Raw genomic sequence first — 114,934 nt, forward strand, 5'->3', positions numbered from 1 at the left:
GAGGCCCTCCACCCTCGAGGCGGTGGTACTTTGCCCGGTGCTGGGGGCATTGTCACCGTGGGTAGCTGTGCTTCAGATTGAAGGGTCTCGACCAGAAACGTCGCCTATTTCAATACACAATAGACAATAGGTGCAGGAGGAGGCCATTCGGCCTTTCGAGCCAGCACCGCCATTCAATGTGATCATGGCCGATCATCCCCAATCAGTACCCCGTTCCTGCCTTCTCCCCATATCCCCTGACTCCGATATCTTTAAGAGCCCTATTTATTTCCTTAGATGTTGCCTCACCCGTTGAGTTTCTCCAGCATTTTTGTCTACCTTCGATTTTCCTTCATAAACTACATGCATAGTCTTTTCTTTGACTGGAGCGCACATAACAAAAGCTTTTCATTGTACCTTGTTACATCTCACAATAATAATGAACTAAATGTGGAGGTGGTAAACTCAGTGTGAAGCCGTTGCTGCCTTGGTGATGCACAATCATTTCATGAACAGCCTTGAGCTAGAGTATTTTTTGACTATTTATCACTCTGGGAGATGTGGAGGAAGTGCCAAGGCTGTACTGGTAAAAGAATGAAGACATGTGCCTCACTGCTGTACAATTGTAGCCTTGTGGTAGCATTTGCAACCTGCAGGTTTCTGTGTTGCGGGAGGTCCTTGAATGCACCCTGGTGTTGCTGCGGTGAACGGTGGCAAGGTGTGCCGAAACTTTGGGGGCTTTCGGAGAGATTGGGCCTAATTGAAGCCTCGCGGACCGAGTGTCAGAGGTTCGGTGGTGTTGAGTCTGTACAACAGACAAAACGTCACGGTGGCGCAGCGGCAGAGTCGCTGCCTTACAGCGAATGCAGCGCTGGAGACCCGGGTTCGATCCCGACTACGGGTGCTGTCCGCACGCAGTTTGCACGTTCTCCTCATGACCTGCGTGGGTTTTCTCCGAGATCTTTGGTTTCTTCCCACACTCCAAAGACGTGCAGGTTTGTAGGTTAATTGGCTTGGTATAAATGTAAAAATTGTCCCTGATGTGTGTAGGATGGTGTTAATGTGTGGGGATCGCTGGTCAGTGAGGAGGTGCCTGGGGGAAGTTCACTGTGATGGATGTTTATGTTCAATTTAGTTTTATTTGGTCTTTATTGTTATGACTGTATGGTAACGACATTTCTTTGAATGACAAATAAATTCAATTCAATTCAATCCAAGTTGAGACACTTCTTCAGACTCGTGTCCGGTTTGACTCGTAGAGTACGATTCTCATGTACAGTATAATTTTCCAGGATGGCAGACAAAATAAAGATTTTCTCTGTAGCTCAGTACAAGGGACAATAATCAGCCCAGGCTCCATTTCCACTGTGTTTGGCCAAATGCAGAAGCCAAAAGTGAGCCGAGCACCAGTCATCAACACATCCACTGTCCACTAGATGGAGCAGTGCTGGGCTGGGGAGATGGTCAGGATGCACTTCGCACCTGACCCCAGCTTGACATCTTTGTTTCTTTATATACCCCAGCTTCACATCAGGGGGGAGGTTGTTGTGTGGACAGTGATTGTATTGGAGGCGGATTTGCAAGAGGTGCACCAGAGTGCTTCAGTTATTTCACATTATTTTAATCATTCAGCTGGCATTGAAGGTGAGTGCAGAGAATATTTACGAGGATGTTGCCAGGACTCGAGGGCCTGAGCTACAGGGAGAGGTTGGGCAGGCTAGGACTTTATTCCTCGGAGCACAGGAGGATAAGGGGTGACCTTATAGACGTGCACAAAATCACAAGGGGAACAGGTAGGGTGAAGGCACAGAGTCTTTTACCCAGAGTAGGGGGATCAAGAGGTCATAGGATTAAGGTGAGAAGGAAAGATTTAATAGCACCATGAGGGGCAAGATTTTCACCAGAGGGAGGGGGTAGAAGGGGGAGGGGAAGAAAGGGGAGGGGGGGGAGAGGAAGAGAGGGGGGTGTTGAGGGAGGGGGTAGAAGGGGGAGGGGGAAGAAAGGGGGGGGGAGAGGGAGAGAGGGGAGTGTTGGGGGGGGAGAGGAAGAGAGGGGGTGTTGAGGGAGGGGGGGAGGAGGAAGAAGGGGGAAATGGGGAGGGGGAGGGAGTGGGGGGGAGAGGAAGAGAGAGGGGGGGTTGTTGAGAGAGGGGGGAAGGGAGAGAGAGAAACTTGGAGAGAGGGAGAGAGAGGTTTTGCAACAGGTCCTGTCGAGGGAGCACCGTGTCACGTTGTCTGCAGCCCATCCGTGACCAGGCGCGGACATGCTGTCAGCCTTCTGATTTTCTCTGTCTGAGTGAAGAGGTGGCAGCCAGTGTGAGGTGAGAGTTGTCTCCGTGCTGTGTTTACTAAATGTTGCAAACGCACCTTCCCCTGTTCACCAGACATTAACCCTTCCCCAGTCCAGAACCAGGGGCCACAGTTTAAGAATAAGGGGCAAGCCATTTAGAACGGAGACGAGGAAACACTTTTTCTCACAGAGAGTTGTGAGTCTGTGGAATTCTCTGCCTCAGAGGGTGGTGGAGGCCGGTTCTCTGGATGCTTTCAAGAGAGAGCTAGATAGGGCTCTTAAAAATAGCGGAGTCAGGGGATATGGGGAGAAGGCAGGAACGGGGTACTGATTGGGGATGATCAGCCATGATCACATTGAATGGCGGTGCTGGCTCGAAGGGCCAAATGGCCTACTCCTGCACCTATTGTCTATTGTCTATTGTCCCGAAGATGGATTCAAAATGCTGGAGTAACTCATCGGGTCAGGCAGCATCTCTGGAGAGAAGGATTGGGTGATGTTTTCGGTCGAGACCCTTCTTCACTCACCCGTTCCTTCTCTCCAGAGATGCTGCCAGACCCGCTGAGTTACACCAGCTTTTTGCACCTACCTTCGGTGTAAACCAGCATCTGCAGTTCCTCCGTACACAATGAACGAAGGGGGCTCACCCTCACGCCTGCTTGCTGAGCTTTTACTCGCTCGGCAGGGTGGGGATCATTGGTGAGGCTCACACACAATCTCATATCTTCTTGGTCATGTCTGTGTTTGTACTGAGAGCCAGATACACAGGGGCTCTGCAGCTAATGAAGTAACCGCATGGAGTATCAGTGGAGGTGCACGAACAGCTTCCTGTGCGAGCCTTGATCTAATGTTCATGCAGCCCATGACTGAGGCAAAGGATATTGATTTTAGACTCGAAAATTAAACCAGAAACGAACAAGAAATTAAACGAGCTGAGTTCGATAAATCTCCCGCGGGTCATCTGTGTGCAGGAATTGATTTTGTTCTTAGGTGTTATTCATCAGCATGTTAACCCACACACACACATTCACACACACACACACACATATTCAAGCACATACACACACACACTCTCACAAACATATTCACACACACACATACACACACACACATACAGACACACACATATGCACACACTCACACACACACACACTCGGACACACTCACACACACACGCACACACACACACACACACACACACACTCGGGCACACACTCACACACGGGCACACACACACACGGGCGCACACACACACGGACACACACACACACACACACACACACACACACACACACCCACACACACACACACACACACACTCACAGACATACACACACTCACTCACAGGTGGACACACGCACACACACGCATAGTAGTAGGCCCCTCGGTCATGAATGACCATGGGTGACGCATCCTGGTCGGATGCAAGCCTGGGCGATCGATGTCATGTGGAGGACAGGCTGTTGCCCATGCAGCACGTCCCCCCCTCTCCACGTCGTTGATCGATCCAAAGGAACAGCAGGTCCGTTGCAATTTAGCACCAGCGCCGTCGCAGGAGCTGCCAGAGCGAGGTTGTAGACAACGACAAACTGCCTTAGGGGCTCCGACTCTGGATTTTCTTGAGGTTTACTCCTGGAGCCTTTTCCATGACAGGATATGGCCACAAGGCAGTGGAGGTTTTAAATCAGTGTTTTCCCTCTCCTGGATGGACTGCCTTCCCAGGCTGACGAGCCCCATCTGCCCCATATATGCATTTATATATTTATATATATATATATATACACTCACGCATATATATATATATATCTATAGAGTGATAGCACACATACAGAGACACACACACATACAGGAGAAATAAACACATATAGACACATATAGAGATGTACATACACTAAACATATACACAGGGACACACTGACAGACACATGCACACAGAGTGACACACACACACACCACATGTTTACACATACAGTGACTCCCAGACGTACACATGAGTATTGTATACTGGAAGGTGTGTACATGAGCAGAGGAACCCAGAGCAGTCAGTGGTGGGTCATCTGTGTCTAATTGGTTGGCCAAGATTTCAACACTTGGAGCAAACAAACAAGGGCGTTTGTTTGTTCAGTTTGAAGAAGGGTCTCGACCCGAAACGTCACCCGTTCCTCACAGGGAGATGCTGCCTGTCCCACTGAGTTACTCTAGCATTTTGTGTCGTCTATCTGCTATTTTGTAAGGTCTGGTCACACAAACAAGGAAAGAGACATAGACTGGGCGATCGTTTCACTGAACACCTTCGCTCAGTCCACCTGAACCTACCTGATCTCCCGGTTGCTAAACACTTTAATTCTCCTTCCCATTCCACGCTGACTTTCTGTCCTAGGCCTCCTCCATTGGCAGAGTGAATGCGATGTTTTAAACGTAAATTGGAGAAACAGCATCTCATATTTCGCTTGGGCAGCTCACACCCCAGTGGTATGAATATTGATTTCTCTAACTTCAGGCATTCCCTCTCTCTCTATCTCTCCCCCACCCAAGTCACGCCGGCTTCTCATTTCCACCCAACAAACAGCTACCAATGGCCTGTTTCCTTTATATCTCTTGTTTCCCTTATCCCTAACCAGTCTGAAGAAGGGTCTCGACCCGAAACGTCACCCATTCCTTCTCTCCAGAGATGCTGCCTGTCCCGCTGAGTTACTCCAGCATTTTGTGTCTATCTTCAGTTTAAACCAGCATCTGCAGTTCCCTCCCACACAAAGAATGGTATCCTTGTGTTGGTTCACATGTTTGATCAATGGTGTTTTATCATTAATGTTTTATTATTATTAATGTTTAGTGTTTTCTGAGTCATTCGTAACTGTCACTGTATGTCATGTTGTTACTTGTGGGCGGAGCATCAAGGCAAATTCCTTGTATGTGAATACTTGGCCAATAAACTTAAGGGCCTGTCCGACCAGCATGCGTCTAGCGCAACCAAATGTGGTCGCTTGAGGCTTACGGCCTCGCGGGGCCGGTCCCACTTCGATCGGCGGAGGCGTATGGAGTTGTGCGGGGCTGGTCCCGACACCGCACGGGGCTCCAAAGATCTTGCACTGTCCGAAAATCTCACGTGACAACGGCCTGTCGGCCCGCAGCCGCATTGAGGCCGTATGCAGCGCCTCGACGGTCGTTTGCTGCGTCTCGACGTCGTACACGCCGTACGTCACGCGCGTGGAGTTGCACGATTACGGTGCAACATCCAAATTCAGTCGGCACGCCTCCTGCCCAGCTGATTGGTGAGTATGATGTTGGGACCAGCCACGCACAACTCCAGACGCCTCCGCGGCTCGAATTGGGACCGGCCCCGCGAGGCCGTACGCCTCAAGCCACCACGTTTGGTCGCGCTAGACGCATGCAATCACATGCTTGTGGGACAGGCCCTTTACTTGCTTACTTACTTGCTTGCTTACAATGGTTGAATGGCTCTTGCTTGGCTCCCACCAGTCCTGGAGACTATGACAGTCTGAGTTTTCACTCAATGCCTTGTGAACAATTTTAAAATACACAATGTTTTAAAAATCTAACAAGCCTATGAAAAATGTACATTCATTTGCATTATTTACATTTTTAAATAGTCTTTCCTTACTCCCTATGGTCGCTTGCGTCTACATTTATTCTTCACTAAATCATCGGCCAGTATTTGTTCAGAGATGGAACGGCGTTCCTTCCACCGCTCGCTCGTCAGAATAAAGTGGAAAGATATTTTCTATTCTCTAGGGCCCTTGGAGGTTTGAATCATTCTCTTTTATTTCTTGTAGTCCTGACCGGAATATAATTTTCCCAGCAGAGTCAGTTTACAGAAGCGATGTCCAATGTTTATGGTGCAGGGAATGTTTTTCTAAAGAATATTTCAGGTTTGCTGGGAATATTTAGCCCTTCGGCCCAACAATGTCCCAGCTACAATAGTCCCACCTGCCTGCGCTTGGTCCATATCCCTCCAAACCTGTCCTATCCATGTACCTGTCTAACTGTTGCTGAAATGTTGGGAGAGTCCCAGCCTCAACGACCTCCTCTGGCAGCTTAATCCACACACCCACCACCCTTTGTGTGAAAAAGTCACCCCTCAGATTCCTGTTAAATCTTTTCCCCTTCACCTTGATCCTATGTCCCCTGGTCCTCGATTCCCCTACTCTGGGTGTGAATTTCTGAATGTGTATTAAGATTCTGTGTAATTACACCCTTGAGGGAGGAGCAGCTTCTAACTTGCCCCATCCTTGATAACATTGCAAGCCAGGCTGAAGGGGAGCCATCGTTGACTCCATAGGTTTACAAAAGCTAGCAACTATACAGCATTGGAGCAGAATTAGGCCATTCGTCCCATCGAGTCTGCTCCACCATCCATTCGTGGCTGATCTATTTTTCCCTCTCAACCCACAACACCTGGGTGTAGAATAGTGTAATGCCCCTGTCCCACTTAGGAAACCTGAACGGAAACCTCTGGAGACTTTGCGCCCCACCCAAGGTTTCCGTGCGGTTCCCGGAGGTTTTTGTCAGTCTCCCAACCTGCTTCCACTACCTGCAACCTCCGGCAACCACCTGCAACCTCCGGGAACCGCACGGAAACCTTGGGTGGGGCGCAAAGTCTCCAGAGGTTTCCGTTCAGGTTTCCTAAGTGGGACAGGGGCGTTAGTGTGCGGGGATCGCTGGTCAGCGCAGACTCGGTGGGCCAAAGGGACTGTTTCCGCGCTGTATCTCTGAAGTAAACTTCTTCCTGCTTGTGGCGTGCACAGCCTAAAGTTGTAGGACAACTTGTTCTATTTGATCTTATTTGATTGTGCACGCCGGGTTGATTGCATTCGTTGAAACAGGGCAGACCATGTGAAAGTTGCAATCTTCTCACCCCTAAACTAAACTAAAAACTAAAAACTAAAGCTCAGGAAGGCTAAACTAAACTAAGATGTATCCAGTTGGTCTGCTGCAACTTGATATGCATCTTTGCCACTCTGGCATGCTGTGCTGCATCGAGACCTCCACAGGAAGGTCAAGGCACTGATGCCAGGACTGGAGAAATATTCTTGTTCAATTGCAAATCAATGTGCACTTGTTTCCTCACACAATCAACATTCATCTTGGCTGCTGGAACTGCAGAAAACCTGCAATATTATCGATCAAAGAATGGGTCGACTGGGCTTGTATTCACTGGAATTTAGAAGGATGAGAGGATATCTTATAGAAACATATAAAATTCTTAAGGGATTGGACAGGCTAGATGTGCAAAAAATGTTGGGGGAGTCCAGAACCAGGGGTCACTGTTGAAGGATAAGGGGTAGGCCATTTGGGACTGAGATGAGGAAAAGCTTTTTCACTCAGAGAGTTAGGAATCTGTGGAATTCTCTGCCACAGAAGGCAGTGGAGGCTGATTCACTGGATGTTTTCAACAGAGAGCTAGATATAGCTCTTCGGGCTAATGGAATCAAGGGATATGGGGAGAAAGCAGGAACGGGGTACTGATTCTGGATGATCAGCCATGATCATATTGAATGGCAGTGCTGGCTCGAAGGGCCGAATGGTTGACTCCTGCACCTAGTTTCTATGTTTCTATGGCCTGTTGTGTTCACAGTTTAGTCACCAGCAGTCAGCCGTTGATGGTGTTCATCATTGAAGCTCCCGGTAAACATATCCTCGTGTGTTTGCGACTTCCAGTCTCTGGCACAGTCTTACGTTCATTTCATTGTTGTTACTGCTTCCAATTCTCTACAATTCCCTCTCCCTCTCTCAATGCAATCTGGCAAGCATATATAATGCTGGACACAAGGATTTGCAGATGTAGTTTTGCAGAAAGAGTGCTGGATTAACTTCAGGCAGCATCTCCGGAGAACTTGGGGGGCGGGTGGGGTGGGGGGGGGGGGGGGGAGGGGTAGGAGCTCTGGGTGATGAAAGTTCTCCTCATCTCTGCCTTGAATGGCCGGGCCCTTACATAGAAAATTAGAAAATAGGTGCAGGGCGAGGCCATTCGGCCCTTCGAGCCAGCACCGCCATTCATTGTGATCATGGCTGAGACAGCGGTGGTCAGAGGGAGAGATGCAGAGAAGAGAAAACATACAGACGGAGAAAGAGTGAGATGGCCACAGAGAGAGAGAGAGAGAGAGAGAGCGAGACAGAGAGGTAGAGAGAGGTAGAGAGGCAGAGGGAGAGGTTGAGAGAGAGTGAGAGGGAGAAAGAGGGAGAGAAGAGAGAGAGAGGTAGAGGAGGAGAGAAAAAGGGCGAGGAGGGAGAGGGGAGAGAGAAAAGGAGAATGGGGGGAAAGAGGGAGATGGGAGAGAGAAAGTGAGATGGAGAAAGACAGATAGAGGGGAGAGCAAGGGAAAGAGGGGTTGGGAGAAGTGGAGCGATGGGGAGAGTGAAATGGAGAGGGGAGGAGAAAGAGAGAGGGGGGTAGCGAGAATGGATTAATGTGCAAGGGAAACAATGCCGCAGGCATGTTGTGTGAACAAACGAACAAGGATTTAATAATTCATCTGAAGAAGGCATCTCCTGTGCACCAGGTTCACCTCAGTGCTCAGATGAATCAGAATGAAATATTAACGTCATGCATCATAGAAACTGGCCCTTCGGCCCGTCGTGTCCATGCTGACCCTGATGCCAAAAATACCAAAAAATAACCCATCACTGACACAGTGTACTGTCACCAAATGTTTATTTTCACACTTTCACCAAATGCTAAAGCTTTCTTTGTAGAAGACAGACACAAAAAGCTGGAGTAACTCAGCGGGACAGGCAGCAACTCTGGAGAGAAGGAATGGGTGGCGGTTCGGGTCGAGACCCTTCTTCAGACCATATTAGAATTTGCAAGTAGACAAAAATGCTGGGGAAACTCAGCGGGTGCGGCAGCATCTATGGAGCGAAGGAAATAGGCAACGTTTCGGGCCGAGACCCTTCTTCAGATTGTCTTTAAAGATGCAGGTGTAAAGCCGTGGATGTTTTCAAGACGTCGCAGGTACCAAGACAGTGTACATAGAAACATAGAAACATAGGTGCAGGAGTAGGCCATTCGGCCCTTCGAGCCTGCACCGCCATTCAATATGATCATGGCTGATCATCCAACTCAGTATCCCATCACTGCCTTCTCTCCATACCCCCTGATCCCTTTAGCAACAAGGGCCACATCTAACTCTTAAATATAGCCAATGAACTGGCCTCAACTACCTTCTGTGGCAGAGAATTCCACAGATTCACCACTCTCTGTGTAAAAAATGATTTTCTCATCTCGGTCCAAAAAGACTTCCCTCTTATCCTTAAACTGTGACCCCTAGTTCTGGACTTCCCCAACATCGGGAACAATCTTCCTGCATCTAGCCTGTCCACCCCTTAAGAATTTTGTAAGTTTCTATAAGATCCCCCCTCAATGGTGTACAGAGGGAGACAAGCCCATGTTAAGAGTCCCAGGCGAACCAGAAATCTGTGTTTTCCCAAATCTCACCCCAGGCCAGAGCTGCGTAACACTCGACTAATTCAACAGAAACATTTATTTCTGAAGCAACTAACTGAATCAAATCAGTCAAATACTCCCTACTTCCTGACATGATACCCCACTACAATACATAAAGCTGCTTGAAGCTAACACACTTGCAACAAGTCTGCAACCTGCTGAATAATATGAAGCTGGGGAAAAGTGTCGGGAAGTCTTGTTAGTTAGTGTCAATGGTGTGACTTTCTCCCCGTTTGATTCCATCCTTGTTGTGGTCGGGGAGCTTGTGTGTCTCAGTCACCCCTAGAGCAATGCCACACCACATTAGAATTTGAAGGTAGACAAAAATGCTGGAGAAACTCAGCGGGTGCGGCAGCATCTATGGAGCGAAGGAAATAGGCAACAAAATAGGCTCTCCTGTTAGGGTCTCCCATGCTGGGCAGGTCGAAGGGTAGAGGTGAGATGAAGAGCGATCCACTGGTCCTCCAGGTTGGAGATTGAGCGCAGGGCTAACAACCCTGTCTCGTGAAACAAACATGTTACGGAAACAGCAACTGAAGGAATCAACACCACTGAGTGGAGGACCTTCGTTGCTGCCCTACATGCCAGGAGGCAGAATAGGCAGTAAGTAAGTAAGTATCGAAGACTATGCATGTCCCGAATTGAACAGTCAAGTGGCAAGATGGTTAATGACAACTGCATGATTAGAAATGCAAAGGCTTGCACCCAATTACTTGAGTTCTTCAGTTAGACAATGGGGTCAAGGAAAGAGCGTTCACGTCGCAGGCCCTGTTTCAACCAATCTTTCCACCACCACGTACAAGAAGCACAAGAAGCGACAAGACAGACACCATTGTGCAGATGTCGAGAAGTGTGTTCAGCTCTGGCTGAACAACTTCTAATCTTGTGTGTGGACTCGATAAGAAGAAGAAGTTAGACAATAGACAATAGGTGCAGGAGTAGGCCATTTGGCCCTTCGAGCCAGCACCGCCATTCAATGTGATGTTGACCTTCAAACCAAAGTGCCTTTTCACACAGTGGAAACCCGTTGTAATCAGATGGCTCCATCAAAATTTGCTCCTACTCCAAATCCAACGCTACTGAAGGAAATCAGTGAACGTGCCAGAGATACGGTGAGAACAACATTCCTCTCAGACTTGCATTTGCTTTCTGGCCGATGGATAATGTCAGACCTCGTGCCTCTGAGCTGCTCCGGGCTCTCCAAGCACCACCAGGTTGCTTTCCACCAGCGCCGAGCGACCGACCATGTAGTTTTGTTCGTTGGTCTGGGAGATGTCGGTGGAGGCAGGCTGGAGCCCAGTCACGGTGTTGGCCACATGCAGGACGTGCACTTTGTTGAGGGCCTTCTTCTTCAGCAGGCAGGTGAAGACTTGCTTGAACCGTTTCCGGAAATGTTTGGATATCAACGCGTAGACGATGGGGTTGAGGCAGGAGTTGGCGTAGGACATGCAGTGCGCGATGAGCCTGAAGGCGTAGGTGGCCTTGTTGAAGGGGAAGTGGCCGAACCAGAAGCACATGATCACCACATGGTGGGGCAGCCAACACAGGCAGAACAACACGGCGACTATGATAATCATCTTGGTCACCTTCCGCTTGGCCTTCTTGGCTTCCGACACCGTCTCAATGGGATCCACCGATGTCCACAGGTACTTGATTGTCCGGGTGTAGGCAAAGCTCAGGATCGTAACTGGGATAACATACCCGAAAACAAACGAGGAAACATCCATGACCTTTCTCCTCTTGTCCGCCCAGATTGGCACGCAGACAGGCACCCCATTGTAGAGGACAATCTGGTAATAATTCAAGTAAGGCCCAGCTAAAACCATTGACAACGCCCAGATTATTCCAATGGCAATTAAGGCATTGCGCGCTGTGCGAAGATCCCTCGATTTCAAGGGGTACCTGATGGCAAGGTATCTACAAACAAAATAAAAACAAAGGGGTTCTTGAGAATATTGTGAATTGTCATAACATATTTTTACATCATATTATTTAATAGAAACATAGAAACAGAAAATAGGTGCAGGAATAAGTAAGTAAGTAAGTTTTATTTATATAGCACGTTTTAAGTCAACTCGCATTGACACCAAAGTGCTTTAAATAAAATAAATAATAAGTTTCCATGCCATAGAAAAAGGTTAAAAAATAAAGAAAATGGACACAACATATTATAGAGTTCAACACAAACGTCCCCCCACAGCAGAATCAAACATTTCCACTGACACCAGAAAGTTAAGTCCTCTTCCTCTGTGAAACACCCGAGGTTGGGGCCCATTTGTGGCCTTGCAGCCACCCCGATAATCTTCAGGGCCCTCTTGCCGAGAACATGGAACTCCAGCGTCGGGTGAAACATTCCTCAGCGGCTTGGAAAGTCTGGAGCGGCTGCCTCCTCCCCGGAGACCGGGACACTCGTGGTCCTCAGGCCGCGTGAAGAGACGGACTGCGGGCAGGCTGCCATACACAGACTGCGCCCACTCCTGCACATCCGCCATCCGGCCCTTCGAGCCTGCACAATATGATCATGGCTGATCATCCAACTCAGAACAGGGCTGGATCAGTATCAGTCGCAGCTCCATGATCTATTACCACCCACCCTTGGCCCTGCCCAACCTCTGGATCCTAGAAACATAGAACGTAAGTGCAGGAGTCGGCCATTCGGCCCTTCTAGCCAGCACCTCCATTCAATATGATCATGGCTGATTATCCAAAATCAGTACCCCGTTCTTGCATTTTTCCCCATATCCCATCCTCAAATGCCCATCCTTGCTCATTTTGGTGAAAGTATAGCAACACAGAGTGGTTAGAAATGATAAGAGGCTGATTTATTGATTGAAAGATGCGGCATAGAAACAGGCCCTTTGACCCTTTGCCTAAGTCCATGCCGACCATCAATCACCTGTTCACACTAGTCCTATTCTAAAGGTATTCAAGAAGGAACTGCAGATGCTGGAAAATCGAAGGTACACAAACATGCTGGAGAAACTCAGCGGGTGCAGCAGCATCATAGATAAACCCGCTGAGTTTCTCCAGCATTTTTGTGTACCTTCCTAATCTAAAGTTGTGTCCTTTGATTCTGAGGCTGTGCCCTCTGGTCCTAAATTCTCCCATTACTGGAAACTTCCTTTCCAAGTCCACTCTATCTAGGCCTTTGATTATTCGGTAGATTTCAATGAGATATCCCTTCACCCTTCTAAACTCCAGCGAGTACTGGACCTGAGGCTTCAAATGCTCATCATAGTTTAACCCAATCATACTTGTAAACCTCTTCTGGACTCTCTCCAACACCAGCACATCCTTCCTCACATATATGGGGCCCAAAACTGCTCACTATTTTCAAGATTCAAGAGAGTTTATTGTCATGTGTCCCTGATAGGACATTGAAATTCTTGCTTTGCTTCAGCACAACAAAACATAGTAGGCATGACTACAGAACAGATCAGTGTGTCCATATACCATTGTATAAATATATACACACATGAATAAATAAACTGATAAAGTGCAAATAACAGATAATGGGTTATTAATGTTCAGAGTTTTGTCTGAGCCAAGTTTAATGGCCTGATGGCTGTGGGGAAGTAGCTATTCCTGAACCTGGTCGTTGCAGTCTTCAGGCTCCTGTACCTTCTACCTGATCACACTAGTTCTATGTTATCCCACTTTCACATCCACTCCATACACACAGGGGGCTATTTTGCAGAGGTCAATTAAAGTGCAAAAGTACACATCTTTGGGGTGTTGGAGGAAACTAGATGAAGAGTGTTGCAAGCTCCACACACAATGCTCTTGAGGTTCATAGCAAAAGGATTTGAGTATAAGAGCAGGGAGGTTCTACTGCAGTTGTACAGGGTCTTTGTGAGACCACACCTGGAGTATTGCGTACAGTTTTGGTCTCCTAATCTGAGGAAAGACATTCTTGCCATAGAGGGAGTACAGAGAAGGTTCACCAGACTGATTCCTGGGATGGCAGGACTTTCATATGAGGAAAGACTGGATAGACTTGGCTTGTACACGCTAGAATTTAGAAGATTGAGGGGGGATCTTATAGAAACTTACAAAATTCTTAAGGGGTTGGACAGGCTAGATGCAGGAGGATTATTCCCGATGTTGGGGAAGTCCAGAACTAGGGGGTCACAGTTTAAGGATAAGGGGGAAGTCTTTTAGGACTGAGATGAGAAAATCATTTTTTACACAGAGAGTGGTGAATCTGTGGAATTCTCTGCTACAGAAGGTAGTTGAGGCCAGTTCATTGGCTATATTTAAGAGGGAGTTAGATGTGGCCCTTGTGGCTAAAGGGATTGGGGTATGGAGAGAAGGCAGGGATGGGATACTGAGTTGGATGATCAGCCATGATCATATCGAATGGCGGTGAGGGCTCGAAGGGCCGAACGGCCTACTCCTGCACCTATTGTCTATGTTTCTATGAACGAACCCAGGACATTGTGAGGCAGCATCTCTACCAGCTGTGCCACCGTGCCAACCACAGATCGGAAGGTTTTGGTGTGGAGCGTAACTCTGGCTGATCTTGTAAGTAAACGGGCTGGAATTAACCCCGCGGGTTCAGCAAGCAACCAAGAAGGCAAATAGTGCGTTAACCTTCATTGCACGAGCGTTTGAATATAAGAGGAAGGTCTTGCTCCACTTATATTGAGCCTTGTTAAGACTGTGTCTGGAGCACAAATTGATCGTTTATCAGGTATTCAGACATGGAAACCTGCTCTCCTCCCCCAGAGGCAACTACTTCTACCCTAACTTCCATCTGTTAATTGCAAATGTTATCTTTTATACAAGATGTAGTTCACATCAATGCCAGAGGCCGCTGGATTAATTAAACAAAACTCTAGTTATTATTCATTTATTATTCGTTGTGGACTCCGCAGGCTGAGCCAGCATTTAATTTACTATCTCTAATTGCCTTTAAGGCGTCGTGAGCTGCCCTCCTTGAACTGCTGGAGTCCTGGAGATGTGATTTCACCAGTGATTCAACTGGTATAATTGCAACACAAGAATATTGTGACTGCAGCCCATATTTTGATTTTATTTGTATTTTACTGATACCGCATAGAAACAGTATTTCAGCGCCCGGAGTCCATGCCGACCATCGATCACTTAGACACATAGAAATATAGAAAACAGGTGCAGGAGGAGGCCATTCGGCCCTTCGAGCCATCATTGTGATCATGATATCCCTTGATTTCACTAGCCCCTAGAGATTCTTCTTCTTCTTGTGCATGGCGTGCACAGCCTAAAGTTGTAGGACAACTTGTTCTATTTGATCTTACTTGATTGTGCACGCCAGGTTGATTGCATTCGTCGAAACAGGGCGGACCACATGAAGGTTGCAATCTTCTACCCGCCCCTAGAGCTCTATCTAACTCTCTCTTAAATCCATCCAGTGACTTGGCCTCCACTGCCCTCTGTGGCAGGGAATTCCACAAATTCACAACTCTCTGGATGAAAAAGTTTTTACTCACCTCAGTCTTAAATGACCTCCCCTTTATTGTAAGACTGTGGCCCCTGGTTCTGGACTCGCCCAACATTGGGAGCATTTTTCCTGCATCTAGCTTGTCCAGTCCTTTTATAATTTTATATGTTTTATAAATTTCTTGTACTTCAATCTCTTTTCAAGGAAGGCCAACATGCCATCCGCCTTATTTACTTATTGTGCCTGCCTGTGTCTTCTGAGGCAGCTCACTAGAATCCATCAGCATTTCACACTCTTGTAAAATGTTCCAATTTCTCCTTCTCATGATCTCACATTTTCCACATTATGCACCATCAGTTGCATTATTTTGCCTATTCACTTCCCCTCTATATCTTTTTTGTGGATTGGTCACAGATCTCCTTCCCACTCAGATATACATTAATGCCCCTGTCCCACTTAGGAAACCTGAACAGAAACCTCTGGAGACTTTGCGCCCCACCCAAGGTTTCCGTGCGGTTCCCGGAGGTTTTTGTCAGTCTCCCTACCTGCTTCCACTACCTGCAACCTCCGGCAACCACCTGCAACCTCCGGGAACCGCAAGGAAACCTTGGGTGGGGCGCAAAGTCTCCAGAGGTTTCCGTTCAGGTTTCCTAAGTGGGACAGGGGCATAAGGCGTCACGGAATGAGTGATCCAGAGATTCTAGACAGGTGCATGGATAGGACAGATTTGGAGGGATATGGACCAAGCGCAGGCAGGTGGGACTAATGTAACTGGGACATACATGTTGGCCGGTGTCGGCAATTTGGGTCGAAGGGCCTGTTTCCACGCTGTATCACTCTATGTCTATATATTTATATTATTGTATATGGACACACTGATCTGTTTTGTAGTAAATGCTTACTATGTTCTATGTGCTGAAGCAAAGCAAGAATTTCATTGTCCTATCAGGGACACATGACAATAAACTAACTTGAACACTTGACTCTATGCTGCCTGTCCCGCTGAGTTACTCCAGCATTTTGTGTCTATCTTCGGTTTAAACCAGCATCTGCAGTTCCTTCCTACAACTAAAGAGTCAAGAGTGTTTTATTGTCATGTGGCCCAAGCTAGATAGGGCTCTTAGAGATAGCGGAGTCAGGGGATATGGGGAGAAGGCAGGAATGGGGTACTGATTGGGGATGATCAGCCATGATCACATTGAATGGCGGAACATGCCTTAAATACTAATATCGCACAAAGGTGAATGGGTCTCGACCCGAAACGTCACCCATTCCTTCACGCAGAGAGTGGTGAGTCTCTGGAACTCTCTGCCACAGAAGGTAGTTGAGGCCAGTTCATTGGCTATATTTAAGAGGGAGTTAGATGTGGCCCTTGTGGCTAAAGGGATCAGGGGGTATGGAGAGAAGGCAGGTACAGGATACTGAGTTGGATGATCAGCCATGATCATATTGAATGGCGGTGCAGGCTCGAAGGGCCGAATGGCCTACTCCTGCACCTATTTTCTATGTTTCTCTCTGGAGATGCTGCCTGTCCCGCTGAGTTACTCCAGCATTTTGTGTCTACCGCACAATCTGAAGAAATAGAAATGCTTTGATTTTACGTCAATTGATACCCCTTGATAATTCACATCGCCTCTGCTGTTACATAGATACATAGAAACATAGAAAATAGGTGCAGGAGTAGGCCATTCGGCCCTTCGAGCCTGCACCGCCATTCAATATGATCATGGCTGATCATCCAACTCAGTATCCTGTACCTGCCTTCTCTCCATACCCCCTGATCCCTTTAGCCACAAGGGCCACATCTAACTCCCTCTTAAATATAGCCAATGAACTGGCCTCAACTACCCTCTGTGGCAGAGAGTTCCAGAGATTCACCACTCTCTGTGTGAAAAAGTTTCTTCTCATCTCGGTCCTAAAGGATTTCCCCCTTATCCTTAAGCTGTGACCCCTTGTCCTGGACTTCCCCAACATCGGGAACAATCTTCCTGCATCTAGCCTGTCCAACCCCATAAGAATTTTGTACGTTTCTATAAGATCCCCTCTCAACCTCCTAAATTCTAGCGAGTACAAGCCGCGTCTATCCAGTCTTTCTTCATATGAAAGTCCTGACATCCCAGGAATCAGTCTGGTGAACCTTCTCTGCACTCCCTCTATGGCTATAATGTCCTTCCTCAGATTTGGAGACCAAAACTGTACGCAATACTCCAGGTGTGGTCTCACCAAGACCCTGTACAACTGCAGTAGAACCTCCCTGCTCCTATACTCAAAAGGTTGTTGGTGGTGGTTTTGGTGGTTTTGTTCTGAGGCGTTCATATGTGGTCAGATCCGAGCTTTTATCAGTGGATCTGTGATACACGGTAATTGTCAAAGACAAGATGTTTTTGCTGCAGTACTTCAGGTAATTGGCAACAAGAACCAGACACTGAGAGGCGATTGTTGCACATGCAGAATATTCTCATGGTGTGCGATGCTTTGGAAGGCAGGTGTAGTAATTGCCAAGGGGGATATTTGAAGGGAAAGTATGCAACTTTGCAGGGGAAATGTGAGATTGATAAAAATACATCTCTTGAAAATACTGCTGCTGAACACATCATCAGTGATGTAAGCTGGGGTCGTTGGGTGTTTCGGGTCTTTCAACATCAGACACCCTCACCCAGGCGACCCAGCCGTGGTTGATCAGACCACGACTTGTGTTCAGGTGGCATTCGCTCCTCCCCATGGACCTCCTCTCCTGATCCAGAGCCATCTCGAGGCCTTCTCCGCTGCCTCTGTGGTGTTCTTGATGGCCCTTCTCCTCGCCACTCCGTTGATGCCCAGCGCACTCAAGGCTTTGCCCTGCAAAACCTCTGCAGCCAACCTCGATGGGCGTACACCTTGCCTTCCAGCCCTGCTTACGGGAGTCTATGACCAGCTTGGTCATCTTCCTCTCGTGGGCCTCCTCCAGACGGTCCTCCCACCCCACTGTCAGTTCCAACAAGATGACGTTGTGTACTTCAAATGTTTTTTTTCTCTGGACCAGAGCAGGCCTGTAGGTCGATGGACTCCATCAACAATTCCATTGGGGTTTCAATCCATGGTCTAGTGTGTAAACATGAAAGGTTTCGGCTTCTGCCTCAGGGGTTTTCTCTGAAGAAACTGTGCTGGTGTTGGTGTTGTGCGGAGGAAGGAACTGCAGTTTTACACCGAAGATAGACAGAAAATGCTGGAGTAACTCAGCGGGACAGGCAGCATCTCTGGAGAGAAGGAATGGGTGACGTTTCGGGTCGAGACCCTTCTTCAGACTGATCTGTCATTTACACACCTTACCCTTCCATATCTCTGTGTAGGAAGGAACTGCAGATGCTGGTTCAAACCGAAGATAGTCACAAAAAGCTGGAGTAACTCAGCGGGACAGGCAGCATCTCTGGAGAGAAGGAATGGGTGATGTTTTGCGTCGAGACCCTTCTTCAATCATTCCTTCTCTCCAGAGATGCTGCCTGTCCCACTGAGTTATTCCAGCTTTTTGTGCCTACCTTCATATCTCTGTGTCTTCCCTCTCCCCTAACTCTCAGTCTGAAGAAGGGTCTCGACCCGAAACGTCACCCATTCCTTCTCTCCAGAGTTACTCCAGCAATTAATGTCTATCTCTGGTGTTGGTGTTGTTTAGGGTCCCTGAGGACCATCATATCACCGCTGTTCCTATTGCAATGTACACCGCTAACCTACAGCACAGATATAGGCAAATCTGTCCCAAAGGTTTTTCATAAAAGTGTTTCTTCACTGCAAAGCTTCAGCTGGTCAATTACCACAAGCATCGTAACAAGAAGCATTCTTTGGAATGCTTCTTCACATTCCACCATAACCACATGCAGTGAGATTGTAGCTAATCCTCCCCCTCCACTACCCCAAGTCTCCCCTCATCTCTTGGGTCATGTTTACCTTCCTATTCTTTCCTTCCTTGCACCTTTCTCCAACGTCTCCACGCCAACGAGTGCTTTTGCCTCCACTGTTCCGTCTGGCGGACAGTTGCGCTCCAACTCATCGCTGGATAAAATCTTTTTCTTGAGTTTAGGTTTATTAGTAACGATCCAGCTTTAGGTTTCTGGGCACACACATTTCGGAGGACATCACATGGTCCACCAACACTGCTGCGCTGGTCAAGAAGGCACAGCAATGACTGCTCTTCCTAAGAACATTGAAAAAGACTGGTCTTCCCCAACAGCTGCTGACAACCTTCTACCGCTAAACCACAGAAAGCATACTCTGTGTGGCATCTCTGTGTGGTATCTCAGCTGCACGGAGGCGGAGAGGAGCGCTCTTCAGCGCGTCGTCCACAGGGCGCAGAAGATAATTGGGACACAGCTACCCGCCTTGGAGGGCATCTACCACACACGGTGCCTCAGGAAGGCCGTCGGCATCCACAAAGACTCCTCACACCCTTGTAATAGTCTGTTCGAACTCCTACCTTCCGGCAGACGTTACAAGGCCTTCTACGCCCGCACCTCCTGACTCGGGAACAGCTTCATCCCCAGAGCTATAGCTGCTCTGAACCGGTCCTGCTGAGTGCCCCCCCGGGTTGGGGCTCTTCTTCAGACACTAGAGTCTGAAGAAGGATTCCCAACTTGAAACTTTTTAAGAAGGAACTGCAGATGCTGGAAAAATCGAAGGTAGACAAAAATGCTGGAGAAACTCAGCGGGTGAGGCAGCATCTATGGAGCGAAGGAATAGGTGACGTTTCGGGTCAAGACCCGAAACGTCACCTATTCCTTCGCTCCATAGATGCTGCCTCACCCGCTGAGTTTCTCCAGCATTTTCGTCTACCCAACTTGAAACTTGGCCCAGAGATGCTGCCTGATGCACTGAATTGTCCAGCACTGTGTGTGTGTTCACACAAGATTTTAGCATTTTGATTAGTACGGATGTCGGCGGTTATGGGGAGAAGGCAGGAGAATGTGGTTGAGAGGGAAAGATAGTTCAGCCGTGATTGAATGGCGGAGTAGACTTGATGGGCTGAGTAGCCTAATTCTGCTCCCATAACTTATGAACTTATCTGCTGTTTAAGAAGGAACTGCAGATGCTGGAAAATCGAAGGTAGACAAAAATGCTGGAGAAACTCAGTGGGTGGGGCAGCATCTATGAAGCGAAGGAAATAGGCGATGTTTCGGGTCTGAAGAAGGGTTTCGCCTGAAACATTGCCTATTTCCATCGACTTCTCCAATTTTTCCGGTAGCCCTTGCTGTCTCCTCCCCTTCTCAGCTCTCCCTCAGCCCTCTGGCTCCTCCTCTTCCTTTCTCCCTTCTTCTCCCCCCCTCCCCCACCCTACATCAGTCTGAAGAAGGGTTTCGGCCCAAGACGTCGCCTATTTCCTTCGCTCCATAGATGCTGCCGCACCCGCTGAGTTTCTCCAGCACTTTTGTCTACCTTCGATTTTCCAGCATCTGCAGTTCCTTCTTAGAACACTGCTGCCTCACCCGTTGCCTCGGCCGAACGCACTATGGGAACTTCACTCGCCCCCCTGCAGGAACTATACATCAGGAGGTGCAACTCCAGAGCAAAAAAAATCATGGGAGACCCCTTCCACCCCTGCAACGGACTGTTCCAGTTGCTACGGTCAGGCAAACGCCTCCGTTGCTATGCGGTGAGAACGGAGAGGTTGAGAAGGAGTTTCTTCCCAGAGGCCATTCGGACTGTAAATGCCAATCTCACCAGGGACTAACTCTACTGAACGTTCTTCCCTTCATTAATTATTATGTAAAAAAATACGTGTGGTATGATTGTATCTATAATTTGTTTGGTTGTTTGGTTGTTTGTCTTTTGCACAAAAGTCCGCGAGCATTGCCACTTTCATTTCACTGCACATCTCGTATGTGTATGTGACAAATAAACTTGACTTGACTTGACTTGAGTTTCTCCAACTTATCTGCTGTCCTGGCGCCTCTCTGGAGAGACCACGTTGGGGAGTAAATGCTTGACGGGGATTGAAGCTGGTTGTTCTCTGAAAGTTATTTCTGCTCCACCTGACCTGACAAAAGTCCTGACAAAATGGGCCTGTGAATGGGCTTACCTGTCAACAGATACAGCAGCCAGCGTGAAGCTGCTGGCATACATGGTGAGGTAGATGAAAAAGTGGACCATTTTGCACATGAAGGAGCCAAACAGCCACCCATCCAGCATGTAGATAGTGGCTTGGAAGGGGACACAGAACACGATGAAGAAGAGGTCGGCTATGCTGAGGTTTAAGATAAAGAGGTTGGTCGTGCTGTAGCTTGTCTGTCCATTCCTCAGTAACACCGCCAGGACCAGGCCATTCCCCACAGTCCCAAGAAGGAATATCAGCGAAAAGATGACTGGAACTATGAAGCTGCCGGGCCTAAAACCCAGGCTTTCAGAGACCTTCCAGTCATCCGCCATCTTGTTGTCGAGGAGAAGGTTTTAAAGACGCGATGGCTGATGAAATTCTGCAAAGAGATAAAACAACAAAATTAAAATAGACAATAACATGATCGCAATTGTTGCTTTCTGCTGCCTACTTGTTTTGGTTGACAAGGTCTCCCTCAATGCCCATAGAAGCAAGTTCCCCGAGATAAAGGCTTAAAGCCCTGTGCCACGGTATGAGTTAATTCCAAGAGCTCTCTCTCCCGAGTTTGCCCTGATTCGAACTCGGAGATTTACGGTAATGGTACTCGGGGCTCTCGTGGACATTTATCAACATGTTGAAAAAATCTTCACGAGTCTTCCCGTTCATACCTGCCGTTAGCGAGTCTTCCTGAGTACCTGTCGTTAGCGTTACGTGCCGCTAAGAGACGTCCCCGAGCTCCGATGTACCCGCTATGTTCATTCTCCGTGCTTACCACGAGTTTGATTTTTTTTTTAACTGGGGAGAGCTCTTGGAATTATCTCGTACTGTGGGACAGGGCCATTAGAGGGCCAGGGCAGTCTGGCTGAGTGCTGGGTGGGACAAAGGTGCCAGCATGTGAGAGATTCTTGTAACTGTGCTCACTTGCAATGTTTCACACATATGCCGCCTCTGTAGAATTAATTGGCCAGCTCATCTCATGGCCTCTGACAAGTTGTTGAAATCAAGAATTTATTGACATTCAGGAGAGCAGTGAAATGGAAAGTATAAAATAATAAAGCTGCCTTCTGCATGGACTTGACAACACTCAATTATTGCTTCCTTTGTATGTTAAAACATTTCAATGTCATGGTTTCTTTTGAAACCATACCATTGTTTCATAGCCTTGCCTTAGAGATTTTCATAAATTTGTCATAGAGGGAGTACAGAGAAGGTTCACCAGACTGATTCCTGGGATGTCAGGACTTTCATATGAAGAAAGACTGGATAGACTCGGCTTGTACTCGCTAGAATTTAGAAGATTGAGGGGGGATCTTATAGAAACGTACAAAATTCTTAAGGGGTTGGACAGGCTAGATGCAGGAAGATTGTTCCCGGTGTTGGGGAAGTCCAGAACAAGGGGTCACAGTTTAAGGATAAGGGGGAAGTCTTTTAGGACAGAGATGAGGAAAACATTTTTCATACAGAGAGTGGTGAATCTGTGGAATTCACTGCCACAGAAGGTAGTTGAGGCCAGTACATTGGCTATATTTAAGAGGGAGTTAGATGTGGCCCTTGTGGCTAAAGGGATCAGGGGGTATGGAGAGAAGGCAGGTACAGGATACTGAGTTGGATGATCAGCCATGATCATATTGAATGGCGGTGCAGGCTCGAAGGGCCGAATGGCCTACTCCTGCACCTAATTTCTATGTTTCTATGTTTCTATGAAAGGCGACAAGAAATACATGAACCCATCCAGTTGTCAAGCATGACTTTCCAATATTCATCGGCAGACAAAAGCCTTGTTTGTGGCATATAAAGGGGGTTAATTAAAGCAATTATGTTAATTTGGACAACAAATTAAAATCTTTTTTTTTTTAATACAAATTAAAATCAATGGATTAGTGGATGCCTGTCAAGATAGACCCCATAGGTTCATGCAGCGTGGAAACAGGCCCTTCGGCCCAACTTGCCCACACCGGCCAACATGTCCCATCTACACTGTCTGTGTTTGGCCTATATCCCTCTACATCCATGCACCTGTCTAAATATTTCTTAAATGTTTCGACGGTACCCTCCTCGACTACCTCCTCCGGCAGCTCGTTCCATAAGCCCATCTCCCTTTGTGTGAAAAAGTTATCCCTCAGGTTCCTGTTAAATCTTTTCCCCTCTCACCTTAAATCTATGTCCTCTGATCCTCGATTCCCCTACTCTGGGCGAGAGACTCTGTGCATCTACCCGATCTATTCCTATCAGGATTTTGTCAGTGTTTCTCTCCTGTTTCCTGCCATTTTGAAGCAGTTAACAAAATCAGCAATATGCCAGAATTATCTCCTATCTGCTCTACGTTAGAATTTGTGTTTGAGGGCATTAGGTTCCAAGGGCACTGGACTTCCAGGAGCTCAGCATGGGTGAAGCTCAACAGACTTGGTACTGGAGTTGGGCGTTTCAATGCCAGCGTGTGGAGATGGCTCCCTCCACCAGAGCCCAGCCTGTGAATGTGGAGCAGAACAACAGACAGACAACCATGTCATCTCTGGGTGCCCGCTCTACCACCCACCAAATGGAGCTCAGCAGGCACGGAAATCGCTATCAAAATATGGAGGGGACCGGGCGGGACACAATTTCTTGACGGCCGCGCGCGCATGCGCACACTCACACACACACACGCGAGGCTTTGGAGGCTCAATCCAGCGCTAAATGCAGCTCAACTCTGCCTGTCCCGCCGGGTTAACCTACAGCCCTGCCTGGACTGACGGGACACTAGCGCTGCTCTCCGCACTGGCTGTAAGCCTGGGCCATATTTCCCGCAAGTCCAGGCAGGGCTGTAGGTTAACCTGGTGGGACAGGCAGAGTTGAGCTGGGTTTAGCGCTGCTTCTCTGCGCTGGCTGTGGGCCTGGGGGCACCGCGCCCGTCTGACTCCCGACGTCTCTGGACACCCCCGGGCGTGGGGGGGGGGGGGGGAAGGCACTCGGGTGGGGACGGGACAGCGCCGGAGAGCCAGCCGGGATCGATCCTGGCTGCGAATGAGGCGCAGGTCTGTGCCACGTCTCCCTCCTCCAATCATCGCGCTGAATCATCATGTCCCGCTCCCATTGGCTGCTGACCGACGTCTCTCTCGTCCAATCGGCGCCCTCGATCATCAGTCCCACCCCCAGTCTCACGGTTTTAAAATCCGGATTACAAAAAAGGGGGGGGGGGGGTTGTCCCCCTCCTCTCAAAACAGAGGGGGGGGGGGGCGTGTGTCCCCTGTCCCCCCCCGGGATCTCCGCCCTTGGAGCTCAGGGACTGGCAGACATTGACGCCAACAGAGACAACAACCCTGGCTGCTCAACACCCGGCTTGAGATCTAACTATTCCTTTGGTTTATGTTTCATTCGCAAGAGGATAAAGCATTATTCTCATCTCAGCAAACGGCAAACTTAAGCAGAGGTGAGGACAGGCTGGGGACCTGCTCATCAGGTTGAGCCAATGTCTTACACCGGAGCCTCCAGCTACCTTGCTGAAAATATTAACACAGAGAAGTAAAAACCAAGGCACATCCTTCACAACTAAGAACCCAGACATTCAGTTACCACAGGTACATGTATCACTAAGAGAGCTTTCAAGGAATAAATTGCAGTTGAGGAACACTTATGTGCTCAATTATAGTATATTTGCTGTTCAATTTTTCATTTTTTTCCATTGTCATTTTTACCACAATCCTATCATTAAACGCTCACACCAGTAACATTAGAATCTAATCTGAATCTAATCTAATTATTATTTTATCATGTTTAACTTCCTAGCTGCTAATGTGGATGTATCTACCTCAGCATTTCTTGCCCTTTGGATCCATGCTTTGATTTTTAAATACCGACAATTTAAATTTTGTATTAATTTTTCACGTTTGTACACTTGACTGATAATCACTGCGTAGATATCATATATGCTATCTCAAAACACACAGAACAATGCACGCATTTCAAATCATATAACTACTGATGTAAATACTTATACTGACGGTCGCATCCATATAGATACAAATATATAGATGCATGTAGACAAATATCTGGTTTTATACATGCATAGATGGATACACACTGCTAGATTCACAAAGGGAACACAAACATATTCTGACATGAAGGCTCAGAGATAAAATATACACAGATACTATTATAAAACAGACATAAGTATCCACATACATTAAAGGATTCAAACAATAATGGAAATCATTTTAAATTGTAAATATAAATGGAAATTAATAATGCTGCTGATGAAAATGACACTGCAAAATAATGAGCACAATAGGAACGACAGCTTCACATTCCAACTTACAATCAGTGAGTGATCGCCAAGGAATTAGATTTCACTCAGCCAAGAGTCTGCAAGTTACAACGAATCCCCATGATAGAGCCCTTCAAAAGCAACAAGCTTCCATCTCGCTCAGAATACCAACACTTCCCTTACCCCTTTTGTTCGTTGAATACTGTGAGCTGTCAGTCCGGTATTCACGCCGTTGTTCTGACACATCGGAGGAAGCAGGGATGATGGTTTCTCTCAGTTGGACCACATATTCATCTTGTGGTTTCAAAAGCAGAGAACAGTGGACCAGGGGTGCTGGTGAATAGGAAAGCAAATCAGCATTAACTCCTTCACTGGCACATTGGATCACTTAATCTTCCCAGAGGCCAAAAACATTAGTAATGGTCTTGCCCACAGACTGAAAATTAAAACAAATATTTTGATACATTTCACGACCAAGTCCTTATTTGGCCAAACCCTCGATTGCAAGGGTCCATTCATATTCCCCCTCCACCCACACTCAATCCGTTCTCTGTGGTGAACCACAAATTAATTATTCAAATGCCAATTTGCTTGTGGAAGCTAATTCCTAGATGCTAAATAGTTTTGATTGAAAGATACAGCAGGGAAACAGGCCCTTCAGCCCATCGTCAATGCTGATCATCATTCACCTGTCCATGCTGGTTCTATGTTATCTCATTTTCACATCCACTCCCTACACACTAGGGGCAATTTACAGACAGTCAATTAACCTACAGCCCCGTATGTGTGTGGATACTTATGTCTGTTTCATAATAGTATCAATGCATATTTTATCTCGTCAGAATATGTTTGTGTACCATTCAAATCTGTGTATTTGTGTATCTAGCAGTGTGTATCCATCTATGCATGTATAAAAACAGATGTCTGAAGAAGGGTTTCGGGCCGAAACGTTGCCTATTTCCTTCGCTCCATAGATGCTGCCGCACCCGCTGAGTTTCTCCAGCACTTTTGTCTACCTTCGATTCTCCAGCATCTGCAGTTCCTTCTTGAACCTACAACCCCGCATGTCTGTGGGATGTGGGAGGAAACCGGAGCTCACGTGATCACGGGGGAGAACCTGCAAACTCCACACGGACAGCATCCGAGGTCAGGATTGAACCCTGTCCTCTGTTGCTGCGAGGCAGAAGCTCTCCCAGCTGTACCAGTGTGCCACCTATAATAATAACCGATGTCCTCCAGCAAACTAAATTTAGAAAATAGGTGCAGGAGGAGGCCATTCGACCCTTCGAGCCAGCACCGCCATTCATTGTGATCATGGCTGCAAATTTGAATGCAAAGAAGCAGTAACGCTTTAACACTGGAAGCTCCTTACACACACACGCGCGCACACACACACACACACACACACACACACACACACACACACACACACACGCACACACGCACACGCACACACGCACACACGCACACACGCACACACGCACACACGCACACACGCACACACACACACACACCAACACACACAGCTACTGCTACTCCACTCCATCAACACCTGTCATATTTTCATTAGAAGGTACACAAAAATGCTGGAGAAACTCAGCGGGTTTTTGTCCCAAAGACATGCGGGGTTGCAGGTTCAAGAAGGAACTGCAGATGATGAAGAATCGAAGGTAGACAAAATTGCTGGAGAAAAACACAGCGGGTGCGGCAGCATCTATGGAGCGAAGGAAATAGGCAACGTTTCTGGACGAAACCCTTCTTCAGACACTCTATTTTTATACACGCATAGATGGATACACACCGCTAGATACACAAATTCTCCAGCATTTTTGTTTACCTTCGATTTTCCAGCATCTGCAGTTCCTTCTTAAACATATTTTCATTAGATCTCACTTTCCTTCACTGTCCGAAACACAATTCCATCTTAACCAATTTATAGCCGAAGCCTCTCATTCCAGGAACTGTCTGAGGATCTCTGTCCTCTCTCCCAAGCATCGACATGCTTCACTGCAGTAAGTGCCTGGAACGTCTCCCCCCCAAGTTTGGAGGGACGAGAGACATTCATGGGAGGGATTAAATACCATAAACTGAGAAACTGGTTTGTCAGCGACATGCTTATTTCCAGTTCAGCTGTGAGGAATTGGCTGGTTTCAAATCCTGGTCATCAGTTCTCAAGGGACAGTTCAGATTCCAGCATTATATCAGCTGACAGGAGACAGGGAGTGTTGGCAGCAGCTGATAAATGTTTATCCTGAATGATTTGTGAACTTACCCAATACTCACATTCACACATCTTCAACTAATCCCTGAAGATATGATCTTCCTCTCCTGGATTCACTGCAAGTTCCACACCTCGCGATCTTTCCTTCACCAGATGCTTCAGCAATCTCTTCCACTCTCTCTGTAATCACTGTCCCGTAGCCATCGGGTGTTTCGGGTCTCACAACATCAGACACCCTCGCCCAGGCGACCCAGCCGTGGTTGATCAGTCCCCAGCATCAACCACCCACAGATCAGCCCTCTTAATCCAAAGCCGCGCCACCTATGAACAGTGGGACCACAAATCGTGAAATAGCTCTTATCCAGAATGTTTAGGTACCTGCTTCTTATGAGTTAAAGGGCCTGACTCAATATAAGCTACTGCTGGCACCAATTCCTGTCAACTTTCCAATATCTCATTGTTACTGATCAACCCATCCCACTACCATTCCTGCCAATCTTCTCCAGGCCTTGCACATTATTCTGGGCATCACCAGCCAACCACCCCCTGTTGCCTTCTTAACAAAGGTCCACTAACCATCTCCTCACCAGGAACCCACTCCCCGCAACCTCTCCAGGAATTCCTCTCTACATCCTTAACCAACTGATCATGTGTCCTTTGTGCCCTCCACTCTCCATAGGGTTGGAGATTGTTGAGGAATGGTCTTTGCGCAGGTTTACATGCATGAGGCTAATGCGACTGGATGCGATGATTTGCGTCTTGTATGCAGCAAAAATACTGGCAGCTGAACTGTGTGCCCCCTGTATCACCCCTATCACTTTTAAAGAGGTTCTTCTGCAGTTGTATAGGGCTCTGGCGAGACCACATCTGGAGTATTGTGTACAGTTTTGGTCTCCTAATTTGAGGAAGGACATCCTTGTGATTGAGGCAGTGCAGCGTAGGTTCACGAGATTGATCCCTGGGATGGCGGGACTGTTATATGAGGAAAGATTGAAAAGACTAGGCTTGTATTCACTGGAGTTTAGAAGGATGAGGGGGTTTCTTATAGAAACATATAAAATTATAAAAGGACTGGACAAGCTTGATGCAGGAAAAATGATCCCAGTGTGGGGCGAACCAGGGGCCACAGTCTTAGAATAAAAGGGAGGTCATTTAAGACTGAGGTGAGAAAAACGTTTTCACCCAGAGAGTTGAGAATTTATGGAATTCCCTGCCACAAAGGGCAGTGGAGGCCAAGTCACTGGATAGATTTAAGAGAGAGTTAGATAGAGCTCTAGGTAGGTATGTTGCAAAGCCTACCTGAAGTGTCGCTGAAAATCTGTCGCTGCGGGTGTGCGCGACTTTGGCGCCGTTTAGAGGGGGCGGGTTTAAAACGCGATTTTCTCTAGGCTGTTCCAATCGAAGATATTCAGCCTTGTAAAACATTAACGAAAAATCGCTGAAAATCGTCGCAAAAGCTATTATTAGTTTTAAAGGCCTTGAATAATAGTTATAGTAGTTTAAAAATCAATCTCTAATCCCGCGACCGCCAGCAACCGCAGGGTCTCATAAAGCAGACAACTGAAGGTAAGCTGTATATTTTTACATTAAAAAGGGCTTCTAAAGATCCCTTTATACAAAGTTTAATATTGCGAGCAGCTCATTTTGGGCCCATTATATCCCGCAGTATTTTTCTGGGCATTTGGGGGCACAAATCTACCGCAATGTGAACGTTCTAAACCAGCGCGTTCCACAGGGACCCACTAGAAAGCTGATTTAAATGGGCATTTATTTACAGCAATTGAACACTAAATTCCTTCCATTTGGTCTATAAATTAATGTAAATGAGATTTAAAAATCATGTTTTATTGTGAATTATTTGTGAATATTATTTGGACATTTAGGCTATTTAAAAATGTTAATCATTTATTAAGAAATGGATAGATGTTTAGATCTAGTAATTGAAGTCTGAAATTAGCTACAATTAGGTAACTAACTAATTATATGCTTTAATTTCAGGTCATCCAAGTAAGATTATTTTATATTTGTTTCAGAATGCTTCAATCTATGATAACTGAAAATTTCATTCAGTTCTCTTAATTTTTAAGAAAGTTATGGGCTTTTGACTGTTCACGATCACAGCTTTTTTGTTATGTCCATAGAAAATCAATAGGGAACAAGATGCTCATTTCCGAGTATGAAAATGGCCATAACTTTTTAAATACTTGAGATATGAAAGTGAATTAGGTGTCAAATTAAACTTATTTTTATGCTTTATCTGATGGGATAAATTGCAGACTTGATTTTTAAAATCTCAAAATTTTGTAACATAGCTACTCTAGGGGCTAGTGGAATCAAGGGATATGGGGCGAAGGCAGGCAGGGGTTATTGATAGGGGACGATCAGCCATGATCACAATGAATGGCGGTGCTGGCTCGAAGGGCCGAATGGCCTCCTCCTGCACCTATTTTCTATGTTTCTAAAAAATTTAATTTACGCGACATAATTTATGTGTCACGACGCGCGGCGCCCCAGGATTTTGGGATCTACAAAATCTTCGCGCGACATCTGCGTGACACGCAAATGACACCCAAGTGGGACAGACCCTTGACTGCTTCCCCGCTTATTTCCTTTTATTACATACATCATGTTTGACACAGACATTGTGGATCGAAGGGCCTGTTTTTGTGCTGTAATGTTACATGTCCTTTGCTACAATCTCCCCTCATGATCACAAGGCCATAATTCTCTGCGAGCCTTGTCTTTTTAGCCTGAAAACCTTCCAAAACCCAACCAAAAGGCCCGCTGGGAAAGGAAACGAAGGAGTTATTCTGTGAGTTTACAGCCGCAGAACATTCAAAAGCTTTTAAATCAATGATGCAGCGTTGATGTGCCGCTATGTACTGTAGAGGACAGAATCAAACCTCGAAGGTCCATTATGTACATGCCAAGCATCAAATATCAACCTAATCCACCTGCCACAACTCAGTACTTGCTCCACTGCCTGCTATGCCTTGATGATTCAAGTGCTCATTTAAATTCTTCTTAAATTGTGTGGGAGTACCTTCCCCCAGAGTCCAGCCACCCCTGAATGAAATAAAAAACATTTGTCAAATCTCCTCTATATTTCTTACTCCTATCGGTAAAACAATGCTGTCTAGTTTTAGACGCCTGTGAGAAATATAGGCAACCAAATTGTACAGAATAATCTCATTACCTCATCATGTTTCAGTGGTGATGAATGAGGAATTGACATTAGCATCAACTCCTACTTCTGAAGAAGGGTTTCGGCCCGAAACGTCGCCTATTTCCTTCGCTCCATAGATGCTGCTGCACCCGCTGAGTTTCCCCAGCAATTTTGTGTAACTCCTACTTCCTGTCTGTTTTCCTCAAATTGTTGCTATGTGCTACCTGATCATAACGTCATAAATTCTAGGAGTAGAATTAGGTCATTCGGCCCATCAAGTCTACTCCGCCGTTCAATCATGGCTGATCTATCTCTCCCTCCTAACCCCATTCTCCTGCCTTCTTCCCATAACCTCTGACACCTGTACTAATCAAGAATCTATCTATCTCTGCCTTAAAAAAATATCCACTGACTTGGCCTCTACAGCTTTCTGTGGCAAAGAATTCCACAGATTTACCACCCTCTGACTAAATAAATTTCTCCTCGTCTCCTTCCTAAAAGAAAGTCCTTTAATTCTGAGGCTATGAAATCTAGTTTAGACCCTCCCGCTAATGGAAACATCCTCTCCACATCCACTCTATCCAAGCCTTTCACTATTCTGAATGTTTCAATGAGGTCTCCCCTCATTCCTCTAAAATCCAGTGAGTACAGGCCACTTCTTCTTCTTGTGTATGGCGTGCACAGCACAGACAACTTGTTCTATTTGATCTTATTTGATTGTGCACGCCGGGTTGATTGCATGAGTCGAAACAGGGCGGACCACGTGAAGGTTGCAATCTCTCACCCCGAGTACAGGCCACTCATCATAGGTTACCCTACTCATTCCTGGGATCATTGTTGTAAGCCTCATCTGGACTCTCTCCAGAGCCAGCATATCCTTCCTTAGATATGGTGCCCAAAATTGCTCACAATATTCCAAAAGCGGCCTTGCCAGCACCTTATAGAGCCTAAACATTACATCCCTAGTGTAATGTAATGTCAGGGGATTAAATATTTACACTCAAGCCTCTGGGATGAAACTTGAAGTTATATATTAGCTAGCCACAACTTTGCTTCTTAAGCAGTCCTTGGACTAGAGGGTGACCTTGCGAGAGCATGGTGTTGACTGGTCTACAGAGGGGGCAATAGGTGGCCAACAGGGCAGATGGGACAGTGGTTTAAGAGATGGTGCATTCCTTCTGCCAGTTTCAAAACAAGTTTATGTGTGATATAGACGCTTGGCCCCAAAGGTCTCCATAACATCCCAAGCTGGGTACAGGTAGTTCTGCTATAAAACATGTTTCCATAACATGAATTGGATAGAATGCAAGTAGCGGAAACATAGAAAATCGGTGCAGGAGTAGACCATTCAGCCCTTTGAGCTAGCACCACCATTCAATATGATCATCCAAAATCAGTACCCTGTTCCTGCTTTCTCTCCATATCCCTTGCTTCCATTAGCCCTATCTAACTCTCTCTTGAAAACATCCAGTGAATTGGCCTCCACTGCCTTCTGTGGCAGAGAATTCCACAGATTCACAACCCTCTGGGTGAAAATGTGTTTGCTCATCTCAGTCCTAAATGGCCTAACCCTTATTCTTAAACTGTGACCCCTGGTTCTGGACTCCCCCAACATCAGGAACATTTTTTTCTGCATCTAGCCTTGTTTCTTGGTTTCTTGGTCCTCCAAAATATTCCAAATGGAATTTAAACTGGAGGTGGTGAAGGGAGGGCTTAAGCCAGAAAGGGTTATTGGGAAGAAAGAGCTACTTTAAATTTAGTTGCATCTGGTTGGGTAACCATAGCAGGGTGGAGATTATTCCATGCTTTATTTTGTGCGGGGGAAGAACGAATTGCTGTACACATCCGTCTTTGTAGCTGGGATCACAAATTGCATTGAATGCAATAGCCTGTCCAATCCCTTAATAATTTTATAAGTTTGTATAAAATCCCCTCTCATCCAACTAAATTCCAGTGAATACAAACCCAGTCGACCCATTCTTGAATGTCGACCATAAATTTGGAAACTCCATTTAGATTTTATGGACCAAAATGGTTCTAAAGTTATCTCATTTGGGAACTATAGAACCACTTAAAAATTACTTTGAAAAGTAACAAACAGTAAAAAATGTCTTTGATGTAAACAGCACAAGGGAAAAAGGTTTCTATGTAACCTTCCCACAGTAATCAAACTCAGTAGCTACTTTAACAACAGATGGCCATGGAAATTGATAAGCATTTGCTTTTAATGACATTTGTGCAATAATATTCTATTAAACAATGTAGAGTACAACCTTTAATATTTTTTACCCTATATTAAAAATAAACTTATTGAAAAATAACATTAAAAAAAAAAATCCTGTTGGAAAAGTAACATTGTTATTCTAAGTATAGAACTCTCTGGCATAAGCCCTCTCCTCATTGATTCCAATGGTTTTATAACGAGAGGAATGCATCTGCCATTGCCCAGCCCAACTTACCAGTTAATATCATTCTATAGTTTAAAGTTGCAGGTAGTTCAATGATAACACAATAGTTATTTTCCTAATAAATCTTGTGTTATCATTGCCTACAGTAGAATTAGCCTTTTGCATGTAAAATTGCGCACATATTCCGTGAATGGTCGAGCTCCAAGGACCATTGAGGAACAGGGACTGAGGTCTTCTTATCGAATCCACACACAATATTAGAAGTTGTCCAGCCAGAGCTGAACACACCATCAGCATACAATGGTGTCTGTCTTGTGCGTGGTGGTGGAAAGATTGGTGGAAACAGGGCCACGACGAGAACGCTCTTTCTTTGACCCCAGGGGACCTAAGCCCAAATATCCCTGAAGGTGCAGCAGATATAGATAGAGTGAGATGCAATGTTACAGCTATGATAGGCTGGGTTTATGTTCTTCACAGCAGTGGGTGGGTGATGGATCTGATAGAGGTTTATATGAATGGCATGAATAGGGTAGCCATTATAATACTTTTCCACATGGTGGAAGTCTTTTCACTGTACCTCAGTACATGCGACAATAAATAAACTAAATATCTCTAAGATCTAAGGGCACAAGTTTAAAATGAGGAGTGAGAGTTATGGTGGGGATCACTGAAATAACTTTAGTAGGTGTTTGCAATCTGGAAGGCACTGCCTGATGAGGTGGTAGACAAAGATACTCGCACGAAATCTCAGGAGCTTTTGGACTAGCATCTGCATTGACTAAGGCAGAATAGGCACGAGCTAAGTGGTGGTAAATGGGATTAGGTTACCTAAGAATCCAAAGGTCAATCAAATCAACCTTTATTGTCATTTTGCAAAGCAACAGTTGTACAGTGCAAAATGAGAAGACGTTTCCCAGGGAATATCGGAGCATCGCACATAAAACGTAAACATTTCACACATAAAATAAAAACAATAAAAAAACAATGCAGTCCCTCATAAAACAGTACGAATAGTTAAAAAATGCAGGTAAAAATAGCAACATTAAAATATAAGTAAAAACAGTCATAAAATGTCCAGGGCAGCTGATGTCCAGGTCAGCATCTATATCTGTATAAGGACTCGACCCGAAACGTCACCCATTCCTTCTCTCCAGAGATGCTGCCTGTCCCGCTGAGTTACTCCAGCTTTTTTGTGTCTATCTTCAGTTTAAACCAGCATCTGCAGCTCCTTCTTAAAGGGCCTGTTTCTGTGATGTGTTGACACTATGATTCAAAATACTGGAAAAATCCATTACATTTGACTGATTCCTGCCATGTCAAAAACCAATATTATGGTTATTGTGGCTTAGACGTCCACAGTCATTTACGCAGAATATATGTCCAAGTAGTGAGTCACACTTGACGACCGACAGATCTTCTGTTTTATATTCAATGGTGAGACCTCTGGTATTAATCTTGCTCTCAATAGTGGTAATTTGCTGGAGGTGGTTTCACTTGAAATTAGCTCAGCTTTAAAATATTATTTCTGGCATTAGCCTGCAAGTAGTGGAATGCCTGACTCATTCAGTTCACCTTCATGAACCTGTACTCAAATGACTCATGAATGATTTTCACGTTGTGTCCCTTTTCTTCCTACTCCCCTACATTGTCGCCTTTCATTAATTTGCCTTTGATCATCAAGTTGCGAACCCGAATCTTTCTGCATCTATCCTTTCCTATTCTTTGAATACTATTGCAGGCTCAGCTCTCTGTTAGATTATTCTACACCGTCCTTTTGTGTGATTTTTGCTAAGTCCTAGTAGGTCCCCCCTCCAAAGCAAATGTCACTGATCCTACTGAGCCCCAATGTGAATTGGTACATACAATGCTCTCCCTTTTGCGGGTCAATTGGACCAGCATAGGCTTAGTGTATCAACATCCCTTACCTTCGGGGTGGGAGATTGCAACCTTCACGTGGTCCGCCCTGTTTCGACTAATGCAATCAACTCGACGTGCACAAACGGAAGATCAAATATAACAAGTTGTCCAACAACTTTAGGCTGTGCACGCCACACAAAAGAAGATGATCCCTTACCTTCCACTCAGTTTCCATCTCTGATTTTATAGGTGGACCAGCTATCACTGCCACTCTGCATATTTCACACCATAATATCCATTAACCTACGAACAAGGTCCATACCATTCGTAATTCATGATACAAATTTGTCACATTTACACCACATAGAATTACATTAAATCATTTACACAAAACAAGGCCTTTCAATTCGAGCACTTAATGTCCACATTTATGCTCCACTGCAGCCTGTTTGCCTTTTCACGTCTAAATGTATCCTTATAACCCTCTATCCTCTTCTCCCCCAAATGATACTCCAGGCTCCCCCTTAAATACATCAAGTACATTTGTCATTTCAACCAGAACCTCTGTTGCCGAATTCCACATTTAAAAAATAAAGCATACCTTCAGCATTCCTGATTTGATTTCTTGACACCAGCTAGATGAATGGCTTCTAATTTAGCTCATCCTCACAAGTGGACGTATTCTGTCTTTGTCCAACTAAAACCTTTTTCCATTTTAAATACCTAGTTATTCATCCCTTGCCCTCCTCCCAAAAGAAATGAGACCCACTTAAATCTTCTCCAGTGCAACTGTATTTTTTTCATTATATAGTAACTAGAACTGTGTAGTGTAGTTGTATCAAATTTAATCAAAATTCAATTTACGAGCAGGCGTATAGGAGGATTAAGCGTTCAGACCCGTCACAAATCTTCATGGTTTACCAGGTAGCAAGAGTCCATGCTCAGCGATTTGGACTACACACGGAAGGCACCTCATTCTATTGGCAAAATATCAATACTCCAGGGAGTATTGCAAAATCTTCCAAATGTATTCTAAGGATGAACAAAACAATGTCAATGCCCTCTCCTATGCCAACATCCCCAGCAGAGGGTCTGGTTACACTCATTTGGCTGTGTTAGACAGGTGAAATCATTCACATGCCAAACACCAGACTCTCAAAATCAATTGTAGACAAATGTGCTGGAGAAACTCATTGGGTGCGTCAGCATCTATGGAGCGAAGGAAATATGCATGGTTTCGGGCCGAAACCCTTCTTCAGTCTAGACACGGCCCGAAACGTTGCATATTTCCTTCGCTCCATAGATGCTGCTGCACCCGCTGAGTTTCTCCAGCACTTTTGTCTACCTTCGATTTTCCAGCATCTGCAGTTCCTTCTTAAACTCTCAAAATCAATGTGCAACCTGCAGTTGAATCTATGCATGTCTGTAGTTCCCACATCAGCTGCCCCAGAGCCAACAAAATGAAATGGGTTATCCTCAATCCTGATCCCAATTGCCTCAAGACACTTGTTTCTAAATGAAAATCTATTCTATTAATATTTCCCCTACATTTGAAAATGATCTATGATTTCTTAGGTATGGTAAATCATTCTTCTTATAGATATTTCATTACTTTTAAAAATTCTTCAGCAGTATACCTTCAGCAATGCCTCTCCTATATTTCACTAGATTATTTTAAGATGGATGGATGCAGTCCACCAGTTCTATCTCTCTGGTAAATACAGAAGAATATTTCTGCCTTTTCCCGTTACATATTATGTACATTGGTCAATCCATTAATTTAATACTTCTTAGCCAATCTTTCTTTTTTTGCTGATTGAAAATATTTTATTATTTTGATAATTCATTTTCATAGCTTCCCTTAGCTTTCCTATTTGTTGTATAACTTTCCCCTAATCTTTTTATATTCTCTTATCAAGTACTCATCCTGTTTATGTATCTTACCCTGAATTGTTCCTTTATAATCTATCCATACACCATGGCTGTTTGGTGTGTTCTATTTAGCTGAATATAGTTTCCCCCTTGCTGTTGAACATCTATTAAATGTCTCACAATGTTGTTCAAAATACAATGTTTTCCAATATTATTCCCCATCTTTTTGCCAATTTCTATTGGCATAATTAATAAAAAGTTACTACCTCAGCTCCGCAGTGTTCACTCTTGTCCTCCAGTGCCATCTTTGTGGAGATTGCATATTTGTTCTTCAACCACGTGGGTTTCCTCCTATCTCAGAGATTTGTGTGTTGGTCGGTCAGTTTGCCATTGTATATTGTCTCAGTATGCAGGTGTATGATAGAATTGGGGTGGGAGATATTGGATTTATAAATGCCATGTAGAATCAGTGTAAATAGGTGTAAAGAAGGAACTGCAGATGCTGGAATAGATTCTGAAGAATGTCTGAAGAAGGGTTTCGGCCCGAAACGTTGCCTATCTTCTTCGCTCCATAGATGCTGCTGCACCCACTGAGTTTCTCCAGCATTTTTGTGTACCAGTGTAAATAGATGTTTGATTAGGTGGACCAAAGGCCTGTTTTAAGGCTGTATTACTCTATTCTCATCGCAATCTGAATGAAAATATGACCCAAGAGGAGATGACACCTTTCACCTTAATAAAATTCCCTGACCTGTTCTACTTAATTCACCCCACCAATCACCGCAGGGACACTCTTGCCCCAAACATAACATCATACATCGATTTCTCACTATTCCTCCTTTTATCTTGTTCCATCACATATGTTTAATTTTAATCTTTAATCTCTACTGTTCTGTGCAGCTAACATACTTCTCCTGTAAAGATTCACTCAATCACAAGTTTCCTTTATTTTCCATCTCCCATTCTTATCTACTTTTCCTGAAGTGCCAATACTTCACTGGAGGCATGGCAGCATTTTGCTGATGAGGATGGAAAAGCGACACTTTCTTGTGAAAAATATTTACATGATAATGGAAATGGCAATGTGGGGTTATCCACACACACACACGTGTGAACGTAATAAATCAAGCACTAATATTAAATGTTCCCAGATGTAACAACATAATCGCCATGTGGGAAGAGACACAGATGAGCTCAGAGGAGTTGGGGTTGAGGAGCATCAGGCAGATCTGGCGAGCTTGAATCTTACATCTTTTTCATACGTCTAATTCACAAATTAAAGATTGGCACTGTTTATCAACTTGGAATTAATGTTTCCTTTTTTGATATAAACATTTCACAAGGCATACATCATGATATTGCCATCTCCTACAATAAGAAAATTGCCTTTGTGAGCTTATAGATAACATATATATTAGGTTGGCAATGCCTGTAACTTGTAAACAGATATACTATAGCAAAGATTAGGTGAAGGCTGACAATTGAAAGGAAACAAAATAGTTATTTTAAAATTACTCAAAACTGTACTGCCTGTTCTAATCACATCAACTCCTCTCCAGCATTCATACCGTTACATTTAAAAGACCCATCCTGGTTCTCAACTCTATCCAAGACATTGGCCCTTCCAATCTTTATAATCTTCCTCTCCCATACAATTTTCCGAGATAACTGTGATTAAGTTTAATAAGTCTGGTTTAGTTCCCTAGACTAAAAATCTGAACTAAATACTGTGACTGTGATCGTCCATATTATTTTTGCTCGTCAGCATTCCCAATTTTAATTATTTCAATTGCCCTGAGAAATGTTACCAGGCCAAGAGTGCTGCATAGAAATGCAATTTGTTATTGTTATAACAGCATATCGTGACGAATGTTTATCTGTGTGGAATATAAGCAGAGATCCACATAATTTGTTACAGTGCATTTCAACATTTGCAGAAAGGCTATTGACAGAACAATGCAATTGTGCATCTTTGTACAAGAGCAATGGGTGAAGCTCTCTAGCAAGTAAATTCTAATTAAGTATTTACAAAATATACTGACTAGAAATTATCAATCACACCTGCAGCAAAATATAATTTAATACAACTAATTAAAAAGGATTTGTACAACAAAACATCCTATCCAATTTAAATCATTTAGCCGATAAAAAGGGTTTCGGCCCGAAACGTTGCCTATTTCCTTCGCTCCATAGATGCTGCTGCACCCGCTGAGTTTCTCCAGCACTTTTGTCTACCTTCGATTTTCCAGCATCTGCAGTTCCTTCTTAAATAAATTCTTGGGAAAACAATTTTCAAAAATGGAAATACTTCTGAACATCCCTGACAGAATTTCAGTCTGGATAATCCTGAAAAAAAGTGGGAGATACCCATTATTTTTCAAATGTAATAAACACATGAAAGATTCCTGGCCACCAGTTGTACTCATCTCTGAATATTTAGTTTCAAATCTTTCAATGGAAACAAATGTACAGATACATACAAACAGTACCTGATGCTCTCGTGTGCATTTAGTATGCAAAACAAGAACATTTCATAAACATAGAAACATAGAAACAAACATTTCACCCCCAATTCTGCTGCAATTTCTTAAATAGCTAAGAGATGCAGCTTATAACATCATTTTTTTATTGCTACATAAAATCTCCAAGGTATTAACAGACAAAAAGCTTTACATTTTCCCAGAAGCATTGAAATGTTGCATGATTTTACAAAAGAAATCCAACCTTTGTGTAATGCTAGTGTATTTAACTCCCACGCACCAAGTTCTTCTAAACCATTAGCTTTTACCATTAGGTACACAAAATTGCTGGGGTAACTCAGCAGGTGCAGCAGCATCTATGGAGCGAAGGAAATAGGCGATGTTTCGGGCCGAAACCCTTCTTCAGACTGATGGGGGGTGGGGGAGAAGGAAGGAAAAGGGGAGGGGGAGGAGGAGCCCGAGGGCGAGCGGATGGGAGGGTGGGAGGAGATAGCTAGAGGGTTAAGGAAGGGGAGGAGACAATTGTAGATCTATATCTGGACTACACGTCTTCCCACCCTGCCCCCTGTAAAGACTCCATCCCCTACTCCCAATTCCTCCGCCTACGCCGCATCTGTTCCCAGGATGAGACATTCCATACCAGGGCATCGGAAATGTCCTCGTTCTTCAGGGAACGGGGATTCCCCTCCGCCACCATAGATGAGGCTCACACCAGGGTCTCATCCATACCCCGTAACACTGCTCTCTCTCCCCATCCCCGCACTCGCAACAAGGGCAGAGTCCCTCTGGTCCTCACCTTTCACCCCACCAGCCGGCAAATACAACACATAATCCTCCGCCATTTCCGCCACCTCCAACGTGACCCCACCACTCGCCACATCTTCCCATCTCCCCCCATGTCTGCCTTCCGCAAAGACCGCTCCCTCCGCAACTCCCTCGTCAATTCTTCCCTTCCCTCCCGCACCACCCCCTCCCCGGGCACTTTCCGTTGCAACCGCAAGAAATGCAACACCTGTCCCTTCACCTCCCCCCTCGACTCCATTCAAGGACCCAAGCAGTCGTTCCAGGTGCGACAAAGGTTCACCTGTATCTCCTCCAACCTCATCTACTGCATCCGCTGCTCTAGGTGTCAGCTGATTTACATCGGGGAGACTAAGCGTAGGTTGGGCGATCGTTTCGCCGAACACCTCCGCTCAGTCCGCAATAACCTACCTGGCTCAGCACTTCAACTCCCCCTCCCATTCCCAATCCGACCTCTCTGTCCTGGGTCTCCTCCATTGCCAGAGTGAGCAACAGCGGAAATTGGAGGAACAGCACCTCATATTCCGTCTGGGGACCTTGCGTCCGGATGGCATTAACATTGAATTCTCCCAATTTTGCTAGCCCTTGCTGTCTCCTCCCCTTCCTTAACCCTCTAGCTGTCTCCTCCCACCCTCCCATCCGCCCGCCCTCGGGCTCCTCCTCCTCCTCCTCCCCTTTTCCTTCCTTCTCCCCCCCCCCCCACCCCCCATCAGTCTGAAGAAGGGTTTCGGCCCGAAATGTCGCCTATTTCCTTCGCTCCATAGATGCTGCTGCACCCGCTGAGTTTCCCCAGCAATTTTGTGTACCAGCTTTTACCATTACTTGTATTTAGAAATTTTATTTCTTTATTTTACAAGCAAATATTTATCTTCTTGTTCCTCAGTTAAGAGCTGGACTGTAACCTTAGACCAGGCTTCTTTTATGCTACTTTGTTCAGAACTTCTCTTGAAAACATTAGTATTTCCACTACAGTGATCAGCACAGACCAGGGATTAAATCTAAAGATTTCACCCTGTCTATCTTTGTACCATGACATCCTGCTTAACTAATTAAGAATGCAAAGTGGCCAAGTTCAGTTTACAATATTCTTTATTAGGAGCACGTGACTGATAAACCAAATTCTTCCATACATTCTACAAATACTGTAATTACATACTTCAGTCCGTACTTGCCTGGAGAATCTTTTTTTGCAGTATTACAAATAGATGCATTTAAACAAAAACATGGTACAATTATTACTTCCAGTCACGTGTAATTCATCACATTTTATTTACACCAATTCCCAGAGCCACATGTATTTTGTGAAGAGGAAGCTGGTTTAATCCATATAACAATGAAAATGTAGTCTTGATTTGATTTCCCTATTCCCAGTGGCAGCCGGAGACATCAGACAGACAGACTGCTAGTTTGCCAATAAATCTGTGGTGCATGGTTAATGAAAATACCCAAATGACTAATGAAATAAGTATCAGTTCAAAGTGACACACAGTTTATTAACATTGTTTTTCTCATATACTTCTTTTCAATGATGCTGCATCATCATGATGTATGACTCCTTGGGTATTGGTGAACTATTTTCATGAGTACTAAGACAGTGAAAAACTTTGTGTGCTTTCAAGCATAGCATGCCAGACACAAGTACATCAGATAGTACAAAAGAGAAAATATACAGAGAGCAGAATGTTGTGTTACAGCTGCAGAGAAAGTGTCAATTAAAAAAACTGCAACGGCCAGAAAGAGATAGATTGGAAGATCAGGTTATCAGCCTTAGCATACTAGAGGACCGTTTATGAGTCAATAACAGCAGGGAAGAAGCTGTTCTTTAACCCAGTGGTACTTGCTTTCAGGCATTTTCACTTTCTGCTCAATGGGAGAGAGGGAAAAAAAAGAGATTGGAGGTGTGCCGTTTCCCTGAGGTATCGTGAAATATAGGTGAAGTTGTGGAGTGGGGTATCTGGTTTGTATGCACAACTCTTGGCAATTTCTTGCAGTCATGGGCACCACATTTGCCATACCTCTCTTTAGGATTCATTTAAGCCTATGTGTCACGGCAAGTATTTGGAAGTGTAATTTTGAGGATGAGTTATTTGAGTGTACTCCAGGCAAGGAATTCTGGAACCAACCAGGACAGATTTCTTTAGTTCTCACATGAATAATGTGACAAGATTAATTAATGAAGCCATAATAAAATAAAGGACCCTGATGATGAGTGATATAGGGTGATTTCACGAAAGGTCACTGGAGCGTAGATCCGCACCCACGTGACCGAAAATTTTAACTGGGGGACAAGCGTCACTTCCGGTACATGTTAGTGAATGGGAAAACACGCACTTTCACACCAGTTAAAAACATCGAAAACGGCCAGGTTTTGAGCTGCAATTTACTGAGCCAGTCGGGGTGACTGTGAGGCACAGCTACCTAAATTTACAGTCAAAAAAAAAGATAGAAACTAAGGTAAATACAAGAGGGAGCTGAAGGGGCAAAAAAAGCGGAAGTTGTTAGCGGACATTTTTCGTGGAGATTTAAAGATCCAAAATATCGGGAATTATCGCGTTTGCTCGCTGCATTTCATCAAAAGTGGCATTATTGGCTTTGTTATCTTTATTCATTTGTTAGATGAAAAGTATTAAAAGTTAGAAATCCTTCAGTAAAATTGCAAAATCGCCCATTGTTCTCAGGTGGGTTTTAACATGCAAAATGAACACGCTTCTGAAGCTACATTCACCATTTAAATATCCGTGAATCATAAATGCGTCTTGAAATAAATTTTACTCAGATGCAAGCTAAGGAATGGTATAATTGTCAGCTGTTGATTTGACAAAATCAGGACATTTTTTGGCTAATAATAAAATGTCCTGATTTTGTCAAATTAACAGCTGACAATTATACCATTCCTTAGCTTGCATCTGAGTAAAATTTATTTCAAGACGCATTTATGATTCACGGATATTTAAATGGTGAATGTAGCTTCAGAAGCGTGTTCATTTTGCATGTTAAAACCCACCCGAGAACCATGGGCGATTTTGCAATTTTACTGAAGGATTTCTAACTTTTAATACTTTTCATCTAACAAATGAATAAAGATAACAAAGCCAATAATGCCACTTTTGATGAAATGCAGCGAGCAAACGCGATAATTCCCGATATTTTGGATCTTTAAATCTCCACGAAAAATGTCCGCTAACAACTTCCGCTTTTTTTGCCCCTTCAGCTCCCTCTTGTATTTACCTTAGTTTCTATCTTTTTTTTTGACTGTAAATTTAGGTAGCTGTGCCTCACGGTCACCCCGACTGGCTCAGTAAATTGCAGCTCAAAACCTGGCCGTTTTCGATGTTTTTAACGGGTGTGAAAGTGCGTGTTTTCCCATCCACTAACATGTACCGGAAGTGACGCTTGTCCCCCAGTTAACATTTTCGGTCACGTGGGTGCGGATCTACGCTCCAGTGACCTTTCGTGAAATCACCCTATAGAATTTCATATTCAGTTTAAGAGTGGAAAATTGAAAGTCTAAAACTGATGCATTAAACTTAAATAAATCAATTTGTAAAACAAGAAGCCCATTAGCTAATCTGGAGTGTGAAAACAGATTGAAATGAAAAATGCCAAATAAGCAATGAAGGGAGATACAATTTTCAACAAAATTAAATTAAATTCAACAAATCTAAATTCCATTTAGAAATAAAATCACTGCAATTATAGAACTCAAGGATGCCATGAAATTGAATGAGTATCATGGTTGCATAGATTTGTGTAAGATGGAAGATTGCAAAAGTTATAAAAATCTACAACCGACATTTCAAACCATTAAAGATGGATTACAAGAGTAAGCTGGTAATAAAAATACGCTATAAGTACATAAAGAAGCAGTGTAGTTGAGGTAAATAAATATTGGTGCCAAAGAGGATGAGTGGGAATTGATACGGTGAATAAGGAAATATAGATAACACAAAAAGTATCCTAACGGTAGTAGAAAATCAGCAGGGGTGGGTCAGAGCAATCACTATCATTGAGGTAAAGGAACTAGGCAAACTAAAGCTCCTTAGGAGACCCCTGGAGCTAATGCTTTCCGTCCCAGGATTTTAAAAGAATTATCTGTAAAAATACTGAATTGATTGATTGTGATCTTCTAAAATTTCTTGGATTTTGGAAATCTGGAATGTATCACCTTTATTCAAGAAAGGAAGGAGAGAAAGCAGAAACTATACGCCAGTTAGCCTGACATCTGTCATTGGGAAAAAGAGTGGATAATCATTGTTAAGAAAGCAGTAGCAGGACATTCAGAAAATGATTCCCATAAGCCAATTCAATATAATCTTATGAATGGGAAAACATATTTGACAAATACACTTGAATTATTTGAAGATACAATGAGAAATGTGGATAAAAGGAAATCAGTAGATGCAGCATATTAGGATTCACATAAAACATTCAATAAGATGTTCTGTAAAAAGTTATGATTCAGGGAAGTGTCACAACATTGAGAATAGCATGGATAGGCTGACAACTGTCAAAGTAAATGGGTCATTTTGGAGTTGGCAAGTAATAATTAGCAGCGTGTCATATCGATCAATGCTGTGCCTACAACTATATACATCCTCTATTAATGCCTGATGAAAAAAATAAGTGTAGTATTTGATGATAAAATAAAGATGGGAAAGCGAGTTGCGAGAGAGGATACAAATAGTCTGTAATGAGATATGGATTAGCCAAAACACTAACCCAGGCAACATTCGGGTAAACCTTGTCTGAATCCACTCCAAAGTCTCCATATTTTTCCTGTAATGGAACTAGAACAGCAGGCAATACTCCAAATTTTACTGCAGCTTTCTAACACCTACATTTTTATTTTCAATTATTTAAGACTGCATTTATCTTCTTATTCTATGTGATCTGGACAGCAGATTAATATGGTAACATGGCATACAGAAAATAAGTTATTGTATAATTTCCAAACTGCTAGCGTCATTCTATTTGGCGTGTAAAAATATAGAAAACAAAGGATACATAATTTTCATGGCATCAGGTTGAGTTGAGGTTCTGTTCTCTAGATCCTCCAACAAGGAATGGACAACCTCCATGTCCTTCTGCCCCATATTGAACAGTTTGCCACTTTGTAGATGCAACTAAAAAGTAAATTAAAACATTTGAAGCTGGAAACCTATAGGGGTTACACACACTATGTATCTCAAGTCAGAATGGCTTAATATACATCATAGATGGAATTGACACAATTCTTAAATGACATCCACGCACATACCTGGGTGGAAATTGTGGCTCAAAGGGTTAGTTTGTGTCACTGCCGTTTGCACCTTAGTATGTACTCATTTTTCTCTGAACTATTGTGTTGTGTTCATTTCAGAGGCACAAAATTAAAATGCAGCTTACTTCATATAGCATACTTCATATGTGATGGTCAGAAATTAAACCAAGGCTCCATCTGTCCACTCAAATGGATGCCAAAGGTTGTGCAGCACAATTTTGAACAAGAGCACAGGTGCTCCCTCTGGTGTATTGGCCAATATATCTCAGCCAACGTCATTAGACTACATTATTGCTACTGTGTTTCCTAGATTAAAGCTGTAAAATACTTTGTTTACCTCAGGGCTGCAAAAGGCATTATATAAAATGAGACAGGCTGACTCAGAACATAGCAGTCCACAAACTTGAGATCTTGAAGCTCAGTCAATCTATAACATTCAATCAATCAAAACAGCTGTACAGCAGGCAGACTTCAACCCTGTCTTTATGGTGGAAATGTATATGAGTGTGAAGGAACTAAACAGGAATGTGATGGAAATTATCACAAAGACTCATCCATGCTGATCCTACTTGTCTTATTGATGGCAGATGATATACCTTGCACTTGACATTCTGCAATAGATATGAAGATTGGTTCCTGAATTATATCATTGAGGGATAACTGAAATTTTAACCCAAGGGCAATACGAAAAGCTGATGTGATATCTTTGCTTGTATACCAACATGGGCAAGGCCATTAAAGGCTTGGTACTGTCAAGAAGAGCAAGAATAGTTGAATGAGTTGACTACCTAATTGCAACCATCACCCCCTCGCCTCTTCTATTACTAATCCGAATGCCAGGGATCATTCTGTTGAGCTTCCAGCTGTGGCCCAAATCCTTCCTCCCAATTGCTAGCCAACTACACTTTCTTGAAAAAAAAGTGATAGATTCTGAAAATCTGCAAATTTGGCAGGTCAGCAACATCCCAGAGAAGAATTATTGATCTGACACATTAACTCTCTTTCTCATTCTATTGATGTTGAGTGTCACCAGTGTTTTCTGTTTTGATTACCAAACATTTTTCTACTGGATCTAGGAAGGAGACCAAAAGAAGCCTCGCAGCCAAGGTCCGAGTTACGATCTCCCAATCTTTAGTCAAGAGGCCAAACAGTTCGTTCTTTGCCCTGGTCATGTGTTACACAAGCCCCACGGGGAATTTAAATTGGGGCTAACGTGTTTCCCGCCGCACATATCACCTGAAAATGCCAAAATGGCAAATGTAGGTGCACGGATAGATTCCTGTGAGCAGTATTCAATAGCGATCACTAAACCTAGCAGAGGAATAGCTTTTAAAATATATCAAAGGATTTTGCATTTGTTCTCATGATCTCGACTGAATACGTTTCCACTGACTAATTAGTTGAACACATAATCAAAGGCTGACTTGATCGTCAAAAACAGTCACTTTTATCTCAACTCTGTAACTCAGCTGTAATGAGCAGTAGTAAGCACCTTGTTTCTGAGTAAGCAGCGATAAAGACTAATTTACATAATTTTTCTGATATTTAAGATTCCTTCTGCAGTTGTACAGAGCCCTAGTGAGACCACACCTGGAGTATTGTGTGCAGTTTTGGTCCCCTAATGTGAGGAAGGACATTCATGCTATTGAGGGAGTGCAGCGTAGGTTTACAAGGTTAATTCCCGGGATGGTGGGACTGTCATATGCTGAGAGAATGGAGCAGCTGGTCTTGTACACTCTGGAGTTTAGAAGGATGAGAGGATATCTCATTGAAACATATAAGATTGTTAAGGGCTTGGACACGCTAGAGGCAGGAAACATGTTCCCAATGTTGGGGGAAGTCCAGAACCAGGGGCCACAGTTTAAGAATAAGGAGTAAGCCATTTAGAACAGAGACGAGGAAACACTTTGTCTCACAGAGAGTGGCGAGTCTGTGGAATTCACAGGGTTCTCTGGATATTTTCAAGAGAGAGCTCGATAGGGCTCTTAAAAATAGCGGAGTCAGGGGATATGGGGAGAAGGCAGGAACGGGATACTGATTGGAGATGATCAGCCATGATCACATTGAATGGTGGTGCTGGCTCGAAGGGCCAAATGGCCTACTCCTGCACCTATTGTCTATTAGGCTGAAGTGATAAGTAATAGTGAAGAATCGCCAATTTTAATGGTAATTAGATTGATATTTGTTTTTTGAAATTTGTTATTGATTACATAAATAAGCGGGTGGGCTCTACCAGATTTCAGTGTAAAAATTGAATACAAAAAATGATTATTTTATTGTCTGATTTATAACTGAAAATATGACAATTATTTACAATTTTGATATAAATAGAAAAAAAGAAAGAAAAAGCCATTGTTTCTATTTGTACTGTTTGAAGGTGAGTCTTATTGATAACTATTCAGGCTTTAGCTATGTCATCCTCTTAAAAACAGTGTTTAGAAATTTGGCATTAAATTTAATTCTGATTCAAAACAGGTTCAGCCAAATCAGTTAGCAGTTAGTTAACAAAATCATTTTGCAAAACCTACTTATTAGAAATGACCATATAGATTTTGCAAAAGCCAATTAATTAGAGAATACATCGGAATATACTCCACCTGTTTTAGAAAATTGATCAAAGCCTCAGCTGTGTCGCTGCTCAATTCTTCCAATTTTAGCTGTGCTGCCATCTGTAGGACTCGCTTCACATCAGATTCAAAAACAATATTCTTACTGTTATATTTCAGGAACTGTTGAAAGAAAATATCCAGTCGATAAACCATAATCATGATTCATGTCATCTGGTAAAATAATAACTAGAGACTATTATAATAGTAGTAACTAATGGATTGGGTTCTGTATAATTTTAGGGTATTTACTGTTAAGACCATTGCTTTATTGACTTGATGAAAGGTAACAATGTAGAAACCTTGGGTGACTCATGGAGAAGGGTACAGAGTGTTATTTCAGTCAATCAGAGATCGAGGGAAGATATTCGAGAAGGCTCCTTGTTGGTTTGCTGGGAGTATACAACTTTATCTTGGGGAACGTAGCTGATCAAATGGAGGGAGTGTCAATTGGGGACATTTTGGCGATATTGACCGTAATCTATATTACTAAATCTCTGTTCTTGACCGCTTTTGGCCGTCTGTGCTGCGACTTCCGAAAGAACGCCGCCACCTACGGCCGTCATTTTTGGCCACCTTGCTCAGAGCCCCCCTCTGCCGCATGTGTGCCGAGGATTTTTCCCATGGATGAAAAATGACAGAGATATTAATGTTTTTACAAAATTCCCCATTCTCTCTGCTGCCCCCGCTGGCAGCAGGGGGGAGGGACTATAAAACCAGGAAGTGGTGTGCCTCACTCACTCTTAAATATGGAGGAAGGCCGAGGGTCACGTTTCTTTGAGCTGTGAATAACACTGAACACATGTCTACTCAAATGTGAGTGCCCTTAGTGGTTCTAAAATGCTTGCAAAAAGTGTCTATTGGTTCTAAAATATTTGCAAAAAGTGTCTATTGGTTCTAAAGCTTACAAAAAGTGTCTATTGGTTCTAAAGCTTGCAAAAAATGTCTATTGGTTCTAAAATGCTTGCAAAAAATGTTTATTGGTTCTAAAGCTTGCAAAAAATGTCTATTGGTTCTAAAGCTTGCAAAAAAACGTCTATTGGTTCTAAAGCTTGCAAAAAAAAAGGCTATTGGTTCTAAAATGCTTGCAAAGTGTAGTGGCGGCGCTGCGTTGCAGCTGCGGCTCGCCTGCAGTCCGTTTGTCTTTTCTGTTTTTTGTTTTCTTTTGTCCCGTTTTTAGTTTATTTCGGTTTATTTAGCTGTGTATGTGTGGGGGGGGGGGGGTGGGTGTAACATGTTTTTTGACTCTTCCTTTGGGGGGGATGCGACCTTTCCTGACGTATCCCCCGTCTCTGTGTCCGTCTGCGCTGAGGCCTATCGCGGAACTGGCGGCCTCCAACTGCGACCGACCTCGAGGCTGCGGAGGCAGAGCCAGGACTTACCAACGCGAGGCTGGCCGACTTCGGGGCTGTGGTTGCGGTGCGACCCAACTTCCGACCTGACTTTGGAGTCTCGGAGGCTCGGCCGCGGGCCAGTGGACAACATCATCGGGAGCTCGAGTTCTGTTTTCTGGAGCTCCCGCAACTACAGCTGCGTCCTCTGGACTGGAGGACGGCAGCTTCGGCAGCTTCGACCGCCCCGGGCCGCGGAGTTTGAACCGGCCCGTTTGCGGAGCTCGGATTCAGCCGCGGGACTTACCTACCATCACCCGGTGGGGTCACAACATCGGAGGCTTGGATTGCCTCAGCGCAGAGGGAGAGCAAGGAGGGAAGAGACAATGACTTTGGGACTTAAACTATGTTGAGTGTTTGTTATTTATTCTATGTTATGACTGCAGGCTAAACATTACTTTATTGTTTGTTTTGTTTTGTTTTTGTCTTTTGTTTTGTCTCTTTTCTTATTGATTGATTGTGTTGTGATGTGTTTACCTTGTTTACCAGAGGGACTAAAGATGGAAATTAGCTACTGGCTACAATCTTGCGTATTACATGTAAATGTTTATTAATATGCACTGTCCCTAAAATAAATAAATTACAAAGTACAAAAAATGTCTATTGGTTCTAAAGCTTGCAAAAATAAAGACTATTGGTTCTAAAGCTTGCAAAAAATGTCTATTGGTTCTAAAGCTTGCAAAAAATGTCTATTGGTTCTAAAATGTTTGCAAAAAGTGTCTATTTCCGTTCTATAATGCTTGCAGAATGTGTATTTTTTTGTTCTAAAATGCTTGCAAAACAATGTCTATTGGTTCTAAAATCTTGCAAAAAGTATATTGGTTCTAAAATGCTTGCAAAAAGTCTATTGGTTCTAAAATGCTTGCAAAAAATGTCTATTGGTTCTAAATGCTTGCAAAAAGTGTCTATTGGTTCTAAATGCTTGCAAAAAGTGTCTATTGGTTCTAAAATATTTGCAAAAAGTGTCTATTGGTTCTAAAATGTTTGCAAAAAGTGTCTCTTTTGGTTCTACAATGCTTGCAAAAAAATGTCTATTGGTTCTAAAGCTTGCAAAAAAATGACTATTGGTTCTAAAGCTTGCAAAAAAAGTCTATTGGTTCTAAAATGCTTGCAAAAAATGTCTATTGGTTCTAAAATGCTTGCAAAAAAATGTCTATTGGTTCTAAAGCTTGCAAAAAAATGTCTATTGGTTCTAAATGCTTGCAAAAAGTGTCCATTAGTTCTAAAATGTATGCAAAAAAATGTCTATTGGTTCTAAATGCTTGCAAAAAGTGTCTTGGTTCTAAAATGTTTGCAAAAAGTGTCTATTGGTTCTAAAATGTTTGCAAAAAGTGTCTATTGGTTCTAAAATGTTTACAAAAAGTGTCTCTTTTGGTTCTACAATGCTTGCAGAATGTGTCTTTTTTGGTTCTAAAATGCTTGCAAAAAATGTCTATTGGTTCTAAAGCTTGCAAAAAAATGTCTATTGGTTCTAAAGCTTGCAAAAAATGACTATTGGTTCTAAAGCTTGCAAAAATAAAGACTATTGGTTCTAAAGCTTGCAAAAAAATGTCTATTGGTTCTAAAACTTGCAAAAAAATATCTATTGGTTCTAAAATGCTTGCAGATAGTATCTCTATTGCTTCTAAAGTGTGTGTGCGCGTCGTCTGTCTGTGCATATGTATGAGTTGCTGTGTCTGTGTAAGTGTCTGTGGATGAGTGTGTGAATGTGTGTATGAGTGTGTGTATGTGTGAGTGTCTGTGTATGAGTGTTTGACTGTCTCTGTGTATGAGTGTCTGTATGTGTGTCTGAGTGTGTGTGCGTGAGTGTCTGAGTATCTGTGTGTGTGTGTGTGTGTGTGTGTGTCTGTCTGTCTGTGTGAATGCGTGTGTGTGTGGAGAGCCACTAAGAGTGCATGGGGGGAGATTGAGGGGAGATGGACTGAATGCGTGTGGGGGAGGGGAATGGCATGGAGCAGAGTGGGGGGGGGAGAAGGGAAGAGGGGTGACTGAGTGAACTGCCACCACCAGCTGTGAGTGACTGGGCTGCCAGCCCACCAGCCATGAGTAAGTGAAATGCCAGCCCACCAGCTGTAAGTGACTGAAGTGCCAGCCCACCACCCATGACTTAGTGAACTGCAAGTCTAAAAATCCATTCAGTCCACAATGTCCATACTAGCCCTCTGGAAACCAGTTCCTTCAGTGCACAACAGCCTGAGTGACTGAGCTGCCCGGCCAGAGTGACTGAGCTGCCAGCCCAAGAATCCATTCAGCCCACAATGTCCATACTAGCCCTCTGGAAGCCTGTCCCTTTGACCCACAACACACATACTAGCGCTCCAGAAACGCCCCCACTGGCCAGCAATATTGGAATTGGTGGAGAGGTGGAATATTGCGTTGGGGGATCAGCCCTCCCGTGTGATGCTGGGACCCAACGGGTCCCACTTAGCCTAGTTCTATATATTTATGTGTTTTTGAAAATATTGACCAACAATTCCCGGTTGCTCTGCTGTCTCATAGCAGGTTTGATCCTGACCTGTGGAGTTTGTACATTCTCCCTGTGACTGCATGGGTTTCCTCCGGCTGGTCCAGTTTCTTCCCCCATCCCAAAGACATGAGTTTTTTTTAGGTTAAATGGCCTCTGTAAAATTAGCCCTGGTGTGTAAGGAATGGGTAAGAAAATGTGATGACAAAGAACTAGTGTAAACGGGTGATTGATAGTTGGAATGAACGTTGGGCTAAAGGGATCGTTCCCATGCCAATTGTTTGTACCTAAAACTTGCTGTTGTCTTCTGGTCTTGACTGGCAATGTAGACACATCGCTCTTTTATAAAAAATAAAATTGATACGGTATTCATTACCTTTGAATATTTAATATGTACTGTGCAGGGGCACAGCAGGCTAGTAGTTTGATTACGAGATTAGTGAACCAGAACCCTGCACAAATAATCCCCCAAAATTAATTCAGATCCTATCACAGCAGCCTGGAAATTTAATTCAATAATAAAATAGGGACAATAATGACTATCAGTTTTGGGTAAAACCCAGTCTGCTTCAGTAATATTCTTTAGGGAAGGAACTCTGACATCCTTCTCCAGTCTGGAATATATACGATTCCAGTCTCAAGAGTAATGGGCCACAAAATTAATGAGTTCATAAAGGGTCTCGATCCGAAATGTCAGCCATTCCTTCTATGCATTCCTTCTAAGCTCCGGAGCGCTTTGGCCGCCGACTCCCAACATCGCGGAGCTGTGGCTGCGGGCGTCCGGCCGCGGGCGGCGCTGGATTTGGAGCGCCGCAGAGCCAGGGATCGAGTTCGCCGGGGTCGGAGCTCCAGCCGGCGCTGCCTGAGGACTACAAGTGCCGCGGTCTCCGGTCTCCGGGGAGGGGACAGCCGCTCCAGACTTTTCCAAGCCGCTGAGGAATGTTTCACCCGACGCCGATGTTCCATCTTTACGGCAAGAGGGCCCTGAAAATCATCGGACTGGCTGCACGGCCACAGATGGGCCCTGACCTCGGGTGTTTCACAGAGGAAGAGGACTTAACTTTCTGGTGCCTTTCCCCACAGTGGAAATGTTTTGATTCTGCTGTGGGGGGACGTTTGTGTTGAACTCTATAATATGTTGTGTCCATTTTTTATTCTTTTTTTTAAAAATCCATCTCTATCTATTTATTTATTTATTTATTACCCTCTTTTTATTATTATTATTATTTATTTATTTTAAAAAAATCAAGGGAATTTTAAGCCTTTTTCTATGGTTTGCAATGGAACTTATTATTTAATTTATGTGAAGCACTTTGGGGTCAATGCAAGTTGACTTAAAATGTGCTATATAAATAAAGTTTACTTACTTACTTACTATGCAGGGATGCTGCCTGTCCCACTAAGTTACTCCAGCATTTTGTGTCTATCTTTGGTGTAAACCAGCATCTGCAGTTCCTTCCCACAGCATTCATAAGACAAATAGTAATAGCCAAGATGTGCCCCCTTGTGAGACTTGGTTAAACCTATGTTAATGTTTCTTACCACAGAGAGAAGTCTGAGGAAGCCAGAATTGAGACGGCAGCTCTCTGCAGTATTCACCAATGTGAAAAGAAGAAATCGACTCCAGGGCTGTGACATCACATGACAGACTAAACAAACAGTATATGGTTCAATACACTCAAAAGCAAATTTTTAACATAATGCATATTTTTCACTCTGTACATTATTAAAATTCATTATAATATATTCAGAAGATTGGCCCTTTTTCTACCTTGTGATGAATTAACCCCAATGCTAATATTGCCATCACATAGATTGCACTGTTGTATAGGTTTCTTGACAATGTGCTGCATCAATATCAGGTTCCAAATGTTTAGCATTGTGCTTATTAGAAGGCTGGGTGGTTATCTTATCATGCCAATGACTGGCACATAAATTGTTTTTGATAGTTTCCCATCCTAGTCAGTAACCCTAAATACACTTGTGCTTTATGATCCTTACTGTGAAGGCCAGTGGAATTGAAGCTTGACATCCTAGTTCTTTGCTCACTGCCTACTAGACATCAAGTCTTAGAGATATATGGTGTGGCTATTGCCAAGATCGGCTGAGACATATGAAAGTAAGGAGATCTTAAGTTTGAGGAACTCAGAGATTAGATTAGTAAATGTTCCTGTCGCAAAATATCCAGAGTGCATTTATTTTTAAATCTTTCCAAGAAATGTTGAACTTGCTTCTTGCTAATTAACCAAGAAATGCTGATAACCTATCGTACCTAGAGAAGCTTCTCAAGAGGAGAGGCGTCATATCTTATTAAACCACTGCAAAAGGTGAAGTAGAGGATAAAGGAAAGAAGAATGAAGCAGCACCCATCTGACATTCATTTATTAAAACAGAGAAAACCCACCTATGAGAATCTTAGTGAGGACACATGAGAAGCAGGGTGGTGCAGCAGTTAGCATTTTGTGTTTGATTCTGCCCCTGGATGCTAGCTGTATATGCAGATTGTATTTTTACTGGATTGGGTGGATTTTCTCCATACGCTCGGGTTTCCTCCTATCTCCAAAAGGCATGTTGGTGGCTAATGGAGTCCTTCTCTCCAGGGATGCTGCCTCTCCTGCTGAGTTACTCCAGCATTTTGTGTCTACCTTTGATTTAAACCAGCATCTGCAGTTCTTTCTTACAGTGTATCAGCCCTTTGTGCAGGTTAGTGGCAAATGAATCAAAAGTTGGTGAGAGACAATAAGCTACAGGTCTGAAGAGCAGGTAATGCTCATCAAACCTAGCTTTTCAATAAATCATAAAGGACTGTCAAGAACAAGTTTTTGCCTAAACTGTGCTCTCCATGGCCAAGGAAACTATGACGTGTTTAGTTCGGAGTACTGTGTAATACTAGGCAAGTTATAGTAAAAATGTGCTTCTGTAAGGTATTGGACTCACTTTGGAAAAGTTAACACCTTTGGCATCAAACAAAGTAGAAGCATTTTAATGAGCATATCTAAGATCTTCTGTTCCTGTTTTATATTTTCAACATTAAGTATTACCTGTGGCCTGGTCCCTATTGTGCAAGTACTCCATCAGTATTTCCAAACAGCCAGTTGCAGAACAGAAAAGAAGGTCATCTCCCTGTATTTAAAATGTAGCATTTAACTGTAAAATGCAGATATGTCTATTAATGTAATTTTATGTTACGTCTTTGAGACAAGCGGTGTGAACATTATGTTTACTTAGCTGCAAGCACCCCTCGCATATCTCATTCCCATTTGCAGCTAACTTCAGCAGAACTAATTCATCATTAAGATGATGTTTCATTAGCATCATTTGGATGACCAACAAAACTCCCAACAAGTCAGAGAGGTGGAAGGGAGATGCCAAATCAAAGTGGACTTAGAACCAGAGACATTCTCCTGGTCTTGAACATTTTCTGGATGGCCAATTGTACTTGGCAGGACAGTTTGTATATAATTTTACAATGGCAGTACCTAAAATATAAAATAACACCCAGGACGTCCCTGGGCTACGAATGCTTGACTTATGGAAACCCATACATGCAAATGAGCTCCCCTAATATTATTGAATTCAAAATTCCAATGGATGTACACACTTTCATTCCTATGATCAACATAAGTAGTTTTCTTTTTCTTTCCACTTTTAGTAATTGTTCTTGGTTTAAATCAAATTTATGTTGCCATTCATTACAATACTATTCAGATTCAGATTCAATTTTATTGTCATTGCACTTTTCAGTGCAACGAAATGGTTTAGCCTGCAGTCATAACATAGAATAAATAACAAAACACACACTCAATAACACAGTTTAACATCCACCACAGTGAGTCCACCAGGCACCTCCTCACTGTGATGGAAGGCAAAAAGTCCCAAAGTCCTTGTCTCTCTCTATGAAAGTAGTAATCGAGTGATTAATGTGTATTTTCAACATGGATAAAATAGGCAAAGACATCCATAAAAACAGTGCCCATTTGTTACCCGGGGGCGACCTTTAGGAACTCTATTGAGATAGACCCTTGAATAACTGAAATAATTGGATTAAAGTTTGATGTCTGCTGTTTCAACAATTCTATACTGACTAATTATGTTCACATTATGTAAATAGATAAATAAAGATGATGCTCAGCATTTAATACTTTCTGTGGAAGTAATATCTTTACCTGAACTAGAAAGTTCTGTAGATGAAAAAAGAACAAAATGATCTGTTGATAAGAGAATGGATACAACAAGGCATCCTGATCTGGTAGGGGTCGATTCTTTGTGTTAGTAGCAGTAACAATAAGCAACGGAGATATGAAGTTATGTCTTAGAACTGTCTTCAAAAACTGAAGAATGCAGACTGGAAAGAAAGGAAATCAATAATACAATCCACAATTTTTTTCTGCAGATTATCATCACGTACAATTTAGAAAAACACATGATAATTTATCATCAGGTAACAGTGACTATACTGGACCAGGTTGTTCTCTTATAATGCGATAATAATGCATTCCTATGAAACCTCAATATAGAAAATTGCCCAAACCAATGGGGAAAAGGGGGTGGGGGATAGAGCGTTTCAAACTCGCAATAAGTTATTCCTCCCAAGAATTTTCAAAAATAAAGATCTTTTTAATAGCTTTAGTTTATTTTAGTTACTTTAAACCTCAAGATACTAAAATGTCCATGTTACTTTGTTTAATATATCATTGCAAAAGAATCATCAGAAGTGATTTTTGCCGATTTTAATTGCCTCTGCAGTGAGACTGACAGACTGTGTTCATGAGAGACAATTATGTCTAATTACTGTGGGAAGGTTACATGGAAACACCCTAGACTGTTGTTTATTCGTCAGCTTTTTCCTTTAATATTTGATATTTCCAATTTTGAGTATTTTGCTTTTGGTCATTTCACTGACAAGAAACATCCAAAATTGTACCTTAGTGTAGCAATGTTACAGAATTTTGAGATTTTAAAAATCAAGTCTGTAATTTATCCCATCAGATAAAGCATAAAAATAAGTTTAATTTGACACCTAATTCACTTTCATATCTCAAGTATTTAAAAAGTTATGGCCATTTTCATACTGGGAAATGAGCATCTTGTTCCCTATTGATTTTCTATGGAAATAACAAAAAAGCTGTGATCGTGAACAGTCAAAAGCCCATAACTTTCTTAAAAATTAAGAGAACTGAATGAAATTTTCAGTTATCATAGATTGAAGCATTCTGAAACAAATATAAAATAATCTTACTTGGATGACCTGAAATTAAAGCATATAATTAGTTAGTTACCTAATTGTAGCTAATTTCAGACTTCAATTACTAGATCTAAACATCTATCCATTTCTTAATAAATGATTAACATTTTTAAATAGCCTAAATGTCCAAATAATATTCACAAATAATTCACAATAAAACATGATTTTTAAATCTCATTTACATTAATTTATAGGCCAAATGGAAGGAATTTAGTGTTTAATTACTGTAAATAAATGTCCATTTAAATCAGCTTTCCAGTGGGTTCCTGTGAACGCGCTGGTTTAGAACGTTCACATTGCGGTAGATTTGTGCCCTCAAATGCCGAGAAAAATACTACGGGATATAATGGGCCCAAAATGAGCTACTCGCAATATTAAACTTTGTATAAAGGGATCTTTAGAAGCCCTTTTTAATGTAAAAATATACAGCCTACCTTCTGTGGTTTGCTTTATGAGACCCTGCGGTTGCTGGCAGTCGCGGGTTTAGAGATTGATTTTTAAACTACTATAACTATTATTCAAGGCCTTTAAACCTAATAATAGCTTTTGCGACGGGGTCTTTCAGCGATTTTTCGTTAATAATTAACTAGGCTGAACATTTTCGATTGGAACAGCTTAGAGAAAATCGCGTTTTAAACCCGCCCCCTCTAAACGGCGCCAAAATCGCGCACACTCGCAGCGACAGATTTTCAGCGACGCTTCAGGTAGGCTTTGCAACATACCTACTTAGTGTCTGCTAAATTTCTAATAAGTAGGAAATCTGTTGGCAATGAAATCAGAATGCTGGAGATTATGGGAGTGAGGCAGTGGAGGCTGCAGATACTGTGTCAACATCTGAACCATAGATGCTAATTTTAATATGGCAATTAAAACAAAAGGAAGAGCTCACCGTGCAGCAGTGAACTGTCCTTTCTGGAGCTGATGCAGTGGATAACCTTATCCAGATTCACACCGACTGTTCTATGAACCTGCATATAAATCATGCCAAAGAGTTCATTAAATAATATGCAGATGATTTACTATAAGAACAATTAGCAACAGTAACAAATCAGCAACAAATGAAAGCCACTCAAAATATATTGTTATGCAATTTATCCTAGTAACTCCAGGCATATTAGTATAAAATTTTAAATATGTAGTCTTCATTACTTCATTTCAACATTCAGAAATAATTGTCATCATGTTGGAATGATTTACACCATCAACAGAAATCATGTCAAGTTTGTATTTTTGCAAATTCAAGAGTTAAATTAAATAACTTATTTTATTGATCCCTCTGTGGACAACCTTGTTATATTTTTCTCTCATGGAAAGAGAAATAGCAAAAGAGAATTTCTCCATTTGATTCCAGAAACCAATAGAAAACATCACTTAAGTGGTTCCTGTGTAAACTTGCAACATCTTCTGAGATATTCCAATGAGGCAGAAATTCCAGAAGACCAGGGTATGGAGGTAGCAGGGAACAATCCTTGCATCAGAATATCAATAACCAATGTGGCCCAGATATTGAACCATTATTATAATGAGAATACTTCCAAGGAAGAATTAAGAAATTTTGGTTAAGTGAAAGCCGGGGGAATTGGGGACAGGGATGTGGAAAGCAGACATGGTGCAGGAAGAAATCCAAGTAGGGATGGTGGGTCAGGGGAATGTGGATACATGGAATCATGTACCATATATTTGAATGTTTTTTTGGTAACCTGAGGATATCAGCATTCATGGGAGAATTGGAGAGTGAATGTGGGACAGGCTGCAGCACTGAAGAATGGATTAGAGATCAAGAAAATCTATTAGGCATAGTCACTCAAGACTAGTCACAATGTGCTGGAATAACTCAGCAGATCAGGCAGCATCTCCGGAGAGAAAGGATGTGTGACGTTTCGGATCAGGACCCTTCTTCAGACTGAAAATAGAGGTTGGGGGTGAAGAGCTGGAGGCAGGAAAAGACCAGGATCAATCAGGGTTGGCCACAAATGACCATGGTCAGCCCATTGTTGGCTAGGAAAGGTGTGATTTCAAAAGGGGAACAATGTGGAGAACTGTGGAACTGGTGAAACGGCTAGGGTAGAGGAAGAGAACAAATGGGGAAAGGAGTAAGTGGAAATTAATTAAGGAGTTTCATACCGCTGGGTTGTAAACTCCCCAAGCAAAATATGAGGTGCTGTTCCTCCAATTTGTGTGTGGCCTCACTCTGGCAATGGAGGAGGCCCAGGACAGAAAGGTCAGTATAGGAATGGAAGTTGAAATGGTTGGCAACAGGAGATTCTGTAGGCCTAGGCGGTCCGAGCATGTGTTCAGCGAAATGGTCGTCGAGTCTATGTTTAGTCTTGCCACTGTACAAGAGCTCGCATTGGTAACACCGGATGCAGTAGATTAGGTTAGAGGAGGTACATTTGAACCTCTATCTAACCTGAAGGGACTGTTGGGGTCCCTGGATGGAGTTGAGGGAGGAGATTCACTTATCCCTTTCCAACCAAACCACCGCCTCTCCAGGTACTTTCCCCTGCAGGCAGTGCAACAGCTATCCTTATACCTCCTCCTTTAATTTTTTTCCGTCTTTGTCCTTCACAAGTTAAAAAAATCTAAAAAAAATATTTAAGGTTTCATCTAAAAGTAAATAAAAAGGATGGCACTATAGTTGAGACACTTCAGAAACCTGCTTCAGAATTTATAATTATAGAATTGCATGCAACTGAGTAGGTTTCCATTTGGAATATTGAAGCAGGAGTTTTTTGTTTCAAGTGTTTACATAAATATGATTAAAAAACTTTCACAATGGAACTGCAAACATGCTCAAGATTATTAAAATATATGGAGGCAATATATTATCAGGTATTCACTGCATCAAGACATTTTTAAAATAAGACTTCTTTGGAAACCTCTTGGCTACTGTGATGAGTGTGAACTACTCACCTCTGACTTATAGTTGGTCTGGTTTTGGACTAAACTGGCTAATAATAACCAGACAGAGCAGACCAGGACATCAGGGACAGTTTCAAATTGGTCAGACCAGCTCAGCTCTAATATCTTCTCCAGGAACTCCATCAGGGAGGAATTAGACAGTAACACAGAAACAACTACAAAATTAACAAAATATTTAAATGCTTATATAATATGCAACTATATTTGAAGATTTATTGTATCATTGTTTTCCAAATTAATCCTTAATAGAGATTTCAGAAACCCATCATGGTGGTTCATGGACAAGTGCTTAGCTTGTGGCCTGCTCAACAAAGTTGGGAGGATATATGAGCTGTATGATAGCAAAAGGCAAGAGCAACATTGAGGCTAATGCAAGGAGTAAATGCAGGAAATGGTCCAGTTTCAGCTATTTCTATCCATTCAATTCCTGTGTTTTTGGATGCAGCTCTTGGCTGGAGATGTTTCTCAGCCAAAAGAATCTAGGCATCTATTGCTGGGTTTTTCTTAGGAGGGACTTTAGCTTACAATTACTCACGTAAACTGTTAACCATATCTGGTCAGGAGACCAACATTTGTACTTCAACTGGTCATTTCCATACAGTGTCTAAAATTCAACATGCTAACAGAAAGTGAGATATGCAGCAGAGATTTTATTTTGCATACAAATCATAAGGTAGATAAGGGAGCTCAGAGGGTGTAACGCATCACGATTTTAGCAATGATAAAGCACCATACAAAAGCCTGTTATGTAAAATAAGGTTCATATCGTTGGGGTGATATATTACCACAGACAGGCTAGTAAAGGATGAAGCAGAGTAGGAATTTACGATCACTTTAAGATTGGCAGGCAGACTGTTATCAGCTGGGTTTTGCAAGGTTCAGCACCAAGCCCACACTATTTACAATCTATATTAATAACAGTTAAAATATATAATGCGTCAAAAATTTTGAAACACGTTAGGCGGGATGGTGAGATGTGAGGAGGATGCAGAGTCTGCAGAGAGATTTAGAGTTAACTTAGTAGCCAAAGTAGAATTTTGCTTAAAGACAAAAAAAAACTAGGATGCTGAAACAAAATATTTTGGGGATCCTTGTGCATGAAGTACATACAGCTAGCCTACAACTGCAGCAGGTAAAAGGGCAATATAGTGGATTGTTAGCCCTTATTTTAAGAGGGTTTGTAGTTTAAAGTGGGGAAGTCTTACTTCAATTGTTGAAGGCAGTAGTGAGACCACATCTTGAGAATTGCGAACAATTTTGACACATTCTTTTAAGGAAAGATATTATTTCATTGGACGCTGTTCAGAGAAGGTTCATAAAAGGTTGATCGTAATAGGGATTATCGGGAAGGTTAAAGGAGTTGGGACTACTCATTTGAATTGAGAAAAATGAGAGATGATCCTACTGAAACATACAACATTTTCAGGGCACTAGACAGGGTAAATGTTGAGAAGATGTGGCCTCTAGTACGAGAGTCCAAAACTAGAAAGCATGGTCTCAGAAAAGGAAAACACATTGAAAGCTGAAATTGGGAAAAATATATCCTCTCAGGCGGTTGTAAATCTTTGGAATATGTTGGCTGAGGGGGCAATATATCCCAGTCTGTGTTTAAGGCTGAGATAGGTAAATGTCTGATCAGTAAAGGTGAGGAATTGAACTTTGCAGAATGTCAGATCAGCCATGATCCTATTAAAATGTAGAGCAGGCTCAAAGTCATTTGGCGCTATTTCTCATGGTGTTATACAGAGATATTATTCCTAAGAGCAGTCTTTTACAGGTGCCTTTCGTCTTCACAAAACGTGGCTTGAACATTAAAATACAAGTCACCGTAAGGAAGAATGCTTAAATTAATTCTCTGCAATTACATAATGTACAGTGGCATTAGTGGAAGAACAGAGATGTTCCAGTGTCACCTAGTGATATTGGTCACCGAGGAAATCAAAGACAAAAGCAAAGAAGGATTGAAATCAATATCTGGATAGATTTTATAATTGAACCCAGTTCCTTTGGATCTAAAATTGTAAATCAAAGCTTCTATTCTGATGAAATTTTAAAATTTAATTACCTCTGCTCCTGTTGTAGGTTGATGTTTGTTTCAAACAGCAGTAGAAGAAATTAAGAGCAGGTTGTAAGATATCTGTGTTCAAGTCTTTACATTTTCCTGCCAAGTTACTTACTTTAAAAATACAAACAAAACATTTACTTTTAAGTTTATGATTATTTTTATATTTTAATAAGCATTTCATCACGTGCCTATTGTACAATTACTGAACATAGTTGAAAATTAAAATGGCTAGAATGTTTATTTTAATTTTGAGATCACGTAACTTGATTAACAAGGAACAGGGATGCTGATGAATGACAACAACATAACTGTAAAGGTACTAACTATTGTGCAACTATTATTAAAATAAATTACTTTTTGAATTGTAGTGGTTATTAGGTGTCTTTTTCTGCATGAACAACACTTCAAACAATGTTAAAACAATTAAATGTTATAGTTTAAAATATTTTAGGGAGTGATTGATGTACAAGACCTGGGTCTCTTTGAAAGAGCTGGAAATTACATGAACTCCTTTTTGTTCTACCATGTCTGAAATCCTGTAGGCAGGGATATCATGTTGCTAGCCATGCACCACTTTAGGCCATATTTCCATGATAGACACATAGTAGAATATTTTACCTATCAGTGCCTTTAGATTATGTTTTATTCACTAAAATGAATTTATATATGTACCCATTAAGGACAGCCAAACTTATTTTTTAAAGTCTATTTTATAACCTATGTTTTCTCTACTTTCCAAACTTTCTTATAAATTTGGCTTCTCGTTCCAGATTGGATTTCATTCCTTTTGAATCTTAACTCAGTTTTCCATGCTGTTGACAAGCTAATTTAATGACCTCCCAAACAGCAAAAGTAAACTCACTGTAAGGATATTGGTCTGGGCCATATTGAAGTACAATCCATCAGGAACTGGTCGCAATGGCCAAGTAATGTAGAGGTCCCTCTCCTACACCACTCCAGCCAAACATTCATCCACACAATCATTCTATTTTTTATATTCACTGGCATGTGACACCCAAGTAATGAGGAGATAACATCCTTTGAGGTCTTGCTTTTGGATCTCTTTCCAACTTTTACAAATCTGCCTAATACTTTGTGTTGATGTTTGTGTTAAATTTTTATTGTGTATTGTGTGTTCTTTATCATTGTACCGCTGCTGGCAAATTCATTTCACTTGCACTTTATGTGCAATGTGACGAATAAAACCGTATTGTATTGTACTTACGTTGTGTCCTTGGGCAAGACACTCCACCCACCTTTGCCTGTGTGTGAATGTGTGTAAATGTGTGTGAGTGATTGGTGGTGGTCGGAGGGGCCGTAGGCGCAGATTGGCAGCCACGCTTCCGTCAGTCTGCCCCAGGGCAGCTGTGGCTACAGAAGTAGCTTACCACCACCGAGTGTGACTGAGGAGTGAATGAATAATGCGATGTAAAGCGCCTTGAGTATTAGAAAGGCGCTATATAAATCCCATCCATTATTATTATTATTACTTCAGCAGCCAAAAATACCATTGGAGAATGCTACTGATCTCCTGAAGAGATTCTTCTGCCTTCATTAATTGCAAAATATGCTCAGCACGAGTAGAGATGTTATAATCATGTTTTACACGCTGCATAATCTGGCAGCCAGAAGGTAGCAACAGGTGCTTGAGGCAGAACAGTCCTGATGTCCAGGAACCAGATGTAGATGAACTGCAGTAGTAGGAGGACTATGAAAACTATCAGGGGGATGTCTCCCACTGATACCAGCATCTTAATTTTCCAGCTGAGGAGGGGAGCACTGCCTTACTATTGCTAATTTTGTTTTCCTATGTGCTTGCCCCTTTTATTCCATGGGCTTCAACTGTTCAGTTGTATTTCCCCAATTGGTGCTCTCTCACTTCATCAAAAAGTTTAAATCATTAAATATCATTTTTAGTTTACTTTAGTTTAGATATACAGCGCGGAAACAAGCCCTTCGGCCCACCGGGTCCATGCCGAACAGCAATCCCCGCATATTAACACTATCCTACACACATCAGGGACAATGTTTACAATTACCAAGCCAATTAACCTACAAACCAGTAAGTGTTTGGAGTGTGGGAGAAAAACTAATATCTCGGAGAAAACCTACGCAGGTCACCGGGAGAACGTACAAACTCCGTAGACAGCACCCGTAGTCAGGATCAAACTCAGGTCCCTGGCGCTGCAAGGCAGCAACTCTACCGCAGAGCCACCGTGTCGGCCTAATTTTTCTTTTAACAAAATCTACTGACAGGAATTAGGCAGCTAATTTTATTTAAGTAACAGGCCTGGCATTTTAAATGAAAGCAACATTTTGCCTTCATATAGTTCCTTGCATAACCTTTGAACATCCCAAAGAATTTTAAACTCCTGTAGCCACTATTCCAATGTATGAAATAAGGCAACAAATTTTTACTGATTAAATTGATTTAATCGTTGTGCAATGTGATAATGGCCCGATTATTTGTTCTGAGTAAGATTGCAAATGTGATGATGAGGAATAAATATTATCTAGTATACCGGCACTACATCCCCTATTTTTTAAATTTGAAATTGTAGTATTATCCTATTCAGTACACCAAAGGGAACAGAATGCACTTTGCCAAGGTAAGGCAAAACTTTTGATTGAAGCTCTGGACCCTCAAGCTTCCCCTCCTCAGACTTGTCCTAAATCAAGGATCAAATTCCACCTGAGGCAAAACAAACCAATCTGGACAAAGACTGTATCATCTCCTTTAGTCTAAAATTGAAAACCTCTGCCTATCATGGACATTGATCGAGGCCCTGTCATCATTCGTGGAGCATTTTCCAGCAACTGTACACACTATCAATTAGGCCTGTATCTGTTTAATAAACATCACATACATTGAATTTAAAACACCACAGAATCCAATTTATCTTCAGAACTTCTGGGTGCTTAAAACTACTTTAAAAGGATGGATCAAATTGAAATGTATAAAAATATTCTTGAGATTGTATAAGATTATTCATTATACCATGATACAGGAGCTTGAAATCGGTACTGGTCATTTCCTTGGGATCTTGAATTTTTACCTGTACCAATGAAAGGAGATCCAATACCAAAGATAGGTTCCTCTTTCCTGAATAATAGAAAGAACTGATTAGAGCAGTAATCTATGATACTTATAAATTACAATCTGCAGAATCACTAACCCCTTCTTTTAAGAGGCAGAGGCAGTATCCTTCTGCAGGTATTGACATCTCATTGACCTCTTCAGTTCTATGGTCTTTCTGAGATACCCCTTACCAAAGATCCTATAACGAGCACAATAGTCCACTTGACGAAAAAGACGTAGTAAGGTCACGGGCAGATTCATGGGTAAATTTTGGCCCCATTTCCGTAACCGGCTTCCGTCTCCGCCATCTTTGTCCGCCAAAGCGGAGCAAAGATACTAGTGCGGAGACAGAAGCCAGTTACGGAAACATCCTCGTAAAAATTAAACATCTTTGGTAAAAATCTTCTCCTCATTTTCTTTCTGCCTCTCTGATCACAATAATAAGCAAAAAGATGCCTATGTTCCTTCCACAGCGTGTGGGAAGTCTGGCCCGGATCAGCACGGCTGGGACGCTAGGGTAAAGTTGCGGGGAGGTTTGCAAAGTATTTTTATGTAATGTTGTCCCTTGTCTGGGCCTTGTGTCCGAAATAAAGTTTATCATTATATATATAAATCTGGAGAAATATATATGTGTGTGTTATATGATTATATACATCTATATCACATTCATATACAGTGGCTTGCAAAAGTATTCATACCCCTTGAACTTTTCCGCATTTTGTCACGTTACAACCACAAACGTAAACGTATTTTATTGGGATTTTATGTGATAGACCAACACAAAGTGACGCATAATTGTGAAGTGGAAGTAAAATGATACATGGTTTTCAAATTTTCTTCCAAATAAAAAACTGAAAAGTGTGGCGTGCAAAAGTATTCAGCCCCCCTGAGTCAATACTTTGTAGAACCACCTTTCGCTGCAATTACAGCTGCAAGTCTTTTGGGGTATGTCTCTACCAGCTTTGAACATCTAGAAACGGAAATTTTTGCCCATCCTTCTTTGCAAAATAGCCCAAGCTCAGTCAGATTAGATGGAGAGCATCTGTGAACAGCAATTTTCAAGTCTTGCCAGAGATTCTCAATTGGATTTGGGTCTGGACTTTGACTGGGCCATTCTAACACATGAATATGCTTTGATCTAATCCATTCCATTGTAGCTCTGGCTGTATGTTTAGGGTCGTTGTCCTGCTGGAAGGTGAACCACCGCCCCAGTATCAAGTCTTTTGCAGACTCTAACAGGTTTTCTTCCAAGATTGCCCTGCATTTGGCTCCATCCATCTTCGCATCAACTCTGACCAGCTTCCCTGTCCCTGCTGAAGAAAAGCATCGCCACAGCATGATGCTGCCACCACGTTTCACAGTGGGGATGGTGTGTTCAGGGTGATGTGCAGCGTTAGTTTTCCGCCACACATAGCGTTTTGCATTTAGGCCAAAAACTTCAAAGCATGGCTTGTGGCAAACTGCAAACGGGACTTCTTATGGCTTTTTTTCAACAATGACTTTCTTCTTGCCACTCTTCCATAAAGGCCCGATTTGTGGAGTGCACGACTAATAGTTGTCCTGTGGACAGATTCTCCCACCTGAGCTGTGGATCTCCAGAGTTACCATGGGCCTCTTGGCTGCTTCTCTGACCAATGCTCTCCTTGCCCGGCCTGTCAGTTTAGGTGGACGGCCATGTCTTGGTAGGTGTGCAGTTGTGCCATACTCTTTCCATTTTCGGATGATGGATTGAACAGTGCTCCGTGAGATGTTCAAAGCTTGGGATATTTTTTTATAACCTAACCCTGCTTTAAACTTATCCACAACTTTATCCCTGACCTGTCTGATGTGTTCCTTGGGCTTCATGATGATGTTTGTTCACTAATGTTCTCTAATGAAACTCTGAGGCCTTCACAGAACAGCTGTATTTATACTGAGATTAGATTACACACAAGTTGTAGTGCGTGGGTCTCAAAAGGAGGCACGAAGTACAGTGTTTTGAGAGGCACCTTTTATTATGTTCCTCCCGGTTGTAGGGAAGTCTAAACGAGAGGAAGATGGCATCCAAACCCCTGCCTTTAAACCCTCTGGCTAAGGGCCGCCTCCGGACTGAACCACTCCTGTGCCGAGGGGTTCGACACTATGATGGCACGACCCTTGGGAGCCACCACAGGAACCCCCCCCAGAACCAGAGGCACAAAACGCACCGGCGGGAGCACGACCCGGCCGGCCCGCGTGCGGAAGTCAGCCGCTCGTGGGGCTTGCGGAGGCATAGGTGGAGGGACAAGTCGAGGGACCGGCGGGAGGACAGGTGGAGTGACAGGCGGAGGGAGCCGTGAAGGGGGGGCGCCCTCGAGGCCGAGGTTGGGCAACCAGCACCGGCTGGTCAATGTCCAGGTGTGCCGGCTTCAAACGATCAATCGACACTGCCTCCGGCCGGCCCATGTCCAGGACAAAAGTCGACTGCCCGTGTTCCAGCACTCGTAACGGGCCCTCGTACGGCCTCTGGAGTGGCGTCCGGTGGGCATCACGGCGCAGGAAGACGTAAGGGCAGACCTTGGGGGCTGATGGCACGTGTGGGCGAAATGTCCCATGGCGGGACGTCGGGACGGGTGCGAGCCTGCCAACTTGCTCGCGAAGGCGCTCTAGGGTGGATGAGGGCGTTCCCTGCTGCCCCGGCGCCGACGGCACGAACTCCCCGGGCACCGTGAGTGGCGACCCGTACACGAGCTCCGCCGATGATGAGGCCAAGTCCTCTTTGGGAGCAGTCCGGATACCCAGCATGACCCACGGCAACTCGTCCATCCAGTCCGGGCCGGAGAGTCGTGCCTTCAGTGCTGCCTTTAGCTGCCGGTGGAACCTCTCCACCAGACCGTTAGCTTGCGGGTGGTAAGCCGTAGTGTGGTGTAGCCGCACCCCCAGCAAGCGAGCCATGGCTGACCACAGCTCGGAGGTGAACTGTGGCCCCCGGTCTGAGGAGATGTGCGCCGGCACCCCGAAGCGAGCAATCCAGTGCGCGGACAACGCACGAGCACACGTAACCGTTGATGTATCGGCCAACGGAATGGCCTCCGGCCACCGCATGAAGCGGTCCACCATTGTCAGAAGGTGGGTGATGCCCCGGGACGAAGGGAGAGGCCCTACAATGTCTATGTGGAGATGGTCGAATCGCCGGTGAGGTAGACCAAACTCCTGGAGAGGCGCACGGACATGGCGCTGGATTTTTGCCATCTGGCACGGAATGCAGGTGCGAGCCCAATGGCCAACCTGCTTGCGCAGACCGTGCCACATGAAACGAGCGGCCAGTAGTGCCCTTGTCGCCCGGATTGATGGCAGGGTGCCCGGACGACACATCGCACAGGATTGTCACTCCCCCAGGACCGAGAGGGACATCCTCAAGGCGGAGGCCAGAGATGGCAGTCCGGTAGGCGGGCACCTCATCGTCCGTGAGCTGTGCCTCTGCCAGAGCAGAATAGTCAATTCCGGGCGCCACCTCGAACACGGAGTTGATAGCGGGGCGGGACAATGCGTCGGCCACCCGGTTCTCTTTCCCCTTGATGTAGCGGATGGATGTCGTATACTCCGATATGTAGGCCAATTGCCGCTGCTGTCGTGCGGACCAGGGGTTGGAAACCTTCGCCAGGGCGAAAGTGAGCGGCTTGTGGTCCGTGTAGGCGGTGAACGGGCGGCCCTCCAGGAAGTAGCGAAAATGGCGCACTGCCAGGTACAGAGCGAGGAGCTCGCGATCGAACGCGCTGTATTTTGTCTGCGCACGGTTGAGGTGCCGGCTGAAGAAGGCCAGGGGCCACCAACCTCCGCCCGTCAGTTGCTCCAGCACAGCACCAACCGCCGACTCCGAGGCGTCCACCGTGCGAGCAGTCGGGGCATCTTCCCGCGGGTGCACCAGCAGTACGGCCCGAGCAAGGGCCTCCTTCGCGCCGTCAAAAGCTGCCCCTGCCTCGTGGGTCCATTCAACGTTCTTGTTCTGCCCACCCGCCAGAAGTTGATACAGAGGCCGCATGATGTGGGCCGCGGATGGCACGAAACGATGATACCATGCTGACAAACCCCTGCAGGCCACGCACCGTGCGTGGGCGGGGAAACCGACGGATGGCGCCGACCCTGTCAGGCAGGGGACCTTGCGCAGTCACGCGGTGGCCGCGGAAGTCAATCTCGGTTACACCAAAACGGCACTTGTCTAGGTTGATGGCCAAACCATGCTCGCTGAGCCGCTGACAGAGCTGCCGAAGGTGGGCGCAGTGCTCCTGGTGCGAGCGGCTGGCCACCAGGATGTCGTCCAGATACACAAACACGAACTCCAGGTCGCGACAAACCCCGTCCATTAGGCGCTGAAAGGCCTGCGCAGCGTTCTTGAGGCCGAACGGCATCCGAGTGAACTCGTAAAGTCCGAATGCCGTGATGATCACCGTCTTGGGTACGTCATCCGGGTGAACCGGGATCTGGTTATAACCCCGTACCAGATCCACTTTTGAAAAAATTGTGGCCCCAGCCAAATGGGCGGTGAAGTCCTGGATACGGGGTATTGATCCGGTGTTGTTGCGGCGTTCAGCCGTCGGTAATCCCCGCAAGGTCGCCAGCCCCCGCTCGACTTAGGGACCATGTGGAGTGGGGACGCCCAAGGGCTGCTCGAAGGGCGGACGATCCCCAAGGTCTCCATTGTGCGGCGGCAGTCGGCGTGCTCGTGCATGGAGTGGTGGGCCGGTACTCAGGATAAAATGCACCACTCCGTGGCTGCGGGTCGATGATCGAAACTGTGGGGTCAGAATATCTGGGAACGCGGCCAAGATCCATGCGAAGCGGGAGTCCACGGACGCCAGGGGCCGTCCCACCGGTTGATCCAAACGCAACGTGATCGGCTCCATCATAGCGGCATTGACCAAACGCTGACGCCTGACGTCCACCATGAGGAAATGCGCCCAGAGGAAATCGGCCCCGAGCAATGGTTGGGAGACGTCGGCAATGGTGAACTGCCACGAGAAATGGCAGGAGCCGAACACGATTGGAACCATGCGCACTCCATATGTGCGGATGGGGCTGCCATTCGCCGCGGTGAGGACGGGCCCCCGCTTACCGGAACGAATGTCGGCCAGCGAAGGGGGCAGGACACTGAGCTCCACTCCAGTATCCACGAGGAAGCGGGTCCCGGAGCGCCGATCCCAGGCAAAAAGGCGGTGAATTTGGCCGGCCGCCACGAGGACTATTGACAGCCGGCCCAGGCGTTTCCCGGGAATGTGCACGGCTGGCGGCATTGTCGTGCTGCAGCACCCCAGCGCTGATGGAAATAGCACCAGCGCCTCGTGTTGGTGCTACTTGGAGCTTGCCTGCTCTTGCTGGTGGTGCCTGCAGCTTGCTGGCGCTGGACTGCAGGTGCAGTACCCCTCACTGCCGCTGGGGGCGATCGTGTGGGCCGTCGGGCTGGAGCTGTCACTCCATACACAGCTCCCCCGCCCCACCGGAGGAAATCGGGAGCTGCCGGGGTGACGTCATCGGCGCGCCTGCCGACGGCCAGCGTGTTGATGTCATCAGGGCGCGTCGGCCTCAGCGCGACCCCGTCTCTGCTGACGGCCAGCGCGCTGACGTCATCAGGGCGCGCCATCCACAGCGCGACGGCGCGCCTCCCGAGGGCCCTGAGGTCGGCAAAGGAGACGTCTGTGAGCTGCAGACGGATGTAGGCCGGCAGCAGATGCAGGTAGGTATACTCGAACAACAGGCACGGCGTGTGTCCGTCCAGCAGAGCCACCATCTCCTTTAGGAGGGTAGATGGCCGACGGTCGCCCAGGCCCCCCATATGCAGGATCCTACTAGCACGCTCCATCCTGCTTAGGCCATAAATCTGGGGCAGGAGCTCCTTAAGGCCGAGATACTTATCAGTGTCCGGGGGGGCTGCGAGGAAGTCCGTGACCTCTTCAACCGTGTCCTGGTCGAGGGCCCCCACCAGGTAATAGAAGCGGGTGGCATCGACCGTGATGCCCCGCAGGTTGAACTGGGCCTCCGCCTGCTGGAACCAGATGAGCGGCCGGGTGGTCCAGAAGTTGGGCAGTTTCACGGAGACCGCGTCCAGAGACAGGGCTGGGCCGGCCTGTGAGGAGGTAGGGCTTTCTCTTCTCTCCATCATGACGCCAATGGAGCGTCGGGGGTCACCAATGTAGTGCGTGGGTCTCAAAAGGAGGCACGAAGTACAGTGTTTTGAGAGGCACCTTTTATTATGTTCCTCCCGGTTGTAGGGAAGTCTAAACGAGAGGAAGATGGCATCCAAACCCCTGCCTTTAAACCCTCTGGCTAAGGGCCGCCTCCGGACTGAACCACACCTGTGCCGAGGGGTTCGACACTATGCTGGCACGACCCTTGGGAGCCGCCACAAAGTGGACTCTATTTACTAATTATGTGACTTCTGAAGGCAATTGGTTGCACTGGATTTTATTTAGGGGTATCAGAGTAAAGGGGGCTGAATACTTTTGCACGCCACACTTTTCAGTTTTTTATTTGGAAAAAAAATTGAAAACCATGTGTCATTTTCCTTCCACTTCACAATTATGCGCCACTTTGTGTTGGTCTATCTCATAAAATCCCAATAAAATACATTTACGTTTGTGGTTGTAACGTGACAAAATGTGGAAAAGTTCAAAGGGTATGAATACTTTTGCAAGCCACTGTATATGTGTGTGTATGTGTGTTCTTTCCTACACAATCTAATCAGTTGTAAGGTCGCTGAATAAAACCATCCTTAAGTTATACATCGTTTTTTAATCTAGCTCAAAATTTTATTTTGATAAATACTTCATTTAGATAACCCCACCATTACAGAAAAATATTAAAAAGGACAATTAACGTAATCATAATTTGTTAACATATTAATCTTTAACAAAATTTAACAGAATTATGATTGAACAGAATTATGAATCTAACCGTATATCACACACGTAAACTGTTCCCCCGCAACGCTGATTACACTGCGAGAGGGATAACCAAAGTTGGGTCGGGTTACTGAAATGGACGAAGAAATGGCCTACGTTCCGCTCTGTTGCGTACTACACGTCAGCCCATTGCATTTGGCAGGAGTGGACTATCTTGCTCGCTATATGATCTTTACATTCAAGGTTTTCCATCAAATACGGGAACTAAAGGAACTTTACTTCCTGTATACCTTCTCAACTGCTCCCTCTTGTGATTTATTTTATTAACTCAAGCTCTCGGAAATAGATGTTCTGGTATGTTAAACAGATTGATGTTTTAAGATTAGTTTTAATTCAATATTTTGTTGATTAGAAACCTAAATTAATCAATATCTTCAAACAGGCAAAAACCGATGGTGAGAATTACTACAATATAAAATCAACCATTTTCTTAAATAACTTACACTTCAATGTTCTAACTTACCTTTGAAAGCCTGTGCATTATTTTCTATTGTGAACCTTTGTAGTATCTGGAGAAATCGAGGTCGAAGCACATCAGAAGCAGGAACCACGTTTTCATTTTTCCTCAGGAATGATTTCAAAGCCAGCAAAGCCTTGAAAGCTAATTCAATCTCTTCAGTATGAACTATATCCTTAAAGAAAAGACACATTTTATTTTGTGTTGTATCATGAAAAACTATATCATAATCATTACAGGCAGTTCCTGGGTTTTAAGGGTTTCCTTCCGCACAACTGTCTGTAAGCCGATTTGTTCACCTTGTTCAGCACAGACATTGTGGGCGAAAAGGCCTGCTCCTGTTCTGTACTGTTCTATGTTTTCCATTAGTTGGAAATGTCCATTTACTTTAGGAACACACATCATGTTGCTCTACATATACTTGCTACAATTCTTTCATTTCATTTGATAACCATTCTAACACTACTATAATTAAACAAATAGAATATATACAGTATTCAGTCATTATGAATACCATAAAACATTTTATTATTGTTACTAGCTTTAAAATCCTTTAAAAATCTATGGGAGAATCAATGTAATCAGATTTCTGTAAATCAGGTTAATGTACCCCTCAGACCTTCATTTAGTCTTCAGATTGTGGAAAGGAAAACTAGAAACTGAGAATACCATTATTTTTTTAATAGTTTTTACAACCAATGCTGATAAGGAGTCAACAACGACCATTTCAATGATGATGTTACTGCCTCATATATTGGGTAATGGAATCTAGCCTGCTCCCTATGAATTACCTGCTGCTGTATACCTTGTCCTTCAAGTGAGAGGGAGTGTGTCGGTATCACATAATATGCTTGGGTCATATATTTGTCTTGAAATAGCTGGTAATATATGGAAGCTGCAAAATACAGATATAAGGTTTGGAATGGAGTTGTGGAGGTGTGCTACAGCATCTAATTCTAAATTTATCATAAGTCTTGATTGGGATCATTGGTTAGTGAGTAGTGCACAATGCAGTATCATAGACTTGCTGTGCAGCTGGTGATATTTGGCATCTGAAGATGTATTTGCTGATCCTAACAACTTTTACGCTCTGTATACAGGTCTTCAGGATGACTCCGAGCGTTATGTGCCACAAGTATCTCCATCCACTGTAGGAGGAATTCTTTTATATTTGCAAATACTAGATAACTTACCTCATTTTCACCAGGACTTTAAATGCAGCATTGGAAATATGCAACTTGTATTCCCCCTTTCTGTACCCTTTTTAATATCCCCCAGGAAAGAAGAAACTAGAGGTCAATAATGGTAGTAATCATTTGGGTAAGTATATTAGTGGGTAGAGAAATGTAGCAAATGGAGGTCTGTAGGTTGGGTAGCTGAGATATTGAAAGGTCAAAGTGAATTGGGAAAAGAGACATAGGAATCCTTCCACTGACATTTAAAATCTATGCAATTTCCAGTCTGATTCTGAAATTAGACAAAATAGCAATAAGCCTAATTATAATTCGGTCCAGATATCAGTTGATGTTAAAAACTGGGACATCAATAAAAAGCAAGATAATCTTCAGCACTTGTTGAGCAAACAAATTTCTTATAACAAGCAATAATGATTGTTACTTACCAGCAGAATCAGGAGGACATTTGGATTTCCCTGGATAATATTCATCAAGCAACTTACATCACCCTGCATGTTTTCAACCTCACTATGGTTGATATCAAAATGTGTAAACCAACATTTCAAGATGCAGTGACCAAATCTGTCTGTCAACTCTGGATAGTGGAAGAAAAACTTCAGAACTAGAGGATGACTCGTATACACAGAAGAAACAGTGGCAATACTCTCCAAGAGCTTACAAATGGAGTTCAGTGATATCTGCAAAAAAAAGAGAAAACAAACAGAATTATAATAATCATAGTAAGAACCTTTTCTTAAATATAAACTACATCTAATCCTTAGGTTTCCTATTTTATCTGGTAATTTTGGTCTTCTTTGAACCCAATTCTATCGTTAACTTATTTGGTTATTAATGGTTAGATTGTTTTTATCACCACAAAATAAGCTCAAGTAATTCTCCATCCTTACCACATCCTATATCCTAAAAATCCCTCATGGTTGTTTCCGGCATCTTCATTTGACTATTGCTAAACATTCTTTGCTGAAACCTGTACTTCTATTCTCTAAGTTTCAGCAGTTCCCGATTCTAGCTACCCCACTGAAACTTATAAAGAATAGAAGATGAGGATCTCCTTCCACCAAACCACCCCACTCTCAAATTTAACTGCAAACGTTAACATTCTGCCTAAATCTAATGTTCTAAAATCATTCCTTAAAATTTTGGTATTTTACTTGCTTGAGCCTTCTTAAATTCCACATCTTTAGACCTTTTGAACACATTTCCTAACAACTCTGCTTTGGGCCTATGTCTTTTTTTCCTCAAATGCTTTTGTGACGTGTAATTAGATGTCCTTTTTACATTGTAAAAACATTTGTTCTTGTAGTCTGTGTGTGTTTACATATACAAGAGAGAATTCTCTGTCACACAAAAATTGTTATACTCCAGAAATGTAGGACTTTAGTCCAACTACATCAGATGCAAATTATTGATCACGGATTGTTATCACTGTTCTGTTACAAGAAAAAGTGTAATAAAAAAAATTAAATGACCAGAAGTACTAATTTTACTCAGTGTACAATAAAAAAACATCTATGTTTACCAAATCTAGCTGACTGCACTTTTCTTGGCATATAGACAATAGATAGATTGCGGCTTTAAGTACAAAGGGTGGAGGTGCAAGTCCTTGATCGAAGGATGTGTGTAAAAAGCTACTGATAGCTTTGAATAAATGACCTTCTGAAAATAACCTATGGAAACAAAAACAGTTACTCCAAAATATTCATGTGTACATAACCTCTTCAAATGTACATAACCTGATAAAGAGCTGATGAAAAGCTATAATCATTATAATCTAATTCTAGTATTGAACTATTTATTTTAAATCAACCTTTAATAAAAACGCAAGAATTTTGCTTTACCGTAGCATTAAACATTTATATACTAATATTTACACAGCATAATTTCATGATCTAAGTGTTAAAGGGCAAATAAAAGGTTTTGACATTGGTGTATTAGCGGTTAGATCATTGAGAAGTAAATTATATTCCATGCCTATAATTTTAAAGCTCCTTTGAAGTGAAGCTTTTGAAGCAGGATGGGGAAAACATGAAATTTCTATAGACTATGTAAATGTCAAAAAGCAGTTTAGTTTAATTACTCCTGAACAATTTCGATTTTTTCATATGTAAGTATATGGGTTATCTATTTTTGTATATGCGTCTCATCTATAATAGCACACCTTCAATTCAATGTGGTACTTTTGATATTGATTTTATGTCAACATTCATCATCTTAACAGCTGCACTAACATTTATATTATGTAAATACAAACATTCATATTTCAGAATAGAAATTCAATATGGCACCATAACATAGCTAATAGAGCTGCTGCCTCACAGCTTCAGCATTACAAATTTAATTCTGACTGCTAGAATGGAGCCTGAAAATTCTGTTACTGTGCATTTCCTCTGTGTGATCCAGTTTCCTCATACATTTCAAAGACATGCAGTTTGGTAGGTTAACTGCCTTGGGTATGTAAGTATAATTTTGGTGGGATTGGGATGGAAGTAGTTGATGGAATTGTGAGGACAATACAGTAGGATAAGTGCAGGATAGAAACATAGAAAATAGGTGCAGGAGTAGGCCATTCGGCCCTTCGAGCCTGCACCGCCATTCGATATGATCATGGCTGATCATCCAACTCAGTATCCCATCCCTGCCTTCTCTCCATACCCCCTGATCCCTTTAGCCACAAGGGCCACATCTAACTCCCTCTTAAATATAGCCAATGAACTGGCCTCAACTACCTTCTGTGGCAGAGAATTCCACAGATTCACCACTCTCTGTGTAATAGGTGCTTGATGGCGAGCAGACTTAGTGGGCTGGATGACCTGTTCCTGGCTTATATGACTCCATGATTCAATTAATTAAAACTATCTATTGTGATATATAGCTGCAGGCTTAAGACAACTTTAAGCTTCATTATCACTCTATTGCCGATTTAAAATTTTTCTAAGAGCAGCTGAAACTCAGGTTTTCCTCTAAACACACACATTTAGCATGCTGACATTGCAATGTCGGTTCCCTAACATGCATAATTGAAACATTAATTCGTCCTTTGTGTATGTGGAACCTTGCTGAATTATACTTTAGCCAGAACTATTACTTAACACTGATATTAGTGTGGCTTAGGCAGCAGGATATTATCAAAAGACTTTCAATTTAGTGAATGCTTTAATTTGTAATGTTTTCACTGAAATGAAAGTTTAATTTGGTCCAGCTTGATTATCCAAGGTAAAAAAATAAAAGTAGACTGACTTCATACCCACTCGCTGACAAATGTCTGAACTGAAACAAGATTGTTCACAACTTAATATTGTTCTTGATTTTGACTGCTTTGTGCCTCATATCCATGGCGTGATTATGGTCATCTATTTCCAGCTCTGCAATATCACCTGGGTTTGCACATGTCAGAACTCTTTTTTTGTTATTGTTAGTATTTCCATACATTCCTGTCCTTCCTCATTCTACCTTCCATAAAGTTAAAATTGTGTTACTCATGTCCTAATTCAGCCTAGTCTCATTTACCCATCACTTAAGCAATATTAACTCATCCTTTTCTATGGTCTTCTTCCTTTCTCAAATCCATCACATTTTTAGAATCAAATATTGTTGCTGAAGAGAAAGGTGGGAAAACAGGAGTTACAGGTAGTTCTTAATAACGTGTGTTTCCACACTATGAATTGGATATAAAGGAATTGATGAATTAGGGAACACTATATGCAGCAGGAGGGGCTAAGTGGCTACATGATTTTGATTTGGAACTAGCGATCTACTTCAAAGCTACTTTGGAAATTGAAAAGCAGAAAAAAACTTGCAAAAAACAAGCTAGGGAATGAAAATTACTGTATGTTTGTTTAACCTTCCCACGGTAATCAAACAGCATTCCTCTTAAGAACACAGTCTATCAGTTTCACTGCTGGTGACCGGTGAAATTGACAAGCAACCACTTCTATTGACTTGTGCAATGGTACTCCATTAACCAATGTAACATAGAGCCTTTAGTATTTTTAGCTTGCAGCAAGCCACAAAACTAAACATAACATTTTTTAAAAGATCTTTAATTTTGAAAAACCTGCTGGGAAAAAAATACTTTGTTATTGCGAGTTTTAATTTCTCTAACCTCTAATCCACTTTGCCACAACATGACACAACTGTTTTTATAATGCAATTTTTCATAACACAAGGTTTCTTAGGAATGTAGCAATTGCATTAAAGCAGAATTAATGTGATGTACTTCCATCAATAGTTTGTATGATACAAGTATGCAATTTGTTTTATCAACAACTAAATAATGTTTCTAAATAAGCTGTTACCTGTTATCGTACAAATGGGCCAAGTATAATAATAATAGCAGACAATGTTGGTGGTTTTGGAGATCTTCGTCTATTCCAATTGTGTCTAAACTTTCGGAAAGTACAGATGTAATGTCTAAAAATGTATAGTTCAGATGTGGAATACACTTCGCAAAGAGTGCAGAAACTTCTTCCAGATCTAGGACCAGAGAAAATTGTTCATAGATAATTACAGTGACATCTCTCATTGTTTTAATCTTACACTATATAATTGTATAACATTGAATCGTGCAAAAAATTATGCAATGGATTAAGGAAGTCAATTCAACAAGCAGGAGCAATATTTTGGCAGCTATATTTGCATTAAAGCATTTGAATAAAGGAACAAAATTACTCGCTCAGAACTGCACCTTTTGATAGCTTTCCATGGAAATGGAAAGCGAGGAACTTGGAATTATGCCTTCTTTTGTTCATGCTTGTGTCAATATGCAATAAGCTAAAATATGAATAATGCTAATGGTTGGTGCATTCATGGGTTGTTATCTGTGGAGCCATAGTTGAGTGTGAAGAAGTGACTTTGGGAAATAAGGAGAGAAAATTGGAAGCAAAGTACAAAAGCAAATAATCAAGACAAATTACATAAATATAAATGTATCAATCTCTATTTATTTCCTTACATACTCCCAAGTTTATGTAAACTGTATTATAACAAATTTAACAAAGTGGAGCTAAAACATAATCGCAACACAGTAGCGCAGCAAGAAGAGCTGCTGTCTCACAGATCCAGCAATCTGAATTCAACCCCAATTTCCGGTAATGTTTATGTGAATTTTGCACCTTCTTCTTGTGACTTGTGGGTACATTGATTTCTCCCTGCATCCCAAAGACATGCCAGTAAATTAATGGCTACTATAGATTTTGCCTAATTTAGGTAAGTGCTAAATAAATCATGGGGGATTTGATAGGCACATGAGAGAATTGGTTACAGGGAAATGTGGAAGTATGGGATTGATGAAATTGCTCTGAGAGCTGGCATTGGCTCAGTGAACACAATGGCCTGTTTCTTTGTTGTAAGGAAATATGCATACCAAAGATTTTTACTAAATGTAATATGTCAAGACCTTAGTAGAGTTAATACACACTGTTATGTATTGCCCGGGAACAATACCAACGGAGTAAGTAATTTAACTGTAATTTAATAACTAACTTCAAACATAGTACATCACCCTAACCTACATAAATTGGTTGCAGCCTTTTAAACTGTGTCCCGGCCGAGTCCCGCTGATTGGACGGTGTTTCCAATCTACCACGCATGTGCGCACCCGTTAGGCAAACCTGCTTCGTTGCGTAGTAGCAGGGTGTCAAAATATTTCTGCTGAAGCTCTCCCAAGTGCATGCGGAGCATCTTGAGCTGAGCTGCTTCCTCCAGTCTTGTCGTTGGTGTTAAAATCGGTAAAAGCTCAATGTGGTCCTGGGAGGTGTTGTTGGAAAGCGGAGAAGCCTCTGGCGATGGTCCCGCTGTCGCCATGGGCCAGAACAGATTAGGAGCTTGAAGAGCCGTACATGTCTCTTTTGTTTTAAACCTCGTCACCAATTGCCCAGAACAATAACGGAGTAAGTAATTTACTAACTAACTTTGAACATAGTACATCACCCCGACTTGCTTAAAATAGCTGCAGCCTTTTAAAGTGTCACGCATTCCTACTCTCCAGAGGTGCTACCTGTCCTGTTGAGTTACTCCAGCATTTTGTGTTTAAATTCAGTGTAAACCAGCATCTGCAGTTACTTCCTACACTTTAAAACTGTGCCCCAGGCAAGTCCCGCATCACCGTCCTCTGATTAGACGGTGTTCCCAAGCTACCACGCACGCACCCACCCGTGATGTTCCTTGCCGGCAGGGATGTCGGCAATGATGCTGGCGTGGATGCGCGTGAGATGCCTGCAACCTATTCTCTCTCACATGCCTATTAACTACTCCCTGATTCTCTCCTTGAATCCCCCCCTGATTATCCCACAACTCACTGCTCTTAGGGCAATTTACAGATATTTTCAAAGCTGTCTCTATGACACTATATTGCCATGACAAAGAAAATTACATATGATTCAGAAGTGTAGAGTTACACCTTGAGAGAAAAAAAACTTTCATGCTGCATCACTCATTATTAATTTTGACAAGGAAGGCTTTTCAATACATCCTAGACCTTCAATTAAAAAAAGAACATACTGCCCGTTCACAGCAGTCATCTAACCACAGGATTTTTGATTATAGTTTCCAACAATATCCGCAATTAATAATTCCTTATCTTTCCTTATGCCGGTCCAAACTCGTGCTTTTGGTGTCTTATATTCACAATAAACTTATGACACAGGAGGCCATTTAACCCCATTGGATCCATGCTAGACCCCAGTGAAGCAAATCTCATTAGACCTTTTCCATTTCTTATTTCCCTGTGGCCGTGCAACTTATTCCCTATCACATACCCATTGATTCCCCTTAAGATTCTTTTGTCATTTATTTAGAGCAACCAATCAACCTAGTTGGAATATAGAGGAAACGGGATCATTCAGAGTACATGCAAAGTCCATACAGACAGCATCTAAGGTCAGGACTGAACCCAGGACCCTGGAACTATGAGGATGCAGTACAAAAAGATTTTGGAGTCAGCAGAAAATCTTTTCATGAAGGTTTTATTTTACTCTGGGACTTTCGGCATTTGAAAAAATATGAATTAAATCAAGAAGGAAATACTCCCAGGCCATTTCCCAACAAAATAAGATTTTGTGGGACTTTCATCACTGGTTTAGGGATTACTAGTAAATCCCTGGAAACACAGGCAAAAGAGAAAAATTAAGCTGGATAAATATCTGAAAAGAAAGAACTTGCTGGGCCATTGGGAGAGGGCAGGAGACTAGAATGTTGTACTCCACAAGCTAGAGGCCTCCTTTGCTGAAACGATTGTCATTCTGGGAAGTGACACATAATGGTGACGAAAAACTTTGGTTACCCATTTTATAGGTGTCAACATTTCATTTTACAAGGTATTCAGCAATTGAAGCAAATGTCTAGAGAATGGAAAAGGTGACTCAGGTTTTTATCATAAAAACTCCACAGGTCTCACGCAGCCTCATGGAAGTATTTTTTGTGAAATTGGAATGAGAAAAAAATAAATATCATCCATACCATGCTGATAATTCAGAACATCTTCCGTAGCTGAAAATAGGTTTCGACACAAGGCACAAAGGAAGTCTGAGCAAGCCTGATTCAATTTTGGATTTCTAATAAAACATCAAAAAATCATATATTTTAGAATTCTCACTTAGCTCAAGCACTAGAGCTGTGGAAATGAATTTTATGTCACTGAATAAAATAGAAAAAAGGTACATTCACTAACAAAATGACAACAAAATTTAGCCGTAAAACATAAATATGTGAATATGTAGGTTGCATTACCTGCCTCCTGTACATAATCTGTTTTTCAGTTCCATTGTAAACTTTATAAAAGATGATGAAGCTGTAAGTAGTTAATTCAAATATTGAATTGAGTGGTGGTTTATAGGTAGAGTTTAAATATAAATGTAGGCAACTATCATGGTAGGAATATTATAATTCATTTTAAAAGCAACACAAATATAATAGTGTTAATGTACTGACAAACAATTGCATTGGAACTTAAAAATGGTAGAATGCCATACCTAGCTTAACAGAAAATAGGTTGGCTGTGTTGGGCAAAATAGTGTACTGCACACTGAGAATGGAGAAGAAAACCTCCATCACTGTGGCGTTAGGAGTCTTTTCATAATATTTCTGTTAGAAGGGAATACAGAAGAGAAAATTGACCAATAAAATTATGAATATAACAGAAAAAAACTATTGCCAGTCAAGCTAAACGTTATTGTCGCAGGGTTCTTAAGGGCACATTTGTTCATTGTTGTTTAATTCCCAAATTTATTGTTGAATAAAATGTGAGGTAGATCTGGAGAGTTTACACTGTTAAAGAGCGACAAACAGCTGAATATCTAATATGGTAAAGAATAATGCCCAAAATACTCAGGAGGGGTTCAATATTTGCAGAGACAGTTAAAGTTTCAGGTCAATTACTTTTTATTTGAACTCTGAGAAGGCAAGATTTCTCAGCCAGCATCGTGACTATTTGTGATATTCAATCTATTTGTCTCCACCATAATAAAAAGCATTTCATTTGTTCCCTATATCTCTCTTTCCCTGTATAATGATTGTTTTTCTACTTTTGATGAAAAGTCATTGACCAAAAAAAAACCTTAAACATGAAAAATGTACTTGCTGCCACATATGCTTGTGACCCTCTAATGATTTTCAGCATTTTTGTTTCACATGACAAACTTCAAACTGAACTGTGCCTAGTTATAGAGTTGGGGGGGGGGGGGGGGGGGGGAGAGTACTGGACTTGAAAGCATGAGGAGTATGAGGATGTGTCTGAAAGCTGCTGCCTGGCCTTAGCATAGTAGAGGTTTTCGTCAGTGGGGTCATGGTCAGACTGCAGAAGGGCTCTGACCCAAAATGTCACCTACCCATGACCTCCTGAGATGCTGCAGCACTTTCCGTTCAGTACAAGGGACACTTTAGAACAAACAAGTGCATTATAAAATCTGCTTGATTACCAAACAATTTTCATCATTAGTATTGCTAGATATCAAGAAGGATTTTGAAGGTGAAATCCGCAATATAATAAAAACCATTCCTAAAAATAAATTACTCAATGCTATATTTTTAAGCAATGCAATTAAAAATCAATGTGTTTTTTGAGAAAATGAAAATACATGGTTCTTTGCTTTGAGTTGTAGTTTGTTAAATAAAACCAGGCACTTTGTCACAATCTTTGCAGGCCATGTCTCTGAATGTCTGAATCATAGAAATTCCACAAAGTACTCATTTAAATGTGTGAATAAGAAGCCACTCATACTCACGACGCACACTTCTGCAGTTTTCTCATAAGAAAGCTCCTGTAGTGATATTAGGTGACATGCATGGCTACTTTTGAACTTCTTCTCTGCGTTACTTCGGGTGCTGTTGTGAACTGCATTTGCAAGTCAGGCATTGAAGGCAAAATTGACATGCTTATGGACCAATACAGACCAAATACACAGATTCCAGAAATCTGCTCAAGCACACACATTCAGATCTCAAACGTTCTGAAGCCTTTCACATGCAGTGCAACTGCCAGATTCCTGACCCTGTAAAAATCAGTACCTGAACTTCCTATCCTCCAGATCATTCAAGGTGGCAACAACTGATGAGTGATACATTTCAGATTTTCATTTACTGCAGTGACATTAGATGAGATGCACTGCCTCTATTGAATAAGCACATGGATAAGAAAGGTTTAAAGCGATATGGACCTAATATAGGCTAATAAGACTGGCTTAGATGGAGTACCTTAGTCTGCATGGACGAGGGGCCGAAAGGCCTGTTTCTGTATGATACAACCCTTCACCTGGATTCTTCTATTGCTTGCCAGCTCTTGCCCAATCCATTCCCCTCATCTCTTTGTACTGGTATTATCGCTCTACTCTTTCAGTCCAGGTGAAGGATCTCAACTTGAAATGTCAATTTTGCCTTCATAGACGCTGCCTGACTTACTGAGTTTCTCCAGCAGTTTGATTTTGGCTTGTATATTGTGTTTTCTGGTCACCATCCCTCTACCACTGGAAATATTTTCTCAGTATTGAGTTCATATAACCATTCATAATTTTTAAGTCTTTGGTCAAGAAATCCAGCGCATTAAAAATAATGCATTTATTTATAACAAATAAAATGTTTATATTTCTTACCATTACAATTGGGATGCACAAAGTGTCGCAAATTGTCAGCAGAAACTCTGAGAAATTTTCCAGCACATTCTCACTTGCAATTCCAGGTGATGTGAAAGCATTCTCTTGCAATGAGCGATCCTTTTGACAATCAATTGCTAACCTACAAAAGAATACTTTGAGCATGAAGATATTTTCAGAACTTCAGTGGCAGTCTATTGTCACAACAAAGGAAATGAGATGAAAAGCTTGGAAGCAGATAATTGGTAAAAATGGACAGTGGTAGATTAATTCTCAATTGAAAGGCAAGGATAGGTTGAAAAGTCTTCCTTGCCATTGTTTATTATGGATGATTCAGCATGAAGGAGTTTCTCTACCAAAAAGTAACTCTATACTTTTTTCTTCCCATTTGTGATTCCAAGTCTGTAGTCATTTCCATTGTTGTGACAATAGACTGCCAAATGTAGACCGTCACAACAGGAACCCATCAGATGCGCATGCAATACAATATCGTTTATTGTCATTTGAACCTCAAATGAAATTCAAACGAAATTTGATTTCTGCAGTCATACAACAAGAAAAAAAACCAAGACACACAATTTACACAAACATCCATCACAGTGAATCTCCTCCTCACTGTGATGGAAGGCAAAGTCATTGTCTCTCCCCTGTTTTCCATTCTTCTCCCGATGTTAAAGTCCCCGGCGGGCGATGGCAATCCCGCGGCCGTTAAAGCTGCGCCGGGCGATGTAAGGCCCTGTAAGGGCGATTGTGGTCGTTTTCAAACCCACAATTCGGGCGGGAGAAGTTGCCGTTGTGGGAGCTCCGAAAAGCAATCTCCCACCAGGGACCCGCGAGCTCCCGATGTCACCCTCCAACGGGCCTGCGGCTGCAGCCTCCGAAGCTCTGAAGTCGGGTCGCAGCCGCGCGCCACCACAGCTCTCCACGCTCCGAAGCCGGCCAGCCCACGATGGTGAGTCCGCAGGCTCTCCGCGACTGGAGCACCCAGGTCGTTCTGGTTGGAGGCCGCTCCACGGTGCTAGGCCCCAACGACAACGGAGACCCGACAGTGAAAAGGTCGGGTCCCCCGTACAGGGAAGAGATTTAAAAGTCCCACCCCCCCCCCCCCTGCATATACACAGCTAAAAACAATATATAAGCTACAACCAAACTATATACTCAACAGGACAAAATAAAAAAAGACAGACGCTGCAGAGGCCGCGGCCGCGAGGCTCCGCCATCTAATACACTCTATTATGCGCAATTGGGGGAGGGTTGCCGGACCCGCCGCCATTTTGAGATCGTCACTTTGACTCGCGTCACAACGGGGATCTCTGGCGTCGTCTAATGGGGACCCAACGGATTCACTGGCCGACTAGTAAATATAATAAAATCTTGTACAGAAAGTAATGTCAGCAGTCAGCATCTTCTCAAGGTAACTATTAGCTGATTAATCTGTATTTATAAATAAGATTAGTATTATGACAGGTAAATGTACAATACAGTATAGTTCTATTTTTTTTTAAGATCTTACACGCTATGATAATAAATTTCCAATGAACCAAGTAGGTTGAAAGGCACTGGTGAATGGAAGAGAGCATGGGAACCAGTGCCTGGTCAGTGGAAAGGGAATGTGGGAACTATTACCCCAGTCAGTGGAATTTGGCTCCCAGTGAGAGGAAGGGGAGTGTGGGAACCCTGGCCCGAGTTAGTGGAGAGGGAGTGCAGCAAATAGTACTTGGTGAGCTAGATGCTAAACCATCAGGATTTTCATATAATCAGATGGCAGATCAGGGTTTTACTGTATTCAAAAACTTCCAGATTTTCCCCAGATCAGCATCACCAACAATTCCTTATCCCAGCTCCCCTGACAGCCCCCACATCCCAATTTTAGCAGTGCTTGCACTGATGATAGGATGCTGGATTTTTATCATGTCAACAAAAATTATATAATCTAACGCGAATATTTTGTGTGTTAACAGTTTCAGGTGCCATTATTGGAACATATGGATCTTGGTGCCAGGCCGCAATTTCATTGATCATGTCACACATAACCACCCCACATGTCCCATATCCTTCACAGTGCTATCTATCAATCCTTCCCATCCACCAGCTCTCCTTATTTTCCCTCCAGTCCACCTATAATCTTGCTTCCCCATATCTCTATCCCCTTTAAACTTTTCTCCCTTTGTTCCTTTTTCACTCTCCTTCTCTTCATCCCATATTCTTAACAATTTCTCTCCCCTTCTCTCCCTCCATTCTCCTATTAATTCATGTGACACCATGCCAAAACTACATAAAGACATTTACATAGTTTGTGCCACCCTATCCATAAAACATAGTTCTTAATATGACAATTTTTACCCTTGCTTTTATACTAAGATTTACCATTTAAATGTCTAACATACTGTAAGTCGGTCATCTGGTCATTGCATAGCTCTTTATAATAACTGTTACCATCATTCATACGTAAAAATCAAGATTCATCAAATGCTCATCATGTCAGATAATTTCCCAACATAATATGGAAATGGCCTTGTTCATCACAACTGATTTTGTTTACATGAAGTACCTGCAAGCATTGAGAAATGCTTCTAAATTGCTGTACAGCAACTGCCCTTGCCTTGAAAAGTTTTTGTTTTGTTCTTTTCTCATAGACTGACTCTGAAATAAGGAAACAAGAGATGGTGATTAAATGTGAAACATGGGACCACAATAACAATCGGCATTAAAGTAAAAATTACATAAAGGGCTTGAGTAACTCAGTGGGTCGGGCAGCATCTCCAAAGGACATGAATAGGTGACATTTCAGGTCAGGACCCTTCTTCAGAACGAATGAAGTAGGGGGAGAAAGCTGGAAAAGAGGTGGGGGTGGGACAAAGTCTGGCAAGTGATAGGTGAATAGAGGTGGGGGGGGGGGGGGGGGGGGGTGGGAGTTGATTGTAGATGGGTGCACAAAGGCTAGAGATGAAAAGGAGACAAATGGATGTAAGATACGGAAGGAGTGAATTGTGAAGCCAGAAGAAGGGATACAGGTGGATGGGGACAGGGGTGGTGGTGGAAAGGGAAATAATGGTCAGGATAGAGGGTGAAATGGCTGCACATCTGGGTGCGACGTAGGGAAGAGTGGAATGGGGGGCAGGGCGTTGTTATCTAAAATTAATGTTTATACCGTTAGCTTGTAATCTATCCACTCTTCACTCTGGCAATGGAGAAGTCCCATGACGGAACACATGGGAATGGGAAGGGGAGTTAAAATGGTTAGCAACCTGGCAGGCCTAGGCAAACTGAAGAAAATGTAATTTGCAGTCCCTCTTAAGGAAAAAAGACTAGCTGAAAAGCTTAACTGACAAAGAAAATACATATTACTGCATCTCAACTTTTCATATGTAAATAGATCTGGTCGTGAAGAGCCTAAATAGGAGAATATTTAACATGTATAGCTCCTGTCAGCTTTTTCTATTGTGAAATGTTACATGAAGGCACTCCAGTATGCCAATTGGAATGTGGCAAATTTACAAAGTCAGTTTCCATTCCTCCCTATAACACATGGTTTCTTAGGAACGCAACAATCACATTATAACAGAACTACCTGTGGTAAGTAAAATATTAATTTAAAAATCTCACATTACCTCTTTACTCCTAATAGTGTCAGGAAGATCTGCACAGCGCATTAACATTGCTTCAATGAGCTTTTGCAATTCCTGGTACTGTACAGGTACTGCCAGATGTTCCTTCCTGAGTATTAAAAAAAAAAATTAATAAAACTATGGTGCATATTTGTCACTTATTCCACCCATGTCATTCTATATGGATTCACTATTTAATATAATACTAAGCATCAAATGTGAATCTGGTGCATCAAAATGGGCCCGTAAATTTTGCTCCTCGGCTCACCTCTAACCTACTTGCTTGATCATTCCAGCCAATTAAACTATGAAGATATTTTTCCACTTGGCTAAATTTTTGACATTCACAATGTCGGATTGATTGGGAAAGTGGTAAATTGGATTAAAGGTTAGGTTTAGATTTATTATTGGCACATGTACCGAGGTACAGTGAAAGGCTTTTTTTTGCATCCTATCCAATCAAATCATAATGTATACATAAATGCAATCAATGCCAAGCTCAGTACAATAATAGAGCAAAGTGATAGATACAGAGCACAGAATATAGTTCTCAGCATTGAGGTCTATTAGGTCATCACTAATAACAAACATGCTTTTACTCACCGAAGGAAGGCTGCCACAGCATTGGCTGCTTCTGTCACAACTTCAAGACTGGAACTGGTCACTGCTTCTTGTAAAACAACAATAGCTTCATGCCAAATGGCAACATTCATAAACAACTGTATTCCTGATGGCTGTCTGTAAAATATACATTTATCTTTTAATTTGTATTTACACATTTAAAATAAATCGTTGTGAACACATTGAAGTGTAAGATGTAAAATACAGCACATTTACAATTCTGCTCTAACGTCAATGCTCCTCTTGAAAGAGGAACTGTTAAGATAGTACTTTCATCTTAAAGTATATCCATTTATGATTCCAAAGTCTGAAGACCACGCTGGAGGCAACAAACTTAGAAAAGACCAGCTTGGTCTTAAGAAGTGACCTGAGCAAAATACAGTAGATTGATGGGACATATCTAACAATGGCACCATTATTTTTATCTGGTACTCTGGCGATTTCAGTGGTGAGACAGATAGATTTCCATACTACTGGAAATCATCAGGAAGGTTGGCTCTGCCCTGGGGATGGAGTTTGATACATTGGAGGTGGTCTTGGAGGTCAGGATGCTCCTCAAACTGCAGAGCATCTTGGACAATACTGCTTACCCCTTCCATGACACACTGGTCAACCTGAGGAGCACCTTCAGCAACAGGCCAGTTCCACCAAGATGCAGCACAGAACCCCACAGGAGATCCCTTTTCCCTGTGGCTATCAACCTGTCCAACTCCTCCCCCTTCTGTTGTGGGGTAGATTGACTCCCCCCCCAATCTTTGCACATCCCCAATCCTGGACTTTCCACTCGTCACTTTAATTTCATGTTTTATGTGTTTTATGACTGTTGGCAGTCATATAAATCCCTCCTGGCATAAATAAAGTTCTATTGTATCGTATATTGAAACAATAACTTTTCCAAGCTATAATAGATGAAGAGGCAATTATCAGGTTTTGGACAGAAATATTACAATGTATTTATAACCAGGGTTTTGAGGTAATTAGCATAGTTATAGGTGCAGTTTTGGATTTACGTATAAAGTACACTAGTACTGATTCCAGAAAATTCTAATTAACAAATGTTAAAGATACGGGATAGAAATTAGATTTTACAAAAGCTGGTTGAAATTTCTCAAGGCTGGTGACACACAAATATATTTAAATCTTTCGGCAGACTTTGATAAAGCAGCAAAGCTAATGATTTACAACGATAAAAGCACAGATGAAGAGAGAGGTAATACTAAATCCAGTAATATTGCTGCAGATAAGACCAGACCAGTCCAGCAGCAGTTTAATAGCTGAATTCAAGACAGTGCTGCCCGAGACTCATCCTACATTCCATAACATGGAAAGACCTCTTAGGTCGGCATCTACTGAGATGTAGTCAAGCTTTAGATAATCATTGTACAAATGTGGTTGCCAGCCTCGATGAGGCTGAGTCAATAAAAAGTTTGGTGTAGCTAATAAGGCTCTGCAAAATCATCTTGACATTCGATTTTCAAATCGTGCTGTTAAAAGTATGACGTGCTGTGATTAGAATACAAAGTGATTCTAACAGGAGCCTGCTTCTTCAACTTTCAGAAATGGAGCTGTCAACAGACAAACATCTATATGTAGAAACATTTCCATCTCTTAGACTGTCAGAGCTGCACTGTTTCTCTAGATTTGATTCCCTTCTTGCAGCTGCAAATTTGTCACAAACTTTCCACTGGGAAACCCAAACTGATGCCTATGTGAAAAAAGCTCAAATGTACAAAAGCTTATGGGAATCAAAAGGCTGAATAAAAGCTAAGTTGCAGCAGGTTTGGAAAAATCAATTCAATGGTAACTGTTAAGAAATGGTACAACTAATCTTTTATTCATGTGTCGTTTCCATGAGTATCAAGGTACAAAATTGGAAGTGTGTTAAATTTTGGGTATTGTGAATTAGAATGGGAAGAAACAATTTCTGCAGCATTTAGTGCTTTTCGTCTTTCGCCACCTTGAAAGATTTTTGTGACTCCAGGGGGAAAGGAGGAGACGGCAGCGGTGGGGAGGGGAGCGGTTGGGTGGACAAAGTGACGGATAGGAAAGGATTTGAGAAAATGGGCCAGACAGACAAATGGGAATAGCTGAGCTATAAAACTTGGTCAGCATGGCCAAGTTAGGCCATAGGACCTGTTTCCAAGCCTTATGGCACCATTATTTTTATCTGGTACTCTGGCGATTTCAGTGGTGCCAGACAGATAGATTTCCACACTACTGGATATTATTACTATTAATACACACTTTTACTCGTTTTTTTCCAAGATGTTACAGATAATGTCATAAAGTTTTCAGTGAACTTGCAAGTTTAAAGTAGCATGGGAAATGTGGCCTGGTGATTTTAAAGGGAGTGTGGGAATGTGTGCTTCGTGAGGCAAATGCCAAATTTGTAAATAATGGAATTATTGGAATTTTACTGTACAACTATCCTAGCAATTAAAAGTAGATCACAAGTCTAAACAATTTACAATATTTACCTTTTTAAAATCTCACCAAACAGTAGCAGACCTTGCTTCTGTACTTCAATATTGTTCACCTTCATTGTCTCTTTCAAGCTTCGAACCAAGGATTCTATACCTGTAAATATTTTTAAATGTGAATTTCTACTGTTTAATCAAGGATTTATCACTAACACCATATTGCACCACTAAACAATAATTGAAGATATTATCTGATGCCTTTCCTTAGCTTCTGAAATGAAATAAAGGTCAAAATATTATAATCCATTGATGTGTATTCTATAATTTATATCAATTTCTCACTTCTCTCATTAGATAAGGAGTGATTAAGTGCTTGTTTTAAGTAGTTAAATTCACCTGCTTAATACAGCCTAAATAGCTAAACTGACCATTTTGATTCAGACAATGCAACTGTGTTATCTTAGTCAAAATGACATTCCTGGATTCTACTTACCATAAACGGAGTGGCACTTCGAAAAGAAAAGTTTCTCCTCAGTTAGCAAAAGAAGACAACTGTAGATTGACCAGACTAAGATCTCATCTGCACTAGAGAGTCGTTCAAACAGAAATTCTATGAAGAAAATAAAAGGCAGAAAATTCACATTCAACAAGCAATCTCAGTACAAAGACTGATTTATAATCCAGAGGAAATTGAGTTTGAGGGTAATCTGCAAGAACTTCAATTGTTATCTGATGACATGAAGGATGATAATCAAAGATGTTGCTCCCTACATTCTATGATGCCAGTCCATGACCTTTCATCTCAATTAACTGGCTACAACTTCTTGTAATTCTCAGTTGCTGCTATTAACATTGTAATTCTGCTGCTATTAACATTGATTCCAATTTTATAACACAAGTCTGCACCTTACAGTAGATTCTTCAAACATCAAGCACTTTATGAAAGAACGTTTTTGTTACATAAGTTTACAATCCCATATTTTCTTGGTGGCAGTTAAAAGGAATACAGGTGAGAGGGGCAGGTATCCTAAATATTGATATCAATATTATTTTATTATTGTCACGTGCACCGAAGTACAATGAAAAACTTGATGTCCTGGCAAATAATTTCATTCATGAATATAAGTCTATGATTTGCCTGGATACAAAAGAGAAGGTAAAAAGAGTGCAGAACATAATGTCACAGAGAAAGAGAAAGTGCAAATATAAAAAAGTGCAAGGCCACAAAAAGGTAGATTGGAAAATTGGGAATTCATCTTTAGCATTTGAGAGGGCTATTCTAGAGTCTGGAGGACAACGAGGAGGAACCCATTCTTCAATCTGATGGTATCTGCTCTCAAGCATTTGTACATTCTCCCCCAGGGGGAGAAGAGAGAGTGATTGAATACAAGTGCTCCTTTATCATGCTGGCTGTTTCCTCAAGGCAGCATGATGTATAGGTGGAGTCGATGGATGAGTGGAGGGTGATGGGGACTGAAGGCTGTCTTGCATGCTGGACTGGGTGGCATTTACAACTCTCTGCAATTTCTTGCAGTATTTGGCAGAGCAGTTACTGTGCCAAGCTGCATTATATCTGGATAAGATGCTTTCTGTAGAGAATTTATAGAAATTTGTGAGTTGTTGGAGACATGCCAAATTAATTATCCTGAGGAAGGAGACATAGGTATGCTTTCTTGGCTATAACATCAATGTGGTGATAATTATACCTACAAACTTGAAGTTCTTGACCTCCTCCCCTTCAGCACCACTGATATAGATTTGGATGTGTACATCACTTCCACTGTGCTTCCAGAAGTCAGGCTAGCTCCTTTGTTTTGCTGACATTGAGGGAGATTGGCTTGACACCATGCTATTAAACTATCACCTTCCAATACTACACCACGCTATCATGCTCTAAACCCTTCTTATACTCTGCAAGATATAGGTTCCTTGGGCATTCTGCTGAAATTAAATGCAGGCAAGCTTCGAAGACAAGTCTTATGTCTTCCACGTGCAAAGACAGCATCAAAATATATTATTAAAAAGTTGTACATTTTTAATAAACATTAGTAAATAAAAAATCACCTGGAATGTCTGCATATACAAGTGTAGGAGCATACTGCACTGGAGAGTGGACGAGTATGGAAGTCATACATTGTACACTTATAACTTGCAGTGTTTCATCTTTGTTGAGCAGCAACTGCAAGAAAGAATAAAATGTAATATTGATATTGTTCCAACAACTTTCAATTGTGCCAACTGACAAATGATTAGTCACCAATCAGAAGTGAATTAGCATTCAATACAATAAACCCGGCTATACTGTTTAATAAATTACTGGACATGAACATTGATCCATGCATTTGTTACTGGATTCACAGCTTTCTCTGGAACAGGAAACAGAGGGTGAGGATCAACAATAATACATCCTCCCCTCTGATCCTCAGTACAGGCACACCCCAAGGCTGTGTTCTTTCACCCTGGCTTTTCTCTCTTTACACAAACCAGCTCACATCCCACCACAGCTCTGTCAACTTGTACAAATACGCGGACGACTCAACAATCATAGGTTTCATGACCAATAACCAAGAAACTGAATACCGTGCACAGATCAACCAAACAGTGACCTGGTGCACAGACCATGACCTCTCACTCAATTCATCAAAAACAAAAGAACTCATCATCGACCTCAGACGCCAGCCACCCCCCAAAACTCCTGTGCTCATCAACGGTGAATCCATCATCATCACTGACACTTTCAAACTCCTTGGTACCCACATCAGCAACAATCTCAAATGGAGGACAAACGCAGACCACATCTATGGAAAAGCCCAGCAAAGACTTTTCCATCTTCGACAGCTTAGGAAGTTCAGAGTAAGGCCTCATCTGATGCTCTGCTTCTATACAGCCATTATTGAAAGCATCCTCACTTCATCTATCACAGTTTGGTTCGGCAGCCTCGACTCACTCTCCCGGAAGAAACTACAACGCATTATAAACAGAGCTTCCAAAATTATTGGCTTACCCCTTCCATCACTTGAATCACTCTACCATAAACGGACACTTCACAAAGCCCGCAAGATCATCACTGACCCCACTCACCCTGCACACTATGCCTTTCAGCTACTGCCCTCTGGGAGGCGTTACAGGTCAATTGCCTCCAAAACAACCCGTTTCAAAAACAGTTTCATTCCTACCGCAATTAACTTTTTAAACTCCGTACGGTGAGGAAATACGAATAAGCGTGGCCCTTATGTATTATGAAATGTGTCTGTTTGTATGTATATCTACGTTACGAGTTGAATGTTTGATGAAATATTGGAACCTGTATCGAGCTGTACTGAGAACAAATTCCACCAGCCTGGCTGTGTGGTCATTAAAAAATACAATACAATACAATGTGAGTCATTGAGTCAAAATCATGGAACTCCCTTTCCAATAACATTTTCGGACTATCACCTGACTGCATGAGTTCAGGAAGACAGCTCATCATCACCTCCTCAATTGCAATTAAGAACTGGCAGTAAATATATGTAAGTTTTCTTGGTGATGTTGACATACTGTAAATTAAGTTTAAATATAGCTGCTGCAGGATTACCGGATTCCTGCTAGATGTTAATGATGAAAAATTCATTTTAATATCATTAACAGTTTGGGTAAATTTAATTTAAAGTCTGCACTCCTATTTAGGAATTCAATGTGCTATCTCAAACTTGCATAGTTAGTTAAATGTCCAGCAGCAGAATGCACCCTTTACTCTTAGTATCCATCAGATAGATTTAGAGTGTCATTGCTAAATGACTTCTTGTTTCGGGGTTCTACACACATCACCTGGCCTCAGATAATAGTGAACTAGGAAATATTCCTCTTCTTCATCAGTATTGGAGAGAATTGCTTGAAAATGAGCTTTTAGTATCGTGCAAATGCCACCAAGATCTCTGAACATTGTACAATCTTTCACCATTTAAGAAAGCTACTATTCCATTTTGTCGTTCTCGAAATTCAGTTCAATCCAGGCTTGCAATATTAGAATCTAGGCAAATCCTCATTTAGATTACTGCATTGAGTTTTGATCTCCCTGCCCTTGGAAGAAACTTTCACTCTGGACAATGTTTGATCAAATAACAAGATAATTTCTGATACCAAGTGTTGGAGTAACTCAATAGGTCAGGTAGCATCTCTAAAGAGTCTGAAGAAGGGTCCCAACATGAATCGTCACCTAATCATGTACTCCACAGATGTTGCATGACCAGTTCAATTACTCCAGCACTTTGTGTTTTTTTGTTTTTTTTTGTAAAGCAGCATCTGTAATTCCCTGTATCCACAAGATAATTTCTGGCCTGGTAACAATGGCCTATGAAGACAGATTCTTAACTATATTTTGATCAACACCTTCAAATAATTCATACGACATATAAATAAAATCGTAAAATAAGCTGAAGGGGCATTACCTTTTTCAATAGTAACCACAGTGAATTTCCACCTGAAAAATATGTGCTCTTTTATTAATGATTATCAATGATTAACATAATCTGGGTGAAATTAAAATTATACATCACTCAGATTTAAAGGTATGGTATTGAGACCATCGCATTAAGCTTCACATCACATCAGTATACAAACCACCGCAAAAGCAACTGAATCTACCATCTGCATGAATTGCGAATGTCTCAACTGCTGCACCCCAAATCTGGATTGGTGACTTTAACTGCCACCACACCCAATGGGGCTACAACGAAAACAATGAAGATGGTGAGGCAGCTTGCATGTAGGTAGAAACTGGTGGACTGACGCTGTCATTTCATGTGCTAAACTACCAAAATCGTTCAACAGCTGTAGATGGAAGAAAAGCTACAATCCTGACCTGATCTTCACAAGGAATATCACCAATTGCCACAAAACGCTTCAACAGCCAATTGCAGGGTTTCAACATCGACCAATTGGGATCCGCATCACGGCCACAGTGACCCCAAAACACCCTCCCATATTCCAACGGCGATTGGACTGGGAGGCTTTTGCTAAGGCTACTGATGAGCTTGTGTAATAAATAGAAAGTTCATCACATAACTACAACCAGTTTGTTGATGCGATCCACTCAGCAGCACACAAGACCATTCCGCGGAGCTGCCGGCTTAACTACATTGCAGGCGTGGACGCTGAAACTGCTGACTTACTCTTTATGTATGAAGAACTTTTCGATGAAGACCCATTCGCAGACAAAACAGCTGAGATGGGGAAACAGCTCACAGACGCACTCAATGAGGCGAACGCAGACAATGGCAGGAGCTATGGAAACAAGAGACCTACGACACAGCAGCAGGAAGGCATGGGCGACACTGAGACGTCTCGGTAATCACCCCACCCACATAAACCACGTGGAAATGTGACTGCTAACCAGGTTGCCCACCAGTTGTTGTTAAATGGCAAGAGTAGTGGTAAGTAACCTCCACCCCAAAGGTTGTTGATGGCAACAACCGAAACGACGGATGGTACATCCAACCTTTCACCATGGATGAACTCAACAAAGCCCTGAATGTGATGAAACCTAACAAGGCAGCTGGCTTAGACAACATCAGAACTGAGATGTTGCAACATCTGGGTCCCAGAGCACGAGAATGGCTGCTGGAGATGTTTAACATCTGCATAGAAACCAACTCCATTCCACGAGTCTGGCGGAAATCCAAGATTGTTGCTTTACCAAAACCAGGCCAAGATGCCAATCTTCCCAGCAGCTACCGGTCTATATCCCTGCTGTGCCACCCATACAAACTGATGGAAAGATGCGTACTGAACCACATCACGCTGGATGTAGACGATGTCTTGATACCTGAACAGGCTGGTTTCCGCCACGGAAAGTCAACAACAGGACCACTGCTGAACCTCACTCAACACATTGAAGATGGCTTTGAGTGAAAGCTGATCACAGGTGCAGTATTTGTAGACTTGTCCATAGCATATGACACTGTGAACCACCGTACCATGAAAGCCAAACTGCAACAAACACTACAGGACTCTTGTCTCGTTCATCATGACAATGATGGAGAACCGCCGCTTCTTCCTATGCCTGAATGGTCAGAACAGCCGTTGGAGACGCCAAAAGCTTGGTCTACCACAGGGCAGTGTCCTTGCTCCAATGTTGTTCAACATATACACCAATGACCAACCCATCACCCCGAAAACTAGTCGTTTCTGTATGCTGATGACTTATGCATCGCAACGCAATCCTCAGGCTTCAGCCAGATTGAGACCATACTAGAGGCTGCTCTGCAGAATATGACAACATACTACCAACAGAACTCCCTGCGCCCAAACCCAACAAAAACGCAAAGTGCAGCTTTCCACCTCCGGAAACGGGATGCGAAACGTCAACTGCAGGTGCGAAGGAATGATGTCCTGTTGGAACACTGCAAAGCCCCAAAGTACCCAGGTGCGGTCCTCGATCGCACGCTATATCGCCAGCATGTTGAGAAAACCAAGGCAACGGTCAACTCCCGAACAATGTAATAGAAAAATTGGCGAAAGCTCATTTGGAAGTGACCCAACAACAATCCGCACTGCAGCCCTGGCGCTCTGTTTCTCAGTGGCAGAATATGCAAGCCCTGTCTGGAGCCGCTCTAAACATGCACACAAGATGGACTCTGCATTGAACACTGCATGCAGGAAAACAACAGGATGTCTGCAGCCGACAAAGGTTGAACACCTTTACGAGCAGGCTGGCATCGATGAACCATCTCGAAGACGTCATCGGGCAGCTGCAGAAGAACGCTTCAATGCGGACACAGGACCCGTCACCCCTTGCACAATCACCACCATGCCAAGGAACACTTGAAGAGTCGAAACAGCTTCATGGAACTAAAGCCAACCGTGCCAGGCACCAAAACCAAACAGATGACACCAGGACACCACCTGTCTTATACCACCTGGAAAGCCCTAAACCGCCTCTGCACTGGAGTGGGACGTTGCGGACTCAACATGAAGAAGTTGGGCCTCTCAAACTCTGACAAGTGCAACTGTGGAGACGTGGACAATGGCCCACCTACTGACTTGCCGCGGAGAGGCATGCACTGCGGACGATCTCCGCAGAGGCACAGATGTGGCACTGGCTGTGGCAAAGTGATGGCAGGACGTTGTCTGACACACGAGCGAACAAAAATAATTGATGTAAATTATGCTCACAAATATGCAGTCAAAGCTAGAAACTTAATCAACAATCAATAATTGATGTAGAATTATGTTTATTTGATACAAATATTTTAATAGGTTTTCTGATATTTGTGGTAATAACAGGGGAACAAGACTAATAACTGTTTCTCACAAAGAGAGCAGGGAGCCACTGAGTAATGCGACATTGCTTTAAAGGGAACGCATACTTCACTACAGACATTGACACATGCCTTGCAGTTAGTCAGTTCGCATCAACGGAGTTGAAGGAGAAATGTCTGACCAGAGATGTTCTGCAAGCACTTTTCAATCAAAGAATCCTAAGCTAAGCACCATGACAGCAATTTACTAATCTATAGAATGCAGTACAATGGAAGCTACCAACCTGACAGTGCAGAACTTTCCCTTCTATGCATTGACTGCATTTCAAATATTAACCATGTTAATCATGGAAACTGCATAATGTCAGTTCCAATTTGCTGACTGAAGTTAACCAGCCTTTCCAGAATGGAAAAATTGGGTTCCTGCTTCAGCATTAAACTAAAGGTAAATGTGAAAAAAGGACTGTTCTGACTCATTGGTTACAACCTGTGAACATTTAGGCATACTTTCCATTTTACCAAGCAATGCATCAAGTATAACTTCCACCATTGTCACGTAAGTCTGCCTACCTCAGCAAGTGCCCTTTTAGCTCTGCCATCATTCACGTTATTCACCCCCTCCCACCATTTCACTTTAAAAGACTATAATAATCCAATAACCTTGTGGTACTGTACCCTGCGGAACTACTTCATCTTCTGGGTTAACTCCTTCTGTTCCATATGAACTCATCATCACAGTCACAAACTGTTTAAACTGCAGAAGGTGCTTGAGAAGACCTATATTAGTGTGTAGAAATAATAATGTGAAGGAATTTTCATTTTGATTTTTAATAAATTATGAACTTTGAACAAATTATGAACAAATCAATGATTTTAACCATTAACACAAGATTACCTTGAAACTGAGTAGCTCAAGTTACCGCAACACATCAACTCCCGGACAAACTCAACGCTGTCTACGCTCATTTTGAAAGGGAGAACAGCAATGTACCTTCACAAGCCCCCACATCCCCTGATGATACTGTGTACTCAAGCAGTGGTCAATATCAGAAGATCTTTCCTCAGGGTGAACCCTCTGAAAGCATCCTGCATTGATGATATACCTGGCTGCGTTTTTAAAACCTGCACAGACCAACTAGCTGCAGTTTTCAGGGACATCTTCAACCTCACCACTACAGTCCATGATACCCAATGGCATTAAAAGGGTAGACAACAATAACTGGGAATTAACTCTGCTTTTCCACTAATAATGCCTGATCTACTATTTCCACCATTTAAAAAAAATTGATATTAGTAGTTTCCTGTGAGCCAGCAATTTAGTTTAGTTTTAGTTTACAGATATAGTGCTGAAACATGCCCTTTATCCCACCGAGTCCTCACCGACCAGCGATCTCCGCACATTAACACTATTGTACACACACTAGGGACAATTTACATTTATACCAAGCCAATTAACCTACAAACCTGTGTCTTTGGAGTGTGGGAGGAAACCGAAGATCCCTCAGAGAAAACCCATACAGGTCACGGGAGAACGTATGAACTCCGTGCAGACAACACCCATAGATGGGATCGAACCCGGGTCGCTGGCGCTGCCAGGCAGCAACTTGAATGCTGCGCCACCGTGCCACCCAATTAGGATCTCATAGCACAACTATCTTATATGCAGTATCTTATCCAAGATTCAAGATTCAAGAGGTTATTGTCATGCGTCCCAGATAGGACAATGAAATTCTTACTTTGCTTCAGCACAACAGAATATAGTAGGCATGAACAAGTAGCCAAGTACACATCCTCCTAACGTACAGCCATACATAAGAACGACCATTTGGGAGATTGTCAGGATAGTTTGCTGGCTGCTGTGGGGCTACAGGTTCTTGGCACCAGCTGGAATTCTGTAAACCAGGAAGAATTGATTTCTCCCCTTTTGTGAATGTTATCCAGAGACATGCCATCCAGGCCAACAGTTGTATTTTAAAAAAATAGTGTTTAAAACCTCAGCTGCCCAAGGTATGTTTGGGCTAAATTTGTTGGTATCAGCTTTATTATTAAGAATAGCAAAGATTTAACATTTTTCTCCAGACTATCTAATCCTATAAAACAACCCACTTCTGTAGGTATTTTCATGTGGGAACTCAGTTCACGGTTACATTTCCAACTTGCAAATGATTCAGGTTACAAATTGATCACAAGAACAGAACCTTGTTGTAACCTGGGGATCACTTGTACCTGGCATTATCAACATGCCTGATATTTTGCCAGTAAAATCAGAATTTTGAGTTGGGTCACTAAAATCTCAAAATAAACCTAGGCATAAAAATTATTAAGATTTGAGTATAGCTGTATTTAATGCAGCTATCTAGGTAAAACAATGAGAAGTATTGACTGGTTTATCAGGCGTCTCTTGTTTTTGTGCTAACCGCTACTTCTATTGCTACATGCAGTCTTTGAGGTATAGAAACTAAAGATAACAATAGTCTTTTTCCCCAAGATAGAGGATTCTAAAACTAGAGGACAAAGGGAAAGATTTAAGGGACCACAAGGACAACATTTTACAGTACACATTCATACATTTATGACTTTTTTTTTGTTTTGTTTATTTTATTAGAAGTTAATACAGTACAAAACAATACAGAAGCACCTAATTTTAGGTGCCAACTATGTCATACCGTAATCCATTCCATGTACAACCTCTAGTTTTATGTTATGAGAAGGAAGTAAGCAAGACAAGAAAAAGAAAACAATAGAAAGGGGAAAGAGTGGAAAAATAGATGGTAGAGAGTAGAAAAATGTGAAGTGTGTATATAAAAAATAAAATAAAAAAGAAAAGGTGGAAAGTAGAAATAGAAGAGAAGGCCCCTTAAAAGAGAATTTTTCAAATCTATATTCGGAGATGTAGATCTATCCACGTCATGAACTGAAATCAGCAATCCTTATGGTACCGCTGCATCACATGATTCCAAAAAGCCGATGAAAGGAGACCAACTCCTTAAGAATTGGTCATATTTATCTATTAGTCGGAGTCTCATTTCTTCAAGGCGTGCTATGTCCATCATATTCCTAATCCACATTTTAACCATTTATGACTTTTAAAGGACATTTGCACAGATAGCTGCATAGAAAAGGTTTAGAGTGCATTTGTTTGCAGTTTGGGCCAAACGTAGACATAATGGGATGAACCCAGTATGCCACCTAGGGGGGGTCAAACAGATGGCACTGCTTCTGTGCTGCATTTGTTTAATGACTCTTTGATCAGAAGAAGCTTCCAACTAAAAACAGTTATATGAAAACTAATAAACAAAACTATTTTGTGGAGCTAAAATATCACATAAAACATTGTATATTTCAAACTTACCAAGGGTGTTTATTTGCAGTTCTTTGGTCTGTGCTGCCTCCATAATTGAAATAATGAGCTTACAAAGTCTCTCACTGAAGTACATAGAAAGCTTCTCCACTACAGGAGGATAACTGTACATGGCACAAAAAATATAGCAGACCGATGCTCTCACTGCTTCATCAGGGTAAACCAGTGCTAGCCTCATATGCTCCAGCAGCATTGCTGATATATGAAGAAAAATACAATAAATGTTTTTTAAATGATTGTTTCGGACTGAAATAACATTTCATTAGTTCAACATGGTTTTAACATTTAAAGTAATTTTAGGTAAATAATCCTATTATGCTTTACAAGCTATTTAATTTCAGATTCCCAGCATTTGCAATTGTTTGGGGTTTTCACGTAAGGATGAATCATATTTAAAAATGCTTCACTATTCTTGGTCCCTTTGGAATCTTGAGAAGGGAGGGCAGGAAACGATGTAGCCAAAGGACACATAAAGAATGCAGTAGATGTAATGCATTTGGATTTCCTAAATGCATTTGATACGTTACCACAGCAGATTCATGACAAATATTGGAACATGAAGTCAGTGAAAAAGTAGTAGATCAAATAGCTGGCAGACTACAAACCAGAAAATAGTAAGGAACACGGGGATATGTTGAATAGGTCAGGCAAAGGAGAGTTGGAGACTCTCGCATGAGCCTATTTGGCAGACTGTCCCTATGATGACAGATGGCACAATGGGCTAAGTGTTCGGCTGGCGACCGGAAGGTAGCCGGTTCGAATCCCGCTTGGAGTGCATACTGTCGTTGTGTCCTTGGGCAAGACCCTTCACCCACCTTTGCCTGTGTGTGAATGATTGGTGGTGGTCGGAGGGGCCGTAGGCGCAGAATAGCAGCCACGCTTCCGTCAGTCTGCCCCAGGGCAGCTGTGGTTACAGAAGTAGCTCACCACCACCGAGTGTGACTGAGGAATGTATGAATTTTTTTTTTTAAATAAAAAAATTAAAGCGCCTTGAGTATTAGAAAGGCACTATATAAATCCCATTCATTATTATTATTATTATTATTATTATTATATGTCATGGAAGACACCTGTCGCTCAACTGAAAAGGTGCCAACAAAGCTGAAGCATCTACAAATATTTTCAGTTAGCAATGTGAAATAGATGATCCATTTTGACTTCCCAAGAATCCTGAATGTTAGAGAATCCAGTCTTTTATAAATTTGATTCACTTCATGTGATTATCAAGAAATGGTCTGAAGCACAACACAGTAAAGGGAATGGCACAAGACTACATACTAGATGAAGAAGCAAAGACATTTCTATATATAGTTGTAGCTGCTTCACCAGTGGCATCGACCTTGCTAAGAGAATATTAATCAGCCAATTCTGGAGGTCTCAAAGGGAGGAAAGGCGGTCCAGTGTGTTCAGTACTGCAACAACATACTGGTGCCCAAATGATTTTCTTGACCACTGGAAAATAATTGTAATGTTTTCCATTTGGTATATCTTTAGCTACACTGTAGATGAAATGAAGCAAAGCATAAATAATGCAGGAAACGCCTAAGCGGCTGTCAAATTTAAGTGAGAGTCATATGCAAGTTTTGAATGCTAATGTGCATGCAAAATACCTATTTCACAAAACTGGTGACAATTCAGCATTCCAAAAGACAGCTTTCAAAATTTGCTCTAGTGTCTGTCACCTGTGTTGTAAGTGAAAGTTTGTTCAGTTATTAACCATTCCAGATTATTTGAGAGGATCTCAAACCTTTTTTAATAAATCTTGGTTAAAAAAAACTTAACTTTTAACCAATTAATACTAAACGATGAGACATTTTTGAAAGTCTGTTTTTCCAGCTAAACATTAAATACAATGATACATTGATACAAATGAAACTGTCCAGTCGTCTGTCTGCTCTAGGAACTGGCACAATATATGGTAGGCTGGAAGTGTGTTCTTTTCCACATGCTAACATCTCATCTTGATATTTATGTTCCTCCAAATACTCACGATATTTGTGGATCAACTTCTCTGCAAGGAATGGGATTGTGATCAACAGTTTCCCCATCAATGTAAAAACAGGTAAAGTTTTCCTCATACTGCTTTTTTCTGACAACTGGTAAAAGAATAAATAGGATATCAACACTCTCCGACTAAAGAAATTCCTCATCTCCTTTCTAAAGGAACGTCCTTTAATTCTGAGGCTATGATCTCTAGTCCTTGACCCTCCCACTAGTGGAAGCATCCTCTCCACATTCACTCTTTATTCTCAAACTTGCAAGACTAGGTAGCATTATGGAGAATCTATTTTGAACCCTTTCCAATTTAATGATATCCTTCCTGTAGTTGAGCGACCAGATGTTCTTTTGATTGTTATTTTATGCAAAGTAAGCAGAGTTGGTGAACATTGCTGAATTTCAATGGGAGCGGCTGCAAATGGCATACAAGAACAACTGCAAATAGCTTGGAGTTGAGATGGCAAGTTGCATGCTGTTGACAAGGGCATCAGAGTGCAGACTGGTTGCCTGACAAGCAACAGCAAAAACTCTGGCAAGAGGGCAGCATTTTTGTGGACTGTGAAGCCACTGCAATTCTTGTAAAATATATAGGCGAATAGATTTTAAACTGTTGGAATATCCAGCACAATCAGTGCAATGAAAATTTCAAATATGACGGTAATAAACTGAGTCTGCGCTAAAGCAATTTGCACTTTCATTGCAGCAATCAAACCAAGTCAATACTGCTCATTCTGCAAAATATCATCTCAATCTAAAGAAAGGTCTCGACCCGACCTATTACCTTTCTATGTTCTCAGTGATGCTGTCTGGCATGCTAAGTTCTTCCAGCACTTTTTGTCCTTTTTTGCATTTAAATGGTCTGAAGCTTAGTGAAGTAAATAAAAATTACATTTCTCAACAGAATATGTTGCTTACTAGTTTAATACATTTCTGGATGAATTATCACCATTATGAAAATATTGCAATATATCTCATCTTTGGAATAACTGACCTGTTTTTGGCATTGATCCAGCACGCAGCATACAAACTCATCTGCCTTAAATTCCTCAGTGAGAAGCACAAGAACTGAAAAAAAACATCAGCTCTGTTGGTTGGACCTGTAAATAACCTACCCACAAATCGTTCTCATATTCCTGCATCAACAACTACTTTGGTGAGCCAATTCAAGAATAATAAAATGCATTTCAAAAGCAATGTAATTAGGAACAGAATAACGTTTATTTTTCCCTAACCTCAGTTAAAACTCATGGTTTGGCAATTGACTCATTGGTGTACCAATTCCAACAATCCCTCCAAGCCGGTAGGGCTTTAGTTCCCACACTCTCTTTAAAGTCACCCCTCCTCATTCCTGCATAGCCTGCAGCTCTCTGGGATCCTGGTTCTTTTTTCTAGTAATCACTTGAACCTTACCTGGTTCACTAGAAAATTTATTATACAACTGCACTATATGACGACTGAATAATGTGAATTAAAAGACTGTGATATCAATGAGAGTAATATTCAACAATCCAGAAAATCTGACAGTTCATCCAGTGATGGAAATGGGTTTTAGAAACTAGGGGTACTCTAAGGTTCTTGAGGCTGAGGTTGGGAAGGAGGGGAGGGGATTTTGTTTATGTGCGGTCATACCCATGTAAGAGTACAAGAATGCATAACTTGTTTATTGTGTATTTATAATATAGTTTATTGTGTATTATATGTCATAGCTGCTTTCTTGCATTTCTTTCACTCTCTCTTTGTTGGCTGCAGCCATCGTCTGCTTCGGTGAGGGAAGCAGATCGGTGATAGATCAAAAGGGCCCTCGCAGACTGTGTCTGATTGACCGCCAAGTGACCAGCGCATTATGTGATTGGACACAATGCCCTTGGAGACAGTGGCTGATTGGAGGGGAGGAGATCGATTTGTTGGTTGGACGGGAATGTTAAGGGAAGCTGGTCGGTGATTGGACATAACCCCCTTAGAGACAGCGGTTGATTGGCCACCAAATAATCGGTCACAAAAAATTGACAAATAGGAAAACAATAAAATCGGAATTCCGATTTAAATCGGAAGATCATGCCTGATCTGCAGCAAAGATATTAGTATCTGCTCAGGTATCTTTGATCTGCAGTTCCTTCCTAATAAAGAAGAACCCTGGTCCTAACTCTTGAAATTGAAGTTAGACATAAAGCTGGAGTAACTCAGCGGGACAGGCAACGACACTGGAGAGAAGACCCTTCTTCAGACTGAACTGAACTCCCGTTGGTGAGAGTACTTGATTGTCTGCAGAAGTGTCTCGACCCGAAACGCCACCCACTCCCCAGATCCGCCACCCATCCCGTTGAGCCACCCCAGCCGCTCCGTGTCCACCTTCAACTCCAAATAAAAAACAGTGCTGGAGGAAATCAGCGGGCCAGGCGGAACCAGCAGAGGGAATGGACCAGGAGCCGCCATGGGCCAGAGTTCCACCCGCCCCCCCAACAGGAAGGAACCACAATTGCAGCCCTCCCCGCAAAACGCCAAATTATTCCGGGAATGCCAAGGCAAGAGGGTGAGAAAGCGCGAGAGATCCAAAGGACGGATTCGGATCCCAACTACGCCTCGCTGAGACCTCGGCAGAAGTTTTAAAGCTACGGCCCCCTCTAGTTCGAGCCACGTGAGCTAAGATACCACGTTGGAAACAACCACGTTCGCTACTTGACTGAGTTCAACCTTGAGAACCTATCGCCTATCAATCACCGCGATTAAGGTAACCCCCCTTCTGGGGGGAGGGACTATAAAACCCTGGATGCCTGGACATAACTCAGTCACTCTGCAAGATCGCGAGGGACAGGCCACGACTCTCATTCTAAGCTGTGAATCAACTGAACTGTGAGTCTGCAAAGTACTTGCAATAAATGATTTGTTAGCCCTTAATGAAAATGAAATGGGTTGCTTGGCCTGCCCTGTGCTTGAAACTGCAATGAGTTAGATTAGCTTCTAAGCATTGACATTTGTCACAGATAGGAGAGATATTTGGAAAAATTCTGTTTAATTTTGTTTTAGAATAGTGCAATCTATGTAGTACTTTGAATTGTATTAAAGAGTGTCTGGTATTTAACGAGCATTGATGTATATGTTCTAAACTTTCATCCCATATATCTTTCATTATGGGTTGAGCCAATTCATTTTCCCATGCTTGTCTATGTAATTCCGTCGACGGGACATCAATATCTACAGTATGTATTTTAGTAAATACAATATGGTACGCTTCATCAATCTTGATCACATACAAGGAAGGACATTACTTTTTTGTAGATCATGCTCATATAGTTAAAGCTTCAGTCCCCGGCATGGGTTGAGTTTGTAAATGTTGAATCTCAAAAAAATTAACCAAAAGTATGCTCGTGTTTGGGAAAAGGCAGGAAAACAAGTCTGGTAGCACAAATGCATGAATCATATGGTACTATATTAATGTAGCATGAATCATAGCAATGACATTACCTTCAATCGCCAGATTAATTGTGACATCATCTTCAACAGATTGCAGCATATCTACAATTAACACGAAGCATAAAATATAAAGCATATCTATTTAAACATACTAAACTAGACATTCCTTTACTTCCTCTTAATAACACTAAACCAGCAATCGAGGGTTATCTTAACACTGCTTTGAAAAACTAACAGAGCGAGATCTTCAAATTCCAAGGATCAAGATTCAAGAGAGTTTATTGTCATGTGGCCCTGATAGGACAATGAAATTCTTGTTTTGCTTCAGCACAACAGAACATAGTAGGCATGACTACAGAACAGATCAGTGTCCATATACCATTGTATAAATATATACATACACAAATAAATAAACTGATAAAGTGCAAATAACAGATAATGGGTTATTAATGTTCAGAGTTTTGTCCGAGCCAAGTTTAATAACCTGATGGCTGTGGGGAAGTAGGTATTCCTGAACCTGGTTGTTGCAGTCTTCAGGCTCCTGTACCTTCTACCTGAAGGTAGCAGGGTGATGAGTGTGTGGCCAGGATGATGTGGGTCTTTAATGATGCTGCCAGCCTTTGAGGCACAGACTGAAGATGATGTTGAAACTGAAAATTCAGCACAATGTTCTCTAATTGGCACTGCAAGTCTATGACATTAGCCTCAAAAGTGATCTCAATAGCCAGCTCTTAACAGGAGTTAGTAAAACACATGCAACATTACCTGATAGATAGCATTATTACTGAATCTATGGATGAAAGATGATAGGGATGATTTGGTAGAGTGCTCCAAGAAGGCCAAAAGAGCCACCTACAAACTGATGAAGAATGATTCTCACAGAAAGCATGTTCTTTGTGAAATGATGTCCCCAGTGACACCGGCGATCAAACATGCAAAAAATAGATTTGCAACCTAACCCCCCCCCCCCCACCACCCCAAATTTCAAGCTGAACTTTTTTTTTTTAACTGCCAGGGAATTTCTGGGTCCATTTGGTGAAATGCAATTGTTTGCATGATTACAAAGTTTTATTTAATTAGAACTAAATCAAAAAATATTCATATTCATTGAATGAAACCATGATAAGTAATGTTCTAGAAAATGTTGTGCATTTACGAAATAAATTTAGCTTAGTTTTAGTTTAGTTTATTATTGTATTGTGTACCGAGCTACAGTGACATTTTTTGTTGTTGCCTGCTATTCAGTCAGCGAAAATCATATATAGTTCTTTCATGCGCTTTTGAGGTTGAAAGCAAGAACCATTATGGGGGGGGGGGGGGGAAGAGTAATGTATCTAATTATACTATATTAAAATAAGAGTTCTTGCTGATCCTTAGGTACCTGGAACTTCTAATCCTTTGCAGTAAATATTCCTCACATTATATAATTGAGAAAATATTACAAGAACTCTGGTTTTGAACACACAAGACTTACCCAGCAAAGTAGTCATAAAGTGAATGCACACTCGACCATCCATTGAGAACAGTTCTCCCACAGTGTGAGGGAATCTTTCAAGAACATCCTTGAAGCAAGCAAGCGTATATTTTTTGCGAACAATCTGAAAAGCAACATTTACATCAGTAGGAAACAGTTACTAGAAAATTTCACTCAGTTGATTAAAAAAAAAGAGCAAACACTTAATTTTGGCTTGGAGAGCAACATGGATGTACTCATTCATGAATCATAGGAAGTTAGTATGCAACTACATAAAGCAAATAGGAAGGTCTTTAAATTACCCAGATCTTGTAATGGCTGTGATGGCTTTCTGTCTGTGTGTAGCATTCTCCAAAGTACAAATATTCACACACTACACACGTCTTCATAAAAACCCACATGCTGGATCCTGGTGGGCATATTCAACCTCCTTTTAAATGAAGTTAGTCCCAACAGAAAACTTCCTCATTCCCCACTATTGGTCCAATTTTTGCCACACCATTGGTGAGGAGGGAGCGGCGACCAGAAGAAACGCTGTCGCATGGGGCTACGACGTGAGCCACAGCAACAGCCGTGTCACCGGAACATGCGGTTTTACTTTGAATTTACATTACATAGATTAGTTTAGAGATACAGTGTGGAAACAGGTCCTTCGGCCCACCAAGTCCACCCCAACCAGTGATCCTTGCACACCAACACTATCCTACACATACTTGAGGCAAATTAAATTCAATCAGGAAATTAAGTTACGAGTTAATAAATTTTAGGAAGGCAAATAAGGTATGGAAATGAACAAAATGTGACAGAATAAAATAAAGTTTAAAAGAACACGTACACACATCCCTGCAGAAAGCATGCCATAGGGTGCTAAGAAGACATATAGGATAGGGTTTTTTAAGTTATTGTTTTATTTTGTGCTTATTATTTGTTGTCCTAGGAGTACTGTGTTCACATGCCCGTTATGCTGCAGCGAGTAAGAATTTTGTTCCATTATCAGTACATATGATAATTAAACTTAACTCTTGTGTGTGAGATTGTAACTAAATTCGGAGAGTAGAGTCTTAAGGGTGATTTTCTGGCATGGATTGAGGATTAATTAACAGAAAGAAAAGAGAAAATAGCAATAAATAACTGATTTAAGTTGAGAATTTGCAACCAGTGGTGCGGCTCAGAAATCATTATAAGACCCCAGTCGTTGATAGGGCTGTTGAGAGGATATAGTGAGGAATCAAGGGAGAAACAAAGGTCAAGTGAATAGGCAAGGACATTACAGGTGGAATAAATAGGTAAAATGAGGTCATGCATGTGGTAGAAAAAGAGAAAGGTAAAGTGTTTTTTTATGATGAACAATTGAAAGCTGTTTGTGGCGTCTTTGTATATGAATCATTGAAAGCTAATGTACAGGTACAATGAGCAGTTAAGAAGTCAAACCACGCTGACCGTTATTACATAAAGATTTGGACTAGACGAGCAGAGGTTTCTTGCTCCAGTTATATAAGGCTCTGGTGGTACTGTATCTGGAATAATAGTCTCTGATAGGGAGAAATAATAAACTTGGCATCGAGCAAATATTGTAAAGGTTTACAGATTTGCTTCCTGGTTTGGCAGATGTCGCTTTAGAAGAGATTACACAGACCTGGCTTATAACAGTGGAATTTATAAAAATGAGTAATAAGGAACTGCAGATGCTGGTTTACACCTCAGACACACAATGCTGGAGTACTCAGCGGGACAGGCAGCATCTCTGGATAGAAGTTTTGGGTCAGACCCTTCAGACTGAGAATGATGATCTAATTGAAACATTCAAGTGCCTGACACATGATAGAAAAGGATGATCATGTAGAGTGATAATCTACTGAGCTATGAACCAAGAGCTATGAAGTGGGATTATGCTAACATCCTATTTTAGCCAGCATGGACAGTGATGTTTTGCACCGAAAACTTCTGATGATTCAATAAAAACAATGGCACAATATTGAAAGACCAGTTAATTTTACACACTAATTATGATATACTTTTTCACTTCTTACCGATACACTGTTTTCTTCCACCATCTCAATCACGCAGGCAATGCAGAGCAACTGTTCCCTTTCCTGCATTTCGTCTCTAAACCGTACTGTCCAATGCCCATCGTGGCGGGAATGGCTCCATTCACAAACCACGTTACAATTGCCAGGGCTCAAGTCCTCCATTTAGCACAATGGCTTCCCTCCCAACTAAAAACATAAAGATTTAATTAATACAAGGTTAACATTTAGAGGGTTGCTAAAAAGTCAGCTGCATCAAAATGATTTAGAGATGATAACACGCATTTTAACATGATTTTAAATGAATGTTTTACAATCCAAATGATTTTTTCCTGGATACAGATAACCACATTTTGCAATTTCTCCAGTGATGCTGCCTGACCCACTGAGTTACTCTAGGAGTTGGTGTCTGTCGATCTTTGGTATGAATCAATCAGCATCTGCAATTCCGTTATTACAGTTCCCTTTACACATCTGTTCTACAGCTCTCCCGGTCCTGATCCGTACCCTAATCCTCTCCTCACGCACCCACTTTATAGCGTAAATAACGCTGTCATTCAATCTCTGATCCATTATTCACACCAACCCTCTATAATTGACCGAATCGGCCTCAACAAAACCCAGTAACTCATGCCCTCTGCCACCCCACCCACCACCAAATATACTAGAGGAGCTCCTCTAGTATCTTTGCCCACCACCCTCGCTTGTCCAGCTGCTGAGCTTCCACGTTCGCACACATCGAAAGTACGAAGATAGACCAAAATGCTGGAGTAACTCAGTGGGACGAAGCAGCATCTCTGGGGTGTGGCCCTTCTTCAGACTTGACCCGAAACGTCGCCCATTCCTTCTCTCCAGAGATGCTGCGCTGAGTAATTCCAGCGGGTAGACAAAAATGCTGGAGAATCTCAGCGGGTGCAGCAGCATCTATGGAGCGAAGGAAATAAATAGGCAACGTTTCGGGCCGAAACCCTTCTTCAGACTTCAGACGGGTAATTGAGTAATTCCAGCATTTCGGTTCAAACCGGCATCTGCAGTTCCCTCCGACACACGTCGAATGCGTGCCTCAGAAAGGCCAAGCAATCTCCGAGTTGAGACCAGCCCCAAACCCACGGCTGAGAAAGCAGACGCCACCCACGCTGCAGGTTCGGCCGAAAGCAGCAAAATGGCGGGCTCAGTGGATCTTCGCGCCTTCTTTCCCCGCCAGCGGACAACCTGCGCCGAGCGCGTGTCTCCGGCAGCGGCAGGGGACACGCGCCCACGGGAACGCGCGACGACGACGACGACGCCAGCCGCGCCCAAGTCTTCATTTACAAATCACTGGTAAAAAAATAAATGGCATTTAATATTCCAGCAAGATAATATTTAATAATAAATGCTCAAGTACTATTGTATATTCCTGCACCGCTCTGCAACAAGGGAACAATCTTTTTTTGCCCCCTGTCCCACTTAGGAAACCACTTAGGCTTAAGTCCTCCCAGCACCACCTCCAGTTTTAAATTTGGGAAATTGGGCAAGGATTGGTAAATGGAATTTAACTCAGGCAAATGTGAAGTTAAACACAGTATAACTTCGTATACACAGGAGGATTCTTCATATACACAGAAGGATATACAGTAGTAAACAGCAGGGTCCTTGATAATTTTCTTCGGGTCAAAGCACTATTCCTGTTTCAACAACCCCTGTCCCACTTAGGAAACCTGAACGGAAACCTCTGGAGACTTTGCGCCCCACCCAAGGTTTCCGTGAGGTTCCCGGAGGTTTTTGTCCGTCTCCCTACCTGCTTCCACTACCTGCAACCTCCGGCAACCACCTGCAACCTCCGGCAACCGCACGGAAACCTTGGGTGGGGCACAAAGTCTCCAGAGGTTTCCGTTTATGTTTCCTAAGTGGGACAGGGGTTGTTGAAACAGGAATAGTGCTTTGACCGGAAGAAAATTATCAAGGACCCTGCTGTTTACTGTGTATATCCTTCTGTGTATATGAAGAATCCTCCTGTGTATATGAAGTTATACTGTGTTTAACTTCACACTTGCCTGAGTTAAATTCCATTTGCCAATCCTTGCCCAATTTCCCAGTTGATCTAGATCCTGTTGTAATCTTAGATAATCTTCACTGTCCATTATACTATCAATTTTGAATTCTCATCCAAATAGTTAATATTGTTGTAGACCTAGCACCGATCCCTGCTCCACACCATTGATCACAGGCCTCCAATCTGAATAACACCATGCTTTTTTCATTACCACTCTAAATTAGTTACTACAATTAATATTTTTCCCCAAACGTTCCGCCGCTAACGCTTAGTCAACGTGAAACACATAACCAGGCCCAGCAATGCTCCATTAGGATAGAAATGTATTGACAAAAGTTATCTTGAACATCAGAAATACCTGAGTGAAAAACAAAATTCTGGAGGAACTCGGTAGATCAGGCAGGTGGTGTGGAGGGAAATGAGCAATGTTTTGTGTCAGACTTGAAGAAGATTCCAGACCCAAAACGTCATCTGTCCATTTGCATGCACAGATACTGCCTGACCTGCTCTCTGTTTTCAACACTCTATTTTGCTCAAAATTACAGCAACTTCAATCTCTTGTTTTCAGAAATGTCTTCAACTTTGTAATTTATTCTGACAGTATCCCACACAATATTTAGGAAATTAATATCACCATTATTCCCTGTTTACATTTCTTGCACTTCTCTCAAGGAAATGTATTCTGTCCTTCACTCCTTCAGAACATTGTATCTGCTCCCATTTTCCCTTTCCTATTTATTTGGAATATTTAACCATGAGACCTGTTATTTTTATAGCTGCCTTAAAAACGTGCTAATTTAGTCTGTGATGATCCTAATTAATATTTCACAAATTAGATGTAATTGCTTAAAAAAATTGGAATTCATTGCAGAAAAACATGCCTTCCAGACCGCTATGCTACTAATAGCTTTTCAAATTAGTATTCTATTTCACTCCCATATCCATAACTTCAAATCATTTTCAAATGACAGCTATGATCTAACTGAGTAGTAGATTACAGGCAGACCCTATGTTATGGGGTGGGAGATTGCAACCTTCACGTGGCCCGCCCTGTTTCAACGAATGCAATCAACCCGGCGTGCACAATCAAATAAGATCAAATAGAACAAGTTGTCCTACAACTTTAGGCTGTGCACGCCATACGCAAGAAGAAGAAGAAGACCCTATGTTATGAAAATTCCTGAGAACTGTTCGTAATCCAAATTTTTTGTGTCGTAAATAAATAAAAATAGTGTCAGGAGAAGGATCACAGAAACAGCTGCGACGGGAGGGTGAACAGGCACGGGAAGAATTCCCGCCACCAACCTCACTGACTTAATGAGTGAGTGAGTCCGCTCAGCACACGCCAGCTCTGCTCTGCTTGACCCAGTCCCTGATCGTTCGTATGTATGGATGTGCATAAGTCGGGCATTTGTAATGTGGGGAAGACCTGCATAATTTAAAGTCTGAGCGGAATACTCAAGGATACTTAGTATAACCTGTGCTGCGATATAGTGCCATCTGTATAGCTGCTGTCACTAACTTGGTGCCAGATTTATTCTCATTATCTCGCACAGCAACACCAGAGGTTTAATTTAGTACCTGTATATAATAGGCAAGTTCCACAAGGATACATCCTCCAATCGTCTGCATGAATCGAACCTGGATTCAGACTTTATATTAACCAACTGTAGAAATGAAACAAATCATAAATATGCAGAGGAGAACCAGCTGCATGATATATTTAAGAGGGAGTTAGATGTTTAAGAGGGAGTTAGATGTTTAAGAGGGAGTTAGATGTGGCCCTTGTGGCTAAGGGGATCAGAGGGTATGGAGAGAAGGCAGGTACGGGATACTGAGTTGGATGATCAGCCATGATCATATTGAATGGCGGTGCAGGCTCGAAGGGCCGAATGGCCTACTCCTGCACCTAATTTCTATGTTTCTATGTTTCTATATACAATGATAGCTGTAGGATCTGATTCTTTAAAATTACCCTCTGATAACAGTGAAAATAGTCATACAGTTCAGAAACCGGTCCATTTTGTTTCCGTATTGTAGTCTATTGACCAACAAATTCATAACATGGAGACACAAAAGACTGCAGATATTAGAATCTGAGGCAAAAAAACAAATGACTGGGGGAACACAGTGTGTCAGGCACCATCTGTGGAGGGAAATGGGCAGTTGACATTTTGGTTCAGCACCCTTCCTCTGGACTGATCCGTAACATGCTTCAGCAATTTCTCTGTTCGATTTCATCAAAGATCACTGGGTTTTATCTTTACTATGGTCTAAGTATTTGCATCATCATTAACTTGCTGAGCCTTGTTGTTGCTGTGCAATTAACTTCATAAATAAACTTGATTATTAGTTTTAGGCTGAGTATATCAATTTGGCAGGATGGTATTTATTGCTTTTGAAATAGAGGTTGAGATGGGCATCTTAAGTGGTCTCCAAAATACTGTACTGTAATTAAGGAATAATTGTTAGTTTTCTAGCATATTGTTCCATTCATGGTGCGTATAAGGGCACAGGTTTCAATTCAACAGTGCCTTGGCCTTTTTCACTTTTTTTTCCAGTGAGTTTAAGCAAAGCAGCATAAAACAATCGAAAGCAATTTGGCTATACTATAACTACTTCTTTTACCACTAAGTGATCATTTCTTCAAGAACTCCACAAACTTCATGTTCAGTGACAAAATCTGATCTGAAATTATTTTAGCAGAGATTGTTAATTTGAACACGACTGCAGGCATGCCTAAAGATTCTGTGAAATTTCCAGTGGTCTATGAGATTTATTTGATATAAATGAAAA

The 114,934-nt window shown here is 42.4% G+C and overlaps 2 protein-coding genes across 2 annotated transcripts; both read right to left on the reverse strand.

Annotated features, from left to right (window-relative positions):
* Positions 1 to 10,899: 10,899 nt before the first annotated feature.
* galr3 (galanin receptor 3) lies at positions 10,900 to 21,556 on the reverse strand. The gene is made up of 2 exons (XM_033013127.1): positions 21,202 to 21,556; positions 10,900 to 11,650 (listed from the first exon to the last, which is right to left on the reverse strand). The coding sequence occupies exons 1-2, from the start codon at positions 21,546 to 21,548 to the stop codon at positions 10,900 to 10,902; spliced, it is 1,098 nt and encodes a 365-aa protein (XP_032869018.1). The 5' UTR covers positions 21,549 to 21,556.
* Positions 21,557 to 41,497: 19,941 nt separating this feature from the next.
* mei1 (meiotic double-stranded break formation protein 1) lies at positions 41,498 to 110,178 on the reverse strand. The gene is made up of 30 exons (XM_033013129.1): positions 110,110 to 110,178; positions 108,080 to 108,203; positions 106,657 to 106,707; positions 104,186 to 104,259; positions 103,187 to 103,292; positions 101,188 to 101,391; positions 98,511 to 98,612; positions 95,025 to 95,056; positions 92,659 to 92,773; positions 91,088 to 91,204; positions 90,652 to 90,751; positions 88,157 to 88,291; positions 87,552 to 87,662; positions 83,946 to 84,087; positions 81,831 to 81,942; positions 79,473 to 79,655; positions 78,159 to 78,336; positions 75,383 to 75,530; positions 74,289 to 74,540; positions 72,674 to 72,842; positions 65,216 to 65,320; positions 62,218 to 62,328; positions 60,144 to 60,307; positions 58,120 to 58,198; positions 56,152 to 56,330; positions 55,027 to 55,108; positions 53,528 to 53,634; positions 48,122 to 48,253; positions 45,269 to 45,387; positions 41,498 to 41,683 (listed from the first exon to the last, which is right to left on the reverse strand). Exons 1-30 carry the CDS (start codon positions 110,176 to 110,178, stop codon positions 41,626 to 41,628), a joined length of 3,660 nt encoding a protein of 1,219 aa, XP_032869020.1. The 3' UTR covers positions 41,498 to 41,625.
* Between the last annotated feature and the right edge of the window lie 4,756 nt (positions 110,179 to 114,934).

Source organism: Amblyraja radiata, chromosome 38 (genome assembly GCF_010909765.2).
Source record: "Amblyraja radiata isolate CabotCenter1 chromosome 38, sAmbRad1.1.pri, whole genome shotgun sequence".
NCBI lineage: Eukaryota > Metazoa > Chordata > Chondrichthyes > Rajiformes > Rajidae > Amblyraja > Amblyraja radiata.

What these genes read in the sequence shown, in the direction of transcription:
- galr3 (XM_033013127.1), bottom strand. Translation starts at nt 21,548, where the DNA reads ATGGCGGATGACTGGAAGGTCTCTGAAAGCCTGGGTTTTAGGCCCGGC. An exon ending in GCTGCTGTATCTGTTGACAG is followed by an intron (nt 11,651 to 21,201) that starts GTAAGCCCATTC and finishes TTTTGTTTGTAG; the next exon opens with ATACCTTGCCATCAGGTACC.
- mei1 (XM_033013129.1), bottom strand. Translation starts at nt 110,178, where the DNA reads ATGCAGGAAAGGGAACAGTTGCTCTGCATTGCCTGCGTGATTGAGATG. An exon ending in CTTTATGACTACTTTGCTGG is followed by an intron (nt 106,708 to 108,079) that starts GTAAGTCTTGTG and finishes TGTTAATTGTAG; the next exon opens with ATATGCTGCAATCTGTTGAA. An exon ending in ATTAGGAGTAAAGAGGTAAT is followed by an intron (nt 84,088 to 87,551) that starts GTGAGATTTTTA and finishes ATTCTTTTGTAG; the next exon opens with GTTAGCAATTGATTGTCAAA.